The following is a 144,179-nucleotide window of genomic DNA, read 5'->3' as shown; positions in this document are numbered from 1 at the left end:
CATCAATGTCAATAGAACATTTCCCACATACAATCATAACAATGTTGTTACTATTCAAAATGTGTGGAGTAGGAGAAGCCTCAGAAGAAGAGAAAAAATCCTAAGAAGATGCCATATGGTGTGAAGCACTTGAATCAAGTAATCATCTAGAAGAATGAGGAATAGTAGTTGCACATAGTGCATGAACCTTTCCTATATCTTTACCATTAGACTGAAATGATGATGATGAAGAAGGTCTTTGAGAAGTAGAAAGAATATCAATGTTTCTCTTCTAAAGGTGAGTTGTCAAATCTGGAACCTATTTGGCATAGCCATCTAATTAATCCTCATAGCAATGTGACTCATCATAATTAGGATTCTTAAAATAAGCCCACTTTGGTCTTCATGGATTTGATTTAGCCTCCTTAGGAGGAGGTGGTCCTAATGAACTTTGATTGCTGGAATCAATCCAAGACTCTATAGAATGAGAAATTCGAGTCTTCTCCTTCATTGGGCTGAAGATGGTCAAGCTACCAATGCATGAGTCTATGATCCTATGAGAGAATCCAACTAAGAGATCTTAGCTTGCTCTCAAGTCAAATGATCATGAAAAACCTCAAAGGATGACATGGAAAATCTATTACCCAAAGTATCTTTCATGGAATAGAAGGTAGAAGAAAAAATCTAAAAGTTTTCACAAAGCTTAGAAAGAATTAGGTAGATGCACTTAGCATCAGTCTTGGTCTTCCCACAACCCTGCAATAAAGACGTCTATTTATTGAACTTCATCAAGAAGTCCTCAATGGAAGGAAAAGAATTTGGTACAAGAGAGGTCAGCTCTACTTCAATCTGAAGTGCCCTGAACTCAATCACTGTACCAAACAAGCCTTCAAGCTTGGTCCACATAGCTAGAGGGGTATTTCACTCATCAAGATGAAATTGTAGACTATCAGAGACCTGTAAGGAAATCAATCCTATTGCCTCATACATATTGTTCCTATACTACATGACCTTAAAAGGCCTCTATAAAATTGGTTGCACTACATCTAAACAAGATCACAACTCTTTTGACTGAAGAAGCCATGTCATCAAGATCTTCCATGTGTGATACTTATGAGGGGTCTGAAGTTATAGACAAGAAGAGGTTTCGACCATTTTTTTAGAAGGTGTTGATTTTTTTAAAAATTTAGTTCTACTTTACATAAGTAAATAACATAAACGATATGAAAAAACACCCTCCATAATGTAAAAAATTGAACCCCAGCTACTAGAAGGAATGCATAAATGAGTGTAGAAAAAAAGGATTCATAAATGAATCACAAATACCTAGTATAAAATAATGGTGAAATGAAAGAGAATCTATAAATTTCTTGAGAAAAGATTTCTAACACCTTTTTTTGGATTGAAAAATGTAGCTATAATGAAGATATGCTCCCCGGAAGATAGAAATCATTGAGGTACCAAACTAAAAAAAATCCAAAAATACCTAATCCATCATCTCAATCTTGAAACCAGATTTATGATGAATCTTTTAGATTGAAGAAATACCCCTGTATGCTCAAGATATTGCAAAAAAATGAACAAGTCCCCTAGAAGCACTTAAAAATGAATTTATTTTAAATAAATAAATAAAGCCCAAAAAAATCACCGCATGGGTGTAGCAGTGGCCTGGATGAGTTGCGATGGTGATGAGAGTGAAGCGGTGGCTATAGAAAGGTAGTCGGTGGAAAAATGACACTAGAAAGCCCTACACGGTGCTAGAAAACCCTGCATGACATATGAAGAGACTTGCAATGACCGAAAAATCCTGTGCGGTTCCGATAAAGGTTCCTATAGGCTGGAAAACAACTTGCGGCCTATTTTATATATATATATATATATATATATATATATATATATATATATATATAATTGCATTATAATGCATGCAGGAGGCCATACAACCTTGTTGGGGAATTGCTTTTGCCTCCCACATCAACATTGTCCAAAATGGACAAACTTTATATGAAAATGAGGGTTTTGATGCCTTTTGAATCCAATTGTGAGGTTTGTTTGACCTCAAAGTGCTCCAAAAATTAGAGATGCCTTTTTTTTTCACAAAAAAATGCTTGAAAAATACTAAATCTAATCTCTTAAACCCCTGTTCTCCTTTTTCTCCAAATACAAAACAAGCTACAACTGATCTGGCTCTGATACCACGAAGGATTTGAACAATACAAATCCACAAAGTTTGAAGAATACGTACATGTAAAAACCTGTCATAGAAAAGAAAAAGACAAGAGGAGGCAAGGGTTTTGCATTAAAAATATGCAAATTATATTCTTAGAAATGAAAAAGATAAGAGATAATTACAAAAGATCAATCCTTATAGAAGGAGACTGAAACCCGAAAAAGGGTAACCTAAAAGAAAAAAGCCATTTAATAATTACTAATTAATTATTAAATGTGAATGCAAAAGTGCATAAAGTGAAATCTTAAGAAGGCAAAAAAGGTAATTTAAGAAATGAAATTATATAAACCTTTTTCTCTAACAATAAAGTGTTGATTTACATACTAATTGAAAAAAGGTTAACTTAAAAATGGTATAACCTTTTCAAAATTTAAAAGATGCATCACATTCTATGCTTTTCCTACTATGAGTAAAACCAAAACAAATTTTAATTTTGCACAGTTTTGAATGAGTTAAGGTGCTAAAACATGAAAGTTTTTTTATTCTAAAAGATGTTGTAGTAGAAAATTTAAAACTAATTATTTAATTTAAATAAAATTACAAAAAAATGCATTATATCTAGCTATGAATTTACTTGTTATATCTATAATAAAAAATAAATAAAATTCATTTGATTGTGATTAAGGTGGTTAGACATACACCTAATTCTTAATTTTTCCTTAAAAAATTCATACTTTTGCATTGAAATTCCAAATTTTGACCAATTAAATTACTATTATTTTATTAGAAAAGGGCTAGTATTTTAGAAAGCACATTCAATTTACTACAAATTCTATTCTTACAACTTTTTATATAAGGTTCATAGCTAGTTCAATATTTCACATCAAGATGACTAACAATGATGTCTTAATTTTATTTTGTTACTTGAGGCCATAGTTTGGCCTACCATGATTCTACACATACCTAATAAATGGATGCCAATACAAAATCTAGAAGCTTGCCAAGGAAGTATGCTAGCAAGTTCTCTTTCATACAATGTAAACAAGAGATGCGAAAAATATAGATCTTAAATACACATATATAAACCAATAGAGATTTGAAAGTAGATTTATGCTAAGAGAAAAAATGTAGGATATAGTACTCACCTCAAAATACAAAGAGGAAGATGTAATTTTTCTTCAAAACTTGCAGATTTGAACTATTTTTGAACTTTTGATCGTGGATCTTGGAATAAAATGACGAAAGGAAGAAAACCTAGAAATCTCCTAAAAATGGAGATTGAAGGAGTAAATCGACTTGGTAAGAGGTCCTACAACCAGGTTGATGTAGTCAAATGACCTAAAATGATCTTCTCCATAAAGCTTATGAAAATTAGGTTCTAGATCTATAAACCTTTTGTTGATATCCTGCAAATTCAAAACAAGTTTTGTGTATGTGGGTGGCTATAAAGGGGTTTGCCTTAGTCAACCCCCTATTTTAGTGATTTCCACCTCTACAAATAGCCATTAGGAAATATTTCATATGCATGTGTGTATCATAGATTTATAGATTTAGAATGAAAATATACTAAAATGCTAAAAATCTACTTCATGAGTGAAACCCTAGAATGTAAGTGTTCATATATATAAACTATATGTAAATGTATGAAGGTGTAAATAATTAGATCTCAACTGTGATGTAGAAATAATATCAAGCCCCCAAGGCTAAAGTACTCTAACCATCTTTGAGATCCTTTCAAAAATCCATGTTTGATATATTCACCTTTGATTTCTTGATGAAGAATAATAACCTCACTTGCAATGAAGAATAAGAAACCACTTCTTTCTTTCACCTTGTAATTACTCTAAGTTAGATTGGGGTGTCGACACATGCTTTCTCCTAACTCCTCTCATGTAAAAATGAGGGATTGAATGCATTTTTATAGAATATTTCTTGAAATTAATCCACAAGGGCTAGCTACACAAGCATGATTTTTTCAGAGGAGTTAAACATTACCAAGCTCTCAATCAATAGAAACCCTAGGACTACATCAACCTAGGTTGACCTAGTCTAGACTAGGTCAACTTGATTTAACATAATCTCCAGACCATGTTGAAATGGGTCAACCTAGTTTAGAAGGTCAACCTTCAAGCTCTCCCTATCCAGATTCTAGACTAGTAAGGGTCAGTAATGGAATAAGAATTTCGAACTATCATCTAGAGATTCAATATGGGTTTTTAGGTCCTAGGAAGAGATGATACTCACCAATTAGGTCCTAGTGTAGTGAATATGTGAAGAAGGAGGGAAATCAATGAGGATTTGTTAGGTCCTAGCTCAGTTTCACCTAGAAGAAAGAGGAGAAAAGAAGTGAAGTGTCTACTTAAGGTGTGAATATGAAATGCAAAGAAATGTCTTAAATTGAATTAGATTCAATTTAAGACATTATAGATACAACACAAGTGACTACAAAGATTGTAGAATCTGATGTGAGAGAAAAGGAGGGGCATGCAGAGCCATGGATTCCTTCTGTGATGGTAAGTGTATACTTTGTTTCGGCACAACATAGATAATTTAAAATAAATGTTTATATTAGAATAATTTAAACAACTACACACAAGTATGTACATGCATGTGATCCATTTATGTTCAATTGGTGACTAAGGAGGAGTTTAGATAGGTGGAAGATGTCACACTCTCGGCCATCTATGGTAAATTATGTTATATTTTCAATGCTTTCCTATTTGATATTGGATTATACATGGTTTCTCATCTTATTTTTCTCTTTTTGGTTTCTTTTGTCAATGAGGGGAAATGTGAGGGGGTTGAGCCACCAAGAATTGACAAGGGGAAGGTAATTAGGTGGTTTAAAGTCATTAAATGAATATATATACTTGTCACATGTTTATACTAATGAAATATTGTTACATTGTTTATTTTATAGATGTTGGCCTTTGATGATGTTCTGATGTAGATTCTTCATCCTAGACCCTTGGGTATTTCATTCATAGCCATAACCCTACTGTATGCATATTTATCATTTATTTGTTATTTTCCTTCATTTACTAAAATTGTATAAATCCATTTGTCTTGATTGTAACAACTATATATTTGACTCTCATAGAAAACAATGGATGTGATGGAGGGAGAGTGATAGCTCTTTACAAAAGAAAATGGGGTTTTCAGTGTGGAGGGCCACAAAGATTCATATTGACCATTTGATTGGCATCTAAGATTTTGTTTAGTGTGGTGGGATACATAGAGTATATAGTTTGTCAACTAAGGTACACTTAACTTTTCCTTTGTTATATCAATTTGAATACTTTATTTTTCATTTTATTCATGATTTTATCTATACACAAATTTAAAGATTTTTCTAATATAGTAGCACACTTAAAACAAATCTTTAGTCAAATCTTTTTATATCTAATATTAGTTCTTTTATTATTCCTATGTTTCATTGGGTATGAGAAATATATTGTGTGGAGATTACTACATTTTGAATTATCTTTTGTGAAATGAATTTTTCTTATTTGTTTTCTATTATTTTTCAATATTTCATCTTGTATGTATCTTTGCACAAATATAAAGATTTTTCAAATAAATTATGATAAACAAGTGTTACTTAGTGGTCACTACTTGCTATAGTTTTGTAATTTAGTATAATTATAATTTATAATTTAAGATCTATTTTTTTAATTATTGATTTAGTATAATTATTTTAAAAATTATTTATAATATCTTTTTTTAAATTATTGATTTGTTATAATTATTTATAATGATTTTTTTATTATTTTGAAGTTGAGTAATAATGACTACTTTAAAATACAACAATAATTACTTTTTAAATAAGTAGATGTATTTAATTATGAGAAACTTTTTAAGACATATATAAATAATTAAATTATTCTCTTTAAATATATTTAAAAATAGAAAATATAATAATCATGATTTTATTTTTAATATATTGAACATTTAATTATTTAATCATAAATATGATGTAGATTGATAATAATAATATTAGTTGTAATAGTTATATTTTTAATGATAATTATAATACATAATTAGAAAACAAAATTTATGGGAATGTACTAGGGTTTTACGTTTAATAATATGAAATTCTTGTATGTAGGTGGGGTGAGAGATCCATATAGTAGTGATTGTGATAGAGTATAGCCGATTACATATGTATTAATAGTTGATCATTTTTAGTTTTTTTGGTTGGTGATTGATTCATTTGTACACTATTATTGAGATATTTCATAACAACTATTATGACATTTCACCACAAGTACTAGTATTTTTTTATGTTTTTTGGTAAGTGACTATTAGGGGATATAACTTCTATCTACTTTCATATAAACTACCTTATATATTTTATAATATATATTAAATACATTGAGAAGAATATCCTTTAGTATATATAAGTTAGTAGTGCACTCATGAAACATGAAATATATTAAATAAATCATAACATAATTATATTTAATTAGGATCATGGTTTAGAATCAAGATTAGGATTAGACTGTTTGTGAAGGTTTAATTTATGAAATTTGAATCATAACACATGCATTCATGACATACTAAAGAATCCCTCTATTTTCAAAAATAATTGGCCCTAAATTTTTTATTTGTCATCTCCCTCCCATACCCACCTAACACCCATTTTCCTATATAACCCCCTACCCGCTTTCTAAAAACCAAAAAACCCCTATGATCCACTATTTAGTCAATATAATTTCTTTTTCACTTAAAAACTCCAATATGAACGGACATTGGATTCTATTATTTCTTTAGTGAAGACCTCTTTTTTAATAATATTGTTATGATATGGGTTTCAATCTTATTAAAGATTTGGATGATTGTTAGGGTTAGAGTTTGTTTTGATGCATGTTTAAGGCTAGGGTTAGGGATTTATTTTAGAATTAGGGTTTCCATCATGAAGCATATTATGGTTGGGGTTAACATTTTTAGTTAGGTTATGGAAAGGTTAAAATTTACATCATGGTTAGTATTATGGCTAGGATTAGGATATTGATTAGGTCTTAAATTTAAGGTTATGATTTGGATTAAGGTTAGGGTTAGATAAAGGATTTGGTTTACATTATTATTAGGAATAGTGTTGGGTTTAGGCTTTGGATTACAAGTTTTTAAAATAGAAAATGATTATGGCTACAATTAAGGTTCAATATTTATTTAAGGGTTTAAGGTTAAGACAGGATTTAGTTTTACATCTAGTAAGGTTTAGGGATAAGTTTATGACAAGAGTTTAGGTGTATACCATGATTAGAGCTAGGACTAGAGTTTCTATTATTGTGATAAAACTTAAGTTTTGATTATGTTTAAAATGAAGGTTATAATAAGGGTTTAATTTTTTGAAGTTGATGAAAGATCAACAAACAACTCCCAAGAATCACCTACATGAGAAAACCCATCACAAAAGATTGGAACAAAAGATGATCATGTAGAACACCACTAAAGCATGTAGAAGTTGCAAAGCTATGCCAAAAGTAACTGCTGATATGAAGAACCTCTACTAAAATAGAACTTGACTAGGTAGAGAAGACTATAATCTGCATCAAATTAGGAGGCACAAAAAGGAAAAAAATTGAACTCAAAGATACAGATGACATGAAATACCAAAGCTTGAAGAGATGATCAATCAAACATGGAAAGCTACAACCAAAGTAGGAATGAAAAGAAGAGTGTTTATATGGTAAATGATTCATCTCGCCAAAATGCATAGGTACCTAGCCACTACATCCCCCTAGTACATGAGAACAAATACTAAATACATAGCTCACTTCATCAAACCATGGAAGCATGAGAATCAATAGAAGAACCTCCCTAATGTAGACAAGGGTGAGATGACAGGAAACTTAAAAAGTGGGCCAAAAGAACTACAGGTCAAGGAACCACAATCAAGATGCACAAAATAATACTTGTGTGTACTAAGGTGATATATCTCACACCAGTACATTATAAGTCAATTTTTGATTGTTTATTTTGACCAAGCCCTTAATTGGCTTGTTGAATATTTTTGTTTTTGTTTTTATGCTCAAGTTGGTTGAAATTTTGACCAAATTAGGTTTTCCCAATTTGGTCAAAATTTTGACCAAATTGGGTTCATAACAAAAAGAAGAAGAAAAAAAGTGGCATCACATGATCAATTTGGCCAAAGGAGGTTGGATGCGATCTGCATGTGCAGGAGCCATTTGAGGTAAGACCATTTCGCATCGTTCCCCTTATATGGTTATTTATGTTTTCATTTTGAGTTGCCATTGGAGTTTTTGTGTCCAGATTTGGAAGGAATATATGAGAAGATATTTGACAGGTTATTTATATGAAAATTCTCATGGAGGAATTGACTGCATAAATCATCCAATTGATACTTGAAAAACTTTATGGGAAGTTCACACTTTGATGGTTGACCACACTTGCTATTTTTGGTTTAGCTAGAAGTCTTGCTTGAGGTTGAGGTTAATGGTTTATCTCCCTCCTTCTCCTTTGGTAAAACACCTCACCCCAAGAAAATTCTTTTACCATGATCATAAGGTCCACGCTAGGGAGATAGGGCCATACTGAGAGCCATAGAATTGTAGGGTGCCCAAATCCTATCATTGGGTTTATACCCATACTAATAAATATGGAATAGCATTAGCTACCAAACCCTTCCACAAGGCCCCCTAGGGGGGCTGGTGGGGTAGATCGAAGAGGTTTTTTTTGATATTGATCTCCCTTGGTTCTATTGTTGGCAAGTGTTGGATGACATTATAACTATGAGGTTCTCCACTTTGTAGATGGACCATAGTGATACTGGAGGGCTGATTATAGAATCTTAATATGTTCCAATGAAGAAATATGAAATCTATGAGGAGATATAAACCCTAACAAAAATTGAAAAAATTGACATACTTTCACAATCATTGATGATCCCATTATAAGGTATGTTACTTACACCATCTCTTATAAATTATAATTTAGAAATTATAAAGGTTGAACCTCAATTGTAGCTATGCTCATGGCATGCAAGATGATAAATGAGGATGTTAGAATGGATGTGTGTAGAAAGTTTTTAAATAAAATGTTATTAAATATCAAAATGTGAAGAGAAGAAGGTTATGATTTCCATTTCAATTCATTTTTAATATAATTGGTTTTCTACTTCATGAATTATTCGTCTAACAAAGAAAAATATAGTTTGGAAGACCAAAATTCCAATTAAAAGGTAGATATCTAGATATTTGAAAGAACTAGATTACAAAGATGATGCTTGTAAGGCATATTTTCTATCAATTTAGGATATGCTCACCTCTGGGTTTGTGTCTATCAATACTTCACCAATAGCACAAACTATTGTTAGTTCCAACTTGAAACATGGTAATTTTGAAGTGGATATCGACATATCACCCTTTGAAACCAAGAGGTTAAGGGCAAGTGAGAAATGAAAGGAATTAACATAGGTGATTTTAGTTTATGAGAGTGATGTTGGTGTTGATAGTTAAGCTCATACTTGCAAAGGTGAAAAAGAAGAAGGGGGAAATATTTTTGAAACTTTATCGAATGGATCACATGTACTTAATCTTGATGTTGTTAGAATTTTTTTGGATATTGGTGAGCTTGATAGAATTAGTAGTTTATGGGATGAATGTTCTCTAATCAATATAACACATCTATTGTTATTGGTTCTTTATCATATGATTGACAATGATGTGGTGGTATCTCATATTTGTAGAGTGTAGTCTAGTGATTTGTTTTAGATATTAAGAAATAGTGTTAGGATAAACCACAGACAGAAATAAAAAACTACATGCAAATATAACCAATAAAAAAAATAATAGAACACATAGAAATGAACACAAGGCACCAAGATTTAACGTGGTTCACCCAATCCTTGGGCTATGTCCACCAAACAGCAAGTCCGATCTTATTACAATCTAGTGATTACAACCTGATTACAATCCGTAATCCCTTACAACTCAATACCGCCGCAAGAACCAATTTCGTATCACCACACATAAAAAATACCCAACCCTAAGCCCTTTTTATACAAGTATTAAACCACTTTAGGGTTATAACATGTCGGCCATAATATGTCGGCTACCATGTCAGCTACTTCCAAATTTTTTTTTTTTTTCCACTATTTATGAAGTATGTACAGTACTTTCCCGATCAGTCACCATAATCTAACAATCTCCCACTTGGGGACTGATCAGGCTCCACACTAAACAACAATCTCCCACTTGGAGACTGATCCTGTAGCAATACAAATACTGCATGGGGCTCCCACTGGATCAAACCACCCTAGACCCTACTGTTCTTTTATTCACATTTAGTCTAAAAGACCAACTGAAGCTGAAGAGGAGTTCAGCTTCTCCCTTGTGACAACCTTTGTCAACATATCTGCTGGATTTTCATTGGTATGTATCTTCTCCAGCTTTAACTGTCCATCCTCCAAAACTGATCGAATGAAATGGTACCGCAACTGTATGTGTTTGGTCTTAGAATGCAGAGCTGAATTCTTAGCAAGATGAATGGCACTCTGACTATCTGTGAACAAATGATTATCCTTATGAGGATGTCCCAATTCTTCCAAGAAGAACTGAAGCCATATCATCTCTTTGGCTGCCTCTGTAGCAGCAACATACTCTGCCTCTGTAGTGGAGAGAGCATTAATCTTCTGTAGCCTAGAAACCCAGCTCACGGCTGCCCCACCAATAGTAAAGACATAACCTGTAGTACTCCACCTGGTATCAATATCCCCAGCCAAATCTGAGTCAACATAGCCCTATAAATCAGTAGTAGAGCCCCCAAAGTGTAAACACTAATTGGATGTTCCTCTCAAATATCTGAGAATCCACTTGACAGCATTCCAATGCTCAAAACCTGGATGACTCATATACCTGCTAACGACTCCCACTGCATGTGCAATATCTGGCCTAGTGCATACCATAGCATACATCAAACTTCCTATAGCTGAAGCATAGGGTACCTTGGACATCTTATCCTCCTCTTCCTATGTCTTGGGACACATCTCCTTAGTCAATTTCAAATGACCAGGTAAAGGTGTGCTGACAGCTTTAGCATTCTCCATAGAGAAATGTTGCAACACCTTCTCAACATAATCAGCTTGAGATAGCATCAATGTTTTGTTCTTCCTATCTCTACAAATCTTCATACCAAGGATTTGTTTTGCTGCCCCCAAATCCTTCATAGAAAATGCATGTGCTAACTGGCATTTTAGCCCCTTAATATGATGCATGTTAGACCCAGCTATAAGCATATCATCAACATATAGACATAAAATAATGTAGCTATCATCATCCAACCTCTTAAAATAAACACAGTAATCTGAATGACACCTGTTATATCCATGCTCATGCATAAAATTGTCAAATTTCAGATACCATTGCCGAGGTGCTTGCTTCAGGACATATAAACTTTTCTTCAATTTGCACACTAAGTTCTCCTTACCTTTGACCTCAAAACCCTATGGCTGAGCCATATATATTTCTTCATCCAAATCACCATGAAGAAAGGCTGTTTTAACATCCATCTGCTCTAAATGTAAATCTTCAGTAGCCACAAGACTTAAAACAGTACGAATAGAAGTCATTTTAACAATAGGAGAAAATATCTCATCAAAATCAATTCCCTTTTTCTGTGCAAATCCTTTTACAACTAACCTGGCCTTAAATCTTTTCTTACCTCCTTCCTCTTCTTTCAACCTGTAAACCCATTTATTCTGTAAAGCCTTTTTACCTACAGGCAACTTGCACAAATCCCATGTCTTATTTTTCAGCAAAGAGTCCATTTCATCTTTCATTGCAGACTCCCACTGAATCTTAGTATCCACCTGTACAACTTCATCATAACTTTCAGGTTCACCAGCATCAGTAAGTAAAATAGAATACAAAGAGGGAGAAAACCTTTGTGGAGGTCTAATTAGCCTTGTTGTCCGTCTAACATTCACTGGTGTGTGTGGCATTTGTTGTTGCAGTTGTTGCACATCATGAGGAATGGCTAGAACATCAGCTTTTGGAGTATCATCCAGCACTACATAATCATCTTCTTTCTTCTCATGTTGCTGCAACAGATCTTTGTACAACACTTTTTCATTGAATATGACATCCCGGCTTCTTATAATTTTATGATTTTCAAAATCCCAAAGCCTATAGCCAAATTCATTAATGCCATATCCAACAAAGACACATTTCTTTGATTTCGCTTCTAGCTTGGTTCTATTTTCAGAGTCTATATGAGCAAAAGCTTCACAACCGAAGGTCTTGAGAAAAGAATAACTCACCTTATTACCAGTCCATGCTTGCTCTAGAATACCACAGCCCAAAGGAGTAGAGGGACCTCTATTAATCAAATATACTGCAGTATTGACAGCCTCCACCCACATGTGTAAGGGCAACCCAGCATGCAAGCTCATGCTCCTTGCGCGCTCCATTATAGTCCTGTTCATGCGTTGAGCCACTCCATTTTCCTGTGGAGTCCTTGGAACAGTTTTTTGTCTATGAATACCATTAGTGGAGTAATAATCTTCAAATTCATGACTGCAATACTCACCACCATTATCAGATCTGAGACATTTTAATTTCTTACCAGTCTCATTTTCAACCAAGGATTTCCATTTCTTAAAAGTTTGAAATACATCAGATTTCTGTCTAAGGAAATAAACCCATACTTTTCTAGTTGCATCATCAATAAATGTAACATAATAATGAGAGCCACCAAGGGAAGATACCTGAGCCGGTCCCCATACATCTGTATGCACAAGCTCTAATTTCTCCTTTTTGTTTTCCTTCCCTGTCTTTACAAAACTCACTCTCTTTTGTTTTCCATACACACAACTTTCATAGAAATCCATATTCACACATTTTAGACCTAGTAAAACTTTCCTTGAATGAAGTACTTTCATACCTTTCTCACTCACGTGCCCAAGTCTATTGTGCCACATCGCTGTATCAGAATCTACAGCAACTATTTGTTCTCCCTGCTCAACTGCAGTAATTGTTCCTGAATATTCATTTTTCTCTGAAACAATCAAAGTAGAAGGAACAATATGACCTGTACAAAGATATAAGGTGCCTACTTTCACACCTTTTGCTACTACAAGGGAACCTTTTGAAACCTTCCAATTTTTATCATTAAAAGTAATTACACAACCCTCATCACCGAGTTGCCCTGCTGAAATTAAATTCCTACTCAGCTTTGGAACATGTCTTACCTCATGTAGTAGCCAATGATTCCCATTCTGCAACTTAATCTTAATTTTTCCCTTTCCAACAATCTGACAGGGTTCATTATCCCCCAAATAAACAAGCCCAAAATCCCCTTGGACATAATCAATGAAATAACCTCTATGAGGTGTAGCATGAAAAGAAGCACCAGAATCTAAAACCCATGAATCATCAACACTCTCTAAAGACAGAAGCAAAGCATCCTCTTCAGATTTATTACTTACCACATTTGCCTCTTTGTCTCCATCTGATTTATCTCCTTCATTTTTCTTTCGAGTCCATCAATCTTTCTTTTTGTGCCCTAGTTTCCCACAGTACTAGCAATCATTTGGTCCTCTCGATTGAGACCTCCTCCCCTTTGACTTTCCTCTTGATTTCCCATGATTTCCAGAGTTACTTCCTCTTTCAGTCGTTCTGCCCCTGCTTTGTGCATTTAAAGCACTTCCTGATGTAGATCCACCTGAGGATTTTCTACGAGTTTCCTCACTTAAAATAACACCGATCACATCATCATATTTTAGGGTACTTGATCCAAGAACAAAATTACTCACCGCCATTACCAAGCCATTCCAGCTTTCAGGCAAAGAACACAAAATCAAGAGAGCCCTAATTTCTTCATCAAAATTGATACCCACAGAAGATAATTGACTAGTAATAGTATTAAACTCATTTAAATGATCTGCAACAGATCCACCTTCTGCCATTTTCATATTAAATAAACGCTTCATGAGAAATACCTTATTTGAAGCGGAGGGCTTTTCATATAGTGTCGCTAGGGTTTTCATCAAATCTTCTGTCATCTTTTCTTTTGTAATATTAAATTCCATCGATGGTGCCAAGCATAACCGAATGCTTCTGAGTGCCTTTCTATCCAAAAGATCCCATTCAGCCTCTGACATAGTTCCCTGATTCTTGGCTTTTCCTTCCAACGGCTTCCATAAATCCTTCTGATATAAATAGTCTTCCATTTGCATCTTCCATAACTGGAAGTTCTGCCCATTAAACCTATCAACCCTCAGCTTACCATCATCTGCCATTGCTCCCACTCAACCGTGAGACTCCCACTTAACCGTGAGACTTTCCTGTAGAGGATAACTGAGAAACAACTAGGCTCTGATACCACTTGTTAGGATAAACCACGGACAGAAATAAAAAACTACATGCAAATATAACCAATAACAAAAATAATAGAACACACAGAAATGAACACAAGGCACCAAGATTTAACGTGGTTCACCCAATCCCTGGGCTACGTCCACCAAACAGCAAGTCCGATCTTATTACAATCCAGTGATTACAACCTGATTACAATCCGTAATCCCTTACAGCTCAATACCGCCGCAAGAACCAATTTCGTATCACCACACATAAAAAATACCCAACCCTAAGCCCTTTTTATACAAGTATTAAACCACTTTAGGGTTATAACATGTCGGCCATATGTCGGCCATAATATGTTGGCTACCATGTCGGCTACTTCCAAATTTTTTTTTTTTTTTTTGGGGTGATGCCCCGAACCCCACTATTTATGAAGTATGTACAATACTTTCCTGATCAGTCACCACAATCTGACAAATAGTTGATACAATATGATATTTATTATCAGTGTGTTGAGAAGGAAATGGATAGGAAGCATAAAATTGTATTATAGATATGGTCCCTTGCTATCAATCAGATCGAAACATGTGTGGAGGAAATTAATATCTTCTACAAATATTATCTATAGTGGCATGCCATGTAGTAGCCAATTTTCAAATACAATGTGAGAAAATGAAGAATGATCTTAGTGATATCAATATAAACCTATAGAATTATCAAGGATTTGAATGGTGTGTATAGGAAAAGAGTCAATGAGTTACAGACTATGTTTCTACCTCAACAACACTAGGGGGTTCAAGACTTGATCAAGATATTTTAGCTTACAATGGATATGACTAAAATTCCTCTTATTTTCTTCTTCCATCCATCCTCACAATTCCTCAATTATAGCCTCTTATTTTCTTCCCTAAAGTTGATTTTGGGCATTTTTATGACTTCAATTATCTCTTACAATGATCCTAGTGAGTTTCTACAATTCATTGTAAAAACGAGTCTTTTCATTTTTTCCTCAGCCCAAATCAGATCTTACTAGCTCAAGAAAAACCACTTGCTCAACACTATGGTATCAATACAAAACAACAATAAAAACTTCTTGGACTTATCCAAGTGATTTTTTTTACAAGCTCTTATACACTTGCTCGTACATAAAGCAGAGTCAAATATCAAAAAAGGAATCAGCCAGCCATAACAAAAGAAAATAGTTTTGCTACCATACCACAATGGTGCATATGGATGTATGAGAATTAAACTAATTTTTTCTCACAAGACATGGAAACTTCATACTATAAGGAAATTAACCCTTCCCTAATGATGACAAGGAAATGCCTACTTATTTCCTCTCAGGGGATTCACCGAAAATCTTCCCCTTAACATAGGGTAATGGACGCATAAATAATTTTATACTAAATAAAATTATTCAAACACATTCCCCTACCACACACACACACACACACACACACACACACACACACACACACACACACACAAAAATAACACAAAGATATTATATATATAGTTTCCATAGCATCATCTCTTTCACAAAGCATGAGTAGCCACATCTCTTCTCACATATCATGATTAACTAGAAAATGTTTACTTTTTGAGGTCACGAGGGAAAAATACTAAATTTGTAATATAACACCCCATTATTGTTGATTATAAGAAAATATGAAGACATATAATAGATATATCATATCATATGACATGAATTTAAAGGAAAAAAACTTGAATGATGAAACATATCTATATAACATGATCAAGTGAATCAAATAAGTCAAACATTAGTAGCGTTACAATTTGATTCCAAAATCATCACAGTAGCTATATCAATCAAATTGATAATGAATTTTAAACTATAATTAGCTAATTTATTTTTAAAATCACAATCATATTCATAAGGAATTATTCTAATATGACATTTTCATGAACATAACCCCTCTTCAAAGATTTTGTTATAAACCAATATGTTTGACATAAAAATGTCTTTTCGAGTTTGTTTAAAGAGATTTTGTCTTGTTACTTCACATGGAATTTGTTTATGATTGTATACTTTTGTGAGAGGGTATGTTTCAGGATAAAAATTTCTTGCGATTTTCCTTCTTGGGCATTTATGATGCAGAGTTACACAACATAGCTTCTTCTAAATCCAAAGTTCAAATGTGGATTAAAGTGTTGATGCACTATCAACTCAAACTTCTACACTTCCTTCTTCAAGATTCCTAATTCACTTCTTGGTTCCTACTTCCCTCGAAGACACTATGAGTGTCAATTTATGCTGACTCAAGACTTAAGGTATCCTATACTGGTTTAAAAGAAGGATTTTACACTTGTTTCAATTGCCCAACCTTCCATCTAAAGGTTGATTGCCTCCATATCAGATTTGTGGCCTTTAGCCTACTTGTAGACTAAGTATCTCCTAGTGACTTCTCTCTAAAAAAGGATGGGATTTTCATTTCAATGCTTCTTAGGATAGACTTGGCAAGTTTAGATACAATACTTACTTTTCCCCAAACAACAATAAGCAGTTTCACTATAGCAATACAAGCAACTACAAACAACACTCTAACCTAGGTGATCAAATTAGGCTAGGGCTTGCTAGAAATTCCTCCATTGGGTGCATAAAACATATCTATTGGTTTGGTGACCTCCTATAGATGGATAAATAAACTATTCCATCTAGAAAATCTGACCCACAATCTTCCCTCGCTGATTACTTGCTCAAACAATGCATTCTAAGGCTAAATACATAGTCATATTTAGCCTAGGGAATCAAGTTTGAAGTGGCTAATGAGATTTTCCTATTCCAAGAATTTGAATTATCAAAATGCATCCTACCTACTTGCATTTCACCAAAGGAAATCAATTTCCAATGGTGAAGTTGCAAGTTATAGCCATTTCTTGGCTTCAAACCCTTGAAATGAGGGTTTTAGACCCGCAGTTAGAAAATTTTCTATAACTACCTCCAAAATAATCAAATTAAACCAAATAAATTGAAAATGAAAGGTAACATAGGCATTCAAATTCACATGTGCATCATCTATTTGTACCAATTCATATAGAGCTGTCCAAATAAATTTACCCCAGAAAATAGGTTTTTCCCTTCCTAAAATGTTGATTCTTCTCTACAACTTGATGATCAGTTATGAAATGGACACGATGAGTCTTAAATACCTTTTTCCAATCAGTTCAAACTAAATTATTATGGTTATGAACGTTGGGAGGTCAAAAAGACAATTTTGACAACTTTTCCAAAATTGCATATTTGCAATTTCTTGTCAAATATGACAACTTGCATTTTTGATCCTAATGGACACAAAGTGATCCAAAACCTTTAGGAATGGTAGGAAATGCATGTCTAGGGTGAAACAAACATGTTTTCCATTATTGAGCACAAAAACACTAAAAAACCAAGAATTAGGTGTTTTAATGATGAAGTTTAGAAACTAGTGATTTTTTATTTATTTAAGAATTTACATCTTGAAGAAGAATTAAGAATGAAGTGACACAAAGGAGGATATTAACAAAGAGCATTGTAAGCATAAAACTTTTCATTGATTATAATATGGGTGAATTTGAGTGATGTGACCAAATTTTTCTTTCAAAATCATATGTGCAAATATAAACATTAAGTACAAAATGTCCAATATTTTCGTAGATATACACATTAATTAGACCAAATTTTTCTTTCGAAACCATATGTGCTGATATAAACATTAAGTACAACATGCCCAATATTTTTTATACAAGAATATGAGTTTTTGTTTTTGCACTTTGCAATGTTTATACAAGAATGAGTACCAAGCATTGAATGAAAAATCATAAATACAATGGCTTAACATACAAGTCAATACATATTTTACTTAAAGTATAGTTAAAATTTAAAATATAGTGGCGATGTGTATTGAAAATTTTATTTGTCAAAAACTATAGAGATTAGATTTGATTGTTTGTTGTTCTTGAGTGCAGAGCGTGGTATTTTTCCATTGACTAGGCCAATAATGGATGATGTTGTAGATGAATTGAGTTGTGTCAATTTTTTTGACAAATGACTTTGTCCTATGCATATGTCAATGTCATTTGCTGGTAGAATTTGTTCATTGTTTTGTAAATTTTCTTGTTCTATTGTTATGAATTCTTTTGATTTACCTAATTTTTTATAATTATCCTATGCATTCATTTTCTAACTTCAATAGGTAGGAGTAGAAAACTAAATAGAACCTAATTTCTAAGAAAGATATACCATGAAACTAGTTGGTATCAGCTAACTTTAACTATTCTATATGGTAAATTGGTAATATATAGCTTGAAATTTGTATTTAAGGCAATGTATATAAAATATCACTATCTTTTGTTAGTTAAGATTTTACTTGAGAAGCTGGTTGATCAAACTCTTGTCAATTGTACCTTGCAAAAGCATAAACCAATAACAACATCTAGTTAAGAGAAAAAATATCCATATTGATCAAAAACAATATTAGTATAAGCCTATAGGTAAATGAGAATTCTATGCAATTGAGAATATTAACAATGTAAATCTTAGGTGATGAAGAAGCAAAAACTAATCAAGTCCAGATGCATGCATCAACAAGAATCTTATATCTAAGAAGCTAATTATGTAATAGAGAGAAGTGATGTGAACATAAAGAATCTAAATTAGGACAAATATGTCCAACTTCATTTTGTGAAAGATAGAAATAAAAAGAAGAAGCAAACAGAAATGGATTTGTACAAGCATTCTTTTTTTTTGCAGCAACCAAGTCTTCCTCTTAATCTCAACTAGAATGAATAAGATCTTAAAATTATAGGTATGTAGATATGTGGTTGAAATCATTTTTTCAAATTTTATACACTAAGAAATGGTAAATACTAACTTGTCACTTTGACTTGAAAGAAAGAAATATATTTAGTTTAATTATAATTTCTTATTACCAAATAAGAAAACTGCAGTCCTACCAGAGCAAGGAGTATAGATGGAGACACTAAGTAAGACTTTAGCATAGGTTAAGCTTTATCAAGTTTAATGAATTGGGGTGGAAGTTATCAATAGATTTATAAAGTTTAATTTAAGAATTTGGCTTTGTAATTACTAGTAAGAGGAGATTGAGTACTCTGAATTTGAAATTTAATAAAAAGATTTTTTATTTGTTTAGTTGTTTCTAGAGATGAATGCACGTTTAACTTGAAGTAGATGATACGGGTCAAGATAATTTATTTATCGTTACCTCTCTTCTATTGTATGATTCAAAAGCACAATGATATGAAAAACATTGTATGAATACTAAACCTCTAGAGACTAATAAATAAATATGCTAGATTCTCACTCTATTGCAAGGTCAAAAACACAATGATATGACAGACATTGTATGAATACTAAACCTCTAGAGACTAATAAATAAATTTGCTAGATTCTCACTCTAGGGACTAAGTAAATCATAGTGGTGTGAGACAAAGCTCTCATGACTAAAAGAAACATGCAACCAAAAAAAATGCCACCACTCAATAATGTCCAAATGCTAATTTCTCCCAATTTAATGATCCCAATTGATTTGTAATCAATGGTCAAAGAAAAATTTGAAAGTTAGTGACATAATACTCATGGTGTTTTTGGGATTTATTCTTTTCCATTCTCTGTGTAGAGAAAGTGGATATATTTTCTTTAGGAAATGTTTGAGTGGATTGTCTATAAATGGGCTTATTGGTTGTGAGATACAAAACTCTAGGGTGAGGAAAGATGGAGCAGAAGCTATGGAGCATGATGTGTTCTTGCTATAGAGAAAAATTCCATGTAGAATGATGAAGTAGAAGCCCAATATGGAGTACACTCTAGAACAACACATTCTTCAAGATGGAAGGCGATCTAAGCTGAAGATGATGATCAATAACATGATCAATGAAATGTATGTTGACGTATGATCAATGTCAAGTATGATGAGGTGATTTATTTAAAGAAATTTGTTTGAATTGTATGTTTTTGTAATGAAGTTATTATGTGTTGAACTCTTCTTTCATGGAGTATATACAATGATATTGCATAGCTACCACACATAAAGTAGAGGTAAGAAATTAAAAAAAATACAACAATTTCGATGAATGCATCATGTAATTTTTTTCTTCTACATAATTTGTAGCATTATGTAATGTAATTTTTGGATAACTTAAGATAAATGATTTACATATGTAGGCCATTTAATTCCTTTGACTAGGATCATGCATAGTGACATGGATCAACAGGTATAAGTCAATATACCCTATAGATACAAATTTGTATTTGCATATCTTCTCTTTGCCATCATTATTGACTTTAGTCCTAGTATGTCTCTCATTTTATGGATTGTAGGTATCACCAAATAGGTATTTCTCTGATCTAACTTCCTCAAGTCAGGAAAATCCAGGGGAATAGAAGACAAAAGTGAGACATCTAGTAGGTCTAAAATAGGGAGATCAACTAGAGGTCAAAAGATTAGAAGAAAATTCAATTAAAAAAATTTAATTCTTTCTTGCTAAGGTGGGTTCATGTTCTTATGATAATAAGAGTGAAGGTGATAGGAAGGTTCCCTTAAGGTACACACATCTTCATAAAGAATGGGTACCCAAGGAACTACCTCAAATTAACACTAATTTTTTTTTTTAACAAAAGGATATATTGCCATAACTCCATCTTCATTACATGGTTTAAGCCAATTTTCCATGGATGGCATAAAAGTTAGTTATAATAAAGTTGTTAAATTGATGGAGTATGTAGGACCTTGTTATGATTACAACAATTGGATGCAGATTATGCAATATTAAAAAAGTATGCGTAGGTATGCATTGTCACCAAATTATATACAATGCAAAGAAAATGATCAAAGTAAAAGGCTCGCTATGCATATTGATGGAAAGCCAAAAGAAATAGGGATTATTGTAGGATTTATAAATAGTTCTCAACTTGTGTCAACTAATATCTGATCGAATTGTATATTCGAGGCACATGAGGAAAATTGTGTTTTTGTATGTGTGATATAATAAATGAGTGCAGGGGAAGAGCTTCTGATAGATTACAATTAGAATCATGTAGATAAAAAAAATCCCTATCATGGGACTGGTAAGTATAACATTTAAACCAATTGCCTCCAATCAATATTGACTCCAATATACAATCTACTATTTTATTAATATTTTTTTTTGGTACGTCTATTACTTTCATTTCACTGCCGATTACTAAAAATTACTAATCTTTTTCATAGAGCGACATGGATACACCACAAGGCATAGGTAGGGATGTACCTCACACAAATTCTTTAGAAAAGGTAAACCTTAATTATTGTAATTGTACCAATTATATAGAAACAAATTTCATATTATTATGCTCTTTTCTTTATGGATTTGGAGTTAATTTGGTGGAATTTTTCTAATATTGATGTCGCAACTTGATATTTATTGATAGAGAAAAGCACAAATGAGAGTAGATCAAATGCGATCTAAAATTCAAGTGTCATTTTTAGATGACATTGTGTGTAGCACTAGCCCATAATCTTATAAAAAAATATAGTCATGAAATTCTTAACCTTGTCCTCGAATGAAACAAAATCAAGGAGATAGAGGCACTGAAAGATGAATTGATACATAGAGTCAATTATCTGAAGGTAAGCAGTAATTAATCTTTCAATAGATGTTTATATTTTATAGTATCTTATAGATCAAGATCTAAAATATTATGTGTTTTTCTTTCAGAATTTTGTGACACCTATGAGACCATGTGGTTAATATGGTGAGGGTTGTAGTGCACAAATTTCATGTAAATAATCCTTAAACCTTTAACCATTCATTTAACCTTTGAGATGCTTCTAGATAGTATCCAATTTGATCTTTATCCATTGTGAATATCTTTTCTAACAATGTATTCTTTAGCTCATGATGATGCGTGGACACCTCCTTTAGTTACTGCTCTAATATTGCCAACTACATTGTTGGCAACAAGCAGCTTGCATCTTAGACTATACCAAGTACAACTGCTAAAACCTTATTTTCCTATTTTTTTTATGTGCTAATCATGCATTATTTTTTTTGTTGGGTGGATTTTATACTCATGGACTTATTTTGTACACTAATAGATACACCTACAGTTGGTATAACAATAGAGACCACTACTAGTGAAGCTCAACCATTTCTTGGCGTAGCTCATGTGACTAGTACTAGTTCATTTGTAGGGACATTATTACTAAAAAAGAAAACTATGTTTCCATTATTATTACCAAAGCTTCTACACTACTATCTTTGGAACCAAATAGTGACTATAGGCCATTATAATTGCAAGAACTGCTTGTCACCCAAGTGACAACATCAAGAATTGGCTCCCATCGGATGGCCGTCAGACTTTTGGAGTCAACATTGCAACAGAAAACTCATCCATCCTTATTGCAACACCAAAAGTTGTTACAATTTGGAAGAACACAAGGCTAAGAGTTTAGTGTCATGATGTCATAATTGTGATAGGAAACTATCACAAGTACACCATTTTACAATTCTAGAGAGCCATTCCACATGTGATGACATGTGACAATAGTGCCATGGGTGTGATGATAATTTGTTAGATTTATCTATCACAATGGAGACGGGTATGCAACGATAGTGCTGTTGGTGCAACGAAATTCCATCAGATTAAGTCATCATATTTATGATGACATTTCTATTGATATAATGACATTCCATTATATTAAGCCATCATAATTGTGTCAGCTTGTTGAAATATTAAAAAAAAACCAGATTGGGAAACTGGATGGGCGTGGAGGGAGAGTCATTTATAGTACTGCAGGGTCCCTCTCCAAGTGCTACCTCTTAAATTTCTTGTCCCTCTCCAAGTGCTACCTCTATTTCATCGGGGTCTTTGCAGGGTCTTAAGATAGATTGTTCTTGTGACCTTGGAGATATTATTGCTACTTTGAGGAATGCTGATTTGAGTCATGGCAATGAATTCAATTACTATGTTGATAAGTCCTCTCTACAAAACCATTGTTCTCTTTAATATGGTGCATATATTCAATGGGTCATAGAGAAACATTGTTGGTATATTTCAATGTTAAAAAGCCAAGTAAATAAGAAAAGACACATAAGCAAAGCTCTATTATATTAGTAAAAAGAAAGTGAATATATCGATTGCTTCTATGATAGATGTTTCTTATAATTACTAGTTGTACTAGAGTTCAACAGATGCCATTGTAGTGAGGAACAAACATTTCATGCTAACATTATAGAATTTTTTTCATACATATGTTCAGGAACAAGTCAATGCAATTGTTCTGGTCATAACGCTCTCTTGATTTACTCATAAACAATAAACTATTAGCCAAAAAAGCTAGTTTGAAACTCAAGTGTTATGTTCCCTCAAAACTATGAATTCCTTGTCTCATACTGACGTACTAGCCTTGGGAAATGGTAACTTCATCTTCTCTATTTTCTACTTACTGAATGGTATAAGGAATTACAATTCAGATAAGGAACAAGATTACCTTTTCTGTTACCTGCTCAGTTCTTATAATACTCACATTGTAAAGCCTAATAAAAAATAACTTTAATGGAAGCTAACCAAGTAATGTAGTTACTGGCCCTGAAACATTTATTAACTAGGATAAAGAAACTTAAATTCATTGGGATAGTTAGACATTCTAAGCATTAAGCAATAAATTTTTGTAATATTTGAGAAATATTTGACGTTATGTGTCTACTGCATTCTTTATAGGGAGATGAGGTTTTAAAAATGACTTGGGGAATTTTATGTTTGAAAGAGTAATTTTTCTCAAATTATTTCTAATTTTTTGTTTGATAAGGGTATCTAGGAACAATGTTTCCCAGAACAAGCCTCAGGTGAGGGCTGTCTTATTGTGATATGCAGATTCAAACTTTACTAATGATCTTTATAAATGCACCACTTATGCTTCTACTAAAATCCTTTGGATCTTTAGAGAGAAATTATAATCCCAATAAATTAATTTCTGAGACCTGAAAATTCAATGGCTAGACATTATTTATGGATGGAAGAAAAAATAATGATTACAAGAAAAAATTAGACACTCGTAGGGTAAATTAAGAGCTGGTATGTGAGGGTTAAATATTTTCCTTGGTTTTATTGAACTTTCTTGCTTTATTGTTCCATTTTCTTTTGTGGTACAATCTGCACATTTTTCAAAATTTTTATTGCAAAGGGTGGTTAAGTGACCAAGGATGTCAAGTTGCTGATAAGTGGGCATTTTTAAACATTTATAATAGCATGTAATATATTTGAAGGAGTTGTAGAACTAAAATATAAATTTCAAATCCCAAACCTCTCAATCCTTGTCACTAAGCCCAAATAGATTGATTATTAGTGAAGCCAATTACAATGGAGTGTCACTAAGAAAATAAGGTGAATGTTATAACCAGAAAAATGTATGGTGTGATCATATTCAATGGAAACACATACATCATTATATTACTAAGAATCTCTTTTATGACACATTAAAATATGATCTTGCACAAAAAGTTTACAATAGATGTTGGAATCCTTCCATGTCTATATAACTCCAATGTGTTCTGAAGCAACTCTAGTCTATGAACAAGAAACTCACACCATTTTTCCAATATAAGACTAAATATATTCAAGGTACTACAAAATCAATGTACTAAGAATCTAATTCAATTGCATTAATAGAAATCCCTAAAAAAATGTTAATAAAATTTCTTTCTCTATATTTATATTTTCCTTTTTATGTAAGGTGTACTACATTATTCATCATATATGTTTCAATTGAGAAGAGATTGAATCCTATTTTGAGTTGTGAACTTTTTAAAACTCTTTTTATAATATCTAATTTCAATAGAAAATATTTAGTACATAAAATTATATAAGTATCCCCTAAAATCAATGAGCAATGAATGTGATTTTATGGAGTGTTTGCCAAGAATCACTTGTCTCTAAATAATGCATACTAACATATTGTGAGTATAATCTTAAAATCATGCTTAATAACTCACAACATTATGTAGAAGATCACGTGATTCAAGAACCCATTGTGATGGTTCTAGTTGCTTCCATTGTAGTTCAAGTTCCTCTTGTTGTTGTTGATGGTGTTGCTAGAGCTCCTTTCCTTGGTCCTTGTGATGTCATGTCCAATTTGCGTATTGGTGTTTCAATGGGGGATGTGTGTCTTCCTTTCTCATCTCTTGCTTGGAGGTTCCTCTTTCTCATATTAATTTGTAGAAATTTCAATGATATTAATCTGCATTTGAGGTTGTTGCACCACATTCTTTTGATCAAGATGTTTAATGAGCATGGACAATAACAAATGAGTAGAATGGTCAGAAAATTGACCAACATAAAAGCATGAAATATCATAAAATATTAAAATAAAAAGGTGAACTTGACATTTGGAAATAGTAACTGAAATATAAATGTTTCCTGCTTTATCCATTAAGACACATAGTGCAAGTCCATTCTGAAGGGACTAGTGTTTCCCACTATTGAAAAAATGAAACATAGGTTCGAGTACATTACATATTGTGGTGGTCTCCTTTACTAATTTGACCATATTTTGAAGACAAATCTTTGACCAGACTTTAGGATCCTTTGCTTCCTCCTTGTAATATTATTCAACATATCAACACACTTAAACGAAATAATGAGAATTGTTCATGAATGAATTTATACTTTAGAATGATCTAATATCATTTGTTTCCACTATTCAAATTCTTCTTCATGTCTCCCAATTCACAAAAAAAGTTATCAAATGCAATCAAACATGATTGTAGATAAATTGAAACATTAGAATACCTTAGAGAGGAATAATTTGAGGCAATCCCATAGAAAGACATTTTTTCAAATAGTTGATACACTAAAACTAAATTTCATAAATAAATGAGTTTGACTATAACATCCTTCTGCATTACCCGAACCAAGATAATCACATAGTTAGCTGTCATGCAATCATAGGTTAATGTTGAGCTTCACTTGGTTTTGTGAATAGTTTAATATTATCTACTAATCAAGGCCAACCATGTGAAGGTTAAAGCTCATTCCCCCCCCCACAAAATGTAAATTCCTTGTTAATAATTAACATCTAAAATTCATTCATTCTATTAATAAAATGTAACATTCATGAATTATCACATGATAATATTCATTAACACATTGTTTTATTAGAACATTCACATTAACATTAAAACATAATATTCATTAGAACATTTACATGAACATTCAATAGAAGATAAATAAAAAATCAATCATTATCAAATAAGTTACATAAGATCACATGAATCATTTCTTTTTTATTTTTATTTTATTTTATTGTCCTTCCCCATATTGTTCTAGAGGCATATCCATGTTGTCTCCAATATTTATTCTCACCCATGCATGTGCACTCGCTGTCCTTTGCAATAAAAAAAAAAGGGTTATATTTTTAAAAAAATGAGACTTTAAATATTTTAAAGAACATTGTAGGACTCTTTATCTTGTCCAATCACATCATCTTTCTCACCAGCTTGGACCTCAACACGCTCATCAGAAACAACTTCTATATCCCCTGCAACTGCAATACAAGATGTTTTCTTGATCTCAACACATATTATAGTTAAATTTTATATTACTATATTGAATTTAATTTAAAATTTTTACTTTTATTAATATTATAAAAATAAAATTTTGAATAGAAAATATATACCTTGAGTACTAGGATCCACATTCAAATTGTCACCTCCACGGTGCTCGGTTGATGTATAAGGATTGGCAGGCTACAATCCAATGTAAATAATTAGTACATTTATCAACAATATATACATATAAATACAAGAAAAATACTAAGAAATATTAATCATTCATTTTAATACATATAAATGTATTTATTTTAAAGTTTTAAACAAATATATAATCATTGTTTCCTTACAAAAATCAAATATAATGACTTATATTTTTGGAAATTAATATCAAATACAATAATTGCTATAGTATTCAATTTGAAATAAAAATCAACTAACTTATTTACCTCATTGATAGATCCAGTAGAAGATCCTTGCACACTCATTAATCAAAGTCGTTCAGCCATGACTATATAGCCTTTTGTGTAGCCTAATTTCTTGTCCTCTCTAGAGATTATTTTTTAAAACTCCATGACCTACATTTTTGCTTGGTATCATGAATTTTATTTGTAATCAATTTCATCAAGACCAAATTGTTTACAATTTATAAATATTTGCATATAAATTTTCATTTAATTATACTTACAACTCGTGCAGTATGTTTTGAATATCCACTCGAGCTAAGCTTGTGCTACTCATGCTTCTATTTTCTTGCTTCGATTACCTTTGATGTGTTAGGAAACCTATGCAAAGTTTGAAATATGTTAGATCACATAAGTAATAAGAGTAATTATTACATAATTTCATTCTTAATATTATGACATACCTTCTTTCCTTGGGTGGTACCATTTCTTCAACATCTAATGCTTTTTTCTTAGTGGCATCCTTTTTAAGATTCTCCCACTCAATAATGGGAATATAGGGGGCCACTCATAACAATGGTTTTTTTTTTTTTTCCCATTTGGCTCTAGTAGTTGTACCTAGTATACTTCAAAGCTTGGCCCTATTTCTCAAGGAGCCTAACTCTTTGAAAGGCATTGGGTCCAAAAATTGTTGTCATGGCATCAATGAGTTGGTCCTTTAACTCATTTGTTTGCAAATTCCACCTTTTAAGAAAAGAAAAAACTGTTAGATTCATAAATGAACTGAAGCTACCTTTTAATTTACTTGAAGAAATTGATTAAATTAAGGAAACATGATCTAGCAATAAAATAAAAATATGATACCTTGTGCGTATGGTCAGCCTAAATATACAAAAACATTCATCATTAAGTTTTTCATAAAATATATTATTCCCTACAGAATAATAATGTGATTAGTAGTTATTGCAAGGGATTGCAAAAGAGGTTAGTGAGTGAATTTGACCACGAGTATAATATTGTATAGTAAAAGAAAGGATCAATCGTTAAAGTACTTGGAAGTTGGGGTACTTTCATGGGAAGACCATCTTCATTGCTAACGAGTAGCTATTCTTTATTGTTCTTGTACATCTAAGATAGGAACACCCAAGAAGGTCCTCATCGCCTCATGCATGAAATGAATCCAATATTACAAAATTCCCCCTAAGAAATAAAAGTTCAAGTGAAATAAACACATGAAAAATGAGAGAGAAAAAGAGGAATCTACTTACCAATAGGCAGTGCCACAACATCTATTGCCGAGCTACATGTTGCCAAATTTATAGTTGGTAGTGCCTCTTTAGTTTTGTTTGTTGTAGCAGGTAGTGTAGTGAACAAAGGATCAATGGTAGGAGCTGAAAAATGAGATTGTTAGAGAACAATAAAACAATATTGTTAGAGCTATTAAAAAAATATTATTTGAGCAAAACACAAGTGTAGGATAGAATGGCATGTGATGTACTTAAGCCACCTAAAGTATCATCCTCTAGGGGATCACCCCTCAACATTCTCAACATTCTCTTAAAAAATAACACACATGAATTCAATTTAATGACATAAATAAAAGAGTATACTATAAAAACCATTATTGAACTTTTGTTATAATTAAAAACTACATTAATACTTATTGTATATGTGTGAACTAGGTTCACCAACCTATCAATTTGATTTTGTAATGCCAAAGTCTGAGGTTGAGTTAACGCCAATTGTGTTAATTTTTTTCCTATATCATTAATCAAATTTTTCAATGACAACACATGATCATCAGCTGAATAAAAATCAATAATAAATTCAGCTAGGTCATCATACAACTCCTTGTGCTTGTGGACTACTTTTTCCTTTCCATTTTCCTGATTAGCACTCATTTGTGAGAGAAATATTGTTAGCTCTATATTTAAAATCAACCCAAAATATTAGTGAATAATCAAACATAATAAACAATATGAATTAACATATTTCTTGTATCTAATCTGTACAACAACAATGAGTTACCCGTTAGGAAGAAGAACCATCACCGTCATGCATATCATGTGGCTATTGATACATATTGTAGCCTTGCATTTGAAAAAAAAAACATTGAGATATGTTAAAATACATGTGTTATTATTCAAAGTTAGTAAAAAAAAAAAACAAATTTAATGGTGTGTTGGATTCATTGATTGGAGTTTATTTTAAATGTGCATAGTATGTGTATATCTACAGAAACAATGGGTCCCCACTGAACTTCCTCTAATAAACACTATTTTTTTGTGTTGTAGAGAGGATATATCACATAGCACCATCCTGATTACATGGTTTGGGCCTATTTTACATGGATGACATAAAGGTCTCTTACAACAAGGTTGTCAAATTGATGAAGTATGTTGAACCTTGCTATAATTACAATAGTTGGATGCAGATTGTTAGATATAAAAAAAGTATGTGTAGGTATGCACTCATAGAAAATTATATACAACAAAAAGTTAGTGAAAAAAGTAAAATAGTAGCTATATATATTCATAGAAGGCCAAAGGCATCACAAAATATTGTAGGTTTTATAAATAGTACATGATCTGTCTCAACTAAGAAGTGACCACATTGCATATTTGAGGCACACGAGGGAAATTGTGTATTTTTATGTGTGATAAAATCAATATGTGGAGGTGAAGAGCTTCTTATTGATTATAATATGAATTACATAGATAAAAACTATCATGGGCGATGTTGGTGAGCCCACAATAGTGGGTTACACTTTTTTCCCTAAACTGACACTAAACTTTGAATTTTCAAGAAACCTTTCACTTTCAAATGCAAATTCCCGTTTAACGGTTAGGAATTTGAAAATGAAGTAAACTAGAGTCTTTTAGGATTTTGTGTCTAGATTCTAAATATATTTGTTTTAATTTTTTTAAAATTGAATTTATTGAGTTATTTTTTCTCCTACAAAAATTGGTATGATATCAAAAACCTGATTTTTAAAGAGTGACATTGTTTTTGACACACATAACTTTTTTTCTACAATAGATATCAACGTGATTCTTTCAAATTTAGTTTGTTAACATCGATACCTAAATTGTAGAGTTTGTCTTATATCTTTATCATTAGTATTTCATATTTTTGTATTTTAAAGTTGGCATAACACTAATTTAGACATATGTGGCTTTTGACACATCTAACTTATTATATATTTACCCAATTTAAAAAAAAATTGATTGAAAGGTGACCCAAATATGAAGACCGTACTTATTTTTCAAAATTTTTATTTTTTTATTTACTATTTTTCCATGAGTGTCGAATATCTCACTTTATTTTTTATAATAAACCTATATTCAATTCATGTTATAAAATATATACCTAAAAAAATTGAAAAGCACCAAATACATAGTACTGTAGCCTTCTATCTAGCTAGTTTTGATAGAAACTAAATCATTAGATTTAGTTTCTAGTTTCGATTGAAGGTACTGTGGTAGTTTCGATCAAAACAAGAAAGTAGTTTTGATCAAAACTATGGAAACATGGTGTGGGATCTTTCCTAGTCCGCCCTAGAGGGATGTTTCTCTAGTCGTGCCCTAGGGGTTTTACCCTAGTCAACTAATAAGGAGGTTTTTTTAAAGAATTTTTTTAAAATAAAAATATGAGTTTCATTTTTCTCAATTTACATTTATGTGAAATCAAGTTATTGGCTTTTGAATTGGGAAGAAAGAAATATTTGACAAACTTCAACATATTTTTGAATTTTGGAGGAAGAATTTACGACATGGGCAATAAAGATAAAATATCAAGTAAATATGCATGAAGAAGAACTAAGGAACAAGAAGATTAAAATCGTAAAAAAATGCTAGCAAGATACTATCTTAGATCAGGTACACATGCACAATTTTTTTTCCAATGTATTTAATTAGTTTATTTAGTTAGGATTAGGGTTTAAATCCAATTAGGAATATGATATTTATCTTAAATTAGCATTACTATTAACTTAATATTAAGAGTTTATTGGAAATTATGTTCATATTTAGGCTATTAGGGTTTATTCAATTATGTCCATATTTAGTCCGTAGGGTAAATATTACATTATGAATAAATTTAAAATTTGAATTTATTTAGCACAAGAATTACCTTGTTTATTCAATTATGTTAATCATTTATAGTCCATTAAGGTTTACTAGATTATGATTAAATTTAAATAAATGAATTTATTTAGGACGTAGTCAACTAGGACAACCTTCCGACATTGGAGAAGGTTCAACCCAAGTTCAAACAGGTACATGTGCATCTCTTGCAAGTATATAATATAGATCTCTCTAGATTTCTAGGTCTCTATCAAACTTTATATCTGTTGGTAAATAGATTTATTCTTTTATCTTTCATGAAATTATGACTCTTAATGCCTAGATTATGAACAATATCTATTCACAATAGTTGAAAAGCCATTTTATGGTTACTGAATTTTCTTTGAATTAGTAGGTATAGCTCCCCATATGAATAATCTTCAATGAATTATGTTTGTTTCTACTTATCTAAATCTGGGTATGCTCTTAACCTGAGAGTAGGAGAGGCAAACCAAATTAAGCCTAACTAGAACTTAATTCAGGCAAGAAAAATTTATCAATATCAAGATAGATTTATGTATCCATGCTTCTTATGAATTCATAAATCCATCTGCGCAAGACTAAAACAAGTTCAAATCTAAATCTGAACTACAACTGATGAATCAGGAAAACTAACAAAATCCTTTCGTCAAATGAAATATAACAATACTTATTACACCCATTTGAATTCCAAAAAGTAAGGGAAATCAAACTCTGTTCTTTCTTAGTTCTCTGTAATGTAGAAAAGAAATACTAACAAATTACAGTACCTACTAGAACGAAAAATGATTAAAATGAAGTCCCATTCAATTTTCTCTGCAATAGATAGTACTTCACACCAAAATTTTCTGACCTTTGATTAATAATTGAATTTCATACATATAGGTTTTGAGAGATGACCATTACAATGAGAATTTCAATCGGTTCATCTTTTGAAAATGACAAATGGCTAGATGCCAATTTTTCGGATTTCAAAATTTACAAAAATTTGCAACATTTACATCAAAAAATAGAAAAGGAGTATTGAATAAGTCATTTAGACTTCTTTCCCTTTTCAGTTTTTGCCCTATATGTTCTGGCAGCCACTATAATTGGGATCATCTCCTCGTGACTAGGCACATGTACATTGGTGAATCTTAAGATCCACTTTGAATGCTCCTGAGCTAACTCCTTTACTACACCTAGCTAACTTGTTAATTCTCTGGCTGCCACATGCACACATCCACTTAGTGCCTACAACTCTACCACTCTATTTTGATTGATTGAAGTCATCCCAGATAGGTTACTCAAGTATGTGGAGAAATTATTCTTCATTACTTCTATCTCAATGAGAGCCTTTCCTTGCCCACTTCTTTGTTAGTCAGTGTGTAATCCTTGCATGAGCTCAAATTCTCTGTCTTGGATCTTCTTCACCTTTTCTTTTGTTTCTCTAAGGCCTTTCTCTGCCTCTTGAATCATCTCCTTCTTGAATTGCATGTTTTGAAGCCATTCGAACAAAGGCTCAGTTCTCTTCTTCAAAATCTTTGCTTCAACTACCTCTTTTGCCTTCATTTAGATGATCATATTTAGGAGAGAAATGCATTTGTCACACCTTGCCTTTTCTGCAACCAAAGTGTTGTGATTGGAAGTGATATTATCCTTCTCAATTTCTAACTGAAGGATAACATTCCCAATTTGATCAATTAGAAAAGCTCCATCTGTATTGAGCTTCTCAATCCATTATTTTCCAATCTGACCAAAATGCCTATATTTTTGGAGCTGTGATATGAAGGCTTGTACCTCTTCTGCTGAAGGATTTTCAGTGGCAGGCACTCCAGTGATAGTTGCCAATTGAACAACTAATTGATGGATGAATCTTCTCAACTCCTCTATTTCTACTTTCATTTTGACCTTTGATGACTTGAGATCCTCCAGTTGCTCTTCTATCACCTCATTACTCAATTTCCATAGGCCTACTTTTGTATCATGTCTAGCTTCCCCAAGGTCAATTGAGTGCAAAGTGAAATCTTCTAGCCTCATATCTTCAATTCTCCCCACCTTGTTTGGTTTTGCTACCTCCACAGTTAGGTGCCCTATTTTTGGATCTCATCCCAATATTGACAAGGTCTTTTGCTTTTTAGTTTTTACTAAGGTAGATCCTGAGCGAACCGCTTGAGAAACAACATCCTTTGAAGGAAAATTTTCATATTTTCTTTTCCTCTTCTTCAACAAAGTATCCTCGAGCCAAGACTCTATATTAATCACTTTGGAGGCTGTTCCAAGCGATTCAATGCTGAACATTTTCTTCTTTACTGGAGTCATTTTTGCTGTAGTTGCAGAAAAGGGGGTCTTTGGATCTCGAGAAAGGAGCCAAGATGAACTTGGAGCTTTCTCTTCTTCTTGAGCTTTTTGGGCAGCTTCATTAGACTTAGTGGATTCACTACTACTACTTTTATCATCTCTAATTTCTACTATCTGAATAGGAGAACCATCAGGTTTAAGAATAGGAGCACTTACAAATGGAGTAGGGCTACGACAGGGGGATGAGACAGGGGCATCATGAAGAGATGGAGTTGGAGAAGCTTGAGGAGATGGGGGAAGAGCAGCATGTGGAGGTGATACTGGAGCAAGAGATCCATCTTTCTGTTCCTCCGTTTCTTTTTCAGCTTTAGCTTGAGTTCTGATTACTGGCAGTGATCCCCCTCGAAAAGTTGTGGGTATTGGAACATTCCTCTCTAGGGGTTGATCACCTCCACCTATAGATTGAGCTAGAGCTTGAACAGCTGTGGCAGTAGCACTGAGAATGGCACTCTGAGAGGAAGCTATGGTAGTTGCAGATGTGGAAGCTTGAGTAGTTTTACTCCTACTCTGGCCTTTCTTAGCTGTCCATTCAACCCACTTCCCAGTCCTTTTGATTATTCTTGCCATCATGACATCAAAATCTTCTACTATGTCAACATATGGTTTAGAACTTATGGGAGTATTCCTCAACTTAGTCAAATATGTATTGCTTTACATATTTTGACCATCATCTTCCAGTCTCTCCACGTCTAAATTTATACCATATATCTTTACCTGATCAATTGTAAATTTGGCAAAGGTATGATCTTGACTGTCCAATTCATTCTTAAAATCTACCCAATAATCCTCTATGGTTGTTACATGTTTGATTACGCTTCCAACTTGAAGTACATCTTTGGCATATCCATTAGGATCAGATAAGGGCCTTACTACTTCATACTCTTCCAATTTATATTTACTCTGAAATGCTTTGAGTATATTCTTTGCATCTGATTTGGTTTTACAACTATATGCTCCAACTTTTATAGGGAATTCATACCCTTTCTTCTTCAGGCTGGTGCTCAACAAATTCACTTGTACTACTTGCCTCATGATCTCCATGAGCACGATCATATCATTTGGGTACCTGGGTAGCTTCAGTGGGAATCCATCGAATGCTACAAGACGCAAATAAGAAAATGATGAAAAGTGAATAAAATAACTGCCAAATTGACTGATGGTCGCCATCACTTTTGGACTGAATCTCCATTTTGGACACCCTTGGAGCTCCCTGCAAATCCTCATGGTGAATGCATCATTTACTCAAATGTATTCTGCATAACTATTCTGTAATTGCAAGCATGGGTAAAACTCATAGCTTTTTACATTATTAGGAAAATTCTCAATTCTAGGGAGTCCCGGCCACAATTGAAGAGAAGCCAACATGTATATCAAGAAAGAGGACATATAAAATGAATTATAAAACTTGGCTGTACTGAGAGCCCTAGAAAGATGCTCACTGACCTCATACACCCAGTCAACATACTGTGTGTCTGAGAAAATAACTTGCACCAAAAAGAAGTACTGCTCTACAAAATTAAAAGCTTCTACCTCACCTTTGAGTTGATGCAACATAACCAAAATGTCAATAATTTCTAGTTTGAGGTCCATGCCAAAGAGAGTTTTAGGGACTTTACTCTTAGCTCCCCTTGGCTTTTGAAATCGAGACTGCATGATCTCCCTCCTCCAAATCATCTTCTTTAAAGAGTACTCGGACATGGATGAACTCATCGTTAAATCAGAGAACTCTTCTCATTCTAGAATCCACAAGCAATTCACTACAGCTTGGTGATTAATTGAAATCAACACTGTTTGATCAGGCAACAAAATTTGCTTTGTATCCGGGTTGTAATGATGGATGCATTCCAAAATCAACTTTGAGGCTTGCACTGCCATAGGAAACCTAGCTGCTTCTACTAATCCACTTCCCTAAAGTTTCTCTATTATGGGATGGATTGGCTCAGCTCTCAACCTCCTTTGAAAATCTTCCATATCATAGAAACGGAGTGAAGTATCTGTGATAGTCAACCACGCCGACTTAATTCCGCCCAATACATTGAAGCCCACAAAAATTGTTGCCATTTTATTTAATGTATGATAGAAACAGTTCAAAAAATTATAATTGATGCAAGGATCAAACTCTATAACTCAAAAATTACTTGAAAGCACTATTTAGTATAACAATATAACAGTGAAATGGGAGTTTGAAAATATGTTACTTCCCTTTTTATAAAATAACCCTAGATTTGCCCATTGAATTTCATAAATTGCGCTACACGAGAAAAATTAAGGGTAAATCCATTGGATTGGTGGACTTAAAGGTTCTAATAAATTTATCTTTGTCTTTTCACTATTTTTGTTGGCTCAATGGTAACTCTCATTAATTACCAATTTACTTCCTGTTTCATCCGTCTTTCGAAAAAACACGAACGAAGTACTCCCTTGGGCTAAATGCGCTTAGGTCAATTCTACTTGCAAAAACCTAATCAATCCACTGATTTGCTTCTATTTACTCACCCAAAATAATCTACAACCAAATCACATACTTACTATGCTTGCAGGAATGACTTTCTTTGAAGTGTAGAAAATGGCCTTCGAAGGTAGAAAACTCGCAATGGAGAAGCAAATTTTTGATTTTCCCCTTTAACTTTCACTTTTACCTTTCAACCCTAAGCACTTTAATAAAAAATTTTGAGAAATATAAAAGAGGCTTCGTGGGTGAAAAATGGGGCCCACTTAGTAACTCTATTTCTCCATTTCGGCCTTTGCGAAGAATTTAACTCTCGGTTCGAAATTCGCCAAAAGAGAAGCCACTTCTAAATTTTTCGCCAATGCTTATCTTTCTCATCTTAATGAGCTCTAAGTAATTTTTGCTAATCAAACTCGATGATATTTGAATGATCTAACCATTATGTGGCTTACATACCCTTGTTTCAGCCTACCAGTAGTAGCTATGGATCTCTGCGGAGTTTTGCCTTCTAGGTGCGAAAACTCGCAATGGAGAAGAAGAAACTTGTTTTTCTGCCAATACTCATTGTTTTACTTCCTTCACCTTATTCACTTTATTTTAAGCCTCTGGAAAATGAAAAACTGACTTCAAAAGTGAGGGGTGGGGCCCATTGGCTTTCTCAATTCCTTTACATATACCTTTTCAAAAAACTAATTATTGACTTTGAAGTCCACCACAAAGAAGCTCTTTTCTGGTTTTCTGCCAATGCTTATCTCGATCATTTTCCAAGCTTGAAAATGGTTCTCACTGTGAGATCATGATATCACTTGAATGATATTTTCTTAACATGATTCACTTTTCTTCAAGGAAGCTTATAAATAGCTTTTGCCAGTCTTTGCGAAAATTTGCCTTCGGGGTGCGAAAACCCATCGAGATGAACCTGGACCTTGATTTTCCACCGATTCAATTTTCTTTAACTCCAGATCAAATGAGCTGCATGGAAATAAAAAGATGTAGCACAAATCAAGAATCTCCATCAAGGATGGCTCTAAACTACCCCTAAGACTCATGACAACCAAGAAATACCCACCCTAGCTAAATGTGATATGGGAGAAAGGAAAAGATGAAAACCCGATGGAGAAACTCAGCACCCTAAGAAGAAAGACCTAGTGACCCGACTTGATAGAACGTGACATTGGTTTACTTTCCACTTTGACAAAATTTGTATATGGTTGAAAAGTGGGGCAACAATATCTTTAATTTTTAAATTTAGTGAGCAATATTTTCCATTATAAACTTACTTGATTTTATTTGTTATATTGTGCACGTGCAACTCTAGTAAATGATGAAAATGTTGGACATGAGGAAATTGAAGATGAAGCAATAGATATTGAAGAAGGACCATCTAAAGTTTAGATAATTTAATCAAGTACATAATATTTCACTCAAGTTAAACATGTATATATGTATACATATATGTCCCCTAAAGAGATTGTATTTTAAGACTTTGTTTCATTTTTTCTTGTGCAGCTCGAGATCAAACAACAAATGAGAATGTTAATCTAGCTCAAAGATTGAAGAGAAAAATTAATCATAGAAACATAGATCATTTAATTGAAATGGATGTGGAAAAATTGAGAGAATATGCTAATCAACCTACACATACTACAAAGAGGAAATTGAATAAAAAGTCTAAAGACATAATTGCACAATTTGAGAATCTATCAACAGTGGAGAAAACTCAACTATTATCAATTTCACTTCTTAAAGATGAATTAAAAGAGCCACTAAGACTATTGGGTATAGATAAAAGTATAAAAAAGAGGAGGACTTCTAAACTAGAAAAAGATATTGTTGAAAGTATTAAGGAAGGATTACATTCCATTGGGAAAAAAAACTAGATCTGCAAATAAATCCATTACATGAAGAGTGATACTGGCATTTATTTAAATAAGAAACCATCCCAAAATAGACAGATCTGTTCATTATCATCTCATTTCAGGTATAGTTAGAAGACAATACTACATTATCTAAAAAGGAGAAACAATTTGAATGATAGTACATTAGAAGGCAATTGGGCACTAATGTGTAGAGCTCCTTGATATGACAGGATTGGGGAAACAGTTAAGAAATTAGTTATTCAATTTTGGATTGATAATACTCGTCCTTCACCAAATAGAAGAGATATCATCAAGCAGAGGATTGGGCCTAAGGAATATATTCAACACGCGAAACATTGGTTGGATGTCACTCAACATGAATTGTATCTCTCATTTTGTAATTTGAATCCTAACATAAAGACTGGACAAACAATGTTTGAAAGATTGATGCCCTATTTTGTGAAGATAAATAAATCTTTTGAAACATGTTGTCGATATCATGTTGAATTTGATCTATACTATGAAGGGTTTCGAAAGATGATAGAAGAAAGTGGTGGAACTTCTCAAAATACTTTTCGTAAACGACCGAGTCAATTCATAACATCAATCTTATGTGACAAACCAAATGATTGTGCAATAGGTGAAATAGATTGCATAAGAGGAACTTGTGAAACATGTCGTAACTTGACTAAATTTCCTTTGAGAGAAGAAGATACTAATATGACAAGGATGGTAAAATGTAAAAGATATAAGTATATAAAGTTAGAAACAAAAGCTGGAAAAGAATCAACAAGGTTAGAATATGTAGAGGATGAGATATCGGCTAGAGAATTTATGTCAAATTTTTGTAAATTGATTCAACCTTATATACGCCATGCATTTTTTTCTAAGTGGCAAGAAAAACAATTTCAAACACTAAGAGAAACTTTCCAACTTGGAACAATTCTATCTGTTGTTGACTTTGCAGAGAATTACTCTTTCATATCTAAAAAACAACTTCAAGCAGAATACTACTATATAGAGTAGGTTAGTATTATGGTTCAAGTGTCTTATCGACATGCACACATTGATCTGGATGGTGTGGAAAGTATAGATCAAGCACTAGTCATTAAAAAAGAGTATCAATTTTACATTAGTGATGACAAAGAACATACCACACATTTTGTGGAACATTGTTTTAAGATATTTTTTGAATATTTCAAAAACAAAAAAATTAAAATAGAAAAACATTTTGTATGGTTAGATGGATGTGCAACACAATTTAAATCAGCTAGACCATTTTATGCATTATGTAGATATCATCGATACCTTAATATACCACACATTTGGAGTTTTTTTGAGAGTGGACATGGAAAGGGTGAGCATGATGGTGTAGGAGCTTGTATCAAACATGCTTTAAGAAAGTATCAAATGGACTATAAAGGATATCACATTAATAATTCCATGATGTGGTTGAGTGGTGCAAAACACATTTTTTTAGTGCCAACAAATATAGATAACACTTCATCACAAGATGATCGAGTCATACCATTTAGAGTGTTTTGGGAGGTATTAGGTATATATAAACTAATTTGTTCATATTTTTAAATTGAATCTTAAATTTATATTTAATATGTTACCTTAGATGACCTCTAACTAAATTATGGACCTTGTGTACATTAAGGCGTTGATAGAAGATCAATGCATGCATGCAAGAGGGTAGAGAAGACACGCTCTTTGCATTCAGTTATGAGTACAAATAGTAATGTGTGGTCATTGTACACAAGAGAATACTCATGTTTTTGTCCTAATTGTATTGATGAAGACTATGATGGTTGCATTAATCAAGAATGTGGATATGTGGGTGAATGGACTTTGGTGCCACTAGATGTTATTAATATGAATGAGTTAGAGGATGAAAACTATGATTATATTACATAGATTTCTAGTGATTATAAACATATTTTAGGATTGATCAGAGTTGGTATGTATGAATTATATATATACTTGGATCATGTACATGTATAAATTTTTCATAATTTTGGTTAATTTTTATTATATATATGTACTTATGTACATGACATGTATCCAGAATTTTGACATATATAAGTTTGTGTAGGAAATGTTTTTGCAATCATGGAAAAATATAAAAATGTAGAAGGTGTTAGCTATTATTTATTACGTTGCACCATGGAAAGAGAGAAGCTAACAAAGACTGGAATAAGTGATAAAATTATTTTTCCCACAGGTTAGTATATAGTTGAATAATGTACATGTATGTCAAGTATCTATGTTTTTTATGACTTCAAATTCTTTGACTTAAATTCATGATTGATGTATTTTCTAAATGTGTACATGTGCAAGTTCTGTTGTTGTACAGGGAACATATTTGAAGCAAATAAAAGTACTTAAAAGTGGTATTCATTTCACCGCTTATCAACCTAACAATAAGGTATATCAATATAGTAACCATGTTATTGCCATTGGTCTAACTCTTCATCTAGTCAAAGGACCTAGAATACATAAGTGGAGGCTCCATATTGATGATCATGAGAAAATATTAAATGTTATCCAAGAATGAGCTGATCCACTTGATATGAGATAGAAACAACTCCTAATTTGAAATGTAATTCAAGAACAATTTGAAATTTGGTTCAAACTATTTGAAATTTGGTTGAACAATCATTTGATCAATTTTAAATTTGGTGGAATAACTAATTTTCTAAATTGAACTTTTACTCTTTCATTTTTAACTCAATGTCTTGAATTCAAATTATCATAAAGTAACTAATTATAGAAATTATGAACTTATATGTATGTGTGTACACTAATTACCTGACATGTGCACCTTGAGGGAAAGAAATTTGAACACCACTTGTCTTAAGGGGATGAAATTAGGAGTCTGTAAAATTAATTATATTGAACTTTCTATTTCACTTAACTTGTCAATTTTAGGACACATGTACGCTTTTTATTTAACTAAAATGGACATGTGCTTTCAATTTTAGAACATGTGATCTTTCGATTTAACTAATTACCTGACATGTGAGCTTTAAATTTTAGGACATGTGAGCTTTCAAGTTCAAATTGCAATTTGTTTAACTAAATTTTGAACATGTACATGTTTTAAGTTTGACCTGAATTAGAACATTGGGCTTAAGGGGATAAAATTGTAGGATATGTGTACAAATTAAAATTTCACTATGATTACAATTTGAAATGTAACTCAAGAACAATTTGAAATTTGGTGGAATAACTAATTTTCTAAATTGAACTTTTACTTTTTCATTTTTAACTCGATGTCTTGAATTCATTTAACTTTCTATTATATTTAACTTTCTATTTCATTTAACTTGTCAATTTTGAAACACATGTACGCTTTCAATTTAACTAATTATGACACGTGCTTTCAATTTAAGGACATGTGAACTTTCGATTTAACTAATTACTTGACATGTGAGCTTTCAAGTTCAAATTGCAATTTGTTTAACTAAATTTTGAACATGTACATGTTTTAAGTTGGACTTGAATTAGAACATTGGGCTTAAGGGGATAAAATTCTAGGATATGTGTACAAATAAAAGGGATGAGTTATATAGATTTACTCAAGTTAGGAATTATGTACAACTAATTACCTAATACTTGAACATTTAATACATGATATATTACCGGAGATTTAAATTACATGAACTATTTATATATATATATATATATATATATATATATATATATATATATATATATATATATATATATATATATATATATATATATATATATATATATATATATATATATATATATATCTAAATTTAATCAATATACTACATGTGTACATATCTAAATAAATTACTTACATATCTTAGATAGAAACAATTTATAATATACTAGATCTACATCTATAATGTATTAGATTACACAATATAATGTAACATGTATCAATCATCTCGAGAACAAATAACAAAAACATGTATCTATCTAGAGATCTATCAAAAGATAATATCAAATATAAATAGCATGCACACATGCAGATCCAAGTACATCTATATCAAATAAAATATAAATATAACATGCATCATGTGTTTATCTAATATATGAATGTCTCTCTAGATGAAAGTCTAGAACAAATCATCTAGATAAAAAAAACTATAGATCATCAGGTGTAGGACTATCATCACCATGCCTCCTCACAACGGGGTCTGAAGACTAACTATCAAGGTGCTCACTAGGATGTGCTGACCCCTATATATAAATTGAAGAGAAAGTGATATCAATACATACATACATTTAATCAAGATAAAGTGATATTGAAATACATGTACACATAATCAAAACATAAATAAACATTACCTATCCACTACTGACATCATCCAATGAGTGTCAACGATGTACACGATCTGGCATCAAAGCTAGAGTAAAAATAGGCATGTCCCCCTACATTGTACATGTGCACGTGCAACACATCAAATTAAAATTTCTCTATGATTACAAATCTGCATGCATGATATACATACATGTGCACACATGGACATGTGTAGATTAAATTAGATTCAAATGATTGAAATTTTAACATGAACAAAATTTTTTTTTACTTGTGTAGATGGTGGCATCTGTTAATACTCAGACTACCTACCATTGATCGTGTCCACTAATGCATCCAAATTTTGCTATGTTGCATCAAGGTTCATCTCTACATCTATGTGAGCCCCATGATTGGTGACTAGCACATGTCCTAATAATGATGAGCCAAGTGGACTATGTAGATGAGATGGCATAGAAGTAGAATCATCATGTGTCAACAAGTCCATCCATCTTGTGGTCGATAAGCTCAAATCAACATCATTAAGGCCCACATCTGAACTCTAAGCCTACCCTATAACACTGGCTAAAGGGTCTATGGTATGTATATGTCTCTTTGGAGCAAAAAAGTGGTCAGTAGGTGGATCATCATGTGCACTACCACCATGACCACTACCTGATCGATGAGAGGAATATGGCTAAGGATGTGTCCTAGTACCACCATGGACACGATCTTGAACATCTGATATGGGTATGCCAAGATGCTCTGATACAAATCTATATGTATCTAATAGCTCCTCATCCAGACCAATCATAGTATCTCATGCCAATGCTCCTATGAGACCCAGTAAGCTAGCCACTGAAGGGATGCCCGCTACACTATACAAGTCTCCTAAAGATGAAGCATAGGATGATGATCTAGAACATCAATGAGATATCAAAAACTAGCTAACCTCATCACTCAAAATAGATATGATAGCTTCTGCAATCTCTCCAACTCCCTGAATGACCCCATGTAACTGAGTGCTACGCATGGCCTCATCAGCCGATGGACCTCATCAGTCGATGGACCTAACATAGGGGAAATAGTAGGTGCCCACTCTTCGACAATCAATCTATGTGCCAGTGGGGGATGACCTAGCTACCTATCAGCCAGTCTACTACGCCCCTATCCTAAATGTCCTAGTAAATAAATGTAGTTCACTGCCTTGTGTAAGTGAAACTCTACATAAAGCTGCTGGGAAAAATAGAGTGGAATTTGGTTGTTATTTGGATAATGACCATGGGAAACAAGGAAGCATGGGTATATCAATGCAACCATTTGTGGATCTGTACACTTAAGGGGAGAATACCCCTTCACATACTTTTGTGAAAGATAATGAGGTAAACGTTCCCTCTTTAGGACATCTTTGGGCACCAAGCCTTACACCTCCTAGAGTGAAAGACCAGAGGAGACCTCCCCCCTCTTACTGTCAAGGATAGTCTGTATAGTCTATGCAAAATATGGGGTAGCACCATGAATCTCATCTTGAATAAATGTTAGGCTACGTAAGATACTTTGGTATGTACCACTATAGACACTGGAGCATGTGTCACTAGTCAAGGATTCCTAAAGTCTATGAATCTCCTAGTTAGTGCAATCATAGAGCTCCTGAGGTGGGATAAGTAGCTGATCACGAGGGACATTATGCTACTTAGGGGGGATAGGCTATTGCTCAAGGCCTAGGATAGGTTGCTCAGGCTTGGGTATAGGCCATTTAGGGGGGATAGAAGGCTATTGATCAGCCATGTGTCAATGTATGTAGGTGCGTGTATAATATGTAAACTTGAAAATTTAAATTAAAATGTATGCCATTTAATAAACTTGAAATTTATATTAACATATGTATGTATAATTTGAAAAAATTAAGAAACTTGTATCTAAATTTTTTTAATAAAATTAAACTTGTGTACATGTGTACATATATATAGAAGTCCTAAAACATAAATGAACATGTACCTTAAAAAAACTAAATTTTAAAACACACATGTTGTTATATATAACATTTGTAACTTAAGGACCTTTTAAGAACTATGTGTGCAAGTTATATTTATATCTAAGTTAGATTGAATGTTCAAAGGTTTTAGACATACGTGTGCACATAAACTTGTCAAGTGTAATTTAGGTCCACGAAGTAAATATGCATGATATATGTATATATAGATATATGCATATACACATGATATGTATAGTTGCACATATAGATCATGTGTGTGTGTATATATGTGTATATGCACATATATATACACACACATGCATGACATGTGCAAATATACATATCATGTGTGTATACACACACACACACACAGATAAAGTTTAGGTTTAGGGTTTTGCATTGAGGTTATGGTGTGGTTGTTTAAATCATGGTTAGCAAATTAGAGTTAAAAGTTGGAATAAAAATATAGTTAGGTTTGGGGTTTGGGGATGGCTAGTGTAAGTGTTACTACTAATATTAAGCTTTAGGGTCAAGGTTAGGTTTAACATCATGATTAAGGTTTGGGTTAGGTTAAATTGTATTAGTGATATAGTTAGGTTTAGAACTATTCTTAGGTTAGAGAAATACTTTTCTTAGGATTATTGTTAGCGTAACTTTGGTTATGATTAAGATTGTAGTTAAGGTCAAGGTTTATGGTTAAGGATATAATAAAGGCCAGTGTTAGGATTGATATAATGCACCATGAAGGGTTACAGTTATGGCTTTGATTAGGGATAGAGTTATGATTAGTGATTATATTATCTCTTAGTTAGGGAGAGAATTAGAATTTGGTTGGGTTGAGGTTTAGATATAGTTTGAAAATATTATTTGAGGTTAAGGTTAGGGTTTACATCATGGTTGGTCATGAATAGGGTTTGAGTTAAAATGACATACCTAGGTTTTATGTTTGGGTTATGGCTAGGGTCAATGTTAGGCTTTATGGTTGAGGTTTTAGACCACATGGTAAGGGTTTGGATTAGTGATATATAGTTAATTTTAGCATCATCTTAGGTTAGAGAAATAATTAGATTGGGGTTTTAAAAAATTAGGGCTAGCATTTCAATTATGATTAAAATTGGAGTAAAGCTTATAGTTGAAGTTAGAATTAGTTTTAGAGATTTTTTTAAAGGTCATGGTTATGGCTATTTTTAGAGTTTATATTAGGTAAAATAGTTAGAGTGTACTTAAATAAAATTTATTAAAAGATAATATTATATATTTAGATAATATGGATGAAAAAATATCTTTAAAATCTAAATAGATCTAAGGATTTAGAACAATAAAGAAACAAAAGGTTAAGACTACAACAAGAATACTAGTTGAAGGAGGAGGGACTCATGTTGCTCAACTTGCCTGAGATTTATCAACAAGATAAAAAATAACGTCAAGATCAAGTGAGAATAATAATGAGAGGAGATTATCATATCACTCAATCACTTCATACACCATGGAGTCTAGAGTGACATTATGGGCCTAAGAAATAACTATAATTGGAGGAGGTGGTTGTATCATCTACTTGCTTTATGTATTAAGAGACCCACAATGACATTAGAGGCCTAAGCAAGAACAGTAATTGAAGGAGGAGAGTATGGTCATCTACTTTCTCTATACATCATGGGATCTAGAGTGATATAGCATTATGGTTAAAATTATGGTGAGTGATAGCATTAGAATATATACATATATATATATGCATATATATGCATTTATATACACATGATACATGTGTAGACACACACACACACACACACACACACACACACACACACACACACACACACACACACACACACACACACACACACACACACACACACACACAAAATGAATACATAAAAAACAATAAAATATACAAAGAAACATATATTTAAATACTAAAAACAAATAAATTATAATTAAAACAACATAAGAAGGGAAAAAACAAGTATTTCATACCTTTTCTGGATGGTTGATGGGGCGGATGCCAGTCCCTCTCTTAGTTTTGATCGAAATAATGAGTAGACAATAGCCTACGTCCCTTTTTATATTGCATGGCTTAGGGTTTTGATTGAAACTTTATTTCATTTTTGATTGAAACAAGAAACCCGCGCGTGGTTCCTTAACTACCCACATGTTTTTTAGTTTCAAACGAAACTGAAATAAAGTTTTGATCAAAACTTTTACCTTAGTTTTGATCGAAACTAACAAATTAAGTTAGTTTCGATTGAAACTAAGGTTCAATAGAAACTAAAATATTTTGATAGAAACTTTTAATTTTAGTTTCTATCAAAACTCTTCGGATGATTTTTCTCCTCCATGCTTTTTTGGAGGGATTTATTCCTCCAAAAAAGTGTAACCCACTATTGTGGGTTCACCCAGATGTTTGTACCTAAAGGGCACATCAGAGTTGTCTTCCCTCTCATCATCATAAGAACATGACCGCCCTTGAGCAAGGAAAAATTTCATGTGCTTATTGAATTTCTTTTTGATATTTTGACCTCAAGTTGATCTCCTTGATTTAGACATACTAAATGTCTCACTTTCTTCTTCCATTCTTATATTTTCCTCACTCGAGGAAGAAAAATATGACAAATACCTTTTCAAAAATACTTGCACTCCATGAAATACCTAATGATCCATGAGACTACGTGGGATGCTCATGAAAGGGCTTTGGGTTTCTGAAATAGTGTAAATCAATTGTCTTATGTTAGCTAAAAAAATCATGATACATATACTCAAAATTACATCAAATATTAGCATCACATATGAATTATAAATAGTTAAAGGTACATGACAAGTTAATCAAATTAATCATTGATATATCAAGAACTGAATATTAAATAACATAGGCATTGATCACATAACTATTCATTTCATTCTTCTCATTGATAATAAAACCTCCCCATCATTGATATTATTCTTCATCCATCTCATCATCAAGATCATCATCATTGTTGACATCATCACCACCACTATACTAGTCATCATCATCATTGTTGTCATCATCATCATCATCATCATCATCATCGTCGTCATCATCATCATCATCATCATCATCATCATCATAATCATCATCCTCCTCCTCCTCCTCCTCATCCTCGTCATCATCCTCATCCTCATCATCATCATCATCATCATCATCATCATCATCATCATCATCATTGTGATTAGTAGAAGCATCATCATCATGATCGGTAGCAACATCATTTGCATCAGGAACATCATCAAATAACTCTTGATCTTGATCCACTTCTTCCTCTTCCTTGGTATCTTCTTCTTCCATCATATTAAACTTTATTGGCCCTCTGCTTAGATCATGTCTAATAACAAATGACCAACCTGATTTATATGGAACCTCTCAAAAAAATACTTGCTCATGTTGGCTTGGAAGAACATAGGGCTCATCCCCAACGGACTCAAATAACCTTGTATTAATCATTGGAAATTCATTCTCATGCTCAATAACAGTTCTTTCAGGATCATTTTTATTGAGTTGTAGCCTATACTATTTGATGAAAAAGAGAACTAATTTGAAGGAATTAAAGTCATAGTCAAGTGTATCAACCAGAATGCCATAGTATCAATTTTGGGATTCTCGAGGATGTAAGACATTTCTAGATAAAATATTGGTCACCTGGAAGACTACACTTATCCTAGAATCACAAGTTCTCTTCATGCCATTAAAATATTTGATGCAAAATTTATAACCATTGAAAAACATAGCCTTGTGGTGTTTCAACTACAATAATGTCAAACATATATAAATTATTCCATCACAAGTTCAAAAACATATAGTTGATTAACAAACTTATAAGTATTCGGAGATCTCTTAAACCATATGCTAAATCTATTTCCTTTGTGTAAAATTGGGATCTCCTTTACACTGAGCTTGTTTAACCAATGAAGACACAGATTCCCATTTAAATCCATGTCTAGAATTTTGACATCGTTCAATCCATACCATCATCCAATCTTGCTTGTTTGCAATAAACAAATGTATTGCATCCCACTCTTTAGAAGCTTTACAAAATTAAATAGATGACTAACAATAGATTTACTTTGAAGATTAAGAATTAATTAACTACAATAACATCTCATAATTTATTACCTTTCACTTTCGTAAATCTACAGTTCCCCACCAAGTACTCCCCTTCAAATTTTTTAATGGAGTCAAGATCCCGAATGAATTCTATATGGGTCTTTGCAGCAAGATTAGGAAGATATTGAGTAATGTACACCATCATTTAGTATGCCATATATCCCTCAATCATAGAACCCTCAAGAATTTCTCTTTGTCAAACAAAACCCTTCAAGAATTTCAAGTGTCTCTCAACCATCCACATTGAACTAGGTTGTGCAAGTGCAAACAATTCAATCTCTTCAACTTGGTGTATGAGGTAGTGTTCTTGTGCATTGAAAAAAGTTGAAGGTAAACATTTTTGCATTTCACACATTAGTAGGGGAATTCTTTTCTTTCAATATTTTATATCTTCTTTATAGATTTCTTTAGATAACAACCACCTACAAGGGATTCAAGAAACAAAAAAATATAAATAGGAGACTTTACAATATATCACTTGTTTGATATATTGAAAAAATATCACTACTTACCTTATGTATTTTCCAAGATCATATATCACTTGTTTGATATTATTGTCAAAGTTGTTTGGGAGCTATAGGGGTAGCACATACTACAACAATTATCAACTGATCATTTCATTCTTTTCTAACATAATACAATGAAAATTGAATGTAGTTTCACAAATATATTGTAAATACAAAAGATCATGACCTACCTTGATGAAGGTATGCCAATCATGCATTTTCAGCCCTGGGCCAAATTCACTTTTCTTTGATATGAGATTGCTTATATTCATAGAACATCCTGTAGGAAATTTTTTTTTTGTATGACTTCTTTTATGGCATTACTTTATTTCTCCGTTAATAACCAATGAAGCACACTTGCATTAATTCAGTCTCCATTCCTATTTGATTCAATGACATTTTTCATTACATGATTGGAATCACGATTGTCATTAGAAAAATTGCAAGTTTTTCTTTGTCATGCCTTCCATTCAATATTTTCCATAGTGTCTTTTTTGCATTTTTTCCAATATGCATAGTATCAAACAAATGTACAATTTGTAGCTACTCGTAGTAGGGTAGCCTACTAAATTGTCTGGGATAACATTTTAGTCCCTTTGGAAGGTGGTTAGTACCGATTCCTTGACGACCTTAAATTCTATTATATTCTAACTACCATAGGTGAGGTGTCATTCTTTGTGGCTTTGATGTTGTCTCTTCTTTCCCATTGAAAAGATGTTTTTTGGCACTTTGATAGATATGTTTTTTGTGGAGGAAGTGCCTATTCTCATCAAACACATGGTTTATTAAACTTTTGGAATGATGAGATTTCATCTTTGGACCACACATTCGACATGTAAATTTTACCTTTGTTTGAAGATCTACAAGATAACGATATAATTGGATTAAATATGTTCATTTTTGGAATTAGTATTATCATGCACAACTAGATTTTAGCATAACATACCACATAAATGTGTCAATCTTGGGACATCATGAATTGTCCACATAAGCATTGCATGGAATTAATTTTTTTTTTGTCCAATTGGTCTTCAGATATCATACATAGTGAAACCATTCCATATCATCAGTAACTCGTCGATAAGAGGAACAATATATACATTCATATCTTTCACTTGGTACTTACCTAGTTAAAGGAACAACATCAGATAATTATTGTAGTCATCTCACTCCAAGACTTATAATTACATGTAAGTAATAATAAAATAATAAAATACTTGGAACAATCATTGCCAACATAATGTGCTCCCTCTTTATTGACATCCATGGAGGAAGGTTATCGTTGATAACAAAAAGAGGACACACTGAGTAAATGCATCTCATCTCTCCACATGGATTGACATCGTTAGTTGCCTGAGAAAGCCTGAGATTTTGAGGTTCTTCTTTAAAGTGTGACCACTTTTCCTGTATGTCCATAAATGCTAAACCATCCATAGGCATTTGAATAATGTCATCTTGAATTCTATTGCATGTATGGTAATTCATAAATTGTCCCAATATACTGCACCTTAATAATCATTTAAGACATGGAATAATGGGGATGTAATGAAGAAACTTGTGAGAATTTTTTTTGCCACTTGATCATCTTGATATATGTTTCTATGACATTTAGGGTATTCTATTCCATTTTCATGTTCTTTATGATAAATTACATGATCTTTAGGAAAAGCATCTATTGATTGATTATCCATTCCAATATGTTTCATAGTGTCACATAATTTTGGTATGAGCGAGGGAGAACATTTGATGGTGGTAACAAATAGTCGCCTATCAATCTACAAAAAATAAAATTATTCATTAATATAAACAATCTTAATGGTACATATTTCACCTTTTATAGACTATAATGATGTATATCACAAATCTTATCATATGTGACATTATTATATTGGATAAACCATTCATAACCTTTAAATTCACCAACAAGAATACAACAGAGAGAAGAGTTGATTGGGTCCCTTCGTAAAGGGTTGTGTTTTCCTTCTCAAGTAGAGGTATATCATGGATGACCTCAATGTCATCCTCTCATAATCATCATCATCATCATCTACAAAATATTGGCCATGTTGTACTTAATGTTTATATTTGTAAATATGGTTTTGAAAGAAACATTTGGTGTAATTAATGTGTATATCAACCAAAATATTGGACATGTTGTACTTAATGTTTATATTTGCACATATGGTTTTGAAAGAAATATTTGGTGGAATTAATGTGTATATCTGCAAAATATTGGCCATGTTGTACTTAAGGTTTATATCTATACATATGGTTTTGAAAGAAACATTTGGTGTAATTAATGTATATATCAACAAAAATATTGGACATATTGTACTTAATGTTTATATCTGAACATATGGTTTTGAAAGAAACATTTGGTGTAATTAATGTGTATGTCTGCAAAAATATTGGACATATTATACTTAATGTTTATATCTGCACATATGGTTTTGAAAGAAACATTTGGTGTAAGTAATGTGTATATCTACAAAAATATTGGACATTTTGTACTTAATGTTTATATCTGCAATGTATATGGTTCTGAAAGAAATATTTGGTGTAATTAATGTGTATATCTACAAAAATATTAGACATGTTGTACTTAATCTTTATATCTGCACATATGGTCTTGAAAGAAAAATTTGGTGTAATTAATGTGTATATCTACAAAAATATTAGACATGTTGTACTTAATGTTTATATCTACCAATCTTGAAACCATGAATGTTGAAATGAAATTTACGAAGAATCAAACACCTAAGCCAAAGTTACAACACAATGTAAAGTTGAAAGCTATCGAGGATCGAACACATATGCCCCTTGTACTCTATACCCTTCCTCTTCATTCCTCTTGTTTTTAACTCATTGTCACTCCCTCCATTCTTCTTCTTGTGTTGGCCTTCTTGGTTTCTTGAACATTTAGGGAGTTGTCCACATGATTCCTCATTAGTTCATATATTTCAATTGAATTCTTTTTTCATTCAACTTAGCCATCTATTGGTTTATCCATGTGTGAGTGAATGGTGTTAAACAAGAGTCATTATTGTATCAAAAATTCATCTTTGTTCGAGAAAACTATAGTAGGAATTACATGCTTTCTTGTTAAGTCATGATCACCTTGGAAATAACATCTGCATTTTCTTAAACTAGCATATCCTAATATCTTAAATGTTGGTTTCTTAGATTTGTTCGTTTGAAACATTTTGCTGATTTTTGTGTATGTTCTTTATTTTCTCCTTTAAAAGTTTGCATGCAAGGGATCTTTAAAGAAAACACACTTCTCACAAGATTCTTACCCTCTAATTAATTCCATTTAAGATATTAAGATATTAGGATTTGTCATGATCACCTTGGAAATAACATTTGATCACCTTGGAATTTGTCATATATTGCATCTACAATTTCTTTGTCATTTTTTATAAGAGTGTTTCAAGGCTGGAAACCACTTCAACATCCTTTGCATGATTTAGAGTTAATGTCATTGTGGTAGATGCTTCTACAAGGGAATGAGCCTCATGATTATGTGATTTAAATAGGAGTAGAACTTTCTTCTTCAACTCCTTTTACTCAACTCTTCACTAAAGTTATTCTTCTAGTAGTGAGAATAGCTACTACAAATTCTTGGGAGCCAAGGGACCCTAAACCTATGCTACGTATGCTACATTTTCTAGAGACATAGGAGAAGTTACTACCGGATTCTATACTTCATAACATTTTGGATCATATAGTAATGCCCAAATTAATAGCAACATAGATACTTGGGATCCTTGTAGGGAGACTATGCCAATACATGCATGATTACATCCTTGGCTTCCATTATGGGGCTAGCATATGGAGCCTTTATATCCAACCACTGATTATAAGTTGGGGAATGCACTTCATGCATGGTATGCAAGTGATGCATCTGCATATGCAATTTTATCACCTTAAAAAATTGTATTTGATCCTGCTAGCTGGGAACAACTGATTGTTTAAATTATTTTCAATTGAAAAATTATTTCTCCATCTTCAAGTAACCTTAATCGTTTCTTCTCCCAACTATATTGTTTCTCTATTGTTATATATTCTAGCATAGATTTTTAATTTCCTTCTCCATGTTTTTATGATGCATAGAAAAGCCCATGTAATCTTATGATAATACTAAGGAAAGTGATTGCAAATATATGAATAAAGAACTGATGAAGAGTTCTCCCCTTGATACCATAAACCCATAATAGAAAAAAAAGAAATAATAGCAAAAGTTATAACAAAATATGGACTTCTTATTTGCACCACAAATATGAAATTATAGAATTCACAAGTACAATATGCTAACCCACATGGGTTCCTTCATTACAGTAATCCTCAAGACAAGTTGCGAACTATGACCAAGAGCTATTTTAGACAATGTTTAGGCCTTTCTTAAATATGCAATTTTATTCCACCCGGGAAGGTTCTAGACACTGAAACTTGATACCTAGGGCAACAAACCCTAACAAAACATATAGAGTCAGCCAAGTACATCTTTGACAATTATTTTAGAAATTTTGGGTAGCTCAACTTTGGAAGGCCATAACTCTCAAACCATTTCTCCACTTGGCTAATATAACCACTTTTTGGAAATACCAACTCCTAATCTATAGGCTTGGAATGACACAAGCACCATTCCCTTGATTTTTTAGACCTCATCTAGAAATTGTAAGGCCTCCAATAGTGAGCTTAAATATTTTTCTACAAAATTTTCTACCAAAAATCTGTAATAACTTCTCCAATACTTATGTTGGAGCAATGAGATTTTTATGGTAGGCTTACAATTATAAAGTGAACCTTCATGTAGAAAATGAAAACATCCTGAGCTTGTATGAAAAACTTACTAAAAATAGCAAGTTCCTATAAATAGTAACCATCATATCTACTAGTCCTTATTAAAATAGAAAAGATTGAAAATAAAATATTTTTGGGTGATGCAAGATTTCTCTTACACCCAGAATGCTCCTACATCAGTCACCTAGGGTAATTTGAGAAGTGACCCCATCATGTCTCAGGTGTTCAGAGGAAAACCAAGATGGTTAACCTCCTCCCTTGCTAGCCATGATGAATCCTCTACTGGCCTCCCTTTCCATTTAACCAAGTATTCCTCATAAGTTTTGTTCCTTGTACTTTTACCAATACGACTGTCCAGTATCTCCCCAATCTCCTTTGTAGCCGAACTGGCTATTGAAATACTCCACTGTGCTTTTGCAACTTCATCTCCATCACCTCCTTCATAGTACTCTGTCAAATTTAAAATATTAAATACTAGTGAAATACTCAATTCAATAGGCAACTCCACTTCATAAGCATTTCCAAAATAATTCCTTTTCACTATCTTGCACCATCCAAACTTCTTCATCTTCAGCTTATTATATGTACCCACTAGAAAATGCTTCTTTCTCAAATGAACCATGACTTTATCTCCAATCTGAATTTCCTTATACCTCCTTTTCACATCTTCCTTAGCTTTATACTATGTATTCATCTTTATGACATGCTTCCTCACCTCCTCATGGATGTTCTTCAAATGTTCAACAATTTTTTTCTACTTTAACACTACTTATCTCTCCTTTATCCAATTACCTCAATTCAGAAGCATTTTTGGGACTACTCCCATATAAAATCTGAAATGGTGACTTACCAATATTCCTATTGATATAATTATTATATGTAAATTTTGCCTGCGGTAAAATCATATCCCATCCTTTTGGCTTGTCTCCAACAAAACATCTCAACAAGTTTCCCAAACTATGATTCACAACTTTTGTCTGTGGATGATGTGATGGGCTGAACTTCAAATCTGTCTTCAAATTCTTCCACAATGTACACCAAAAATACCCAACAAATTTGGTATCTCAATCTGAACCTATACTCTTTGGAAGACCATGTAGTCTTACCACTTCTCTAAAAAACAACTTTTCTACATGGACAGCATCACTAGTCTTCTTGCAAGGAATAAAAAGTGCCATCTTTGAAAACTTGTCAACCACCACAAAAATAGAATTATGCCCTGATTATGTCCTTGGTAATCTAAGAACAAAATCCATGATGATATCCTCCCATGGTTTCTCTGGTACAGGTAATGGCTGATACAACCCAATATTTTGCTTCACTCCTTTTGCCATCTAACATACTCTACAACTCTATACAAACTTTTTCACATCTTGTTGCAGCTATGGATAGTAATAATTCTTAGTAACCAAAGCTATGGTTTTATCTCTACCAAAATATCTAGCCAATCCTCCACTATGCTTCTCCTTGATGAGATTCTCTCTTATTAAACTCTTGGGAATGCACAACTAGCTTCCTTTGAACAACATACTATCATGGATCATGAAATCCAACCATTTTATCTTGTCAAGTGTAATAGGTTTTGTACAAGCCTTCCATGCTTCACCAAAATTAGGATCACCTGGATACAAAGTACTGAGTTCCATGAACCCAACCACCTCTATCTACATTTTTGTCAGCAAAAGTTGTCTTCTACTAAGATCATTTGCAACTCTATTAGACTTCCCCCTCATGTGTTTGAAAACAAATGTATAACTCTACAAAAACCCAACCCACTTCAAATGCCTTTGGTTTAATTTTCTTTGACTATTCAAATATTGCAAATATTGATGATTAGTATACAAAAAAACTCCTCAGGAAGAAGATAGTGTCTCCACTTCTTCAATGCCTGAACTGTAGCATTAAATTCCTAATCGTAAATATAATATTTTCTTTTTGCATCATTCAACTTCTCACTAAACTAAGAAACATGTCTACCTTCTTGGCTCAAAACAACTCCTATCACAATACCACTAGCATCATAGTCTACTTGAAACCTTGTTAAAATTAGGAAGTGCTAAAATAGGATGCTCAGTAACTTTCTATTTCAATAGATTAAAACTCTTATTTGCTCCTACAGTCCACTTAAATTCTTTCCTATCCCCTCTCATTGTTTTAGTCAAGGGTCCACAAATACTGCTAAAACCTCTTATGAACTTTTTGTAAAAACTAGCCAGTCCATAAAAAAACTTACCTCTATCACACTCCTTGGAGTAGGCCATTCAAGGATAACCTTCACTTTCTTTGGGTCCATTTTCAAACCTTTTGTTAAGACTACAAATCCTAGGTACACCAACTCGTTTACAAAACTGCACTTCTTTAGGTTTATCAGCAACTTTTATTCCCCCAACTTATCAAACAACTTGTGAATATGATTCAAATGCTCCTTCAATGTCTTACTAAAGATTAAAATATCATCTAGGTAAATAATGAAAAACTTACCTAGAAACTCCCTTAGTACCTCATTCATGAGCCTCATGAAAATGCTTGGTGCATTGGTTAGCCCAAAAATGACTAACCACTCGTACAGTCATTCTTTTGTCTTGAAAGTCATCTTCCACTCATTACCTTCTCTGATACAAATCTAATGGTACCCACTCTTCAGATCTATCTTTGTGAAATACTCAACTCCACTCAAACAATCCATAATGTCATCCATCCTTGGAAATGGAAATCTATACTTAATTATGATCTTGTTGATAGCATGAGAATTTGTGCACATCCTCCATTCTCCATTCTTCTTTGGTGATAATAGGAGTGGTACAAAACATGGACTCAGAATCTCCTGAATCAACCCCTTCTGCAACAACTCATGAACTTGTCTATTCAATTCTTCACTTTCTATTGGTGTCATTCTATGCATTTCCTTGTTTGGAAAATTGGTTACTGAAACCAAATTCCTCTAGTGATTGATCTTACTTATTGGGGGAAATCCATTAGGTACATTATCTAATATAATATCACAAAACTCTCCCAACATATCTACAATTTTTGTAGATACCTCCTCTACTTCTTCTTTACTATCTTTTGGAATTATAGAAAAACACATATGCTAATGCTTCATACCTTTGAGATACTCTTTTCTATCAAAAAAACATATTTTGGTAGTACTACATACCTTTTCTTCTTTCTCCTTTAACGAATTCAACTTATACTTCACTCCATCCTTGGTCAAAGTGTAGGTATTTCCTCACCCATTGTGTACAACATGCTTGTCAAACTACCATGACCTACCTAGAAACATATGACATATGTCCATAGGTATGATATCACATAGTACCTCATCCTGGTAGCTTCCAATCCTAAAATTCATTGAGCACTGCTCATTGACCATGACCTTATGGTCATCTTGTACCCAAGCAACATGGTATGGATGAGGGTGTTTCTATCTTTTTAGCTCCAACTTTTGGACCATCATTTATGACTCTAGATTGTGAGTACTTATACCATAAATGATCATATCAAAAAATTTATCTTCGCATTTACACCTTGTGTGAAACAAGCTCCTTCTTTGATCAGGTTCATTCTCACCACTTAGAAAGACTCTTTTGTTAACTAGGAATTCTCCTCTTTCAACATCTTCAAAATGTGAGGATTTGGCATCTTCATCAACATGTGCAACTCTGGCCTAGCCTTCTATTCTTTGATCTATCCTTCCTTGGCACTGGGAGCATTCAAATGCTTTATGCCCTTCTTCTCTGTAGTGAAAATGTTTCCCACAAAAGCGTCATCTTTCAGATCCTTGTCCTTTGCCTCTGCCTCTTCCTCTTTGATCTCTATCATTCTAATCATGGAATGATAAGAATTCTTTCCCATCTTGTTTTGACTGCTACTTCCAACCTCATCTTTGTTCTTCTAATCATCATTTCAACCTCCATAAGATCATCCACTAGATCTTCCACCATGACCTCTTCCACTATTCTTTTTATCAAACTTCTTGCTTAGTTTCTCCTTAACTCTTAGGGAAAATTGGTATGCATCCTTAATAATATTCATGTAAATAAAATTCAACTCATCTTGAATACTTGGGCTTAACCCATTAAGATAATGGGTCACTTTCTCCTTATCAGCTTCTACATGGCCAGTTTCAACAAGAACTTGGTAGAACTCTTCAGTATACTCTTGAACAGATTGTCCCACTTGCTTCAACCCTTGCATTTTATTCAATAGATCAAGCTTATAATCTACGGGAATGAATTGTCACTTCAGTTTAGCTATCATCTGACCCCATTTGGTGATTTTTTCCTTTCCCTTTCTATTTCACTCCAACTAAGCCTCCTGCTACTAGATCTTCGCATGGCCCTTCAATTTCACCTTCACAAACTTGACCCTATCAGGATCATCAATATATTCATAATCAAAGTACTCCTCTAGTTCATTGATCTAATTGATCAACTCCTCTAGGTTAAGATTTTCCAAAAATGTGGGAACCTCAAACTTAGGTCTTTTTCCAATCTTGGAGATGGCCCTAAAAAGTCTCTCTTCCTCTGGGTTTAGAATTGCTTGTGCTTCGACATTTTCTTCTACTTTGTCGTCATCCTCAGTTTTATCTCTTATGAGAATATTCATTCCTCTACATATTTGTTCTTCCAATGCTTGCATTTGTCTTTGGAGGGCTCTAAAATCCTCAGGTGTAACACCTACAACTCTTTCGCCACACTCTCTTCATGGAGGCATTTTCACACTTTCGCTAAAGCCCTAGTGCAAACTACCTTACAATCATTGATCTATCTACACACTTATCCCAAACCATAGTCTTGGTGTGAATTGCCTCACAGTTGGCAATCTATCCACACACTCAAGAACTCTTGCTTTGATACCACTTGATGAAGGGTACTCCCATTGATACTATAAACTCATAACATAAACAAAGAAACAACATAAACAAAGAAACAACAAATGCAAGAAAAAAAATGGATTTCTTATTTGCACCACAAATGTAGAATTATAGAATTCACAAGTACAAAATGCTAACCCACATGGGCACCTTCATTACAATAACCTACAAGACAAGCTGCAAACTACCACCTAGAGTTGTTCTAGACAATGTTTGGGCCTTTCTTAAATAGGTAATTTTATGCCACCTGGGAAGGTTCTAAACATTGAAAATTAATACCTAGGGCTGATGGACCTTAACAAAACATATAGAGTCAGCCAAATACATCTTTGACAATTATTTTAGAAATTTTGGGTAGCCCAACTTCGGAAGGCCATAACTCTCAAATCGTTGCTCTAATTGGCTATTATAACCACTTTTTGAAAATGCTAGCTCTTGATCTATAGAATCAGAATGGCACAAGTGCTCTTCCCTCAAGTTTTTAAACCTCATCCAGGCACTCTAAGGTATCTAACAGTGGGTCTGAAGATTTTTTAGCAAAAAAATTTCCACCAAAAATTTGCAATAAGTTCTTTGATACTTGTGCTGGAGCAATGAGATTTTAATGGTAGGCCTACAACTCTAAAGTGAACCTTCATGTAGAAAATGAGAACATTCTGAGCTTGTATGACAAACTTACTAAAAATAACAAGTTCCCATAAATAGTAACCACCCTATCTATTAGTCCTTATTAAAATAGAAAAGATTGAAAAAAAATATTTTTGGGTGTTGCAAGATTGCTCTTACACCTTGGATGCTCCTACATCAAGAACTCAAAAATGAGTTCAATTAAATAAATAATTTGTGTCCAATGCTATTTAATGAAATACTAAATTGGCTAATCATCATATACTTATAACGATCAAAGTATGCACAAAGTAAGATCTTGGTACATAAAATTTGAGCAAAAAATAGAGGGAACAAAATTCAAATAGGGAGTCATATAGTATCTAACTATAATTATGAATTAAATATAATATCAAATACAACCTTGTTTACAATGTAATATCATTTTGTGTATTTTTTTAGTCCACACCAAAATTAGTAACCTTGTTTTTACTATAAAAACTTTTTGTTAGTCAATAACCTTTTAATTTTTTTTAAAATTTGGGAAGTAATATCCTTGAATTGGGCATACCATGTTTTCTATCCAAGTAGTATTAAGACAAGCACAAAAAACTCCTAGAATTGTTGTTCATAGACCCAGTGGATATTCATACACACCCAATTTGAAAGGTGCCACCATTAGATCTCTTTGTTTTTATAGATAATCATATAAGAATTTGGGTTATGGTGCTCAACCCATGAGCACTCTAAGCCTTATCTTATCCTAGATGTCAGCCATGTACATTCTATTTCTCCTTTGATTAAATTAGCAAAAAGACTTAATCCTCACATACCTTTCAATAATCAATTACATTCAACATTGAGATCATTGCAATTCTTTTTATTAATGGTGGAATTTAGTTTTTATGATTACAAAGGAAACTATTGGAATGAATGTGTTTCTTGATTAGCATCAATAGGCTAGAGAATAAAAACTCCTCCATACCACAAAATAATCGAGGAAATCAAAGGATTAAGAAAAAATAAATGGAGTATATCTTAGAAGTAGAAGATCACCTAGCATTTGGTGGAGCTAAGAAAAGAGTCTAGGGTTGATAAAATTGAACTAATATTGCATAGCTCATGCTTTCAACTCTATTTCTTTTTCTATTCAACAAAAAAGGAAGAGTTTGTATAGTAAAAGAATCATTCTATGTATTTTGTAATATCTACTATGATATGTTTTTGTAAAATTTCTTGTGAACTCTGCCCATTTTTCATGGTCTACATTATTTTTGTGCAGGATCTTGCAATAAGTCACTTAGCGCAAGTTGAGTGAGTTTTATTGTTTTATTATTTTGATTCTAGAATATGTATGTAGCTGGATAATATTTTATATTGTGAGATAATATGTAATAAGAACCTTAGAAAAGATCTCTTTGAATATATAAAGAGATACATGTTTAGAAGGAAAAAAAAGAACATTTACATACGTACCTCTTCTTGCCCTAGAAGAAAATCACAGAGCAAGGGCATGTCACAATAATGAAATCACAGAGCAAGGGCATGACACAAAAATGAAACATAGAGATCAGAAGGGCACAACAACGAAATGCACCAATCACAAGGGTATGATAACATTTACAATTCTCCACCCTCATTTAGAGCTCTCCAACTCTTTTGCACGCAACTCTCCATAATCAAAACAAATGGAAAATGATTAATGTAGTATTTTCTTTTTCTTTTTTTTTTATGCTCATGAGGGCATTGCAACTAAAAAACCGATGTCTATATTGTGATGGCATTGGGGAAAATTACAAAAAAAAAATGAAAATCACGACAAATTACACTGCCATCGCAAATTGACACCAAATATTGTAGTGCCAAGTGCTTTAAAATTGCTGTTATTTATAGTGTAATTGTAGTTTACATTACATATTTCATTTTGAACTAATAATCCCATGATGTTTTTGTAGGATATGATTTTTTCTATGATACTCTTTTTGAAATGACATTGAATCTTTTTGGATCCACCATACGTAAAAGGTACATAGTTTCATATCATTGCTACAATAATTTTATTTTCTTTCATTTATTGTACTATATTAAAATTATTGATCTAACAATTTTATTTTTCAAAAAAGGTGGAATGAACAGGGTCCTAAATTAAAAAATTAGCTCATTACATCTTTTGAGGACCTCTTTGGAAAAAATAGTTTTGATAATGCCCCACTTCTTAAAAGAGTATCCAACCATATAAAGACTATGAGGGACCAATATATAAGGGGTCTAAAGGTTAACCCAAAGTATGAGTGTCCTCCTATTATTCCACTGATGGAGTGGAATGAAATAACAGAAGATGCAAAAGAGAAAAGGCTACATGGTAGAGGAATTGAACTAGAAGAAGGCAAAAGAAGATATGCCATGATAGTATTAAGTAGAATGTAATCATGTACTAATTAGTGATCATTTTATTGATATTATCTAACATGTTTCAAACTTTTCATAGACTGTAGGACACATCAAAAGCTATAGAAGTGAGACTGCAAAAGGTTGGCCAACACAAACTTGGGTCTGGTGGCTATATGAATCTTCACTTTTGACTGGTAAGTAGGAGCAAGATGTAATTTCATATTATTTTTTTATATATAATGTTACAAAAAATTTTGTTTAATCAAATCATACATGCAAAATTGACAATATTAAGCAAAAATTATAGGGCACAAAATTCAATGTAGAGCCCACAGATGAAAATAAAAAAATTGCCTTGAAGGAAGGCTATAAAGTCATGGTTGCATGCCTACACCAAGAATCTGGTTCACCAGATGAGACACAGGTAAGTTGGTCAAATGAAGAGTAAATCAAATTGAATAGCTAAGAAATTTCATTTTTGGTGTTAGTTCCCAAAATAAATTGACTATTTCTATTTTATATATCAAACAATGTTAACAATGTGCATAACATTTAACTGCAACCTTCAAATCTTATTACATAACTTGTCTGTGATGAAGGCCACGATGTGCATCATAGTGGTGGAGGTATTAATTTGCTATTGAAAATTAATTATGCAATTATGAATAGAATTTAACATCTTCAATTTTAATTTGACATGTAACATTTTTTTGAATATTTAAAGCATGTTGAACATCATGGTGAATGAGTGGAGCATCTTCAAAGTGTTCAACATGTTGAGGTGGTGGAGGACCAAAATGTTATTGTACATGATGTGGAATTGTCAGGTTAAAAAAATGCATGTTATGTTCTACTGGTTAATGAAATACTTGTAACAGTAAAAAAAAAGAAAAAGAGTATGCCAATTTATCCCATTTACTTGTTATTGCAACAGAGCCCCCTTTAGTGTAGTAGCCTCATGCTCCTCAAAACATGAGGAGACATCATAATTTAATATTGCATGTGATGCAAGAGGAGGATAATGAGGAATATATTGATGCTCCTATCAGCTTTTTCCTTAAGAAAGCTAAGAAAAAAAAGAAGAAGAAATGATTTTTAAAAAATGCTCTTTGATAAACTTTGTTCGATAATGAAAGAACGTTGTTTTTAGTAATTATCTATGAATATTGCATATTAATATTGATTTTTATGTCATTTTAATGGATATTGTTAAATGTATTAATGAAGTCTTGATTAGTATTGCATATTAATGAATTTTATATCATATTAATGAATGTTATGTGATTGTATTGATTGAATGTTATAGTTCATAAATGGATGAATTTATGAATGAATTATGCCTATGTAATTATATATTAATGGGGAATTTAGATTGATGTTAGGGGCTAGATTAGCTTCCACCTTCATGTGATTGGCCTTGTTAAGTAGAGAATATTAAGTATTCTCAAAACCAAGTGAAGCTCAAACTAATGTACCTTCATTAATTAATCAATTTCATTTATTGTAGGTCTAGAATGATGGGATGATACTCTATGGTATAGGTATAAAAAATGAAGCGTTGAATAAAATAAAAGAGACAAGAATCTAACTACTATGTGAAAATTCACACTATAATTGTCACAATAAAATATATAGGGTGGACTATCTTTATTGGAATATGACTATATCCATTGTCTTCAAGATGTATGTCCCATTATTAATAGATATGAAATATACTCAGTCATGTATAACTGAGAATAACTGAATGCAACATTTACATTTAGAAATTTGAAGGGCTAGGTGCTTAGGACTTTCTTAGGCTTATGCTTAGTTTGATAGGGTTCTTTACTTGAACCTAACTTTCCTTCTCCAAATTTGGTTTGAACTCTCATATACATTCAAACCCCCAAACTCTTCATATTAGCACTATGATTCCCTAGCCAAGTATCCAAAATCCAACTAGTAGATTTGTGTTCTTCCAGGTCTTATACAATCTCCCAAGGCATGCATTTAGTTAAAACAACCATATTTCCTTCCTTCAAAGCCATAACTAAAAAGTTGCACAAAAATGTTGTGGAGCAACTTTTAAAAGTTGCTGACCACATTGTAATTTTTGCATCTTTGTCTTCTAGACCCTTGAAGCCTTTTTGAATGGAACCAAACAGGTTTAATAGAGGTGTTTAGGCATAATTTGGCCCCCTGGCAACCAATATGCCTCTTTTTGTCCCCTAGACCCATTTGAGAAACTTCTTGATAACTTAGAAATAGGGATAACTTTAAGAAACCCCCCTTGAGAAAAAAAGTATAAAATTTTGGTCAATTGAGGTGTAGCTGACGGGCTTTGGTCAAAGCACCTAGGCCAAGCTATGAGGCTTCAACCAAAGCTCATCAGCTATGTTGGATGCCAAGGGGCTTCGTACAAAGCCTCTTGGCACACATTTGGGTGCCATGATTCTTCACACAAAGCCCTTGAAAACCATTTTAGGTGCCAAGTGGCTTCAAACAAAATGGTGCTAGGGGCTTTGTTTGAAGCCCCTTGTCAGCCCAAAATAAAAAGTTTACAACTATTTTGTTTGGTATAAAAAACAATTGTAAGCTCCTTTTTTAATCAATACACAAAAATGTGACAAGGAATTTGCTGTTTTGAAGAAAAAGGAAGAAGACTCAAGAAAATTTGAAATAATTTTTTTGTTTTTTGAAGACCAACTTGAAAATTCAAAATATTTTTAAAATCAAAGATGGGATGACAAGAAGGAAGACAATAAATCTGCAAGAAATAGATCAACTAATGCAGAATAGAGAAATCATGAGAAAACTTTAGCAAATTATCACAAAAGAAGAGAAGGTATGTGGTGTGTAAATTCATATGGATAGGTATATATGCAATTTTATAAGTAATTTTCTAAATTTATTCATTTATATCAATGTAGGTCTTAACAAAAAATCATAAGATGAGAAAATACATGCTGAAGAAGATTTGAGTCATGACAATCAAGGACATAACGGCATGATAATTTAGGACATGAACCAATGGAACTTGGAGAAGGGTTAGGATTAGTTTCTCGAATTGGTATGGATGAATGCATAAGACTAGCCACAAGTGTAAAGAAAAAAACCAGTCATAGAAATTTAGATCATTTACTTACAATGTATGTGGATAAATTGAAATCACTTCCTAATATTAAATCATTAAGTATTTCCTAAAAAAGAGGTATGAATAAGATTGTAAAAGATATAGCAAGTAAATTTGGTGTTTTGAAAACATTTGAAAAAACTCAAGTAGTTGCTCATGTTCTTTTACAAAAAAACTTGGAAGAGCCATTAAAATTGCTAGGTGTAGACACAACATCAAAAAAGAGAAAATTTTCTAACATGCAAAGTAATATTGTTGAAAATGTTAAGAAAGGTTTGAGCTCTATATGGAAGAAAACTCAAAGTAAAGATAAGAGCACTGCAATAAGAGTTATGTTGCAATCTATTCTTGGTAGTAGTATACCCCAAAATAGAAAAATATCTTCAATTTCATCACATATTGATTTTAGTAGAAAAACCATATCAAAATATATAAAGAGAAGAATGGTTTTGGATGATAGGACTTTGGAAGGAAATTGAGAAATTATGTGTAGAGATCCTCATTCTTATATGATTGATGATAGAATAAAAAATTTGGTAATATCATTTTGGAATGATAATACTCATCCTTCATCAAATACTAGAGATGTTCTCAGAAATAGGGTTAGACCTAACCTTTATGAACATCATACAAAAAATTGGTTGGACATAAGAAAACATGAAATGTATGTCTCATTTTGTAGTTCAAATTCTGATATAAAGATTGGGTAGACATTATTTGACAGATTGAAGCCATATTATGTCAAGAGAAACAAAGTGTTTGAAACTTGTTGTTGTCGTTATCATATTAAATTTTCTCTCTATTATCAAGTTTATCATAAATTTATAGAACAAACTTTTGGTTATAAAAATTCCCCTCCTAGTAGATGAAGTGAGTTCATCTCATCTATTTTATGTGAAAAAATAGATGATCCTATTGGTCAAATCAATTGCATTAGAGGAATATATGACACATGTTCTAATTTGGCTCTTTTTCCTTTGAATAATGATGATATTTATGTCATAAAAATGATAACTTGCAAGGGTTCCAAGTATGTAACGAATCAAACTAAATTTGGGAAGGGATTAAAAAGATTAGAATATGTTGAAGAGGAGATGATAGTTGGAACATTTATGGACAAATTTAAAAGTTTGATACAACCATATATTCTTCATGCATATTTTTCAAAGTGACAAGCACAATAATTTCAAACACTTAGAGATAACTTCCCACTTGGAACCATTTTATTAGTTGTTGACTTTGTAGAAAACTATTCCTTTGTTCATCAAAAGGCTATTCAATCAGACTACTATTTTTTAGATCAGGTTACTATTATGGTCCAAGTGTGCTATCATTATGTATAGGTAGATTTGGATGGTATTCAAAGCACAATTGAAGCACGAGCCATCAGAAAAGAATATCACTTCTACATAAGTGATGATAAGGAACATTATATTAATTATGTAGAATATTGTTTCAAGTTTTTTTGCATATATCAAAGCAAGAGGCATAATTATTGATAAACATTATGTTTGGTTAGATGGGTGTGTTGCACAACTCAAATCATCTCGACCATTTTATACACTTTTTCGATATCATTAAGATGAAAATATACCACATGTATGGAGTTTCTTTGAAAGTGGACATGGCAAAGGTGAACATGATGGTGTTGGAGCTTATATCAAATGTGCTCTACGAAAGTATCAAATGAATTATAAGGGAGTTTGTATAAATAATGCACATGACATTGGTGAATGGTGCAAGACACATTTTGCATCAAATGAGGTTGGCACATCATCAAGAGTGAGTCAAATAGTACCATGTAGAGTCTTTTGGGAGATATCAAGTAAATGTACATGCATACATGTATATATATTTTCTCTTAAATCTAATTTAAGTTATACACACATGACACATGTAAATATATATTTTTGTCTCTAATTTGATTTTGTATATATATTAAATATGTGGACCTTCAGGTGTGGATAGAAAAAATATGCATGGTTGCAAGAGGATAGAATAAACACGATCCTTACATCCTGTTATGAGTACCGATCATCACAATTGGACATTGTACACAAGAAACTATTCATATTTTTGTTGTTATTGCATTGCTTAGAATTACAATGAGTGCATCAATTAGGATCATGGATATGTAGGTCTATGGACTTCGGTGCCACTTGTCGTTACTAATACCTGGATAATCAAGATGAAGATAAAAACTTTGATGACATTTCTTTGATTTCTATTAATTATAATCATATATCTAAACTAGTTCAAATTGGTAAGTAAATTTTTTAAAATAATAAATAAATAAAGATTAAAGTCATAAAGAAATTTTAGAGCTCACAATATATATATATATATGTATGTATGTATGTATGTATGTATGTATGTATATATGTATGTATGTATGAATGAATGATATTTAAATTGTGTGTACAAGAGAAGTCTTTGTAGTTATTTCTGAGCTTAGAAATGTAGGAGTGAGTTACTATTTATTGTGTTGCACTGCTTAAAGGATGAATTTAACTGAACCTAAGGAAAGTGATGGAATGTTATTCCCTACAAGTATGTGTATTAAATTAAATAAATTATGAATGTGTTTATATCTAAATGATGAATTTATGTATTGCATACATATGTACATGTGTTAAATTAAATTTCAAATGTACGGTTTGTAGGTTTAGTTGTTTTGGAGGGAACATATCTCGGGCAACACAAATTAGTGAAACATGGAATTCATTTTGTTGATTACCAACTTGCTAATATAGTGCTTTAATATAGTGACCATGTTGTTGCTACGTCCATTTCTCTACATCCAGTTAAACATAAAGGTGGATGTCGCAAGTGGAGATTAGATACTGAGGACCAAGAGAGAATATTAAATGTTCTCCATGAGCGTGTGGAACCACTTGACAACTATTTCATATTTGTAGAACTTGCTAAAGATATTTCATATTTCTAGGACTTGCTACATTTAATACTTCATATTTCTACTATCACTTTCTTAGATATTTCATATTTCATATTTAATTTAATCTATTTTATACATACATGTGTATGTTCATTATATATGTCTAGAGTGCATGGAACCATTTGGAACCACATGACATATTTCATATTTGTGGAACTTGCTTAGTTATCTCATATTTCCAGGACTTTCTACATTTAATACTTCATATTTATAGATCACTTGCTTAGATATTTCATATTTCATAGTTAATTTAATCCATTTCATACATACATACACATGTATGTTCATTATATGTGTCTAGGCATGTGTACATGTGTTCATTTCATACAAATATACATGTGCTAGGACATATATTGGGTGTATATGTATGTATGTGTTCATTTCATGTGTAACTTGATAGGACTTATATTGAATACTTACATGTTCATTTGATATGAAGTTTAGGAGTTTATTTTTATACTTACATACATTCATTTTTGTGTACTTACATGTTAATATTAAATATGAATTTTAGGAGTTTATTTGAGTACCTACATATTCATTTTAAATATGAAGTTTAGGAGTTTATTTGAGTACTTACATGTTCATGTGCACATGGACCATAAACTAGAAACATGAATATCACATTTAGATTTAATTATAAATTGAACCAATCATACATGTAAACATGTCTTACCATAAACTAAATACATGTATATCACATGGACCATAAACTAGAAACATGTATATATCATATTTCAAATCATAAATTGAACCAATCATGTACACATGTCTAACCATAAACTAAATACATATATATCACACATGGAGGTCATAAACTAGAAACATGTATATATCATATTTCTAATCATAAATTAAACAAATCATGTACACACGTCCAATCATAAAATGAAATACATATAGATCACATCCAAAGGTCATAAACTAGAAACATATATGATGATTGAATAAATTTCAAACCAATCACATGTTTAATAAAAAATAATCATAAACATGTTATATGTGCAATGATCAATACACACACACACACACACACACACACAAACATGTCAAATCATAAATGTATATGTTTTGATCATATCAATGATAAAGTAAACATGTGTATGTGTCCTAACTAGAGAGCCATCCAAATGCATACGAACAAAGTGACCCTCTAATCGAGAATCATGAGGATCATGTGTCTGTGGAGTATCAACTGAGCCCTACAAATTAAAATATAACAATGGGTTAGACATGTATAGGTTTGTATATACACATGGGTTGTAGTTTCAAATATTTACATATATATTTAAATTTAAATACATTGATACAAGTGCACATGTATATAGAAAATTTCAAATTAATTTAAATTTTTGTTTAAAAATTACATGAGCACTAGTGGGTGTCACATCCATCATATTTGTACCCTCATGAGTAGTAGGTATCACATCAACAACATCTCTCCTTCCACTACAATTAGAGCTCACACTAGAAGAAGCATGCTTTGCTACTTGTGCCTAAAAAAATATAATTCATTTGGAAATATGCGTACATAATTATAAGTTTGTACATGGAAATTTGTTATTGTAAAAATGAAACTTAAAAGATGTGTACTTGGGTCTAAGGAGAAAGAGGGTCATTAGTGACACGTACTAAGGTGTGTCATCAACAAAAACTCCATCTCCAATAGTCTTAATCCTCTGAAATAGTGAGGAGTGCAAAGGACTAACAAGCTAGGATGGAAGTGGTGTAGAGTTAGTAGACTAAAATAACAACATGTCCATGTATGATCCTATGTCACTGGGAACATGAATCTAACTCAAATCTCATAACTACTGATCAAGCACATCAACTCCATTAGTAGAAATATAAATACCTCGACTAACTCCTAAGGTCCCCTAAGGTGGAGCTACAACAAACTGCTATGCTGAGTGCTGAGTGCTAGACTGCTGAGCGCCATAGTCTATGTAGAGTGCTCAATGCCAAAGTCCTATACAGAGTGCTATGTACTCTAGTGTGCATGAATTGATGACATGTCATGGGATGCTCAAAATATAGGCCTTTGTGAAATCATGTCTACAACACTATGTAGAGGCATCCCTTGTGTATCCAAGATGTATGAATATGCATGTAAAAGATCATCTAGAAGATACAAGGCCATCTCCATATGTCTATGCTCTTCAATGAGGCCATGTATAGCTCCTAGGTTAGGAATATGTGTAACTCTATAGATCTCATTAGTGGGTAGTGTAGTACTCAATGATGCCTCAGAAGATGATCTGCATTGACTAGGTCTACTAAAAAAATATTTTCCTAGAGTGTCAAATGTAATTCTCATAGTAGCAGATGCAATGTGTCATATCCAATCAATTGTTTCCCTCTAAGAAGCAATGATAACTCTATCTATAGTAGCATCCATCACTGGAGTCACTACTGGGGTCCTAGATCCCACCAATGCACGATGATGAGGAACATCATGAGTTGGCTTATGGTATGCATCATGATCATAAACTCTACCACATCCCTGACCATAATATCCTAGATATCTAAATAGTTGACTCGATACCCCAAATAAAACTCCACGTATAACTACTAGGAAAAATATAATGGAATTTGGTTGTTATTAGGATAATGACCACGTGCTATTATGAATCAAGGGTATATCATACAAGTAATCTATGGCACAACACATCTAGTAACCTGATATGCCTTGACCTTGGTCTTCCCCTCATAAAATGGGAAGACCTCTCATTTGATAATCTCCTTAGAAACTAGGCTTTGAACCTGGTCTAAGGATATACCAACCAAGATCTCTGCTCTAAGCTCAACAAAAATCCTATCTACAGACTATGGTGTAAATGCAGATTGTGATCTAAAACTGTTAGTAAGCTCCTGAAGACTAGTCAAAATCTACTGACATATACCTCTATATAGATGATCCTCAGATCTCTTAATAGCTAATCTTAGTCTAGCGGTTTTTGTAGTCGAAAACTAGAATATAGTCGACATATCAGGAGCACAAGGGTGGACATATGATACTTCAATAGGTGCTCCCTGTCCCTGAGCCTGAGCTTAAGCCTAAGCCTGAGCCTGAGCCTAAGCCTATCCCTATGCCTGATCCTGTCCTTCATCCTGAGGCTAATTGTGAGATACCATCTACGAGTATGATGTGCAAACTAAATTTTAACTTAATATTAAAAGGACATAAGGGGAACTTAATGTTAACTTAATATTATGAAAGTGATGAGCGAGAGAGAGAGAGAGAGAGAGAGAGAGAGAGAGAGAGAGAGAGAGAGAGAGAGAGAGAGAGTAAGAAGAGGGAGAATGTGTGAGGAGAGAGAAAGTGTGATGAGAGAGAAAGAAATGAGAGAGAAAGTGTGAGGAGAGAGAAAGTTCAAGAAGAGAGAGAAAGTAAGAAGAGGGAGAGAGTGTGAGGAGAGAGAAAGTGTGATGAGAGAGAAACTATGAGGAGAGAGAAAGTGATGAGAGAGAAAGTAAGGAGAGAGAAGTGAGAGGAGAGAGAAAGTAAGGAGAGAGAAGTGAGAGGAGAGAGAAAGTGATGAGAGAGAAAGTAAGAAGAGGAAGAGAGTGTGAGGAGAGAGAGTACGATGAGAGAGAAAGAAAGGAGAGAGAAAGTGTGAGGAGAGAGAGAGTATGAGGAGAGATAGAGAGTTCAAGGAGAGAGAAAGTATGAGGAGAGAGAGAAAGATAGAGTTCAAGGAGAGAAAAAGTGTGAGAAGAGAGAAATTGATGAGAGAGAAAGTAAGGAGAGAGCAGTGAGATGAGAGAGAAAGTTTAAGAAGAGAGAGAAAGTAAGAAGAGGGAGAGAGTGTGAGGAGACAGAGAAAGTGACAAGAGAGAGAAAGTAAGAAGAGGGAGAGATATAGAGTTCAAGGAGAGAGAAAGTGTGAGGAGAGAGAAATTGATGAGAGAGAAAGTAAGGAGAGAGAAGTGAGATGAGAGAGAAAGTTCAAGAAGATAGAGAAAGTAAGAAGAGGGAGAGAGTGTGAGGAGACAAAGAAAGTGACAAGAGAGAAAGTAAGAAGAGGGAGAGTGTGCAAAGAGAGAAAGTGCACAAGGATCTAGAGAAAGTGATGAGAGAGAAAGAAAGGAGAGAGAAGTGAGAGGAGAGAGAGAAAGTGAGGAGAAAGAAAGTGCGAGGAGAGAGAGAAAGTGATGAGAGAGAAAGTAAGGAGAGAGCAAGTGATGAGAGATAAAGGAGAGAGAAAGTGATGAGAGAGAAAGTAAGGAGAGAGAAGTGAGAGGAGAAAGAAAGTGTTATGAGAGAGAAAGAAAGGAGAGAGAAAGTGTGAGGAGAGAGAAAGTTTGAGGAGAGAGTGTGAGGAGACAGAAATTGATGAGAGAGAAAGTAAGGAGAGAAGTGAGAAGAGAGAAAGTTCAAGAAGAGAGAGAAAGTAAGAAGAGGGAGAGAGTGTGAGGAGACAGAGAACTTGTGTAAGAGAGAAAGTGATGAGAGAGAAAGAAATGAGAGAGAAGTGAGAGGAGTGAGAGAGTTCAAGGAGAGAGAAAGTGTGAGGAGAAAGAAAGTGATGAGAGAGAAAGTAAGGAGAGAGAAGTTAGAGGAGAGAGAAAGTGACAAGAGAGAGAAAGTGATGAGAGAGAAAGTAAGAAGAGGGAGAGAGTGCGAGGAGAAGAGAAAGTGCACAAGGATATAGAGAAAGTGATGAGAGAAAGAAAGGAGAGAGAAATGAGAGGAGAGAGAGTTTTCAATGAGAGAGAAAGTGTGAGGAAAGAGAGAAAGTGCACAAAGATCTAGAGAAAGTGATGGGAGAGAAATAAAGGAGATAGAAGTGAGAGGAGAGAGAGTTCAAGGAGAGAGAAAGTGTGAGGAGAGAGAGTGAGAAGCAAGGATTTTTTTAGTGGCTATTATTCACCAATTGGCTAATATGTCCCTATTGGGCTATAGAAATTGGCTAAAAAAAACCATATACTAGTTGACCAGTTCGCCCAAATTTTATAAAATACTCATATAGTGGTCAGAACGTGTGCCACTATTATTACGTAACTTCAGTTTGGTAGTCGGGTTCTTTGCCCATATTTCTCTTTAATGTTTACTCTTATTCGCCATGGAATTAATTGAGTGTCTCTTTCGATGATCATCATTCACCAAATTCCCATTTTCCTATGTGAATTTTTTTATTTATGAGTGACACTGTACTCCACAGACAACTTACCTTGATACGTGTCAACATTCCGGTGACTAACTCGACAATTCTTCTTCCTTCAAGAAATGTTGGCTGAGATTAAACCTCAACCATTGATCTTGGATCATCAGACGGTCTGAGTTCTCAAATAATAAATTTAACATAATTACATTTCAAAACATAATTCGCCATCAGTATTAATAATTTTATTAAAAACAAAAATTATAATCACCATTATTTTATAAAAATTGTCTAAACTATTAAAAAAATTGCCACCAAATATCCATTGATTGACGCATAATTTGCCAACACTATTATTTTTTTTCACCCAAATGACATGTGATTTACCACAATTTTATAAATTTTGAGAGGGGGGGGGGGGGTTCCTTAAAGTTATCCCTGGTGAGAAGAGAGAGAAAGTATGAGGAGAGAGAAAGTGAGAAGAGAGAATAAGTGAAGAGAGAGAAAGTGAGAAGAGAGAGAAAGTGTGAGGAGAGAGAAAGTGAGAAGAGAGAGAAAGTGTGAGGAGAGAGAAAGTGAAAAGAGAGAGAAAGTGTGAGGAGAGAGAAAGTGAGAAGAGAGAGAGTTTTTCTAGATATTAAAGGTAATTTTTTATTAATTTTTATTCATCTAGAGTTTTAAACATTTTTTGTTTTCTACATCCAATCCTATTGTTGGTTTTCTACATCTTAGATCATATTTTTAGTTTTCTACATTGAATCCTATTTTTGGTTTTCTACACATGGTGAATTCTATTTTTGGTTTTATACATTAGAATCATATTTTTAGTTTTCTAAATCTAATCATATTTTTGGTTTTTAGTCTTTATCTACCTAACATTTTAAATAAACTAAACATATAATATTTCTTCCATTAACTACAATTTAAATAGCATTTTCTAACATTTAAACTAAAATACAATAAATAAACATAAAATGATTTATTGTATACTAAAAATAATGAAATACCCATAAAAAATCTAAATAAATTCATAAAACTAACTAAATATTCAAAAAATCCTACGAATAACTCATCAAAATAACTAAACAATCATTAAAAAAACTAAATATTCATTAAAAATACAAAAATGAATATATCTAGTATGCTAAATGCTCGAGGAGGTTGAAAATGCTAATCCAAAATGATGGTGTAATTGCAAGCGTCACGAACTTTGCTCCAACCATTGCTGCAAAACCCCTGCCATGAAAATGACATTTAACAGTGGTAAAACAACTTTAAATTACCATTTTTGGCCACGGTTAGGGTTTTTTAAGGCTTTGCATGAAGCCATAAAGGCTTTGAAAGAATCCCATGACTTCCCTTGAAGCCCAAGTGGGCCCTTGGGTGGCTAGGGCTTCGAACGAAGCCCACGACTTCTATAGAAGCCCTTTCCACATGGCTTTGAGCCAAGCCATGTGAGGCTTAGATGGAAGCCTTGGCTTCACTCGAAGCCACCTAAAATTTTTTTTCTCACTTTTTATCTGATCCTTTTGTGATGAAAAGTGGGAACGAGTTGCATGGCCTTACCCACATTGATTCAGGGGAAAAAAATTTAATTTCTATTGACAAATTTTTATTTTTAAGTAGGCTTTTTTTCAATTTTAGTGGTGATTATTTTTCAATCATATGAAAATTCTATAAAATCCTAGTGAATCTTTCATTATTGATGGAAATCATAGAAAACATTACACATACCTAGAAAAAATGACTTATTTTTAATTTAAAAAAATTATTACTATTATTATATGGAGCCAAATTAATTATCATACTATAAGGTTAAATTTAGCCTACCTTTATCATTATAGTTTCCCTCCAAATTACTGAATGGTAGTTGGGGGAAGCATCCATATTATTTGTAACTGTTGGATTATGTTAAATCAATGGCCTAAATTCTATTTTAAGCCAAACTTTTAAAAGTATACAAAGTTTTAAAGAAAGTTCCCAAAGTAAAGACACATGTCCCCTATCAAATCTATTTTGCGGAAAATTGAGAAAGGATAAAAAGTTTCATGAAAAGTCTTTAGAATAGAGACACATGTCAAATCTACATATTTAATATGTAGTGTAACTTAAATTTTTGCCAAATATTAGCGAATATGACCATCAATTAAAACAAGCCTTGAAAGTTATAGACAAAAATATTTAATTTACTTAGAAAAAATAGATTCCATTGGCAAAGTCATCACTAAAATATAAATAGTTCTGTATTATTATTGGCGATTAGCCTAAGCATGGGACCCAATTTTTGTAAAGTACAGGTGACATGGACACCCCAAAAGTGAAAAAAAATAAGCCAAATTTGGGCTACTCGATAAGTGAGATTAACTAATTGGTGAATATTAGCCACTAAAGTTATCCTTGCTTAGAAACTTTTGAAATTTGGGACTCTAATCAACCAACATTATATTTCATGAGTTCCAAACACTTGAAGAAGATACTTCTATTTGTTGTCTGAGATTATGTGTTCTTGAGGTTTTGTATTGCTGATGGTTGTGACTCTTCTCCACAGGTTGCACTTCTCTACCTAGATTTGTTTGCTATAATTCTCCATCTTCCACTAAAAATTTCCTAGGTACATCTAATACAATATATTAGATAGTTTTAAGGTTTGAATTTAAAGTAAACATGTTAGAATGAGTTTAAGTTTGCAATTTTTATGATAGTTTCTTAAAGTCAAGTAGAATGCATTTGGCTTTATTTGTCACAATGAGGTATGATTTATACTAATGATTCTCATTGTAACCAAAAGTAATGATGTCCTTAAGTTTTATAAAATTTTCAAGCTCATCAAATGAATTGATTTGAATTACTTAAAAATTTTCTTTCTTGATCATCATTAGATTTTAGTTACATAAAAACTCCTCAATCTACATTTTCTTTATAAGAGTGGCTAATGCTAATTCTTGCCTACACATTTGCAATTTAGGTGTTTATCGAAGATGGTACAAAACTTGTTCTAGATGCATTTTATCTTGCAAAAGAGAAAGCCCCTTTTTGCCATCTTTATAGATGAGTTTGATGTAATTAGAACTTGACATTTTGACAGGTATTGGGATTTTTAGTTTTCATTCTTGTTGGTAATCTCATAATGGTAAATAGTCTAAATAGTAAAATTTGCAAGCTCAGACTTGGTAAGCCCATGGATGTAAAAACAAAGACACTACTATCCTTCCTATTGATGAGTTGCAAGCTTTTCTTCAGCCCCTCCAAACCATAACACTTATCCTCCACAACATACACTATGAAAGCTAATTTACAAAGAACAATGAAATTCACCCACACATATACAACAACCAAAATAATTAATATCAAGGCATCGTTAAATGGGCTAGTGGAAGATACACTAAAATGATTGAAACTCATAGTTGAAGCAAGGGAAATGCATTCAAAACCAATAAAAGGAAAATGTAGAGGGACACTATAAGCTTTCTTTTAAATGTCATTTGAAGAATTTTCATAAGTCTTGCTAAAGAAGGTTCATGTTTCCTATTGTCAAAAGGCTTGATAGTGTATAAACTAAAACTTCATAGAATATCTCATAGATAAAAAAGCATGGCAATTGCCAATGTGATTTTCCTCCTTCATTCACATCTTCACTTGTTAGGGTGTTCAATTCATCACAGATGAGTTTAGCAAAAAGAAGAGGTGAGATCAATGTGTGAAGAAGAGCCACCAGAGAAACAGGTAGAACTAATATGAAGGTAATGCTCCCAATTATTTTTGAACAACAATGAAGGATTCTGATTGATTCTCCCATAATCCCAATGGCTTAAAGTAGCTCTAGTTTTTTTGCCTTTCCCTCCCTCTATGCTTATTCTTGTTTTTGTTTGCTCTATCCCCTTGTAGAATTGTTGTGATTTATTGGTGGTCTATAAATCAACTAATCCCTTATAATTTATGTGGCAAATAATTTGGGTCTCATTTTTCCTTTAGAGATAAAAGACACCTAACCCCAATAAAGAAAATATGATGGATTCTTCATCTATCTTGATAAGTCCTTGTAAGCAAGTACACTCGCTGAGTACAATAGATAAGTTGTTTACGAGAGCTTTAAAACTCATCTAATGCTTTTAGTTAGCTACTTCAATAGCCTCTATTTGATGCCTTTTGGGTAGGTGGAGAAAGATAATTGCTCAATTTATCATTAAACATAAAGCATTCTAATGCAAACTCAATTAGATGTCACTTGAGAATCAAATCAATGATTAAGGAAGAAGTTGATCATATCACAAACTTATCCTACTGATCCACTTTCTATTAGATAAGTTAATAGAAAGTATATACTAGTACCTCCATCTGAAGGAGTAGATAGTGACAAAAGGTGTAAGTCTATATAAAATAATTGCTCACACTTATTGTTTTGTCAAAACATTAAATAAAATATGAAGGAAATGTGAAAGACCTATAATACATGCCCTCTTTTATTTTTGCCACAGATTTAATAGGACACGAAAGGAATATAAATAACAAAAAAATAAAATTAAACATTGTTCACACTTTCCATGTACAACATTTTTTTTTTAATAATTTAGAAATCAAAATGAATTAGAATCTGATCAAACATGTGCTGGATTCTCCAGTTCTCTAGCATTTGATTTGATGTTGATGATAGATCATTGGCCTTGGCTTGACACTTAGATAACTTCTAGTTTCTAGTTACAATTTTCTTATTTTTCTATTTTTTCACAATTTAAATTTTCTTGTTTGCCATTGTTTCAAGTTGTATCTATAATCAATTTTGTAACTCTTTAGATAAAAGTACAAATGTTACTATTATATTAAAGTATAAAATTAATTTAGATTAAATTATAAATTTTTTGTTTATCTCTACAATTAACTCAAATGGTAGTATGAGTTCCAAATTTTCCATTATTCACAAGATCAATCCGTAGATAATTGGCGCTGTCAAGGTTCGGCTTGAAGATGTTATATAATGTTTATGTTCCCACAATGTTTAATTTGATCAATTGAGTTTCAATTTCTTGATTTGGAAGACTTAAGAAAGGAATTTCTTTCTATATTTTATCTTAGGAATATGAAGACTTATCCCTAGCTCTGATCATTTGTGCAATTATCACATGATATTGAGATATGTGCATTTTCCTCTCATAAAGGGATTATTTGATAAATTCATCCCTCACTTTTTTTTTTAATATAGGTCTAAAAATTTCTTTCTATAAGACTAGTAGCTTAAAATTATTTGATGCATTAAATCACATGATTTTGTTTGTAGGCATTGGCAACAAGAAGGCTTATTGGGAAGCTAAGGTTCCACCAAGTTTAAGAGACCTTAAAAAATGATCGACCTGGTCTTGAATAGTTTTGTAGACATTAAAAATTGTCCCGAATGACTTTATTAATTTAATTAGTACAAGTCACATTCCTCTACTTATTTAATTAAATTATTTTAATTAAATAGGTTCATTTTTGCCTAAGTATTTAAATTTAATTTAAATACTCCTAGCTCTAATGTGTTAATTTAAATTAACACATGATTCTTCACATATTCCTTTTTTAAATAAATTTTATTTATTTAAAATCCTCCATATTCCCATTAATTCTTCTAGACCTTGATTAAATTAAATTTTATTTAATTTAATCTTTATTCAAACTGCCTAGAAGTATGTGCATTCATATGGGTTGTCATCACATGGGTCCATATATCTTTTAAGCACATGTTGTCTACACCATAGGAACCTTCTACACACACATGCCATCTCATCAGTCTTATCCATCTATCTAGAATGTGAGATAAGGTGCTTAGTTGTCAATCCTTATCCTTATCTCCTGTGCTTAGTTGTTAAATCCTTATCCTTATCTCCTAGTGGTTTCTAAACACATTCTAGATGCTTCCTCCACCTACTTTAAATAGATGGCTTGTTTCAAGCTTTTCTAGGCCCGACTGGGTTAGGAGTCATTAGAAGTCATTATCATCCATTAGGTACCATTAGGATTTTTTATCATTGCATCATCATTCTGTCATTTTGATTTCTCATATCATCTAGTCTAGGTACATATTCCATTTGCATTCACACATCCAAGAGATTCATCCATTGTTGTGTTCCTAAGAGCATACCAAACATACTCTCCATTGTTATGTTCATAGTTTGAGGTTTGCATAATCTTGGTTACAATTTTATGCAATACATTTTGGCACGCCCGGTGGGACCCACTTCACGGGTTCAAATTTGTTCAAGCTAAGGTTGGAGGCTTGCGGTTGGAGATTAACTTGCGTAAGGAGTGTCTAATCAAGCCACAAGGTCCGTCACCATCTTTGGAGTGCATGAGGTGAGTACCCTATATTTTGTTCTTCTTTGTTGGGTAAAAAAAAAAAGTATAGGGGCTTGGGGTAGGTTTTCTTCATTTTTCTTTATGCCATTTATGTTATTAAAAAAAAAAAAGTGAGATAGGGGGGTTATTTTATTTTATTTTGTGCATATAATAGGGGGGTTATTTTCTTTTTGTTAATGCATATTAATGGGGAGGGGAGAAGAAAATTAAAAAAATAAATATAAGGAGGGTGTGTTTATTCAAAATATAAATATATAAAAATAAATTTTAAAAAAATAAATTTTTTTTTTTTTTTTTTTCGAATTTCAATTCTGCCTCCCCAGCAGCTCCCTTTTGATCTCGGCGCCGCCGCCTCTCCAGCGGCTTCCCCTTCTTCCCGGCGCCGCTGCCTCCGCCAGCGGCTCCACCTGCATCCTAGAGCCGCACCCTATGCTCTCTGTGTCCTCCCTCTCCCTTGCACCCTGCCGCCACTACGGCCTCACCTTCACGCCCCTCGCTGCTGATCACGCCGCTCCGCCCCCGAGCACTAACTCCAGCCTCCACCTCTGACCTCTGGATTCCAGCGGGTTATGCTTCCTCCCCACAGCGCTGTTCTTCCTCCCTGTAGCTCCTTTTTCTCCCGCGACTATGGCTTGTTGGTGCCGCCCCCACCTTTTCTTCTACTCACGGTCACTCGCCGCCGCCAACAGCCTCTTGTTCATTGTGGCCATCGCGCCGCTCGATCCGCCTGCTGCCTTCCTTGGATGTGGTAGCCATTTCTCAGGCTCCCTCTCCAGAATCGAACCCTGATTCTCTGTCCCCCATGCACAGCTCCGCTGCCGTTGGCACTTGAACCACCCGCAGTCGCCGCTACTGCCTCCCTCACTCTCTTCTCCAACACGTTATTCGTTGGGTCTGCCCTAGAAAGGCTCTGGGTCTTTCCACTGTCCACCTCTGGGTGGCCAAATTGATGCACCATTTCCACTAGGCTCAACATGAGCAGCACCCCGTGGACCTGTCCGAGGTGCTCAAGCTGTCCTACGAGATGCTGCACCCACTTCACACCATTCCTCTCCATAGGGTTGATTTCAAACAAATCTGAGGAGGAATCACTAGGGTACCCCTCATTTTTCTTTCTTTTTGTGTTCAAGGTGGCGTCTTCTGATTATTTGTCGTGCTTTTCTTTTCCTTTACAAGTCTGATGGTTTTTGTGAACTATTGAGACCGTGCAACTGTCTCGGCTCTGAGAGATTCAACTTTGTAGACATTACTTAAGTTTGGTTATGCTTTCCTGTTGTGATAGCGAGTAACACTTTTGCGGAGGATCATAATTATATCCATGTAGTGGAGTTGTTCAATGCTCCCACTGCTCCTATGTAGCCAACTTTAATAATAATAATAATAATAGTGCGAGTTTAGGCATAACGAAAAAAAATAAAAAATAAAAAAAAATTAAAAAATTAATTTAAAAAAAAAAAAATTCCTTCAAATAGGCCTTTACTTTTATTTAGAATCAAATTTATTTTGTGCATAAAGGCATTTAGATCTTTTTATTTATTTTCCTTTTAGCCAAAACATTCAAAAAACTAAAAAATTTTGCTTTTCGTGTGCTTGATTTTTACAACATTGAACGAACATTGTACATTTTAAACACGCGTGTATTCAATTAGAGTAGCAAACTTAAATTTTTGTGGATAAAAAACAAGTGTCTTTTAAACCACAAGTCCACTTACGTATTCTCTCCCCTCGCGCCTTTGGGTGATCTTGGGTGCACAAGAAATAAGTGGACTTGTTTTTATTTTTCTAGGAGGCCTGCTTGGGGATTTCATCACCCCTTGGGACAACCTCAACTCTAGCATTCTAGCAGAGTATAAGAATCGGGAGGTGAATCGAAAGACACCTCTCTTGGAAGTGTAATATTGTCACTCTTGGCTAAGCCCCAAAGAACTTTATACCTTTGGGAAGTGAAGGAGGAGATTTGGGTTACCGTCTCCCCCTGGCTGTGTGGTAGTATTTCCTTTCATCTACAGATTCGGGCTTCACGTACCTTGCGTATATCAAGGACACCCCCTAGTTGAGCCTTGTACAACCTAGTTCAACCTTATAGGACTGTTGGTGTGTTTGGAGTGTTTGGAGTGTTTGGTGACTTTGAAGCATTCTTAGGAGGTCTCCAAAAATTGAAAAACTACGATAACTTTCAAACCATGGGGCCTTTTGACCTGATTCTTTTTCTGAAATTCTCTAAATTACAATTACATTCATTTGACCAATTCACACCTTCTATTTCATCAAAATGATGGCTCAATTACATACTCTTATTTTTTTGACATTTACACATATCCCAAGGTGATTAAATACTCTAACCCAGAACACTAATAGTGGAACTGTGAGAGTTGGAAACTTTATTTGACCCAAATGGGTATCCAGAAATGAAAATACATGAAACATAAACTAAGTCTAAGTATATTTTTTTGGATGACATAGGATTGCCCTTATACCTCTGGAGGCTCCTGCATCACAATACACATTTGGCAATATTTCTATCATCTTCATCTTCATTAGAAAGCTCTAAATGTTTAAGAAAAGATGCTTGATATAGAACCCTCCACTCAAGAATCTAGTAGAGTTCCCTGATTTTGTAAGTTACTCCCACAACCATACTACTCAAGTTCACTTCCTCATTTCCTTGTTCCAATGCCTTCGAGCACCAAGTCCATCCTAGGTCACCTAGTGCACCTAGTGCCTCCACCACGCCAAAACTCCAAGTAGACTTCATATCTTGATTCCAACACCATAGATCATCTCAACATGGTCTATTTACATGTTATTGTTTGGCTCATGATCATTTAGCTTCTTTGTGGATTTTATTCAGTTATATTTGCTCTTTCAAAACCTTATTTTTTCTAGCAAGTTATATTGTCGAATAGAAGCAATATAAATCTAGGTGACTTCTCTGGAGCAAGAAAAGCCCTCTTGTCATGATTTTTTGAATCCAAGCTTTGTTGAGATCACCAAGATCAATCTCAAGCTTAATCAACTGGGAAATAATCTTCTTTTCTTTGGAATCAATCACTAAACATATGGTGATATAATATGTGGGCTTGTGCCACATCCCTCACATCTACATATGCCCATGTTAAGTTTTCATATGTTTTGGTTGAACCTGCAAACATTAGTAATCTCAAATATCAATATAATATATATCTTGGTATGTTCTTTATATATTTTTGTATATGTTGCTAATTGAAATAGTAAATCTTTTATCTTACTACATCATGAATATTAATGAAGTCAATATTATACTAGTTAGATATTTCATAATATGAGTAGCACTGACATTCATTGAAGACTGCAACAAAGGACCCAACACCAAACATGGGTTCAAAACCACCATATCAAATTCTTCTCCTCTACCATCTTCCATGCAACTTTTTCTGCCATAGTTTTGGCATAGTATTACCAATTTTGCATCATTTAATATGTTAATGATTTATCAAATAATTTCTCATGAGTTAATATAACTATGTTTTAAGCTAGTTTATTTATGATTAGATTAAAGAAGTTCTTTAAGTCAATTTCTAAGTAGGGAAGAGGATCTAGTAGTTGTGCATCTTAATCTCACATTTCTTAAAATCTTATGCGATAATTTTAAATCGCTTTTAAGTTTTCTTAATAGATTATTTGATAAATCCCCTACTTATAACTATGGAAAGAATTTAAGTGGTTTCCAAAAACTGCTTTTTGCAATTACAAACCATGATAAGGATATCACCTTCTCTCTCATTATTTTCCTATGTTCCCACCTTGACTTAACAATGATGCTTGTAGTTACCAATTTGTATTTGGAAACATAGATTTCACATCATTTGGTTGGCAGTTTCATAACTAAAACTCACTCACTTTCTCTAGTATACACTTTTCCAAGGCCTTCCAATTGGATCAAGGTTATTTATTTTGGAAGTATTTGACCTCCAATTTCCCTTTTGTCAGCAACAAGGTTCTTATTAACGCCTTTTTTGATTTTGCCTAGAGCTTAGAATGTTTAGACTTATTGATGCAAGGTGGGCTAACATGATTCTAAAATAGAGATCAACAAAGCATAGACAGGAAAATATGAACCTAAAATGATGGGACACAAAAGTGAATCATGAACAAGAAGTAAAAGACTCACATAAAAACCTTTAGATTTTGTTAAAATTCATAAAGGAGCATGAGTTTGTAGCTTCCCCTATAGAGAGGACTCAGATTCCCCAAAATCATAATCTTTCCACTCTTTCCTTGAAAAAAATCATTCATGAAATGTAAAACACGAATATGAAAATAGTTTTCAACACAAGATTTATCAATCCTATCTAGTTGCCAATTCTACTCTGCCAATTTTGCTCTTTGTTGAACTTGTCGAGTCATGGTAGTGTGGATCCTCTTTCACTTCCAACCCAATACTTTCTCCTCTCTCTACCCTCTTTTTACTTGCCTATATATATGTAATGAATGAACAAACAAATTATGGTGAATTGAAGCAAAGCATTATTTTATGTCTAATTTTTTTGGATTCTATAAGCTCTACCCAAATCTCTATTCTATAAAATCAAACCCAAAAAGTGTATAATTATTATCGATGTATTTTCCCATTCTTGGGTAAAATCAACTTTAATTGTATTAGCAATAAAAAAGAAGTTAGGAATTCAATATTAGACTTCTGAGCAGGAAATTCAAAAGAATAGTAGAGGGATAGAAAGAACAAAACATAATTATTTTCTGGCCATGTGTTACAACCAAAGTTGCGAGGACACAAATATGGATACAAATATAAATAATTGAATATCGATATAGCAATTTTTAAGGATCCCTAATATGGATATAGTCGAATACAACATTGATAAAAATATATACATTTATTTACCATAATTTTAGACAATTCTTCAAAAGTAAAATAGACACATCAATGCTACATCGATTATTATACATTATTTAACACTTTACAATATGCAAAATTCATAGAGCTGAATTGGAAGTTAACCCAAAAAAATTGGTTGCTGAAATAGAAAAAAATCTCATTTGTTTTACTCATTTGGTGTAGGTTTTGTTTATACTTTAAATAAGATTAAAAACTTGTGTACTAATTTTTTCAAATTAAACTTGTAAAGATTTACATCAATTTTTTTAAAAATCAAACATAGTATTTAGCGAGGTTAGAAAATCAACATTTTTGGGCATGTGGTTATAGTATCCAACATGCATTTGGCTTATATAAACTATGTATCCAAATTGGATACGGGATGTGCACACTAAAGGAGGAACTGAGGAGTTTCTTGCTACTCTAGCTATTCAATGTGGAGCAAAAACAACTTGATGCTAAGTGCTTTGTTATGCTAAAAAGGTTGATGGTAAGCGCTTTTTTGTGCTAAAAAAAGGACTTATATAAATAAGATCCATTACCAAAACATAAACAATTCTTGATTAGTATGAGATATTTACAACAACAAGCCAAATTGTAATAGTAAGCTATTGCTCTCAAGATTCAACTATGTAGTATTAAAGTAAAACTCATTAACCCATGTTTCATGAGTATTAGTGCACAAGAACCCATCTCTAATGAGAATGAATGGATCACTACGAACCATCGCATTTAGGGGATGCTCATAGAGGTAAAGCATTGGGCCTTCCCAAGAGGTCACCAATCCCAACACTACTCCAAATAAAGCATGCTTAGTCATGAAGTTTTTGTTAGAATTCTTTAGAATAACTGAGGGCGGGGGGGGGGGGGGGGGGGGGGTGAATCAGTTAATCAAGGTCTAAATGCCCTAATAATATTTTTCTCAAATTATAGCAAATCCATAAACTTTTCATCCATCCAAGCTTAAAATACTCATCCTAGCAAATTATAGTAAATTAATGTGTAGGAATAAAACATGCAAGATCAACACATGACATAGTGATTTACGTGGAAACCCAATTTGGGAAAAACTACTAGTAACATGCTAATTGATTTTCATTCTTCTGAAGTGATGCCCTGTTAAAAGCCTGCCCTGTTAAAGGCTTACAACACACTATTAAATGTGACCTTGTTAGAGGCTTTCACCATACTGTTAGGAATGGGCCTGATCAAAGGACTTTAGAACATTCACTTGGAATGTCACCTTGTTAAAGGATTTACAACATGGTTATTAAACCAACCTAAGTCCATAGGATTTAAACTATCTATCACAATTTCTAGAGAGTAACAATAATGGTTTGTTGATCTGATACAACTTACAACATACTTTGCATATTTTAGATCACTCTCCAGTTCACTCCTTTTTCTTGGCTTTGATGACTTCGGCTTTGACAGCTTGTCATCTCAAACTTTGTCTCCTTGAGTCTTCATACTCATCATACCAATGCAATCATATCTATGGTCATCTGTTGAAGAAGAGTAACTATAATTTCCTTTTTTTTAATACTCCTTAGCACCTCCTTTAGCACTTTATGCGTTCATGCTTGACCTCCTCTCTCACTTGCTTCATGACCTTATGACTCCTTAAATAGAAATTTGGTTTGCCTTTTTTGCTCAATTCTCCTTCTCCAATTTTAGGGTTTCAAATGGATTAGGTAAGATATAATGTATCTACCCCATATCTTGCTCTTATTTAGGAACTTTGTCTAGAGTCCAGTTGTATTCTCCAAAAAAGTTCTACATGGTGTTCTATGCCACCAGCTCATCATTCTTATCTTCTATTTAATTCATTGAATTCTAGATAACAACCTTGTTGGCTTAGATCTGGTGAATCTTTGATTTTTGAAATAATGTAGCAACTCAACACTATTGGTTTACTGATGCTTGACATCTCTGTGTTACTCAGCACTTGTTTCTGCTTGGCACTTGTTTCTACTTGGCACTTGTATCTACTCGGCACTTGTATCTGCTTGACACTTGTATCTACTTGGCACTTGTATCTGCTCGGTACTTGTTTCGACATTTGAAGTTCACTCAGCACATACTGAAGTTGAACTTGCTTGGCTTCAACTAAGAATCTGTTCGACACTTACCAGCTTTCTTAGCTCCCTCTCTCTAATGAACTTAGTTAGGCTTTCAAGAATGACTTAGCTAAAACCTTACATCTTTGATATGTTTTAGTGCGCCCATTCTTTGTGTCTTAGAGTATGTCATCAATACACTTTTTCATCAATGGCTTAGCTGATCCTTGTACTTCATTACAACATCATAACTTCAACCTTTCTCTAGGTGTTCTAGTTACATCTTTATTGATTGCCTCCTCCTTGTCAATCAACCAATTGATAGCATTTGGATCATTAAAGCAATTGTCATTCCTGCAAGTAGCAAGTTTGACATCAATAAAAAAAACAATCTCCCTCTTTGACATTGATGGCAAACCAAACTGAACAATTGATGAACTTAGTTACTACCAAGATTGTATACATTGTTTGCTACTTTTCTTGGCTGTTGCATCCTTACTAGTGATCTCATATATCTCCCTCTTTCATATATATCTCCCTCTTGCTTTGTATTGATCAGTTTTCTACATATTTCTCCCTCTTTGACATAAATTCCAAAGATTTAGCATCTTTAACTTGTGAAATATAAGCTTTGCACTTATGTTTTCTCCCTCTATCTCCATGCTTGTGATTGATTTGGAGTTTTTGCTCCTGTTGTCATCCTCTGCATCATTCTTCTGATATTTCAATGATTTGTTCCTGTTGATGCAAGGCAACATCCTTGTTATTTTATACTACTTGAGTTAGGGGTATTACCCCAAACTTGCCTCTAAGATATTCATAAGCATCTTTGGGCAATGGTTTGGTGAAGATATCTGCAGTTTGTTCCTTTGTGTGAATGTATTCCAACTTCACTTGTTTGTTTTCTACCAATTCTCTAACATAGTGATACTTGATTGCAATATGCTTAGTTTTTTGCATACATTACTAAATTTTTGGATATGTTTATAGCACTTGTATTATCACAATACAATATCACAAGTTTAGTTACCTCTTCTTTCATTCCTTTCAATAGATGTGTGAGCCATAGAATGTTTTTGCAATTGACTACTGCTGCCACATATTCTGATTCTGTAGTGGACTGGGATGTGCATGTTTGTTTCTTGCTAGTCCAAGTAACTAGCCTTTTACCTAAAAATAATGCACCTCCACTTGTGCTTTTTCTATCATCAATGTTGCCTCCCCAATCTGCATCTATATATGCATTGAGCTCAAACTTCTCATTCTTTTTGTAATATAGACCAAAGTTTTTGGTTCCTTTGAGATAGATCATTATTCTTTTTATTGCTATGAGATTATTTTCTTTGGGATTAGTAGAGAATCTAGCTACTATTCCAACTGCTAATGTTATGTCTGGTCTGCTATGTACAACATATTGTAGTTTTCTAATCATGGATCTGTACATTGTTTGATTGACATCAGCTGATACATCATTTTTGGATAGCTTATTTCTAGTTGCCATTGGTGTGCTAACTGGTTTGGACTCCTCCAATCCAAACATTTTAAGTATCTCTTTGATGTACTTTGATTGTGTCACAAATATACCATGTTTTAGTTCATGTTTCATTTTTTTAGCAAAGCCTTTGCAAAGCACTTCCTTTCCTCCAAAAACTATGTCATCCACAAAGATTTTAGATAGAATAATGTCCTTACCTTCTTCTAATTTGATGCACATGTTGCTATTATCATCAGTTCTTTCAAATCCTATTTGCACTAGATACTTGTGAAGTCTCTCATACCATGCTCTGGGTGCTTGTTTCAAACCATAGAGTGCTTTATGTAATTTACAAACCATATCCCTATTGTTCTGATCAAAAAATCCCTTTGGTTGTTCAATATAGACTTCCTCTTCTAGTATACCATTTAAAAAAGTAGACTTTACATCCATCTGATAGACTTTAAAACATTTATATGCAGCATATGAAAGTAAAATCCTTACTCCTTCCATTCTAGCAACAAGGGTGAATGTTTCCCCATAGTCTAATCCTTCTTCTTGAGCATAACCCTTGCATACTAGTCTATCTTTGTTTCTAGTAATCTCACCATTCTCATCTAGCTTGTTTCTGAATACCCACTTGGTGCCAATCACATTCTTGTCAACTGGTCTGGGAACCAAACTCCAAGTTTTTTTCTTCTTTATTTGATCAATCTCTTCTCCCATAGCTTTATACCAGTCATCATCTTGTAATGCACCATATACTATCTTAAGTTCAAGTTTTCTGATAAGACATGATTCATGTCTTAGTCTATTCCTTGTTATTGGTCTTGCATCTTTGTCACCAATTATCTGTTCAACAGGGTGATGTCTTTTTACATATTTGGATAATCTTGGTTTTGTCCTTGTTTCCATGTCTGATCTTTCAGATTCAGGGTCACTATGCATTGAGTTGTTAGGATGTTCTTCATCTCTTTCATGTGTACTGACTTCAGGATCAGATTGTGCATTTTCTTCATTCTATAACTTGGCTTCTGAATGTAACTCGGCTTCTAAATGTAACTCAGCATTCACTGGTTGTGACTTAGCTGAAATTGAAATTTGTTGTTGAATTTCAATTTGTTTGAGAGCAACCTCGTCAATAGGCATTCCTTCATAGGAATACACAAAGGTTCTATATTCGTCCATTTTCTTTGGTTCTTTAGCTTGGACTTCTGTATGCTCATCAAAGTTTACATTTGCACTTTCCACAATTTTGTTAGTGTTAGTATTCAAACACTTATATGCCTTACTTCTAGTGGAGTAACCAAGAAATATGCCTTCATCACTCTTTGAATCAAATTTTCCATTTCTAGCATCTTTAAGGATAAAGCATTTGCAACCAAATACTTTCAAATGTTTTACATTGGGTGAGTGACCATACCATAATTCAAAAGGTGTTGTGTTTGTACCTTTCTTGACTTGTACTCGATTCAGTGTATGAACAGCTACACTTATAGCTTCTTTCCAATATTTTAGAGCAACAATCTCTTCCATCATTAATGTTCTCGCACAGTCAATCACAGATCTATTTCTTCTCTCTACAATTCCATTTTTTGGGGGAGTTCTAGGAGCTAACATTTGTCTTTTGATTCCTTTGTCATTATAAAATATCTCGAATTCATTTGATGTGAATTCACCACCTCTGTCTGATCTCAGGCATTTTAAACTCTTTCCTGTTTCCTTTTCAACTCTAGCCACATACCACTTAAACATTTGAAAAGCATCAAATTTTTATTTTAGGAACATAATAGTCATCATTCTAGAATAGTTATCAACAAACAACATTATGTATTTATCTCCTCTATAGCTTTGTACCTCCATTGGACCACATAAGTCAGTATGGACTAACTCAAGTACTTCTTTAGATGTATAGTTCTTACTTTTGAAACTTGACTTTGTCATCTTTCGTAGCTGACATTGTTTGCACATGATATTATCAGGCTTTTTCAATTTTGGTAAACCTTTGACTTTCTTAATTTTAGTAATATTGACCAGATTGTCAAAGTTGACATGACATAGCCTTTTGTGCCATAACCATTCATCATCAAATTTTGCAACAAAACAAGAAACATCATCCATATCAAGGTAAAATAGATTACTTCTTTTTTGATCTCCTTTTCCTATCAATTTACCATCGGTACCATAGATTTTTGCAGTTTTGTTGCCAAATTCTACTTTCCATCCTACATTGCTTAACTGTGAGACACTCAACAAATTGTAGTTTAATCCTTCAACATAGTATGCATTATCAAATAAAATTTTTTCTGTGAGCTTAATGGAGCCTTTTCCTTTTATTTGACATGGAGCATCATTACCAAATCTAACACTATTTCCATCATACTAAGTAAAGTTAACAAACTTACTTTTTTCCCCTGTCGTGTGATGTGAGCATCCACTGTCTATGATCCATCTGTCATTTTTGTTCATACATGTTACCAGTGCTATAGGCTCTTCTTCATCAGATTGGTCCTTCATGACTACATAAACAACTTCATCATCATTATCATCAGAATTCTCTTCAACAATATAATACTTCTTGCCTTTGTCTTTGTAATCTCTCTTATCATCTTCTCTTCTATATTTGTATTTGTTGTTTTCCTTGTAATCTTTTTTCTGTGTCCACCTTGTAGCAATATGTCCTACTTCATTGAAATTGAAACAAATGATAGGCATCTTACCTTTGAATTTTCCTTTGCCTCTATGAAATCTTCTAGCTAGCAATGCTTCCAATTGTTCAACATCTTCCTCATCAGTGCTACTGTCACTAGTTACATATTTCATTTTTCTTCCTTTCTTTGATTTCACTTGTTCAACATCTTTCAGTGATAGCTTGGCCTTGAAAGTAGATTCAACATTCTTAGGTCTGTAGTTGTCAAAGTTAGATAACTCAAATGCAGTGAGTCTACCTACTATTCCTTCAGAACTTAGATTATTTCCTGGTACACATCTTAGTTCTTGTATTGTTGATACTCTAATAGCATAGATAGGGAGCAAGGTTCTTAAGAATTTACTATTAGCAGTATCTTCATCCAATTGACCACTCAAACATCTTGTTGCACTTACCACTTCCTTTATTCTTGTGCCATGTTGAGCAGCATTCTAACTTTTTTCATGCCCAAACTACGAGGGCAGAAACACACACAATTTTTTTTTTTTAAAGTTAATAATTAAAATTCATTAAGTAGATATGTTTATGATCATAATTAAAGCAAAGGTTCCCTATGTTTCATCTAAAGTTTATAATCTTGTGGAGGAATACATCCCTAAGATTTGGACTCTCGTTATTAAATTAATATCAACAGTTGTTTTGAAATTTCATTAATTTTACCACAATACATCTAAAATAATTGAATGACCATTTAATTGGATGTGGGTATAATTAATTTAAAAATATTAAATCAAGGAACTAATTAAAATAAGTGTCACATCTAACCATACACATAAATATACCTTAATTAACTTTACTCTAATCTCAATTTTATTTAAATCTATAATTCTATTAAAATTAAGTATTTCTAAAGATATTAACAATATAAGTTACACATAAATTGAATACAATTGAATAATTCAACTATCTTAAATTTAAAACTTAACACAATAAACATACTAAGACTAATTATTCTTACTAAAACTAAATACATTTAAAATTTTTAGAATTATTCTATGATAATGATGACATTAATAATATAATAAAAATTGAATAAATTAAAATCTTAACTAGATTTCATTAGTAAAACCTTACTAACTTAAACTAAAAAACTAAATATATTTTAAAATTAAAAAAAAAAACAACTAAACGAACATAATTAATAACTAACTTTTTAACCAAAACTTATAAAATTTAAAAAGGAAACAAAAAATACTAAAAACTTTAATTTATAACTATTACTAATCTAAACTAAACTAACACATTAACTTAACACATTAACTAACAAAAAACTAAACCTAACACTAACCTATTACTAACCCCTACACCCCAACACAAACCCCATCAAATGTGACCCATGTCACATCCCCCCCCATCCCATACCTCCAAGCATTTTCCCAAGCAGTGTACTACCCCAGACTGTACTTTATGATAGTCTATATCCCCTCCCTTCCCTGCCATGCATGGGCAGTCCAAGTTGACGCCCAAAAAGGAGGCCGAGTTGACATTTTCTAAAACAAATAAACAAGCTTTTTTACCAATGCCCAGCCCAATAAATACTGTCCTGTGCCCAAGTTGGAGAGGAAAGAGGGTGGGGTGAAAAAGTGTTTAAACTTAATGCACCCTCATGCAAATGCAAAATGAGGCCAACGCTTTCCAAGAAAGCCTTACTCCTACACAAAGATGGGATGTGGTGACAGGGTGACATCACCCCTCATCATTCTTTTGACTTTGTTTAAATGTTAAATTTAAAGGTCTTTTCAAGCTCTAAACAAAGAGCTCTACCCAACAAGGGAATTAAAAAAAAACATTTAATACATAAAGTTTTACAGGTAGATGTAGGATATTAGATTATAAGAATTTTATATTATGATTATATTATATATTCTTTTCTTTTTGAATGGTATTAATTCTCTTATGATATTCAAAATATATATAAGAATCTTAAAAGATTCTCTGTCACCAAAGGAAGAATAAATTAGTTCCCATACAAAAACCAGAGAGTTTTTACTCTCTTGGAGACACCTTTTTTTTGACTTGATTTTTCTAAGTATAGAATATAAAGTTGATATCTTACCAAGAGGGGGTAAATTTTTTTTTTAAAAGTACATTGAATAGATCTACTTGCAAATAGATAAACCAAGAAATTTAGATAATTATTTAACCACAATGCGAGTATTGATTTAATTCTAATAATCACAAAAACAAATCTTTCATTTATAATAAAATTTTCGTTTCCAACATATAAGAAAAATTGAAATTTTCCTAATTGCATGAACGCCATTTCCATCCTATTTTTGATGTGCATCCACCTAATTTAAAATTACGATTAAATCACATGATAAACAATTATACTTAATAACAAATTTTATTGGCAAACCCGATTCAAAGGCTCAGCCGGGAAAGAACCAAGAAGAAAACCCGACGTCATTGCCATTACAACAAGGTTTTGAGATACAAATTACATAGGATTTCAATACTAAATTACAACACTTAAATTAAATTTCCTTCATGATCCTCATTAAGGGTTCCATATCAAATTCTGCAACACATTTCTAAGAATCGTGGAGGGAATAGAATCTGATCGGGTGACAACCAAGCATAACCAAGAGACAATCAAACATGCATATTCATACATGGTTTACACGATAGGATTCACAATGAATCAAAAAAGGTGAATTTTTCCAATAGGAGATGTCAAACACAACACCAAACTAGGTGCCCAATCGGGGCTTTAAATCAAGAACTTCCGTTCTTCCATTCTTACATGCCAAAAATCATACGTGGTTTGTGCTGATAGGTAGGGGCCCATAACACCCTACCCTCTCCGCCTCTTCTCGTCCTAAGAAGAGACTCTACACTGTTGAAGTCCAACTAAAATGCCCTTTCCCAAAATTGGCCACTTCTACCCTCTCCAAGGGTGAGTAATGCCAAAACACCCATGCAAGAACATCTCAAAATTCAAACATAAACATGAAAGGAAATCATTCAAAATAACATGGTTTTTAAAGCTTCCCAACATACCCACAAACATAGAAATATTCAAACAACAACAAGGTAGCATAAGCATGAAACAAACATGAAATCTAAACAAGGGAGATGAGAATTCGTACCTACACAAAGAGGTAATTGAAAATGAACAATTTTGAGTAGAGCTTTTCCCTTCCTTGCTTCAATCTTCCAAGACTACTCTCTAAATGTAGAGATTGGTTAACAAACTAGACTACTCCAAGAAGGGCCTCTAAATAAGCCTCAAACTCAACCACCCAAAAGGACTAATAACTTCACTCACCCACCTACAAATCTAGAAGCTTCTAACTTAACCCACACTATGGTTAATCACTAAATGGAGGTGAAGTGATGCAACTCATGGTAGCCACTTGCAATTTTCGCACAAAGGTAAAATGAGACTTTTTGAGTGATCTCAAAAGTCAACAAAAGGGGCTTAGGGGTTGGAAAAGACCCCCAACCCATACCCATACCCCTTGGGTATAATTATTTCATGTTTTGAAGCCTTAGGAATAGGTTTGGAACCAAAAGAAAGATAGGAAATAAATAGGACCAACTAACAACTCTAAAATGTAGATTAAGCACTAATTCAGATTAAGGATGACTAAACTCGATTAAGAACCAAATTATTAAACTGACACTAACTAAATCCAACTTAGGTCCATGGGTTACATAGCTAACCCTACTAGTATGCTGAAGAGCATAAACAATTTACGAGTGTCAAGCGACACTAAAAGAACATAGTTACAAACATCAACATTCATTGATCACAGGAAAATACATACATACATCTCACAATTAAAATACTTGAATTACAAACAACAAGGTTTCCAAAATTAGCACTTAGAGATCAGTTCTGTTCCTTCGTCAGTTTTCTCATCAAAAATATTTGCACACTCATTGCACACATTAGTAGTCTCAAAAATCACATGTACATATGTATATACGTATCAGAATTTCACATAAATTGGAACATAGATCACTCAGGGTTTCTTTCATCCTACTTAATTCTTAACCATTTAAAATCTCTTAAATAAAAGTATCAATCCTACATTTACTGATTTCATCAACATACATATACATAAAAGATTAAATGACAAACATCAAATATCTGAAAATAACATCACACAAAATATAATATGTTCAAGTATCTGATAATGTCTCGACATCCCGAGTCGTGAGTATCAAAATGATAAAGTAATAACTAAGGCTATGAAGGGTCAGGGCAAGGCCTCACATCCTCCCCCACTAGGCATGAACTTCCTCTTGGAGTTCATCAAAAGATAAGGGTATTGAGATCGCATCCATGCTGCATCCTCCCAAGAAATTGTGACCTCATCATAACATTCCCTCTAGACCCTAACTTGGTCCAGCTCTTGACCTCGAGGAGCTAGGGTCTGTCGGGCAATAATATGGATAGGCTATAGTGCTAACTAGCCGACCAACTCCACCTGTAGCCTCAATAACTATAGCCTAATGCTCAATCTAGTGGTCATCAACAACTATAAAAACTCTGTGGGACCTGCCCATGTCTCCAATTGTCGGCTCTAAAAAAGCCCCTCTCTGACCACTAGATGACTATCCCTGCAGACACTCTCTAGCTATATGACCTAGGCCACCACAAGTGTAGCATGGCCCTCAAGTATAAGATCATGTATCTTGTGATCCTGACTGCTGTGGGCCTCCTGACCTGTTAGACCCACTGTATCCACCCCTAGAAGATTGCTGAGTTTGCACTGACTGTGACTGTGAGGTATGTACTTTCTGATCCTGCTGTAATTGCCACTGCTTGGGCTCAAAGCCCTAGTAACCCTGTGATAGTTCCTATTGCTGCTGCTGAGACTATTGGCCCTTAGAGGACCCTGGTGTATAGTTCTAATTCCCTTTCCAAGGGGGTCTCTGTCGAGTAGAGTTTCAATTCTGAGATCGATCCCGTGATTCCTATCTACCTTGAGTATCCTCTGCCACTAGTGCTATCTCCACTACCTATCTGAAGGTGGTAGGGAAGGCCATCCAAATTGGACCCTAAAGTGAGAAATTTAGACCCATGATAAAGTGATGTACCCATAGTTTCTCGTCCTTCATGTATTCCACATAAGGAAGGAGCTCGAGGAAGCTTCTCTCATACTGAGCCACTGTAAGACCTCTCTGATAAAGAGAATGAAACTCCTCTATTTATTTCTGTCGAAAATGCTCTGACAAGTACCTCTCTCAGAATCTTTCTAGGAAAGACTCCCATGTGAGGGTGTCCATTCTCACTCCATCTATGATCTCCTCTTGATGCCACCAATTGGAGGCATCCCCTCTCAACTGATGAATTGCTACATGTGCCTTTAGATTACTCCCATAGGGTCATAATCCAAAGCACCATTGTAGGCTCTACAACCATGCCTCTGCTACTATCCCCTCAGTGGAACCCATAAATAGTGGTGGCCCAAGTCGAATCAATTCCTTGATATCATCTCCTACATGTCTAGGAGGTCTATCAAGTGGGGGTCTTCTCTGGTGTATTGTCTCACCTTCATGCTCATCTTGCCCCTCTAATTGTCTCAATGGGGGACTCCTAGTCCTCTCTCTACCTCTGGGCCCACCTCCCTCGGGTCCCTCTACTTCCACTACTGGAATATGCTGAACTGGTTGAACCACAAGTACTACACTTTGCTGAACTACACTGATCAAAGTCTGAAGTGCATCTATAATGTCCTGGTTTGGGTTTGGTGGTGGTGGAGGTGGTCCATGCCCCTATCTCACTCTACCACCTCTCACCCTATGACCTCTGCCTCGTTGGTTGCTTCGAGTAACAGGAGGCATCCTACACAATTTAATGTTTAGTTTTAAGTTTAGGAAGCACAATGGTTTAAGGTTCCTAGTGTTGAAACACGGGCTCTGATACCAAAATGTCATGCCCAAACTATGAGGGTAGAAACACACACAATTTTATTTTTTAAGTTAATAATTAAAATTCATTAAGTAGATATGTTTATGATCACAGTTAAAGAAAAGGTTCTCTACATTTCATCTAAAGTTTATAATCTTGCAGAGGAATACATCGCTAAGATTTGGACTCTTGTTATTAAATTAATATCAATAGTTGTTTTGATATTTCATTAATTTTACTACAATACATCTAAAATAATTGAATGACCATTTAATTGGACGTGGGTATAATTAATTTAAAAATATTAAATCAAGGAACTAATTAAAATAAGTGTCACATCTAACCATACACATAAATATACTTTAATTAACTTTACTCTAATCTCAATTTTATTTAATTCTATAATGCTATTAAAATTAAGCATTTCTAAAGATATTAACAATATAAGTTACACTTAAATTGAATACCACTGAATAATTCAACTATCTTAAATTTAAAACTTAACACAATAAACATACTAAGACTAATTATTCTTACTAAAACTAAATACATTTAAAATTTTAAGAATTATTCTCTGATAATGATGACATTAATAATATAACAAAAATTGAATAAATTAAAATCTTAACTAGATTTCATTAGTAAAACCTTACTAACTTAAACTAAACAACTAAATATATTTTAAAATTCAAAACCAATAACAACTAAAAAAACATAATTAATAACTAACTTTTTAACCAAAACTTATAAAATTTAAAAAGGAAACAAAAAATACTAAAAAATTTAATTTATAACTATTACTAATCTAAACTAAACTACCACATTAACTTAACACATTAACTAACAAAAAACTAAACCTAACACTAACCTATTACTAACCCCTACACCCCAACACAAACCCCATCAAATGTGACGCACGTAACATCCCCCCCTATCCCATACCTCCAAGAATTTTCCCAAGTAGTGTACTACCCCAGACTATACTTTATGATAGTTTGTACCCCCTCCCTTCCTTGCCATGCATGGGCAGTCCAAGTTGATGCCCAAAAAGGAGGTCGAGTTGACATTTTTTAAAACAATTAAACAAGCTTTTTTACCAATGCCCAGCCCACTAAATACTGTCCTGCACCCAAGTAGGAGAGGAAAGAGGGTGGGGTGAAAAAGTGTTTAAACTTAATGCATTTTCAATTAATGCATCCTCATTCAAATGCAAATTGAGGCCAACGCTTTCCAAGAAAGCCTTACTCCTGCACAAAGATGGGATGTGGTGACAGGGTGATGTCACCCCTCATCATTCTTTTGACTTTGTTTAAATGTTAAATTTAAAGGTCTTTTCAAGCCCTAAACAAAGAGCTGTGCGCAATAAGGGAATTGAAAAAAAACATTTAATACATAAAGTTTTACAGGTAGATATAGGATATTTAGGATATTAGATTATAAGTATTTTATATTATGATTATATTATATATTCTTTTTTTTGAATGGTATTAATTCTCTTATGATATTCAAAATATATATAAGAATCTTAAAAGATTCTCTGTCACCAAAGAAAGAAAAAATTAGTTCCCATACAAAAACTAGAGAGTTTTTACTCTCTTGGAGACACCTTTTTTTTGACTTGATTTTTCTAAGTATAGAATATAAAGTTGATATCTTACCAAGAGGGGGTAAATTTTTTTTTAAGTACATTGAATAGATCTACTTGCAAATAGATAAACCAAGAAATTTAGATAATTATTTAACCACAATGCAAGTATTGATTTAATTCTAATAATCACAAAAAAAAATCTTTCATTTATAATAAAATTTTCGTTTCCAACATATAAGAAAACTTGAAATTTTCATAATTGCATCAACATCATTTCCATCCTATTTTTGATGTGCATCCACCTAATTTAAAATCATGATTAAATCACATGATAAACAATTATACTCAATCACAAATTTTATTGGCAAACCTGATTCAAAGGCTCAATCGAGAAAGAACCAGGAAGAAAACCTAGCATCATTGCCATTACAACAAGGTTTTGAGATACAAATTACATAGTATTTCAATCCTAAATTACAACACTTAAATTAAATTTCCTTCATGACCCTCATCAAGGGTTCCGTATGAAATTCTGCAACACATTTCTAAGAATCGTGGAGGGAACATAATCTGATCGGGTGACAACCAAGCATAACCAAGAGACAATCAGACATGCATATTCATACATGGTTTACACAATAGGATTCACAATGAATCAAAACTAGGGAAAGGTGGATTTTTCCAATAGGAGATGTCAGACACAACACCAAACTAGGTGCCCAATCAGGGCTATAAATCAAGAACTTCTATTCTACCATTCTTACATGCCAAAACTCATACGTGGTTTGTGCTGATAGGTAGGGGCCCATAACACCCTACCCTCTCCCCCTCTTCTCATCCTGAGAAGAGACTCTACACTGTTGGAGTCCAACTAAAATGCCCTTTCCCTAAATTGGCCACTTCTACCCTCTCCAATGGTGAGTAATGCCAAAACACCCATGCAAGAACATCTCAAAATTCAAACATAAACATGAAAGGAAATCATTCAAAATAACATGGTTTTCAAAGCTTCCCAACATACCCACAAACATAGAAACATTCAAACAGAAAAAAGGTAGCATAAGCATGAAACAAACATGAAATCTAAACAAGGAAGATGAGAATTCATACCTGCACAAAGAGATAATGGAAAATGAACAAGTTTGAGTAGAGCTTTTCCCTTCCTTTCTTCAATCTTCCAAGACTTCTCTCTAAATGTAGAGATTGGTTAACAAACTAGACTACTCCAAGAAGGGCCTCTAAATAAGCCTCAAACTCAACCACCCAAAAGGACTAATAACTTCACTCACCCACCTACAAATCTAGAAGCTTCTAACTTAACCCACACTATGGTTAATCACTAAATGGAGGTGAGGTGATGCAACTCATGGCAGCCACTTGCAATTTTCGCACAAAGGTAAAATGAGATTTTTTGAGTGATCTCAAAAGTCAACAAAAGGGGCTTAGGGGTTGGAAAATACCCCCAACCCATACCCATACCCCTTGGGTATAATTATTTCATGTTTTTAAGCCTTAGGAATAGGTTTGGAACCAAACAAAAGCTAGGAAATAAATAGGACGAACTAACAACTCTAAAATGCAGATTAAGCACTAATTCGGATTAAGGATGACTAAACTCAATTAAGAACCAAATTAGCAAACTGATACTAACTAAATCCAACTTAGGTCCATGGGTTACACAACTAACCCTACTAGTATGCTGAAGAACATAAATAATTTACGAGTGTCAAGCGACACTAAAAGAACACAGTTACAAACATTAACATTCACTGATCACAGGAAAATACATACATACATCTCACAATTAAAATACTTGAATTACGAACAACAAGGTTTTCAAAATTAGCACATAGAGATCATTTTTGTTCCTTCGTCAGTTTTCTCGGCTAAAATATTTGCACACTCATTGCACACATTAGTAGTCTTGAAAATCACATGTACATATGTATATATGTATCAGAATTTCACATAAATTGGAACATACATCACTCAGGGTTTCTTTCATCCTACTTAATTCTTAACAATTTAATATCTCTTAAATCAAAGTATCAATCCTACATTTACTGATTTCATCAACATACATATACATTAAACATTAAATGACAAACATCAAATATATGAAAATAACATCACACAAAATATAATATGTTCAAGTATCTGATAATGTCTCGACATCGCAAGTCATGCGTATCAAAATGATAAAGTAATAAATAAGGCTACGAAGGGTCGGGGCGAGGCCTCACAACTTTCCTCCATTTTCATATCATCAAACTTTCCTCTGAGGCTTTCTCTTTTTGCTCTTTGGATATTCTAATCTCCTCCATAGATGTCTGATAGGGCTTTCCATGTTTTGAATGCAGTGTCACATCCTTTGATATCATCAAATTTAGCATAGTTGAGTGCAGAAGCAATTTCTAGCATTGTCTAATTGTGTTCCTATTTTTTTTTCAAATCTTCTATAGTAAGAGTACCAGTTGGATAAACATGTTCAGTAAAAATTGAATTTTGGGCATGGTCTCCTATGGATCCAAGATGTAGCTTCATCAAACTTTTCCATGCAACAAAGTTGTCTTTGTTGAGCTTGCGGGCTTCTCTCTTAGGCATTTTGATCTTTTCTACTTATAGTCCCTTTAAACTGAATCAACAGTCAAGGCTCTGATACCAATTGTTAGAATTCTTTAGAATAACTGAGAGGGGGGAGGGGGGTTGAATTAGTTATTCAAGGTCCAAATGCCCTAATAATATTTTTCTCAAATTATAGTGAATCCATAAACTTTTCATCCATCCAAGCTTAAAATACTCATCCTAGCAAATTACAGTAAATCAATGTGCAGGAATAAAACATGCAAGATCAACACATGACACAGTGATTTATGTGGAAACCCAATTTGGGAAAAACCACCAGTAACATGCTACTTGATTTTCACTCTTCTGAGGTGATGCCTTATTAAAAGCCTGCCCTATTAAAGGCTTACAACACACTATTAAATGTGACCTTGTTAGAGGATTTCACCATACTGTTAGGAATGGGCCTAATCAAAGGACTTTAGAACATTGAATTGGAATGTCACCCTGTTAAAGGATTTACAACATGGCTATTAAACTAACCTATGTCCATAGGATTTCAACTATCTGTCACAATTGCTAGAGAGTAACAATAATGGCTTTTTGATCTAATACAACGTCTTACATCATACTTTGCAGATTTCAGATCACTCTTTAGTTCAGTCCTTTTTCTTGGCTTTGATCACTTTGGCTCTGACAACTTGTCATCTCAAACTTTGTCTCCTTTAGTCTTCATACTCATCATACCAATACAATCATATATGTAGTCATCTATTGAAGTAGAGTAATTGTGCTTTCCTTTTTTTTTTTACTCCTTAGCACCTCCTTCAACACTTTATGCTTTCATGCTTGACCTCCTCTCTCACTTGCTTCATGACCTTATGACTCCTCAAATAGAAATCTAGTTTTCCTTTGCCGCTCAATTCTCCCTCTCTAATTTTAGGGTTTCAAATGGATTCGGTAAGATACAATGTATCTACCCCATATCTTGCTCTTATATAGGAACTTTGTCTAGAGTCTAGTTGTATTCTCCAAAAATGTTCTACATGGTGTTCTGTGCCACCAGCTCATCATTCTTATCTTCTATTTAATTCATTGAATTCTAGATAACAAACTTTTTGGCTTAGATCTGGCGAATCTTTCATTTTTGAAATAATGTAGCAACTCAACACGATTGATTTACTGATCTACTCGGCACTTGTTTTTTCTTGGTACTTGTTTCTTCTTGGCACTTGTATCTTCTCAGCACTTGTCTTAGTATTTGAAGTTCACTCGGCACTTAGCTAAAACTTTACATCTTTGATATGTTTCAGTGTGCCCATTCTCTGTGTCTTAGAGTATGTCATCCATACACTTTTTTTATCAATGACTTAGTTGATCCTTGTACTTCATTACAACATTATAACTTCAACCTTTCTCTAGGTGTTCTAGTTACATCTTTATTGATTGCCTCCTCCTTATCAATCAACCAATTGATAGTATTTGGATCATTAAAGCAATTGTCATTCCTGCAAGTAGCAAGTTTGACATCAATGACAAAACAATGGTTGAGAACATTCTTTACTAGTTACATATGATCATTTCCAACAATCTCCCTCATGATCTTTTCAATCATTTCCAACAGTTTCCTCCAAGGTTAAGACCACTTAATATGCTATCCCATTTGTAAAACCTTCACAATACACAATTTTTACTATTCTATGTTATATTTTTTATGTTCTATATATGATAGGTATTTGACAATATTGAGCAATAATCTAACAAATTTAATTCAAAACTAACAAGTTTAAATCATTAAACAAGACCGTTCAACAAGAGAAAACAAGGTAGCATCATTGAATTTTTGTAACATGCAAGGAAGGGAAGAAATGAAATCACTATAAAATTGGTGCCTATTGGGACAAAGTCAGAAAAAAATTCAAAAACTAAAACTGATTGAAAAAGAAACACAACATGCTCTTTTGAAAGTTATAAACATTAGTGATTACACATAAACCAAAGAGAACTTTGTAGAATGATGTGTGACCATGTTGAATTAGAGAGAACGTTAAGATCTAAAAATGTATTTGAATATGGCAATTACATCCACTTAGAACCACACCTTGAATTTCTCCACATGCTTGATGGTTCCAACAACATCATTTTTCAGTACCATACCCTAAACCATAATGCACTCATGCAATCCTCCCCCCAACAATTCAGCAACTCACACATTATCCACATTGAAATTCACTAGATTCTTAGGGAAAACTTGAATACAGGTCTACAAAAATAATCTCATTAGAATGATGTCATTGTCACCATAAACAACAATTAGAAATACTGAAATAGATCTCATACATCTATAACAAGGGAGCACATAACGTTTTCTAGTCAAAATTGTTTACTAGCAACATGACCTTTCATCTTGAGGGTCAGTTGCTCTTTATTCTTAACATCCATCTTTTCTAAACCTAGTTCAACCAATTCATCTAAAAGATCAATTTCTTGGACAAACAAGAAAAATTATTACCAACAAACAATACTAGAAACATAATAAATAGGTATTATAAATTTTTGACAAAAAATAAAATCCAAAGAAATAAAATATCTTGGGGTTTTATTTGTTATCTGATTGCATGAAAGAAAAATATCTACCTTGATTATGTCTCTTGTGTAGCTACTGATTATCTCACTGGGATGCAATCCCATTCTAATGAGCTCTTCATCTTCTTGAAGAAGCTCTCCTACAAATGATATTGTCAAATTGACAGCATCTCCAATCTCTTCATGTTGAGCTATAGCTGCCAACACTAGGAGCTTTTCTATAGGATGTTGTACCTCAAGTTATTTAACTATGGTAGCCACATCATTTGTCACATAAAGCTTGTCCAAGTGATTAATAACCATTTTATTCATACCTGGATTTTTTAAAAAAGTTTTTGTTGTAAGGTCAAAAGTAGCTATATAATCAATTTCTTATGTGTGCCCTCTTAAAAATTTCAACTTTAAAGGTATAATTTGTCACCTTTACCATGGTCAGTAGTACAAGCATCTGGGACTAAAAAAAATAGCTCTAGCCTCCCAGGCTTTAATTTGATTCTTACACAAATATCACTTTTTATGGTATCTCATAATTTTGGCCTTAAAAGACAATTTAGATCATCCTATATGGTAATTACTAATTTATAAGTTTTTGAATGGTCCTATAAAATCAGACACCTCTAACAATATATGTGTTACACTATATAATTTTCATAGAAAATCACTTGAATACTTAATGCACATTAACATTAAATTTCCTATGCTTTCTCCTCAAACACTCAAAATTAAAAGAAAAATGATTAGATTACAAGTTTCCTAAGAGAGACACTTCTTTAACTATGTACAAATTTCAGCAGCCATAAATTCTTAATAGGACTATTATGTAGTGACATTTAACTATGTTTTGGAGTCAATAAGAGATGTAGAATCAATTACAAGTTTTATGACTCCTAGAATTAAAGCCTACATCTTTACTCTGGTAGTGTTATAGGAGAAACATAATAGGAAGGTGTTGAAGAGGACATAAGTGGAATAACCTCAACAAATAAAACTAACATTGTTGCTAAAAATATGGTGAGCTACAGATTATGATGACAAGGTAGAAGGTAACATGGCATTGATTCTCCAAGAGAGTTGTAGTTATTCTCGTAATAAAATAGCTTTCAATAACAATGTTTGTATGTTGAGATAGAGCCAAGATAGGGTTGGAATGATATTTGTAAAAAAAAAACTAAATTGCCGAGCATCACAAATATCATTATTATGCTAAGTTACCAATTTAAGTTCTCAATTCGAGTACAGATTCAGGTTCATGTTCAGGATTTTTTTTTCCCCCATTTGGGTTCATGAATATATATATATATATATATATGCTAAGTCATTTCACAGTTTGAATAAATGTTTCTTGATCATTGATATATAAATTAGCAAACCTTACCACTTGGTATTAGGCTCAAATAAAATGTATTAAGCATATTTGTCTAGTGATATGGGATGTCAAGTTTATGGCTCAATAGCTCACCTGGATAGTCAACATTATGAGTGTAGTTATAATATTTTTAAATTCTAATTGACTTAACAATATCGGGGCAATGTTTTGGTATACAATGTATGAAATTACATTCAATTTGATCATTAGGAACAAACATAGTCCAATTTTCCCTATTGTCCAAAAATTTGTAGACATTAATCTACTTACATTTACTATTCTTATTAATGTTGTGCTAACTTATACATGCTTAATAAGCTTCATGAATCCAAGGGTTAGTCATGTGGTCTAGATGCAGGGAATGAGACACTCTAATAGATGGGAACCTCATCCATCTATAGCCACTTGTAGTGCCACTATGGTCATCAAAATTTACCACATTAATAGAACCTGGCAACATCTTTACTCAAGAAACCACAAGTAGACATTTCCTTTATCATCCACTAACCTACCATAACCTTATAGATGCATGACTTATAGATGTCATATATCAAGGGTTTATTGATCATAACTTATTCCCCACATATGAGAATATATAGGATCTAATAGATGTTTACTAATTTAATGGCCAACTCCCAACATCTTTAGGAGATAGAACAATTTCATACTAGAATCTTATCTCTCTATCAGTGCCATCAATATAGGTATGTGAAATCTCATCTGAAGGTGGTGGTTGACCCAACAAAGACCTAAAGATAAATGTCCAAACTAATCACCAACCAGGCTATCATCAGTGATTAGTTTGGATATTTATCTTTGGGTAGATGTTTTTTTAAACAAAACATGTTGGTCAAAAGTTTGGTTGAAATTACAACCACTACATCGACTAGGGTTCCATCATGGGTTTGGTATCCTGTTCAATTGAGGGCCAACATTGGTCAAAATTTTGACCAAGTTTGGTCAAAATTTTGACCAAAGCATCAACCAAGATGTTGTCATGGGTTTGGCATCCTAGTCGATGCTTTGGTCAAAAGTTTGACTAAACTTGGTCAAAAGTTTGACGACCATTTTCATTAACAAGGGAGGCCATTTTTTACCAAATACATCATCAAAATTCTAAAAATGACAAGAATTGGTCAAATTTTCGATGAGAAAAATAATGACAAAACAATTTGTAGATCATTCAACCAACATGAGTCAAAAATTTGACCAATTTTTTTTCAAAAAAGAGACCAATTCTACTAGTGTTAGATACTTTATGACATTAATCTCATAGAAGGGAAATTTACTAGACAAAGGAAGATGACAAACAAAGGAAAAACATCAAACCCCCATAACACTTTAATCAGAGTTGTGCATGTACAATAAGGCACAAGATATGGTGAATCCCAATAAAATAATAATCTGCATGAGTGTCCTTAGATAACACTACTCAAATTAGAAGGCAAAATAAGGAAAAAACAACTAAAATGAAAATACAGATACAATATGGCACTTTATCTTAATTTATTTGCAAGAATGCATACTAATGATGTCTAAAAAGACTAGAAGAGACATAAGGCTGATACAATAGATAGTACAATCCATGATGAATCATCTAAAGCAACAAAGGAGCTTGACAATAATTGCTGATGTGTTTTTGGGAGGCCAACACTCTACCATTATCAGTTTTTTGGCTCTAGACTTAAGTTTTGGTCCTCTTAGAAACCTTCACATTGCCACCCACATTTTTGGGCATGGATTAAAGTTGGCCTTGATTGGAATTTTGGAGGACATTCGACCATGGTCTTTGGAGGTCACTGTCTTGTTATGGTTAGCTTGTTTGCAGTTACCTCTTTGGCACTCACACCCATGCATGCCCAATTGAACTTATTTGGTGTGGGACCACCCATTTTTTTGTCATATGGATTTATTAGCCATCATATTTGTTTCTCCAACACCAATCCTTTGATTAGGCTTAGTATTTCTGAGATCATATATTTTTTTTGGTAGGGGTCATTTTTTAGGCATTTTGTTGTCTCAATGACCATTTTTGACATCAAATTTATGCTTGTCACTTGATAACATCAACATTACATCAATAGTCCTGTCACCCATCCCAACTTTGTTCACACCTACCTTCACATTTTTACTCATATCTCAAGCATACAGACTCTACTTTCCACAAACAAGATATCGTTGGAAAGCTAGTTCTGAGCTGATCATAATGGTATAGGTAATTTTAAATTTTTGATGCTTTTTTGATGGATTGTTCTACTATCAAAGTTAGGGATTCTATTTTGCACTCCATGAGACATATCTTGAGCATCTGATCTCTGATTTGTGATTTAGTTATATCATTGCAAAGGTATTTCTGAGCTCTTTCTAGTGATGGTGGTTGTATTTCCAGATTATGCTCCATGAAAATTCTATTCAATCTTTTGCATTTTCACATAATGGTTTATATCTTGGTTGTTTCAAGTTTGGGGATTGATTTTGTTGCTTGAGATGATTCATCATTTGAGGCAACAAAATTGATTCCCAAATCCATAGATGAGACGTTCTTGATGAGCGAAAAGAGAAATTGGTATTATCAAAGTGAACGAATGTTACAAAGAGAGATCATCCTTATAAAGGAGATCAAAACTCTAAAGGTAAAATCCTCGGTTGCATAATAGTAATTAATGAAATAATTAATTATTATTATTCTTAAAGTTTAGCTTAAGTGAAATAGAGTTAATTAGGAAACTTCTAATTATTCTAACATAATTTTATGTCATATATAGGTTTTGACATAGTATTATGGCTAGGGTTAGGCCTTTGATTGGGGTTAGGGTAATGGCAATAGAACTATAATCATGGTTAGAGTAAGAGTACACATATTGGTTAGTATTTTGGTTAGGATTTAAGATTGTAGTTAAGATTGGGATTTAGGAACTAGGATTACATTTGTTGTAAGGGTTAGAATAAGGGTATAGGTTTATCTCATAGCTATGGCTAGGTTAGGGTTTGGCTTATGTTATAGTTTAGCATTATGATTATGCTTAGGGTTAGAGTGTAATGTTTTGTTTAAGGTTTAGGGCATGGGTAAGAATTAGTGTTTAAATTTTCCATATGATGATTAAAGGGAAAGGGTTTACATTATGGTTAGTATTATCTTTATAGTTAGAATTTTGATTAAGGTTAGGGTAAGGTTTAAGCTTAAGAATATGAGTAGAATTTTATAATAATGGTTAGAGTTAACATTAGGATATGATTTTTTTAAGGATTAGGATTAGAGTTAGGGTTTAAAGTTTGGATTTGTGTTTGCAATTATGATTAGGGTTTTGGTTATGATTATGGCCAAGATTAGTATTATTTCTTGATTAGTGCTAGGATTTTGATAAGGGTTAGGTATCAAATTATAAATAAGATTTTGAAAATGACTAGGATTATGGGTAGGGTATGTTTTATTATCTAGTCATGGTTAGGGTAAACTATTACATCATGATTAGAATTATGGTTAGGATTAGGGTTTAGGATTAGGATTTTAGCTAGGATTATGATTGTTGTTAGTGTTTACATCATGTGTAGTATTATAATTCAAGTTAGTATTTTAGTTATGATTAAGGTTAGGGATACAATTGGGATATTGATTAGGGTTAGGGTTATAATTAGGGTTATGCTTAGGGATTTATATTCAAAATAAGGATCCTATAGCTAAGATTATGATTAGAGTTAGAGTTTAGTTTGAGAAAATAGACATGATAATTTAGGTTAGTATTTTAGTTATGATTAAGGTTAGAATATGATTGGGATTTTGATTAGGGTTAGGGTTATAATTAGGGTTATGCTTAGGGTTTTCTATTCAAAATAAGGATCCTATAGCTAAGATTATGATTAGAGTTAGGGTTTAGTTTGAGAAAATACATATGATAAAGACTCATAATTATACTATAATGAAATATACCTATAGAATTGATGAAGGGCACTCCCCTTAATCATACAAATACATAAAAAAAATAGAAAAACAACAACAAAGTCCAAGAAAAGAAAATGGGATTCTTATTATCTCCAAAATTATAGAATTTTTTTTTGAAATACATCATGTGAAGCCACATGGGAATTTTCCTTATAATATTCTACAAGGTAGAGCTAGCATTAACCACCCATGACTTCCCTAAACAACCCTACAAGCCTTCTTAATAGACAATTTCCCTACATCCCAAGAAGGTTCTAGAAATTTATTCCTAAGCCCTGAGGCCAAAAAACCCTAAAAGTATTTTATTTTTCATATTTATTACATTAGAGTTTACTCAAAATAATTTCAAATTATAATTATAGGAAGGCCAACTTTCAGAAGCCATAAATTTTGAACTATAGCTCCGATTAGCTATTATAGCTAGTTTTCAAAAAGGGTTGGTCCAGATCTATAACACCCTAGCCACATAAGTGTCGCCAATTGGGATTCAACTTTATTTTGGAACCTCAAAAGCCTTCAAAATTGAGCTCAAAGATTTTTTCCCAAAATAAATTTACCATTATAGATGGTATGGGAATGAAGCTCAACTGGAAGGTTGATATATATCTAAGATGAACACCCACATTTGAGATTAGACACATTCTAAGCTTGTGTGACCAACTCACTAAAAATAGTAAGTTTTCACTATAGACACTTAAATCTAATCACATAAATTTACAATCAAATTAGTCATCTTCTAAATTATATTTTAATTAAATATTAAATATTAAATTATTTTAGTGCTATCCCTTAATTAATTAATTAATTAATTATAGCCCAATTAATAAATTAAAAAACAACCAATAGTCTAATTTATTAATAAAATCCCCCTTCAGATATTAAATAAAATAAATACAAAACTCATCTAATTTAATCTCAAAAACCCATCTCTATTTAATTAATTAAATCCCTCCACCCACATACTCATCGTCTAAACCAATAGTTACCCAAACTCATCTCATGCACCAACTATTCCTCTTTTAATTAAATAATTTATTTATTTAATTAAATATCACACACCAATAATTCCTCTTTTTAATTAAATAATTCATTTATTTAATTAAATCTCATGCACTAAATATTCTTCTTTTAATTAAATAATTTATTTATTTAATTAAATCGCATGCACCAATAATTCCTCTTTTAATTAAATAATTCATTTATTTAATTAAGCTCACCCACCAACCTTTTTTTCTAACAAATCCATCCACCTCCCACATCCTCTAGTTAACTGAGCCACCTCACCCACTTAATTGAAACACATCACCTCTTCTTCCATGTCTAAAATCCCTCTCTAGGTGACTTGCACAAATTAAGGCACAATTTATTCCCTTTGACTCAATCCCAAGTCCACTCTCATGCTATAGCTCTCTTATACACCTCTAAACACAGAAGTTTATCTCCTCCACCTATAACAATCAACTGAAGCCTATGTCACACATCACTCAGTTAACTATCCATTAGGAATTCTTATCTCCTCCTCACCCAATTGCCTATAAATTGAACCCATTGCACCTCACAAATCATCCACCTTTTGAGTAGAATTATTATACCATTTTCAGAGCTAATTACTTTCAAAGTGCTATTTGGTGATATTCCATTTTTTTATGTATTCATCTATCGAACTCATCCATTGTTGAAGCTTCAACACTAGATTTGGGCACACATCCATGATCGTGACCACATCTATATATCAAGGAGGCTATAAAGACTCAAAGGTTTGCATTCTTTGTTTGGGTTTCCTTATTGGTTTATCATATATGTTTTTTAATTGATTTAGTTTGTTAGATGTTTGGCTAAATGACTTTATATCTTTTGCATCCTAATTCTAACTCACACATTTTGGCACACCCGGTGGGACCCCGTAAATGGGTCATTTCACTATCCAAGATTTTATTTTACTTTGTTAAAAGACTAATGGATTATCTAATTTTTTTGTGTGTTTTTGTGGTTCCCTTGTATAGTTTCTTGGGTTTTGTAGGTCAAGGTTGATATCAAGAGCGTATGATAAAAGATTCAGACTTTTTGGATCAATTTTTAGCTATTTATATATTTTAAAATGATTTTTCATAAAAAAAATTCATTTTGGGAGAAAATAAAAGAGTTAGATGATGAATTTATTTTTCCAAGTTGTTGATGTCTCCAGAGTACAGTAAAAAATCAAAAATTTTGGATCAATTTTTGATAATTTATTATTTTTTCATGATTTTTTATAGAAAATATTGTGTGAGAAAATTAAAGAATTGGATAATGAAATGTTTTTGGTAGGTTTCTGTTGATGTTTGCAACCTATGGTAAAATATTCAATTTTTTTGGATTAATGTGTAATAATTTATATTTTTTTATGGGTTTTTATCAAAACATTATTTTGGGAGCAAATAAAAGAATTAGATACTGAATATTTTTTGTAGGTTGTTGTTGATGTGCACGGGCTACAATAAAAAATTATAATTTTTTGATCAATTTGAGATATTTTATATTTTTAAAATAAGTTTTCATAAAAAAGATAATTTTGGGAGAAAATAAAATAATTGGAGAATGAATTTTTTTACTATTTGATATTTATGTCAGAAGCCTATAGTAAAAAAATCAAAGTTTAAAAATCAATTTATGTCAATTTATAAAATTTTCATGGTTTTTTATATAAAAAAAAACATTTTGGGAGTAAATTAAAGAATTGGATGATTAATATGTTTTTGAAAGTTGGTGTTGATGTTTGAAACCTTTAGTAAAAAAATCAATTTTTTGAATATATATTTCACAATTTATAATATTTTCATGATTTTTCATAAAAAAATTCTTTTGGGAGCAAATAAAGGCATTGGTAGATGAATTTTCTTTTCTAGGTTGGAGATGTTGTTAGGAGGCTACAATAAAAAATTTAGATCTAAAAAATGTTTTGGGAGGTAAAATTTTTAAATCTTAAAATTTAACTCACATTTCATTTGGGGTACTGAAAAGAACAATACATGCTCTCACATACACACAATCTTGAAGGATTAAGAGAATGAACCAAAAAATAATTTTTTTGATTTGGGTCTAAAATGAAGTCACAAAATCTTGAATGCATAAAGTTTCAAAGAACATTACAAATTGTAAAATTCAATTTGGAGTTTAAAATGAATGGATAATTCTTGAATGACTAAGGTTAACATGCTCTTATTCCCTTCTCTTTCCAACTTTCATGATTCAATTTATTAAGTTGACCCCCTCAAATGATTTATTAAGTTGATGATCAATTGATTAAGTTGACCACATGCATTTTCAAGTTGGAAAAATGAATATTGCAACATTAATCACATGTGTCTTTTGTCATAGATAGCCAACTTAAAATCTCCTAACATTACAAATTGAGTGGAATAACAAAGTCAATAATTTAGTCCTTAGGAAAGGAGTAACCCATAGGCTTATTGACTATTCATCCATCAACCATCAAAATTCCTTTCAGCTTCATCACACATCCTACACTTTTTTACTAAGATCTTTATCATTAAGTACTAAAAGGTTCTTAGTCAATCCATTCACAAAAACCCTATGATTTGTTCTATAGAAAGTGGTTATTCAACCAAATCTAAGGTATAGTTACCTTAGTCATCACCTGAATGAAAGTTTTTATACTGAAAAAATCCAAAAAAGTTGAGTCCTCATGTTAAAACAATCCAAATCTAAGTTCAATAAGGTTAATCTCTATCCATCCCAAGCATAAAGAGAAATAGAAGCTGAACATAAAAAATAAATACAAAATCCAAGAATTTCCCGATTAGATGAAATTGAGAGAGGGGGCATTGAAAGAACATTACAAGTAGAGTGGGAGTTCAAGATCAATAGATTAAGAGCCCACCCTAGAGTTAATTATGTTGATTGATGGAGGTATAAAAAGGATAAACAAGATAGTGAGTGGGGGGGGGGGGGGAGGGAGTGAAATAATTCACTCGCACCTATTAATAAAATTTTTATTGTAAAACTTGTAATGTAAATTTTTTGTAACATATAAATTTGATCAATCACATGCATGAAAATGAAATAAATTGTTAGAAATGGAAAAAGAAATCTGTAAATAAGAAATACTAGGAAAGAATCTAAGTGAGTAAATGCATGAAAAGATATTACCATAAAATAGGAGAGACAAAGCTTCAAGCTCCAACACCATGAGACAAGATATTTGGAAAGGGGAAAGCAAAGAAAACCCCTTGTGACATTATGAATGAGGCATGAAAAGCCTAAGAAGGAAGAGAGAGAGAGATAGAGAGCAATGCTCATACAATAATTGAGAAGAGGAAGAAACCTCATTGTTGTTGAATGAGAGAGGAGGTTCATCTCTATTTAAGAGATGAGAGAGAGGAGTTGGAATGTAACTCCCATGTCTATGAATGCCACCATTCATAAGTGTGTGAGGCTAAGTGTGAGATTCCTCTTAAGGAGGAATAATCTAAAATTAGAAATTACAATATATATTTGTCCTCACATATTCCACTAGATGAAAAAATAAGATGTAGTGGAAAAAGGACAAAAAATAAATATATTAGGATACCTTGGCTTATATCCTAATATATTACAACAATAAAGAAAGGAGTTCTAACCTTGGTTTATAAATACACCAAGGAAAGATTACAAATTCTAACATAAATAACACAATATTTGTTACCCAGAAACCCTCCAAGGTGAAGATAAAACTACGGTGGGGATGAAACCCACATATCTTTACTATTGTAGTAATAAAGTTAACCACTTAAGGTTATAGTGTTTTATCATAATATATGATCTACCCTATGAGGGGTCTACCCTGTTAAGAGCTTAAGAGACTGCTAGGTCTCATCTTGTTAGAGGATTTAACACATAAAAAAAAGTAAGGACTTTGTTAGGAGATTACAAAGATCTGTTAAGACCACTATGTTAAGAGATTTACTTTGATTCAAGTTGGTTAAAACTAATTTAGTACAGGAGTCTCAATTTTCTTTGGAAGGTGATTTCGAGTCTTCTCCTTGCTAAATGATCATCTCCTCTAATCTAATATTACTTTTCTTTCCCTTTCACTTCATTTCCATGAATAGGTCACTTACTCGGTTAGATGATAATAGATCCCTTCACTGACTTCTAATCTAATTTTGATCCTTCACTTTACTCCTTATTCACATGCATACACTTCTCTACTCATGCTCTTACTCTGCATGCTTCTCTCTCTCATACTTTGATCTAGGTTAAGATCATCTCTATTTAAAGGGTTTTCTAGATCCTTCCATAATAGCCTCTCTATTTGAATTGTTGATCACAAAACATAAGGAACTATGATCCACATAATTTAAATGTTCTATAACAACCTCTACAATCTTTAAATGTTCCTTCCAAGTTGTCTTGTAAAATATGTTACCTCAAATTCTATTTCATTTATGACTTTTATCAAAACTCTACATTGCTTGGTCTTTACTATTTCCTGATACTCAACATTAGTGTTGCTTGACTTGTATTTCTCTTCTAATGCTCGACAAGTATTATGCTCAACACACAATATGTAACTCAACATTTGTATATTTAAAATTTTCTCAGTCGCTCATGATCTTGGTTTGTATTGAAATACTCAGTGACGATACACTAACTCAACTCCTATAGATGTAACACCTTGCTAAGGGATCCAAAAGAACCAACCTAAAGTTTTACTAAGTTTTCCAAACAATTTTTGAAAAAAACAAATAGCACGAACAACAATCATAAAGTAGTGGAAGCAATAACATACAACTATACATAAGTAAACACAACATATTACATTCCTTAAGGATCCCATGACATTGAATCACATTTAAATATAAATAATACTACTTGTCCAAATACTAACGCATCCACATGAAAGAATAATTACAAGTCCAAGTCCATTTAAATAATATACATTTGTTTTGAATGCCACTTGGCAATAAAATTCAGAATGCACAATCATCCACTATACATGTCACAGGGTATGAAAGGCTGAAAGAATATACATTTATAAAAATATATTACATCATCCCTTTGGGATTCATGAAACAAAGTACAATACAATAAGTAAAATCATCCACCATATGAATATAACCATCCATCAAATAGATATAACCATCCATCATAATACACAAGGATAGAATGAAATGAAATGCAAAACAAGGAACTCTAGCCACAACATCAACAGACAGATCTCAATTTTAAAAGTAAAAGGCACTACCACCTGACCTCATGGTAACCCAAAAAGGTCCACTCCCACTGCATTGAGGAGATAGTCTCAAGTCCCAAATAGGATATAATCCCAAAAATCAAAGTAATATCTAAGTCAAGGAAAACCTTAAAAGTAATCTAACTCAAAGGTTACAAGACAAATCAACATCTAGACCTACAGGAAAATAAAGACACATAGGAAATCTACTATGCAAGCAGGCAAGTTTCATCACAAAAATTAATGTTAGAGTTACCCTAGCAGTCTAACTTGACCTTGACCCCCTAGTGACTCTATCTAGCACTAGTATCCTTTCATACTAATAAGGCATACTAATGATGCATGGTCACAACTAAGCATCCTCTCTACTCCCATCCTAGTCTATACTAGCACTCGAGGTATGGGTGAGGAAAGACAAGAACTTTTATTAGGTTCATTTTACTCTCATTTAGTGTAGTGTTTTCACTTATTAAACAACTTACAATGGGTTACCCTAGCAACCACTTTGGGCTCCGACCTCCATTGCAAGCCACTTCTCGACATTACATATAGATAACCTACCCTAAGCTCATAAAAGTACAAATCAAAGAATCATAGATTTCACCTCAGTCCTATACAAGTGACTGGAAAACATCACAAGACAAATCACAATAACATCTCAGTTCTTTACAAGCAACTAGAAAGCATCCAAAGTAACTGATCAAAGACTCAAAGGTTAAGTCAAATATGTCATACCATTCATCTCACTTTCACACAAGAACACTAAAAAGTAAGTACAAACAATAGATCCAAACTCATCATAGAGCATACCAAACACATTACCATGGTCGAGTTTAAAAGATCACAATCAAAGCATCATCATGGTATCACAAACACATAACTCCCAAGCCTTTGGTAGACATCCTAAGACTAGTTAACACTCTAGTCAACCCAAACCCAAAACATAAGAAAACATAAAGATAACAGTGTAGTTTCATAGTTTGGTTTGATTTTGAAAAGACATAGTTTAAGTTAATAGTAGGGTTTAAGTTCTCATTTTCAATGTAAGTTTTCTAATATATGAAGTTTACATTTTACCCTTAGAACTTAACCCATTTCCCATATTTGAACATAAGGCACAATTTCCCTTATCTATTTACAATTACATATTCTAAAATAATTTAAAAATAATTAGATTATTTAATAAGATAATTACAATCTTATTAAAAAAAAATCATTAATAATAATAAAATAAATTAACATTTTAATTAGATAATACATATATTATTAATTAAACTTAGTTAAACTAAATTTAATTAAATTAATTAATAATTATTAAAAAACTATATTAATAATAATTAATCATTAATTAAATTAATAATTAATAATAATAACTATTAATAAAATCATCAATAAATAATAATTAAAATAAAATAAAATAAATTAACAAATTTTACAAGAATAAACATAAAAAATATATAATTGCGTTTAAGGCTCGCATGGCCGACCATCAATTGCTGACTGTCGTACGACCATAGATTGGCTACCGCCGTAGGCAATAGTATTAACTATTGTTGCGTGCAACATTATAGTCTACGCACACAGAAATTAATAAGGCCATGGGTGGGGAAAAAGGGAAGGAGGGAGGTGGGGATTTGGTGGCCCTACCTTGTCCAAAATATATATTTTTAAAATAAAATCATTTCTTCTATAAAACAATCCCATCCCCAAAACATCATTTTTAATATATATACTTTTAATAAAAGTTCTAATAGTACTCTGATAGCAAAAATACAACGAACTAATTGAATTTTCAATCTAAAATTTCCATTTCTTTTAAAACCCTTCCCAATTTAATTAACAACTTTTAAATCTACAAAACGAGGGTTTTACAAATTTTCAACCCTCACATATATAGAAGAAATTGATATGAAAGCTAGTAAATCCAAATGAAAGATTGAAAGGTTCATCACAATGTAATTTGGAAAAATAATTCAACAATCACGATGAAGACAAGAATATTAAATTACATAACTCATTGGGTGAACAAAACACAAGCATCTACCTAGTTTTGATGCCAATACACAATCACCCAAAGATTGTGAGACAATTCTCTTCTCTTAAAACCTTCTCTATGAAAAATCCCTTCTCAAAAAATCCCGGTCCCTATGAGAAGAACTCTCCATCTTTGATATGGAGTTCTTCCCTAAAATCAGGGCACTGATTGTGTGATTATACAAGGGAACTCGTTGATCACAATCTTTTAACTCTTTATTAACTTTTTCGAATATTCATGCATATTTTATGCAATTTAAAATATCTTTTATAAATTAATTTCTCTTTCACTCTTTATTTAATTTTTGAAGCATTTTTTGATAAAATATTTATTAACTTAAGCAATAATAATATTTAGCATTTATTTAGAAATGATCTCCTAAATATATTATTATTAAATTAAATAAATATTATTATGCTCTTAAACTAGACTATAATTTTCTCTTTAAATTTAATTATTTTTATTTAATTAATTTCTCAATTAATTAAATATTAAAAATATCATAATAATTTTTCATAAAATTAAATCATTAATTAATCTTTTAATTTGACTTAATTAATAGAAAAATCACCAAACACCTACAAGATGAAATATGAAAACCCATCATAAAATACCACATACAAGATCAAACTCAAGGGTTATAATCACGAATTTATGTCATATGACAAATTTGAAAGGGTAATCATCACAGATACTTGTCCTAATTTTCTAGGACAATTGGTTTAAAGGTTAGGATTTGGACTCAAGAATTTATCTCCCCTCTCTTACCATTGAGATATTGCGATAGGGTATGCTGATCCTGACAATTCAGGGAAGTTGATACCTAATACTTGCAATCTGCATAAAATCCATGCATGTACAAACACATATATTCTAAACTAAATAGGCAGTGGAAGGAAGTGGTGCATCGTGTAGATCCTAACTAGTACGTGACTACGACTCCCTTCCTTAACCACATCAGAAATGTCATACATAAAGAAAACATACATGCACACCATACACATGCAGTATGGGGTAAGTATCCATAAGAAAAAATGTATAAATAATCCATCTAACTAACATCATAAAATAATTGAAATGACTCTAAATCATCATCATCAAAGTATAATCATGCATACATGAAGTAACTAGTACCAAAGTAGTCTCATCATAAAATCAATTGAGTATGAAAACAATATCCAATAATCCGGAAAATAATGCTACTAATCATCAAGCATAAACATAAACTAGCCTAAAAGAGTTTGGCAATAATAAATGAATGTAAACTAGGGGTAGCTGCTACAATAGAGCTTGGTTCATACTTGCTTATGTACATGATTCGACCTGTATAAAGTAGCTTGGTCATGGTGATGACCGTTTGACTCTACATTGTAAATGACTAAGTGGCTTACATTAATAGACAACAATGGTTAGAAATACCAACAATGTCTCCCTTTGACATTAGTGGAAAATACACTTTGTCATATTTACATCTTTACAATACAATTTGATAAATGGGCTCTCCCCTAAGTCTTATGACTTATACCAATGAATAAAAAATGCAAAAACAAATAGAAAATCCATTCGACCTTTATTCAAATCTATATGTCTCCCTTTGACATCACAATAGAAAATCCATTTCACTCTTCAAAACTCTTTCCCCCCTTATTTTTGAACACTATATGTCATTACTGTTGGGGTCGAATAGGTGGAAGTAATCGATATTTTTCAATGAATTCCTTATGAACTCAGGTAATCATGGACAATGCATGATCCCATGTGGTTCTTTCTGCTTCCAAAATATTATTATGCAATTAAAGTCTTGTAGCCAAATCAATTAAACTATTGGCCACTAAAATATTATGATCTTTTATGATAAGATCTTGGGTTGTTTTCAATTCTCTCTCCATGACCTCCAAATGAGGTATCATCATTGCTTGAATTGAGATCAATTTAGATCTCATATTTCCATTAGCTACATGAAGCTCGAAAAATGTGCCTTGAGCATTTGATAGATTATTGAAATGATCAATTCTTGATTCTCCTAACTCAAAAATAATACTCGTGGATCTCTTTATCTCAGCTTGAATTTGATTTATTTTTGCCTGAATATTATTTGTGAATCTTGGCACATTTGAGAAAATTGTGTACAAATGTTATACCTTCGGTATTAGCTCAATCATAACTTTTACTCTCTCTTGTAGTTGTACTTTCTTCTTGACAATGGTTATGGAAAATTTTTCCACAACCTTAGTTTCAAATCTTCTAGCAAACCAATCCATTAGCTTCTCATTTGACTCCATACTTCCAACATTCACTTGATCAATTATCAAAAAAAACTTTGAGTGTCAAAAGCATAAAAAAAAATGCTTTACATCATGTAGTACCTTATTTTGCTTAGTCTCTTTTCTTAGTTCTTCCCACATTTTCTTCTTTGCAAAAACTTCTTGGAAAAAAAATGTTTTCTCCAAGGTGAGATTTGCTAGGTCCAATTGTGGCATGTCAAATATTTCATCCAAACTAACTTCAATATCTAATGAAACATCTTTTATTTCTTTCCTCCTTCTAGGTGAAGAAGTGTTGTTGCTTGAAACTTCCTTGAGAGTTGGTGAAGGGGTGTCACCACTCTATCTTGCTTGTGCATCTGTGCTCAAGAAAATAATAGTTGCACTCGATTAAGCTTCATTTGATTCTTTGCCTTCCTCAATGTGAGGTTCTGAAAAAATCTTATTATCAACACTTATTTATTTCTCTTCACCACCTACCTCTATATTTGTGAGCCTTGATTTCTCGGCCTTTAGAGTTCTAGGAGTGTCGGTATGTATAGGGGACATGCTTCCTTGTGGACTCAACACACCTAATCTTTCTACACTAGTGTAATCATATTCGATGTTTATAGTATATGTCTCTAATTTCTTTGTAGATAACCCAAAAATGATCTTCTATAGAAAATAACTTTTTTGTTGTACAACTTCCTCTTTATTTAGTAAGATAAAAAAATGTTCTATATTTTGGAATAAATATGCTCCTGTACTGCTCCAAAAATATTTCCTTTTTCTCTTGGGATAAGTTGGGCATTACTTTGACTAATGCACCAGTCCTTATCTTTTTCTCTTCCTTGTCTACATGTTCCCATCTTATTTTCAATCTATATATAAGTCTTAAGGTATCTTCTTCTCTATTTCACTAGGAGCTAGTTTGAATTTTGATATCATTTCTACTCTAGCCCCCTCATTTTTATTTCTATCATCATTATCTAGTTAGCATATTTGGAAAATATGAAACTAGATAAACCTATGGAACTCCGTAAGTTATTGAATACCTCATTTATAGACTTAGGTTTCCTATGAGGTGCTCCCTTGACCAATATCCTTCTTTTGGTTCTAGGGGCACTAGGCTTGGTAGACTCTACTACCCTCTGCTTTGAAGACTACTAGGGTACTAGCAGCTGCCTTGGTCCTTCACTTGTTTCATGGTGGAAGGGTCATTGCTAGCTTCTTCTTTGTTCCTTGAGACTTCTTTCTTGGTGGAATGACAACATCTAGGGTCTTACCCTTATGAACTTCTTCTTCTTCCTCATCCTCATCACCACTATCTTATTATTCATCTTCACCAAGACCTTGTGTCAGTTGTAATGGTTATTTTCCCTTACCTAGGGTGCCTAGTTTTGCTTCTAAATATTCAATCATTTTCTTCCTTTTCTTTTCCTTAGAAGCTATCTTTATATCTATAGTTATTATTTCTTTAGCTTCTTCATATTTCCCAAAAGGTTTAGCCTTGACATCCATCTCTTCTTTCAGTAGTGCATAAATGTTTTTACTGACTACATCACTATCAATCTCATAGTCAAAACTTTGTAACCAAGCCTTCATTGAATTTAATGCTTGTATAAAAGTGTTATCTGTATCCATAAGAGAGCATATGTCACTGTAACATCTCATGACCAAATCTTTAGGTATCCTCATTCTCATTTTCATCTTTTGCTTAAATTCATATATAAGCATTCGTTACATTCTCAAAATTTTCTCCCAACTTAGTGATATACTCATTAATATGTTTTACCATTGGTTTGTCCTGCTCCCATAAAACATTAACAATACTAGGAAAATACTTATGGATATAAAATAAAATACACATAATGAGGGAACCAAACTTACACATTGAATTCTTTGCTTTTCTTATGGATGACAAATTTTCTACAAGTTGTAACTTCTATAGCTCAGCAAGATCATACTCATGATCTTGCTGGAATTATTTAGAATATCTGAGAGTGGGGGTGAATCAATTTTCCAAGGTCCAAATTTACAAATAAATCTTTTCAATTCTTAGTAGACCCATATCCATAAAACCTTATTATGCATGTATCCATTAGATCATCTTAAACTTTGTGGGTTATTGTCCTAGGTCAAAACAACTTTATAGAAATGTAAACATGAAACATAATAGATTCAATAACACATTTGACACATGGATTTTATGTGGAAATCCAATTTGGTAAAAACCACTAGTAACATGTTACTAATTCTCACTCTTTCAAAGTGATGCCTTGTGAAAGGCCAACCCTATTAAATGTTACAATACACATTGTTAAATATGAATTGGTTAAAGGATTTCAATCACCTTCTTAGGAGTGAGCCTTGTTAGAGAAATTTAGATCATTTACTTGGAATGTCACCCTATTAAAGGATTTAGAAATGATTGTTAGGTTACCCTTAATCCAAAGGATTTACCCTAGAATGACATAATGATTAGAAAGAAATTAGTAAGGTCTGATCTAATAACAAATTAAAACTTAGTTATAGATTACAGATATTTCTTTTGAAGTCCTCCATTCTACTTGGCTTTCACACACTTCATTTGTGATAGCTTATTCACCCTTCAAGAATTCATACTCTTAAGCCTTCTTTCTTTTCTTTCCAATAGCGGTCTCTTCTATTCAGCCATTGAATGAAGCAATACTCTAGACTCCTTGTCTTCCTTAGGTTCTCGCACATGAAAACGTTTTCTTTTGACTAGCTCTCTCTATAAATAGAGATTTTAAATATTTTTTCATTTCACCTCAATCATCTATTTTAGGGTTAGGTAGGATTATATGGGATTCAATAAATCTATCCACTTTTCATGGGCCACAAAATGGTTTACCTTGAATTCTATGCCACCAGCTCATCATAGTTATCTTCCACATGCTTCACATAATTTAAGAAAACAAAATATTCAGATCAAATTCATCAAATCTATGATTTAACATGAATACTGGCACTCGACATCAATATGTGGTTACTCAGATTCCATACTAATCTTCCATTCATCTTCAACTAGTTAACTTGACAAACACTAATGTTTACAAGTGCTCAACATCAACTAAACTTTACTTGGCTTACACTAAGTTCACTCAACATACACTAAATCTTCACTTTTCTCAGCTCCAATTGATTTTCTACTTAGCTTGCACTAACTCTACTCAACACCTACTATTCACTTGGTCAAGCTTGGAAGACTCAATTCTTCTTACTTGTTCTTCCATACTTAATCAGTGTATCCAACCTTTGTAGCCTTAAGTAAATAATCAATACACTATAAGATCACTGTCTTAACTGATCTTTGTACTCCTTTGACATACCATAACTAAACCTTTTCTCTAGGTTCTCTTGTTATCATATTTGATCAAAACCTCTTTAGCAATCAAAGAAATGATAGTACTCAAATCAACTAAGTAGTTGTCTTACTAGCAAGTAGCAGTTTTGACATTAGTGACAAAATAATGATTAAAACACATTCTCATACTTGTATCAACCTTTTCTCAACAACCTCTCTCTTTGGCATTGATGGTAAACCATTATCAACAACAATACCAAAAAGAAAATAATTCCTTACATTGAAATCTCTCCCTCTATTAGCAAGTTTCATTTTTTTTGTATAGGCTACAAAATTCTTTTCAGATCAATAGGCAATCAACTCTTCCTTATGACTCCCTTCATTTTTCATCTTTTAGGGCTTCTCCTTCTAACTTTCTCTTTCTCCCTTTTACTAGGTAGATGTATTTCTTTTAGTCCTTCCTCCTTCTTTAGTAAACATTAGGTACACTATCTCCCTCTGAGTAGATATTCCATATTTCATTCTCCTTCTGAAGTATTTCTCCCTTACCATTTTTTTAATTTCTATTTCTCATTCATATTTGTCCCTCTTTGACAACAATTCCAAAGACTTGTCATATGAACATGAAGATATAAGCAATTTCAATTTCTCCCTCTATCACTTTACTTGTGATTGATCTTCTACCCTAGCTCTTTGATTACTTTAGGTAGCTCCTAAAGTAATATCTACTGCATCAAGTTGTAAGATACAACATTCAACTTGGTTGATGTAGGTCATTACTCATTCTTTTTTAATAGCTTTGGATAGGGGTATCACCCCTAGTTTACCACTTTGATACTCATGAGCATCCTTAGGCAATGCTTTTGTGAAGATATCAACTTTCTACTCTTTTGTATTCACATATTCCATCTTCACTTCTTTGTCTTGAACTAACTCTCTCAAGTAATGATACTTGATTGCAATGTGCTTAGTCTTTGTGTTCATCATAGGCCTCTTTGATATATTTATTGCACTTGTATTATCACAATAAAGTATCATACGTTCAATGATTTCTTCCTTCAAACCTTTGAGTAGTTTTTTGATCCATACAATGTTTGTATAATTTACTGCAATAGCAACATATTCAACCTCAACAGTAGATTGAGATATGCAATTTTTTTTCTTGCTAGTCCAAGTGACCAACCTCTTTCCTAAGAAAAATGGTCCTCCACTAGTTGTCTTTTTGCCATCAATGTTTCTAGCCCAGTTAGCATTAGTGTAGGCTCTCAACTCAAACTTCTTATTTTTCTTGGAGTATAGACCATAGTCTTCTGTTCGTTTAAGATATCTTATTATTCTCCTAACAACCATCAAACGATTCTCCTTAGTATTAGTAGAGAATCTTTCAACTATCCCAATAGATAATATAATGTCAGGTCTCTTATGTACTACATATTACAATTTACCAATCATAGACTTGTACAATGTTTGATTCACATAAGTTGAATCATCATTCTTTGACAACTTGTGTCCAATCAGCATAGGTGTACTAATTGATTTTGAATCTTCTAATTCAAAATTTTTTAATATTTCCTTCACATACTTAGACTGAGTGATGTATATACCATATTTCATCTGATATACTTGCAAACCAACAAAGAACTTGATCTCTCCAAACATAGACATCTCAAATTCTTTATTTATTTCATTTGTAAATGCCTTACATAATCCATCTTGACCCCCAAATATGATATCATCAACAACAATTTCATCTAGTAAAATACCTTTACCTCCTTTTGTCTTCAAGTAAAAATTGTTGTTATCATCAATCCTCTCAAATCCAATCTTCATGAGATAATCGTGAAGCCTTTCATAACATGCTCTTGGGGATTTCTTTAAACAATATAAAGTTTTTCATAGTCTACATACCATGTTCTTGTTGTTAGCATGAAAAAATCCTTCTAGCTATTCTATATAGACCTCTTCTTCTGATATACCATTCAGAAATGCAGATTTTGCATCCATTTGATAAACTTTGAAACCTTTGTATGCAGAGTAAGTAAGAAAAGTTCTTACTCCTTCCAATCTTGAAATATGGGTAAATTTTTCTGCATAGTCTATCCCTTGTTCTCATGCATAACCTTTTCAAACTAATCTTGCTATATTTCTTTCGACTTCACCATTTTCATCGAACTTGTTTCTATACACCCACTTGGTTCCAATCACATTATTTCCCTCTAGTCTAGGAAATAGAGTCCATTCCTTATTCTTCTCAATCTATTCAATCTCTTCTTTCATGGCTTTTCTCTAGTTGACATTCTCTAAGGCATCTTTCACTAACTTAGGTTCATGCATTCTTAACAAACATGTATCACTTCTTATCTTGTTCTTTTTCATTGGTCTAGCATCTTTATCTCCAATAATTTGTGCAAGAGGGTGATGTCTTTTGACATACTTTTACAATCTTAATAGTGATCTAATTTCCTCATTAAGTCTATCAACTTCTAAATCACTATGTACCTCTCTATCAAACAATTCAACATTTATTTCATGTACACTAATTTCAGAATTAGAATGTGTCTCAGCTTTAGTCTACAACTCGACACTTGACTATAGCTCAGTTCCTTAATGCAACTGGACATTCATTATATGTGACTCAATAGTCACTAAAATTTTCTATTGATTTTCAAATTAATTTACAACTTCTTCATCAACCAACATACCTTCATAGAAGTATACAAAAGATTTTTATTCCTCTAGTTCCTTCATAGGTTTAGCCTCATGTACCTCTATATATTCATCAAACTTTACATTTACACTTTCCACAACTTTGTTAGTGTTAGTATTTAAATGCTTATAAGCTTTACTTCTTGTGGAATAGCCAAGGAATATACCTTCTTCACTTTTAGCATCTAATTTATCATTCATGAAATCTTTAAGAATATAACACTCGCTTCCAAATACCTTAAAATATTTTACATTGGGTGAGTATCCATACCATAATCCAAAAGGTGTTGAATGAGTACCTTTCTTGACTTGCACATAGCTCAAGGTATAGAAAATTGTACTTATAGCCTCTCTCTATTCTTTCAAAGAAAAATTATTCTCCATCATGAGTGTCCTAGCACCGTCCATTACAAATCTGTTTCTCCTTTTACCAATTCCATTTTGTGGAGGGCTCCTAGGTACAAATGTCTATCTTTTGATTCCTCTATCATTACAAAACATCTTAAACACATTTGATGCAAATTCTCCTCCTCTTTTAGATCTTAGACATTTTAGAATTTTACCTATCTCCTTCTCAACTCTTTCTAAGTACCACTGAAACATTTGAAAAACATCAAATTTTTGTCTCAGAAACATAACTGTCATCATCCTAGAATAATCATGAACAAATAATATAATGTACTTATCACCCTTTTAGCTTTGCACTTCAATTGGTCCGCACAAGTTAGTATGAATAGTCTCCAAAATTCCTATAGAGGTGTGATTCCTACTCTTAAAACTAGATTTTTTCATCTTGTCTAACTAACATTGTTTGCAAGTTATATTGTCAGGTTTCTTCAATTTAGGTAGACCTTTGTCTCTTCTCATGTTACTAATATTAACCAAGTTATCAAAATTAACATGACATAACCTCTTGTGCCATAAAAACACATCATGAAATTATACAACAAGACAAGTAGCATCATTCATATCAAGATAAAATAGATTACCTTTAGTTTGGTCATCTTTTCCAATTAGTTTCTCATCAGTGTCATATTTCTTGGCTATCTTGTTCTCAAACTCAACCTTGCAACCTAAACTATTCATTTGTGACACACTAAAAAAATTATAGTTAAGTCCTTCAACATAATAAGCATTGTCACACAAAATATTTTCTATAAGTTTGATAAAACCATTTCCTTTTATCAAACAAAGTGCATCATTACCAAACCTTACACTATTTCCATCATAATAATTTAGGGTAATGAACTAACTTTTATCTCTAGTCATGCAGTGTGAATACCCACTATCAATGATCCATCTATCACTCTTGTTCACATAAGACACCAGTGCAGTTTCCTCATCCTCATCATATTCATCCTTCATTGTGACATACACCACTACATCATCATGATCATCAGATCCATCTTTTGTTTCCTCCTCTACAATGTAGCAAGACTTCTTTCCTTTGTCTTTGTAATCTTTGTTGTCCTCATCTCTTCTACTTCTATATTTGTCTCCACTTCTATTTTTCTTCTTCTTTGGACATCTAGGAACAATATGATCAACCTTATTTTAATTAAAAAAATGATAGGTAATTCACCTTTAAATTTGCGTTTTCCTCTGTGAAATCTCATTCCTAGCAGTGCTTCAAGCTATTATACATTATCCTCATTTGTGTCACTATCACTAGAAACATATTTGAACTTTTTCTTCTTCTCTTAAGGTTATTTTAAAGACAACTTAACTTTGAAAGAAGATTCAACATTTTTTAGTTTGAAATTATCAAAATTAGAGAGTTCAAAGGCAGTGAGCCTACCTACCAAACATTCCATAGTCAGAATAGAACCTAGTATACATCTTAGTTCTTGCGTGGAAGAAACTCTAATAACATAGATGGAAAACTGTGTTCTCAATACTTTACTAAATATAGTATCATCATAAATAATACCATTAGATCCTCTTATATCATTAAGAATATCTTTTATTCTAGAGCAATATTGAGCAACATTCTCACCTTCTTACATCCTCGTATCATCAAAATTACCTCTAAGACTTTTAGATTTGGATCTTAAATTTTTTATGTCTCCTCCATAAATGGTGCACAAAGTATCCCATATCTTCTTTGTAGAATCAAAATCCTTGATGTCATCAAACTCAAGATAACTTAGGGTAGAGGCAATCTCCAACATTGCCTAATTCTGTTCTTTCTTCTTTTTTAGATCTTCAACAATTAGGGCTTTCGTACAATCAACATTCTTAGTGATGATGGTAGATTGTGCATGATCTCCAAGACCTCCTAGGTTTAGCTTCATCAAACTTTTCCATGCAGGTAAGTTCTCCTTGTTAAGCTTGGGTACCTCTCTTTTTGACATATTAATTTTTTGCTTCTAGTATCTTCAGACTAGTCCACTTAAGTACATGGCTCTTATACCAATTGTTGGAATTCTTTAGAATAACTGAGAGGGGGGGTGAATTAGTTATCCAAGGTTTAGATGTACAAATAAAACTTTTCAATGCTTAGTAGACCCATATCCATAAAACCTTATTATGAATACATCCATTAGATCATATAATGCTTAAACTTTGTATGTTTCTATCCTAGGTCAAAACAACTTTGCATAAATGTAAACATGAAAGATAATAGATTCAATAAAACATTTGACACATGGATTTTATGTGGAAACCCAATTTGGGAAAGACCACCAATAACATGCTACTAATTATCACTCTTTTATAGTGATGCTCTATAAAAGGCCAACCCTATTAAAGGTTACAATACATGCTGTTAAATGTGACCTGGTTAGAGGATTTGAATCACCCTATTAGGAGTGAGCCTTGTTAGAGGAATTTAGATCATTTTCTTGGAATGTCACCCAGTTAAAGGATTAACAAATGACTATTAGGTTAACCTTAATCCAAATGATATAGCCTAGACTGATACAATGATTAGAAAGTAACAATAAAGCTTGATCTGATATCAAATTACAACTCACTTGTAGATTAAAAATCTTTATTTTAGTCCTCCATTTTACTTGGCTTTCACACAATTCAACTCTTATAGTTTTTTCACCCTTCAAGCATTTATACTCTTAAGCCTTCTGGCTTTTCTTTCCAATGGTAGTCTTATTGATTTGGCCACTGAATGAAGTAATACTTGAGAATCCTTGTCTTCCTTAGGTTCTCGCACATGAAAACCTTTGCTTCTAACTAGCTCTCTCTATAAATAGAGATTTTAGATATTTTTTCATTTCACTTCAATTGTCCATTTTAGAGTCAGGTAGGATTAGGTAAGATTCAATGAATCTACCCACTTTTCCATTTGGTTCCTCCTGAAACTTCTTCCTCAATCCTCTTTGAATTCACCATAAAATGGTTTACCTTGAATTTTGTGCTACCAACTCATCATAGTTATCTTCCATATGCTTCACACAATTCAATAAAAAAAAATAGTCAGCTTATATTTGTCAAATCTATGATTTAACATGAATACTGGCACTCAAATTCAATATGATGTTACTCGACTTCCATATTGTTCTTCCACTTGTCTTCAACTAGTTAACTAAACAAACACTAAAGTTTACTAGTTCTCAAAATTAACTAAACTTTACTTGGATTACACTAAGTTCACTCAGCATACTGTGAATCTTTAATTTTCTTGACTCAAACTAATTTTCTACTTGTCTTGCACTAACTCTGCTCAGCACAGGCCACTCGGTCAAGCTTGGAAGACTCAATTCTTCTTACTTGTTTTTCTAGACTTAATTATATATCCAACCTTTGTAGCCTTAAGTAGATAACCAATACATTATAACATCACTATCTTAATTGATCTTTGTACTCCTTTTACATACCATAACTCAACCTTTTCCCTAGGTTCTCTTGTTATCATATTTGATCAAAACCTCTTCATCATTCAAACAAATGATAGTACTCAAATAAACTAAGTAGTTGTCTTACCAGCAAGTAGTAGGTTTGACATCAATGAAAAAATAATTATTGAAACAAAATCTCATACTTGTACCAATATTTTCTCAAAAAATCTTTCATTACTATCTTCTATTCTTGAACCACAACCATATAAGGCACATTGTTTCAAATTTGCTTGATTGATAGAATTTGTAAGCAATGACTCTCATTGCAAATTCAATTAATGGATCCAAAAAATTTATGACGGTGTTGTGGTTTAAAAATGCATGCCCCATTTCACTTAGAAATAGGGACCCCCTAAGTTAATTTTTAGCTTTTTAGATCCCTAGTTTGGAGTCTAAGTCTTTTTTAAGGTTTTTCCTCATGTTTTACCTAATTTGGGTTTTTGTCTAAAAATCCAGTTGCTGAAAACTATGTTTCTGATAGGAGAAAATAATTTTTTTTTTTATAATAAAGGGTACACTAGTGCACCTAGTAGACCCCTAAACGTGTGCTAGTGCACTAGTTACTTGAAGTAAAGAACATTTCTCTTGGAAGTTTGCACTTGTGCACCTGCGCAGGTGTTCACCTCGATGAGGTGCACTCAATCCCAGGCCTATAAAGCCCAGGACCCCACCCCCTTTCCTCACTTCTCATTTCTCCTCCAAGTCTCTAGTTAGTGCACCTCTACACATGGTGAGGTGTGCTTGATCCCCTCTCCATCACCTTCACACACTAGAAAAACATATTAGTTAACAAATAAGAAGGTGCACACCATGCACACCCTGAAGATGCGCAAGGTGTGCACCTTTTTGTTGCAATAACCTAAAAAATGAAAGCACTTAAAAAAATTTAAACCAAAATATTTAAAAGAACCTAAAAAAAAAGCATCACACAGTGAAAGGTGTGTAGGTGCACACCTATCAAAAGGAAAGTTTCCTAACGAGTATTGAAAATGCTGCAGACATAGTGCACCCCACAAGGTGTGCTAAGTGTGCACCCCTTTCAACACTTCTTTTCCTTAAGCACACTATAAGGGTGCAAACTTGGTGCGCACCCTTAGTTTTAAGGGTTTTATATAGGGGAAGGTGCACCTAGTGAAACTTTGAGGTGCACAAGGCGTGTCATTGTTTTTGTTCACCATAGATGTTTTACGAGTTTTTAGGTGTTTTTTAATAGTTTGTGTAGGATTAGAGTTTCTAGGTTATATTTTTTAGTAATTAGAGTATATGTAAGTTGATTTTTTTCTCCTTATAAAATAATGGATGTTTGTTTCGGGTAGATTAAATGGATTCCTCCTCGTTGTCCCTCACTAAAAAGATGGCTTTGAAACTAGTGGTCTTCAAATTTCAATGTGTTCCAGCAAAGTTATGCTTCTAGGATGAATATTCAAAGATTTGGGACATTGAACTTGGCCATATTGACTAGAACATGTTTCTAGTTTTATGAAATGAACCAACTAAGAGGTCTCCAATGGTATCTGCACTTATCAGATTAGGGCTAGTTAATGCATTATCATAGTTGGTATCAATACAATCTTCAGAGTTGATTATAGCTTTAGCAAAGAACTATGTTTCAGAGGAAAGGGTAGTGAAAAGTATAACTAGAGATATCATCTTGGATTTTAGGCCAAAGAATATAGAGAAGGTATTCCATCTGCTGAGAGCAGATCAATATATCAGGTTAATATATCATCAAGCAGAAAGGTGGTATAGAGAGCATGGAGAGGAAGCATTAGAAATCATCCAATCTTCGTATCTCATCAATAAGACTCCTCTTGGATGAAAAGCAAGAAAAGTACACATGATAAGGGGCTATATGAAAGATGATATCAAACATTCTATAGTGCTCTTGAGTAGAGTCATGGGGTTACCAACATCAAGACACTTGAACATATGGATGGTACAATTCATTGAGACCATAAAAAATAAAAAGATGTCAATTGATTGGGCTTCAATTCTCAATGAGAATTTAGATGAGCAACTGGTTGTGATCAAGAACAACTAAAATTTCTTTATGACATCCTATTTGGTGTACTCGTTAGCCACAAGAGCAATAGATTATCTAGGATTATTCAAAAGGGGAAACATGGAAGATGCAAATGCATGACCTTATATGGTATACCCCCAGTTGGTAAGGAAAAAGCTTTCAAATCATAGTAAGGAATACATAATAGTGAATGATGCTTTCATTTTTGCAATCATCCAGTTTATTGAGGGAGATTATGCAAAAAGGATGTCAAATGAAGCAGCAACAAAGATTACAGAAATTGACACCTATTACATCCAATTTAAGACATCCACCTATTTGAGGCTAGAGGGTATGATTGTTAATCCAAAGAAGCTCCCTAGGTATCCATGTGATAGACTCATATTGCTAGAGATTACGTGACAAATCTTGTCTACATATAAGATAGTAAGGAAGAAACATAAGAAGACTTGGGTATGGCCCATCACTATAGGTGCATTTAGTGTTGTCCAAAAATAGGATATTGTGACTTTTGAGTCTGAGTGGGATCAATATCCCTTGGAGGAATATAACTCTCCTCATCCCTATCTCGATAACATTGGTAGAGTTCAACAGTTGGTGAGGAAATAATTTTAACATGAAGATGCCATAGAGGATCATTGGATGAATGTAGTGGATGATTAAGAAATTTGAATAAGGGATTATTGTAGGATGACTCTCTATTTGGTAGGTAGTGCCTTGAAAATAAAGGATCCTTTAAAGATAGCATAACAAGGCACTGAAGAGATCTTAGATCCCTTGTACAATAGAGATTAGATATTTGATTGACCTATCATGAATGTATAAATTGATAGAGAAGAAAATGTAGATATTAATACTAGGGAAAGGCATATCGTCCAATTAACCAAGGATTGGATCAAAATACCATTCAAGCTGGATCTGATGCAAATCATAGTTTTCCAAGATACAACCCACCCAATGAAAGGTAGAGGAGAAAAGTTCATAGTTCCCACATTCATAGCTTAGTGTACAGTGAAGCTAGAAATGATGCATCAACTTGATAGAGAAGTTGGATACTTTAGGTCACAAAAGGGTAAAGGAAAAAGGAAAATAATTTCCCCTCAGAAAGCTAAGCCTAGAGAAGAGGCAACTAGGGCGTCAGAATACCAAGGGGAAACAAATGTATAAGTTATCAAGAATCAACATAATTTTCTAGTGCCACTACCAGAACAAAGGCAAGGAAGAGAAATAGAAACAAAAGAAGTGTCTATCCTTGCACAAGAAGAAGAAGCATCCCCATCAGCTGCCAAGAAAAGAAAGATGAAAACTCTAATTATTAGGACAAGGAAACAAAAAAGTGATAAGTAATGTTATTCCTTTTCCATCAATCCCACAAGTTATTCCACAAGAGGAAGAAGAGGATGATGAAGATGAAGAAGATAACCTTCCCTTTAGTTAAAGGACTCATCTTGCTAGGGCTATAGAGGTAGAATAGAGAAGAAGCTCAAGTCCCTTCAAGTGCTCCACCATCACCAAGTAAAGCTTTATCTTGCTTGGATAAAGTTTTAGCTACTCCTTTCCCTTTGGATAATGAAGAAGAGGTGCAAGCTAAACAGGAAGAAGAGCCACAAAAAATACCCACCAATAAAGTGTCAAAGGAATGGAGAATATATGAGGAACCTTAATAGACTTCCCAAGATAGAAAGGTGAGGTCTGTAGATTTGATAGACACAGAGATGCTTGATGTGGATCTCTCACAAAAGGAGAAGACTTTGCATATGAGTGATAAGGAAAAAATCTTAGCAATACAAAATCCTTCTTCATCTAAAGGCAAATCTTTGATGATAGATACTATGAGATGGTTAAGAAAAGAGGTAATGGTTAGGCATAAAAGGTAGCTATATGTTACTGAGGAAGAGGGAATGGGAGAATTAATTGAAGCTCTCAAGAAACTTGAGCCACTTGTAGGTGATGCACAAACTTTGGCCTTTGTCATGAGTGATCAAAATCAAGACTTGTTCGCCCATGTTGCTATCTATCCTCCACATACAAATATTGAGGATATTATCAAATAAAGGAGGTCTTTCTTGGAAAACAATTGTGGATACTGCCAAATTGATGCTTACTATGAGAATCAAAGAAGTGTTTAGGCACTTAGAATAGGATGAGACTGAATTGTTAAACCTTTGGAAGTAGAATGAAATCCTAAGAGGCTATTTGAATAAAGTAGTTGGTCTATTGGATCCCAAAAATCTTGAGGAGACTCTAAATGTGACACTTGATAAGAGAGATAAGGAGATGGCACAACTAGATTCTTTTTTGAATGCTTGCCAACAATGGCGAGAAAGTTTTGAAGAGAAGGTGTGTAGATCATACAAGGAAATCTTAAATTACTACAACACATGTAGAATAATGCATATAAGATGGTTTCTATGTTGAACTAGGATTTTGGGTTAATGGATGAAGTACATACCTGGGGTAAAGACTTGCAAGCATTATAGTCAATAAAGGGTCAAAGGTATCAGATGTTGATGGATGTATATACTACAAATGAGTTAGATAAGATAGATGATTGGATAGAGAAGATTGTAGATGGAAATAAAGTAATGGAAACATTACATGTAGATATTCATAAACTCAAGGATCAAACCCAAGAGCAAATTTTGAAGGAAGAGAGACATTATAGTGATGCTTGCTTGGACATTTTTAAAGATGATTCAAGGGATAAACTGATAACTATAGAAGTATTTGTTGAATAGTTTTGAAAGACTTTTGAAGAATCTTCCACTGATGAGGATATTAGACATGCTTTTAAGACTAAAGAGGCATTGCTAGATTTGGATGTGAAATTTGGACATTTTATAGAGAGTCGTATAGAGGTGGGAAACTATAGGAAAAAAGTAAAGAAAAAATATGAAGCTTTAGATTTTCTAGATGTAACCAAAGTCATGGAGATTATAGATAAATTTAAGAGAAATTACCCAAACATAGCTCTAGTATGGGGGGAAACAAAACCCAGAAGCTAGAATTTTAGTTTTGACACTTGGTAAAATTTTGCATTTTTTGGACCTATCTTCTTAGATGTGCAAGCTTTTGAGTTGCACTAGGTGTGCTTCTTTTGAGGTGAGCTAGCTTCTGAGGTGTGACAAATTTTTTTGAAGAAGTCAAAGGTGTGCCTATAGTTAATTGCCAGTTCAAAATTTAGAGCTTTCCATGCATCAAAAATGCATTCTGACTCCAGTTTAACTCCTACAAAAATTCAATGAAGGTTTAGCTTCTATTTTTGGCACCTCTAGAGACTCCTACATCATATAATGGATTTCTTCTTCTTATTTTCTCATGATTTCTTTGTTTTAAGACATGTAAAGGCTCACGCATCCATTAGATGATATAAATAAGGATGGAGTCTTAGCACCAGTTAGAGAGTTAGTTCTTACATAAATAGATTTTTTTTATTAGTTTAGAAGCATATGTTTGCATAAAGAGATCTCTCACTCTCAACACAAATTGAGGAGGTGATTTCTTATAAATTTAGGAGTTTAATATGTATTCTAGGCTTTTATTTTGATGCAATAATATATGCTATTGGTACTCTCATTTGGAGTGTAGTTATTCTTGCCTAAGTGTGTTATATTTTGTGAATGTATGTTCATGGAGTGTGATGGAGCCAATAGTTTTATTGTGTTATTTTGATTGAGCAATCTTTTTTAATTCTGGTGTTTGCTACAGTTTTGCAAATTTTGTTGATGTACTTAGTTTGAGAAGAAATCACCCTATTGTTCCTTCATAGCTTTTTGTTTTGCATGAGCACACTTTCCATGGCCTTGTGATCTAATGAAAAGTGAAACGTCTTATGGTTATTGAATTCCCATCGACAATTGCATCAGTGGACTTAAGGAAGTGCTTCTTCTATTTTTATAGGTTACATACTGATCTTTTCAAAGGTTTAATTTTTAGATGTGTTGTTTTTGTGGCTTATGTCCATTAGGGATTTACTTTTCAAGTTATTTTCTTAAAATTTTTGTTACCCTATCTTCATTTTTTTATTTTACAAATACTTCGTTAATTTAGGAATTCATATAGTTGCAATGTTAGATTGCATTCGTTAAAAAATAGAAAAACAAAAAATAATATTTCTTTTTGTGTGGCTTTTGATTTGAGATAGCAAGTAGATTCAAAATATTATTTGAAATTGGTCAGAACCAAAAAAGGCCTCCCTATGAGCAAATATATTTATCTTCTACTGAGTAGATTCTAGTAGGTCACAAGATCACTCAAAACCTTGGAGTTGATCCTAGATTAGCTTTTCAAGGGAGGAGTTCGAAAGGATTCCTACCATTAAGCATCACATAAAATGAAATCTCAATAGAAGTGGTTCTAGAAGGAGGGTCCCAACCATTCAAAATAGAAGAAAACAACATTTGATTTCAAAAAATTTCATTTTTTTACAAGTTCATAAATTTTTTTGAACTATCAAGCTTTCGAGGTGTGCAAGGTGCACAAGGTTCCAAGCTGTGCCATATTTTTTGAGAGAGTTTTCTTCTACAGAGGTGCATTTTTTCTAGAGTTAACACAAAATGGAAGATCTAGATCCATCATCTCCATTTTGGCAAGCTTTAAGATCTTCACCTAGTACACACGAGTTCCTCAAACTTAGTCATTTTCACAAGCCTCACAACAACCAAGGATTTCCTCAAATTCTACCACTTCCATTCAAAATTTCATCATCTTCCTCAAATCCACCTCCACAATAACCACCTGTTATTCCACAAAATCCACCAATGGCCCTTTTTGCAAATGATGTAGACTCACTAATCAACTTGATAGGTGTAGTACTCAATGACCTTCCTAAGAATTGTGAGAAGTTCTGCCCAAGGTTTATCTACAAAGAGATGAAAACTACTGAAGATCACATCAAAGTATTCAAGGAAATTTGCAACCAAAAGTAGATTACTAATGAGAATGTGGTTCTTCACTTATTCCCCTACTCATTTGGGGAAGTTTCCTTTAATTGATATGTTAATTTACTACCTATATGTATTGGAGACTTGGATACTTTCGAAAAATTGTTCTTGGAACAATTCAAAACTTTCATCAACCCATTGGTGATACATCAACAATTCATATCAATCAAAAGGGACCTAGCCAAGATGGTTTCATGATTCAACCATCACTTTCATATGGCATATCACAAGATGAAAATGCCATACACTATACCAATTGAAGTTGAAATTCAAATTTATTTGAGTGCTATGGACCATCTTACAACTATTTTTCTAAGAAGACTTCCTCCAAAAAATATCAACACATTGGAAAAAGTCTTCTCGGAAGCAATTAGCTTTACTAAGTAGGCCAATCCTAATGCAGGAGGATTGATGCTCCTAGCTCAAGCTATTACAATGATGCCAACATATCTTGCCAGATTACCTGTGATGCCTAGCCAATTCATACCAATGAATCCAGTTCTATTACAATACGCTCCCACTCCACAAACCTTGGCTATAACATATCTAGGATATGAACCTCCAAAAGCTACTTTCTTTGAGTAAAATGTAGTAATTTCCATTGAAGCAAACAACAGTTTTGCCTCCAAGTTTGGTCTGATGAAGAAGACCATGTCTCAAATGAACAATGAGCTGACTCTCTTGAGGTTCTCGCAAGGATAGAATAACAAATTGCAGAGAAATAATGATGGTCCTTATGACAACAAAAATTACAGTTAAAATACAATAGGAATTTTAGTGGGAACAACAATGTAGGAAATAATAATGGAGCAAACAATTTCAATCCTCTTGATTGCAACAATGGTTTCCAAAGAAAAATATTGACAATGGAACACTTGTTTGAAAAATGGGAGCATTCCTATAGATAACAATAATAATAATGTTTAGTATGTGAACATCAATTAGTATGACAATGGTCAAAATGCACCTAACAATGATGGTTCATATTACAATAGATATCAATAAATGAGTTAGAACTCACAAGCAAATGATAATGTGCCTCTTGCACAATTTAAAGCTATGTGACTAGAATCCTATGATTCTACATAGAACACTGGAATGGAACAACCAACCAAAAAAAAAATCTATTTTCCATTCAGTCACAAACTAGATGTGCAACCATAAGAGATTCTTTCTTTTCAAAATGACAATAAAAATACTTACAATCTGCAAACTCGAAAAGAACCTATGACAGATGGAATCCCTCCAACATTACAATTGACTTCTCTTGATCTGAGAGCAAGTAACAATTTGGTACCAATCAAGCCTCCATATGGAGGAAAAAAAAATTAGAATCAAAGAAATGGGCCTATAATCTTAAAAAATGCTTCCTGGTCTACTGAAAAGTATAGTGCGGTAGAAGATTTGAAATGAACAAAGGCCAACATGTCCATGTTTGACATGCTATAAAACTATCCTCATTAATGAGAAGCACTGATGAAAACTCTTGATCATACAAAGGCACCCCATAATACGAATACTATTCCTCAAAAGACAGTATCTCAAAAAGTCAATGCTTTGGAGGCAATGCCAACTATGTTTAAAGATAAAGTTGAGGTGCCCTTGTTTCTTCTTAGCATTAGAATATATGGGAAAAATCTTCATAATTTCCTAATTGATTTAGGAGCCTCTTCTAATTTTATGCCACTTTTGATAGCACAAAGGTTGGGAGTTAGTCCTAAACCTTCTAATCAAATAGTAATACAAGTGGATAAGACATAAGTAAAAGTCATTGGTGTGTTGAAAGATGTTCGAATACAGTTGACAATTGACCCCCAAATTCAAGACATCATCAGTATACATGTGGTTGAGATTCCTGAAACATATAGATTGCTACTAAGAAGAGAATGGAAAAAATTCTTAAGAGGATGGTTTTCTATAGATTTTACTTGATTATGGTTACCATGGAAAGGATTGAATAATCAAATCAAAATAGATGTGGAGCCAAAGTTAAAAACAATGATTATAGAATACAATGCACCAAATGAGGTTGCATTCTTATAATTAGATTTGGGCTCTTACAAAGTGATGGATTTTGATACAGTTTCAACTAAAATATTAGATGATCAAGATGAAAAATCTAGGATTTCAATCCCAAAGAAAGAGACTATAACACAGTTCATGTACAACATGGTGGCCAACTTACAATGTCTAAGAGAAGAAGCTAACCCCAGTATTTTGCTTCTTCATAGATTTTGTAGATTGCATAAAGTTAGCCATTCAAAGTTTGAATGTTCACTTTTCCAAGAAGTAGTTGCTAAGGTATTAACATAGATAATGCAAATAAAGAGTGGTAACATCCCAAAAGATGATCCCACAGAAGGTCAAAATTCCACAAACATATCTGAATCTGTGGGAAAAGTTGAAGAGGAAATCAAAGATCTAAATGCATCATATAGTGATACTTCTCCAAATGGTGGAGGTTTGTGTTCTCCTCCACCAAGAATGCTAAAAGTCTAAAGAAGGAGACATTACATAAAAGGGAAAGGATGGAATTCAGTAGTCATTCATCCTAAACCAAAAGTGGATGACATTAGAGAATTAATTGGGGAAATTCGGGACAAACAAGAAAAACATACGCTTCATGTATCAAGGAGTAACAATAGAAAATCATCAAGTCCACCCTGCAAAGGAATACAATCCAAGAAACAATACTTTTAGGCCCAAGTAAAGGAAAAGCTAAGGATGAATAAGCATAAATCTAGAAATCCCAAAGAAGATGCAATTTGGACACTCTGCTTCGATGGTTCCAAGTGCAAATTAGGAGCTGACACAACTATTGAGTTAATCAATCCAAAAGGCAAGTCTTTCTACACAACATATTGATTATAGTTTAGATGTACTAATAATGTTGTAGAGTATGAAGCATTGATCTGAGGACTTCTTTTTACATTTGAGAAAGGAATCATAGCTCTTATAATCGAGGGAGATTCTCAGTTGGTTATAAGACAAATGAAGTTAGTATACTCTTACAATGATAGGAGGTTGCTTGCTTACAAAAAAAGAGTATGGGATCTAATGGATGATTTTGAGGCTTTGAACATAAAGTCCATTCCAAGGAGGAAAAACATGGTAGCAAATGCCCTCACCATTTTGGCTAGTGCATTACAACTAGTCAAAAGAAAAAAATTGAAAATATTCTCAGTAGAATTGGCAGCTGCCCTGTCTATCCTAAACAATATTACGAACTTCCATGTTTTTCAAGATGATCAACATATACGCAAATTTATCATGTGTAATGACCACTTTAAAGGGAATGAGATTGATGACACTCTAGATGACAAAATTGAGGATGATGAACTTGAAGATCAAGATGGGATCCTGAACTTGAAAACCAACACTATTCCTAAGGGGATGGTTGAGTTGTAACATATTTTTGATCACGATGAATCAATGCTTAACAAAAGAATGATCAAAGAAAAGGGGATCGAGGAATGTGATTCATATAGTTTGGGTATCGATGAAGATTCTAAAATGGTAAGGGTTAGAAAGGTGTGCAATGCACAGGAAATGGAAGATATGCTCAAATTTCTTATAGAGTATAAGGATGTTATTTCTTGGAGCTATGAAGAGCTCAAAACACACGATCCTAAAATAATTACTTATGACATTCCTTTGAAACTAAATACCAAACCCTTTTGTAAAAGGAAAAGACCTGTTAATCCTATTATTGAACCATTGATAATGAAGTTAAGAAGTTGCTTGATGCCAAGATCATCTTTCCCATTCGCCATTATATGTGGGTGGCTAACTTGGTTCCTGTGCAAAAAAATATTGGAGAGATTCATCTTTGTATGGATTTTTGTAACCTGAACCTAGCATCTCAGAAGGACAACTACCCTTTGCCCTCAATGGATGAAGTTCTACAAATTTTCAATGGTTCCAAGGTGATGTCTTTCTTGGATGGATATTTCGGATATAAGCAGGTAATGGTTGATGAAGAGGATAGGCTAAAGACAACCTTCACCACTAAATGGGGGACTTTTGCTTATAGAAGAATGCCTTTTAGGCTGATTAATGCAGGGGCTACATTTCAACAAGCCAAAGTGTATAGTCACCTACATGGATGACTTAAATTTATTTTCAAAGGATCAAAGCACTCACATTTCTAATTTAAGATAGGTATTCAACAAATGTTGTAAATGTGACATATCACTCAATCCAAAGAAATGTTCATTTGGGGTTACTAAAGGAAAGCTCCTAGGTCATATCATCTCTAAAGCTAGAATGTCCATTGATCTTGATAGAATTGAACCCATTTTGAAGTTTTCACCTCCTCATAGTAAAAAAGAACTTAAGTTTTTCTTTGGGAAGATAAATTTTGTGTGGAAATTCATAAGAAGATTTGTAGAGATAGTTCGTCCCCTTAATGATTTAGTCAAAAAGGGAGCAAAAATAGAATGGCTTTTAGAGATTAAGAAATCATTTGAGGATATCAAAGTGGCCATCTCCATGACCCCAGTATTGGTGAGTCCAAATTATGGACTACCTTTCAAAATATACTCTTTTGCTTTAGAACATTCATGTGTTGGGATTCTTATGCGGAAGAAGGAAAAGGAAGATGAAAGGTCAATTGCCTTTATGAGTTGCCCTTTGAAAAATGTTGAGTTAAATTATTCTAACCTTGATAAATAGTCTTTTTCTCTAATCAAAGTGGTGAAGAAATTCTGCCATTATATACTAAGGAGCAAGGTATATGTGATTGTGCCCGATCCTGCAGTTAAGACATTATTGATGCAAAATAAACTATGTGAAAGGTGAGGAAAATGGATGGCAATCCTTCAAGAATTTGATTTAGAGATTCAACCTATGAATTTGGTAAGAGGCCAAGGATTATAAAAAATGAAAGAAGATAAATAGATTGGGGATGAAAAGAAATTCTAGTTTGATGTTGAAGCAAAGGTGGAAGGTTAGAAGAAGATTGTAGTATCTCAAGTTGATATTGACCAAGGTATAATAATAGATGTTTGGTACTAGGTTATTGTTTACTATCTTTTACAAATTAGTACCCCAATTGGATGAATGGTTCACAATGTAGGGGACTCAAAATGAAGTGTAAATCTTACATGTTGCATGATAGAAGATTATACAAAAGGAACTATGAAGGGATTTATCTAAAGTTTCTAGGGTGTGAAGAGGTAAAAGAAGTTTTGGAACAGATAGGGCATTGTCTAGTAGAGGCTACGACCCATATGATTTTTAGATTAGGTTATTTTTGGCCTACTATCTTCAAAGATACTTTTCAACATGTGTTTACTTGCCACATTTGTTAGACTAGAACTAATAGAGAAATACATCTTGCAATTCCATTACAACAAGTGTTTGAGGTGCAACCCTTTGCAAAGTGGGGGTTGGATTTCATTGGTCTAGTGAACCCACCAAATCAATTGGACATAATTTTCTTCTCACAACTATGGATTATTATATGTGCTAGATAGTGGCCGAGACTTTTAGAAATTGCATAGCTAAAGTGATTATAGACTTCTTGGAAGAACACATTGTTACTAGATTTGGGATGCCATTCTTTCTAGTGTGTGATAATGGATCAGCTTTTGCATCAACATTCCTTACTAAATGGGCACTAGAAAATCAAGTTATTATCAAGTTCTCTTCAAATTATTATCCACAAGGAAATGCTATGGTCAAATCTACAAATAAGAACTTGATCATGGTAATAAGATGTTTGTTGAAGGAAAATTCTAAAGATTGGCATACTCAACTCAAATATGTGCTATGGATAGACTGAGTTAGGGTCAAGAATGCTTTAGAAACATCTCCATATCTTCTCATCTATGGACAAGAGCTATTATTCCCATTTACCGTCATGATTCCTATTTTGAAAATTCATGAGTGGGTACACTAAAGATGCTGACAGGGTACAAATCAGACTAATGAATCTTTTGGAGACAGATGAGAAATAGGCAGCTGCTTTGGAGCATATGGCTAAACATAAAGCTATCGTCAAGAGGTGATTCAAAAAAAGGGCCATGATAAAATCTCTTAGAATATATGACCTTGTTCTACTCTGGGACAAGGCAAAAGAAAAGTCAAGTAGCCACACTAAGTTTCAATGCTTGTGGATTGGTTCTTATTAGATTGCAAATTTTTTGGGAGAAAATACTTTTAGGTTGAGTTCCTTACAAGGGGAATTGGTTCCATTGCCAGTTACTGGGAAATTCCTGAAACATTACTTTGAGGCCTAAAAGAAAAGAAAAATAATAATTAAAAAATAAATAAAAAATGTTTTGTTTTTGCAAGTGTGTTTATTTTCAAAGTTGCATCAGTCCAGGGGTTAGATGCACTCAAGATTAAACCACTTTTTAGTTTCGACTTTCTAGAAGAGGTATTTCTTTGTCAACACATTTTAATGATTTTGTTTCTTGTACCAATTGAGGAATGAATGTTACTTACAGTAATAAAGGACATTCAATCTTGAATTTAGAATTATAGGTCAATAAGTTTTCAACACTTTGCAAATTTAAAGATTGATTATCTTAGGTGTTTTCAAACCAAGGTTGATGACAACAAGGGATAGTCCAACTCCTACTAGGTCAAATAAAAGGGTCTTCTCAAAGGAATTACTAAGATCATTGTTTGGCATGAGAGTTTCCACAAAGTTCTTAAAAGAGGAATGCAAGGGATATTTACTAAAGATTGAATCAGAGAAATGACACACTGTCTTGGCCACATAGTCTAAGTGTGGTCAGGGTATAGAAATAAAATAAAAGAAAAATGGTATTAAGAATGAAAGATTCTAAAAATTCTTAGAAAGGTAATCTAATTATAGGGATATGCACTCCAACTAAGCTATCTAGTATCAAAACAAATGCTTCATCAAACAATCAAATGGTGACAAGCTAACTACGTGAAGAAAGTATTTAGAAGATTACCCAAGATTTCAAATGAAAAAGTGATAACACATTAAGAACCCTCAGGACTAATTCTCCCATCTGGTTAGACAAGGGATTGATAAACCACTTTTTTGAGGATTCCCAATGAATGGACCAGAAGGGTGGAAGATTGTTTCCAAGTTGCTAGAAGCTTTTGATAGATTACATTTTGAGATGTCGAAGAAAATGGATACACTGAACACACACTGAACTTGGAGATTCAAGATTCTAAGGTTTTTGATTATAAAGTGGCTCAAAATATGCTTGTAGTATTCAAGATTCAGTTGGTGTTTGACACATGTTAGAAGAATATTGGTTGACGAAGAAATGCCTTTATCATTTCTTACTTTTTGTTGGGGCTATTTGTTGCTGTTTCATAATGCATGCCCCATTTCACTTAGAAATGGGGACCCCCTAAGTTAATTTTTATCTTTTTAGATCCCTAGTTTAGGGTTTGAGTCTTTTTTAGGGTTTTTCCTCATGTTTTACCTAATCTAGGTCTCTATCTGAAAACCCAATTGCCAGAAACTATGTTTATGATAGGAGAAAATCATTTTTTTAATAATAAAGAGAACACTAGTGCACCTAGCATACCCCTAAAGGTGTGCTAATGCGCTAGTTACTTGAAGTAAAGCACATTCCTCTTGGAAGTGCACACTTGTGCAACTATATAAGTGTGCACCTCCAAGAGGTACACTTAATCCTAGGCCTATAAAGCTCGAGACCCCACCCCCTTTCATCACTTCTCATTTCTCCTCTGAGTCTCCAACGAGCACACCTCCGCACCTAGTGAGGTGTGTTCAATCCCCTCTCCATCACCTACAGACACAAGAAAAATACATTAGTTAAAAAACAAGAAGATGTGCACCTTTTTGTTGCAATAACCTAACAAATGAAAGTACTTAAAATTTTTTAAACAAAAACATTTAAAAGAACCTAAACACAAAGCATCACCTAGTGAAAGGTGCATAGGTGTGAACCTATCCAAGGTACACACATGTGAACCTTTCAAAAGTCAAGTTTCCTAACAAGTATGAAAAAGGGTACACACATAGCACACCCCTTTCAACCCTTCTTTTCCTTAAGCACACTATAAGTGTGTGCTCCTAGCGCACCCCATGAGGTGCGCTAGGTGCACACCCTTAGTGTTAGGGGTTTTATATAGGGGAAGGCACACCTAGCACAACTCTAAGGTGCACAAGGTGTGCCATTTTTTTGTTCACCAGAGATGTTTTAGGGGTTTTCAAGTGTTCTTTAACAATTTGTGTAGGATTAGCGTTTCTGGGTTAATTTTTTTAGTAATTAGGGTTCATGTAAGTTGATTTTTTCAGCCTTATGAACTAATGGATGTTTATTTTGGGAAGATTAAATGGCTTCCTCCTCATCCTCCCTTGCTACAAAGATGGCTCTAAAAGTAGTGGTCTTCAAATTTCAAGGTGTTCCAACAAAGTCATGCTTCCAGAATGAATATTCAAAGATTCGAAACACTGAACTCGACCATATAAACTAGAATGCATTCCTAGTTTTATGCAAAAAACCAATTGAGAGGTCTCTAATGATATCTACACTTATTAGATCAGGGATAGTTAATGCAACGTCACACCTGGTATCAATACAATCTTCAGAGTTGACTATGGATTTAGC

This window comes from Cupressus sempervirens, chromosome 9 (genome assembly GCF_028749045.1).
Source record: "Cupressus sempervirens isolate cs-2001-9-10 chromosome 9, ASM2874904v1, whole genome shotgun sequence".
Lineage (NCBI taxonomy): Eukaryota > Viridiplantae > Streptophyta > Pinopsida > Cupressales > Cupressaceae > Cupressus > Cupressus sempervirens.
This window is presented reverse-complemented; position numbering follows the sequence as displayed.